General features: G+C 44.3%; 3 protein-coding genes across 3 annotated transcripts; all 3 read right to left on the reverse strand.

Moving 5' to 3' along the window:
• Positions 1-2,593: 2,593 nt before the first annotated feature.
• On the reverse strand, positions 2,594-3,475 carry LOC117522384 (putative nuclease HARBI1). The gene has a single exon (XM_034183776.1). It carries the CDS (start codon positions 3,473-3,475, stop codon positions 2,594-2,596), a length of 882 nt encoding a protein of 293 aa, XP_034039667.1.
• Positions 3,476-12,056: 8,581 nt separating this feature from the next.
• LOC117522385 lies at positions 12,057-37,998 on the reverse strand. The gene is made up of 3 exons (XM_034183777.1): positions 37,960-37,998; positions 29,806-29,964; positions 12,057-13,461 (listed from the first exon to the last, which is right to left on the reverse strand). Exons 1-3 carry the CDS (start codon positions 37,996-37,998, stop codon positions 12,898-12,900), a joined length of 762 nt encoding a protein of 253 aa, XP_034039668.1. The 3' UTR covers positions 12,057-12,897.
• A 2,533-nt stretch (positions 37,999-40,531) lies between these two features.
• Positions 40,532-81,220, reverse strand: si:ch211-207d6.2 (sickle tail protein homolog). The gene is made up of 6 exons (XM_034183778.1): positions 81,199-81,220; positions 80,834-81,032; positions 70,198-70,291; positions 51,536-51,809; positions 44,770-45,031; positions 40,532-40,813 (listed from the first exon to the last, which is right to left on the reverse strand). Exons 1-6 carry the CDS (start codon positions 81,218-81,220, stop codon positions 40,660-40,662), a joined length of 1,005 nt encoding a protein of 334 aa, XP_034039669.1. The 3' UTR covers positions 40,532-40,659.
• Between the last annotated feature and the right edge of the window lie 62,959 nt (positions 81,221-144,179).

Here is a 144,179-nt window from a genome sequence, read left to right on the forward strand (position 1 = left end):
AGACAGACACCCTCTCTACTTTTAAGATTAGACTTAAAACTTTCCTTTTTGCTAAAGCTTATAGTTAGGGCTGAATCAGGTGACCCTGAACCATCCCTTAGTTATGCTGCTATAGACTTAGACTGCTGGGGGGTTCCCATGATGCACTGTTTCTTTCTGTTTTTGCTCTGTATGCACCACTCTGCATTTAATCATTAGTGATTGATCTCTGCTCCCCTCCACAGCATGCGTTTTTCCTGGTTCTCTCCCCTCAGCCCCAACCAGTCCCAGCAGAAGACTGCCCCTCCCTGAGCCTGGTTCTGCTGGAGGTTTCTTCCTCTTAAAAGGGAGTTTTTTCTTCCCACTGTCGCCAAGTGCTTTCTCACAGGGGGTCGTTTTGACCGTTGGGGTTTTTACGTAATTATTGTATGGCCTTGCCTTACAATATAAAGTGCCTTGGGGCAACTGTTTGTTGTGATTTGGCGCTATATAAATAAAATTGATTGAATAGATTGATTTATTATTAACCTTGTGTGTGTGTGCGTGCATATATTTATTATTAATGCATGGCATCGATCAATGTGGACGGCTTGGGACCCACGCCTCCCAACCCCACTGTTCGCAGCAAGCCAGGTGGAAACAAGGGCAGGACATGCCAGACGGAGGGTATCCCCTCATCAGATATGGCCAACGTAAGTCATTTGTGTAATTTAAAAGTGAACACCAAACACTTTATGTTTCCATGTCACTCATGACTCCTGCTTGTGTCTTTTCAGCTGTCAAGGAACCTGTCATCCATCAGTGCCCAACTAAATCGTGTAATTGATGTAGAAAATGGACATGAAAGTCAGAGGATCTTCGCGGAGTTGGTGTTTCATGAAACACGAAGGATGGACGATGATATCTGGAGTGCCTACTATGTTGCAGCGATCAACCAGCTCTACCACTTCAAATCACTTCAAATCAGGAAAAACCAGGAATGCCAGCTGGCACAACAGAACGTCCACCACTCCACCCTGTACTCACAACCACCGCCACAAGTCCTCCAGCCCCCTCCAAACCCCTCCCTGGCTCCTGTAGTACCACACTTCCACCCACCTTCACAACTCCTCCAGGCTCCTCTGTACCCACATTTAGAACCACCTCCACAACCCACCTGTGTTCCTCCACAACCCCCCCGTGGTCCTCCACAAGCCTCGCAGGTTCCTCCACAAGCCTCCTGTGCTCCTCCACAACCGTCCCAGGCTCCTCCACAACCTTTCCAGCTCCTTTCACACACCAGCCAACAACCACAAGGTATACGGTTGCCGACGGACTCAGAGCCAAAGAGAGTGTATCATTATACCTCCACTCTGGCTCAGAGGCCCACCCCGCAGTATTCACAGGCGCATGGCAATGCACCTGTTTGGAATCACCCTCCACAACCCAGTACATCAGCTGGACCAACCAGGAGACCTTCCTCACCCCCCATGACATCCACCGAACAAGGTCACACAAGCCATTTGATTCGGCAGGCTTATGACACAGCTTCGCCACATTATCCCTATCTGACCCCTGATCCTGCCTTAAATGCATCAGCATCAGACCTGAACGTGTCATCATTTTTGTCTAGACTTGCTGGAGCCTCAACCCCAATGCCCAAAAGTCCTGTTGAGCAACAGGGTGACAGTGACCACATCACAGATAGTGACGAATGAGTTTTTTGGGGATGATAGTTGTGTCTAACGTTTTATTGCAGATCCAAGAGACAGGTGAAGCCTCTTGTATATTTATAGTGTTGTGGTGTTATTTTTATTTTTTCCTCTCAATAAAGTTGTGTATTGTGTGCTTTGAGACTTGATTTCAGTGTGTTTTGTTGGGGTGTGACCTTTTTGTTAGGGGTCATCATATCATTTGTATTTTGCACTGTGTGATTCTGCAGGAATTTCAAGGTCACATGTTAAAGAAAGCTGCTGTTTTGGTTGTAGTTAGCAGAGTTTCATTTTGCAGGAATTTAACAATCAAAGTTTACAGAAGGTTATTAGCTTTTTAATTCACATACTTATTAGGTCACTGAATTCAGAAGGCTCTTAATTTGTTTTAACCTCAAAGCATCAGGAGAATGAAAGTCACAGGTTGCCGAAGGTTGTCAATTTGTAGGATGTTTAATTTTTGCAGTAATGTATTTTTTTTATTTTAAAATCACAGGTTCCAGAAGGTTGTTATTCCATTTTTATTCCACAGATCTTTGTGCAACTTTAAAGATCACAAATGACGGACAGATGTCATTATAGTTTTATTCACAGAATTTATTAACCTCAAAGGTCACAGATTACAGAACATTGTCAATTTCTTAGCATACCACTGCATTTTCATTGACACAAGACTGAAGGTCACAGTCTGTCTAAATAATATTCAGTAGGTCATCTTGCCAGGGCACACTGCCTACAGGGGAGCTGAAATACTCCACAAGGTAGCTCCTTTGCTCCTTGGCTGCTCTGCTTGTGTTGCCACGATAAAGGTGCTCCAGGTCTGGAAGATGGGCATCCTGTCTCCATGATCCTGGGATTATTTCGTGATTGTGCAGCGGATCCTATTGGTCCAGTGTAGCAATGTCAATTGTAGGGTTTCTGAGTCACAGGAAGTGATGAAGGACACAGCATGCATGGGTGATTTTGATGACCTTGTCTGGAGTGAGAGGTAAAGTGATGAGAAGACAGCGGAACCGAGCTGCCAGAAGGCCGAATGCATTCTCCACAACTCTTCTGGCTCTTGACAGTCTGTAGTTGTACACTCTCTGTTTGTGAGTCATATTGCGAAGTGGGAGAGGCTTCATGAGCCATGTCCTGAGAGCAAAAGCATCATCTCCCACAAGGAAGTACTCCAGTGGCTGGTCATCATGAGGCAAAGGGTCTGCTTCAGGCAGGTTCAGTTTACCTGCCTCAATTGCTGCTTTGATAGGGCTCTTGTTGAACACATCAGCATCAGAGCCAGAGCCAGTCTTTCCAATATCAACATACATGAATTTGTAGTGAGCATCTACTATCGCAAGTAGTACAATGGAAAAGAATCCTTTACAATTGTAGAATACGCTGCCACTCTTTCCAGGCTTCTTGATGGCAACATGTTTTCCATCAATGGCGCCCACACAGTGAGGGAAATTCCAGCGGTTGTAGAAATGATGTGCCACTTGTTTCCATCCCTCTGCAGTATCCGGACACATGAGAACTTCATCAGATAACTCCTCGATTATGGCCTGGCACACTTGTGGTACAAACACACTGATGGTGTTGTGGGCAACTCTAAATCCATACTGAAGTGACTTGTAGCTGTTTCCAGTAGCCAGGAACCTCAGAGTGATTGCAAGCTTCAGCCCCGGTTCAAGAGCCTTCCTGTAGTTTGTATCTTGTTTGGTAATCCTCTGTGCTATTCGTGTTAAAAGTTCAAGGAAAGCAGGTGGCTCCAGCCGCATGAAGTTGGTAAATGCTGAAACATCCTCGGCATGCAGCTCCTTCATCAGCTTTTCATATTGTCCATGCAAGAGTCTGCGCTAGATCCAAGGTTTCACCCACACACTTCTTCTTGCAATAGCTTGCCTCCTTCTGTGTTCCTCTTCTTCTCTCAAGCGCTCTGATTCTGCCACGGCATCAACTAATGCTCTCAGGGCATTCAGATGCTGCAGAAGCGCAGCTTTTACATGAGGACTATAAAACGACATGATCTGTTTCTGCAAAAACAGTTCACTACTTCCAAGGGCAGCGAGATGTGTGTACTGTGTTCCGAAAACAGACTGGATGAGAGGCAGAAAATGAGGCTATTTAAAGTTTAGAGTGAGGGGGAGCAACTGGCAGCACCTGGCAGCAAAACTCGCAGCACAACGAGATGTCATCGGGCGCAAGCCGACACAGTAATTAACCGGCAATTAACTCCAAACAGCGCGGTTTTTCTGCGTCGTCATGGCGCAATAGGGAGCAACTGGGAGCAGCCCTGGTGTGAAAGGGGCTTAACAGATGAAATAACAGAGAGGGCCACTCGTTATGGTGAATTATGTCAAAACATTATGAACGTTGCTACATAGGCCCCCCAGTATTCACCATAATGAAAAGAATAATTGTTATGGAGGGGCGGCTGAATAATCCAGTCAATGCAACTTCTCAGCACCAGAGGCACTGTGGCATAAAGGAACCATAGACCTCTGCTGTGGATGTCTGTGTTCAGTCGGGGGCACCCCCGTGGAGGAGGACATGTACGCTCCGTGAGTCTGTCCAGGCTCTAGGTGGGCTGGTGCAAGGCGGTCCACTGAAGCGCACCCAGCTTTGCTGCCTGTGTCGACCACAAAGTTTTTGTCCTCTATTTCAATACGTGAAATGGGTCATCATGGGAGGCTGTAGCGGTCCTCCATGAGTGTCATGGCGGAATATAAAATATTCCACTGGGCCATCATAGTGGTGCTGTAGCGGTCCTTCATAAGCATTGTGGCAGAATAAAATGTATTCCTCTGGGCCATCATAGGAAGGCTGTAGCAGTCCTCCACGAGCATCGTGGCAAAATAAAATATATTCCACGGGTCTGTTGTAGGGAGGTTGTAGCAGTCCTCCATGAGTGCCATGGTGAAATAAAGCATTTTCCGCTGGCCCATGGCAGTGCAGGCAGGGATGAGAGCCAGAGGAGCTTTGGAGTAGTGGTGGATCTTGGAGTGCTGGCAGGGTCACGGGAGTCCACTGAAGATAAAGAGACACAACTCTCCTGTGGAAGTGTTGCAGAGCAGCTTGTCGTGTCCATGTGGTGAGGATGAAGAGACACGGCTGTCCTATGTAGGCATCGTGGAGCAGTCCGATACTGCCATGGCCATGGTAGTCAAACCGAGCGCGGCTGTCCATCCCGAGCAGGTACCAATCCAACTCGGCCTGCTGCCACTGCTGCTGCTGGTGCTGGCATGATCCCGGCGGATGGAGCAGGGAAATCCCAGCACCAGCAGCAGCAGTGGCAGCAGGCCGAGTTGGATTGGTACTTTAGTACTCAGAAAAGTAACTATTAGTTACTTTGCTGATTGCTCAATCTTAAGAGTAACCAAGTTAGATTACTAGTTACATTACTTATTAGTTGCAAGTTTTCGGCAGATTCTAATAAAGTAATTGCATAAAGCTGCTAATGAAGTAAGTGTATAAAGTAACTAAAAAAGTAACTTTTCAAAGTTACTTTGACAACACTAGTTATTATTGACAATGTTAGCGTGAACCCCAATATGCAGACAGTGAAGAGGCAGGAGGTAAGTGCAAACACTCAGGTGATTTATTAATCCCACAGTGGCACACACTCCAAGGACAAAAATGAGACGTGGGAAAAGAGTCCAAAATACACATCAACAGTCCAAAACAGAGGAACAAGGAATGAACCAAAAACACTAGGACTTAACGTAGAAGCACAAGCAGTCTCTGTATATTCACAAATTGCAGGAACCAACGTGAAGAGACCAGCAAACAAACAAGGAAAACTGATGAACCAATGAATGACAGGTGTCAAGAATTAGGGAGACAAGGTCAAAGGTCACATGACAAGCTAACAAACAAAAATGTGACTAGCAACTAAACAGACATCAAAGGGTAAATAGAAATAAAACACAACACAGGAAGTAACAAAACAAAAATATACAGTCGTGTTCAGAATAATAGTAGTGCTATGTGACTAAAAAGATTAATCCAGGTTTTGAGTATATTTCTTATTGTTACATGGGAAACAAGGTACCAGTAGATTCTCACAAATCCAACAAGACCAAGCATTCATGATATGCACACTCTTAAGGCTATGAAATTGGGCTATTAGTAAAAAAAGTAGAAAAGGGGTGTTCACAATAATAGTATCATCTGCTGTTGATGCTACAAACTCAAAACTATTATGTTCAAACTGCATTTTTAGCAATCCTGTGAATCACTAAACTAGTATTTATGTGTATAACCACAGTTTTTCATGATTTCTTCACATCTGCGAGGCATTAATTTTGTTGGTTTGGAACCAAGATTTTGCTCATTTACTAGTGTGCTTGGGGTCATTGTCTTGTTGAAACACCCATTTCAAGGGCATGTCCTCTTCAGCAAAAGGCAACATGACCTCTTCAAGTATTTTGACATATCCAAACTGATCCATGATACCTGGTATGCGATATATAGGCCCAACACCATAGTAGGAGAAACATGCCCATATCATGATGCTTGCACCACCATGCTTCACTGTCTTCACTGGGAACTGTGGCTTGAATTCAGAGTTTGGGGGTCGTCTCACAAACTGTCTGCGGCCCTTGGACCCAAAAAGAACAATTTTACTCTCATCAGTCCACAAAATATTCCTCCATTTCTCTTTAGGCCAGTTGAAATCTACTGAATCTGAAAATCTGTGGTTATACAACTAAATACTAGTTTAGTGATTCACAGGATTGCTAAAAAAGCAGTGTGAACATAATAGTTTTGAGTTTGTAGTGTCAACAGCAGATGCTACTATTATTGTGAACACCCCTTTTCTACTTTTTTTTACTAATAGCCCAATTTCATAGCCTTAAGAGTGTGCATATCATGAATGTTTGGTCTTGTTGGATTTGTGAGAATCTACTGAATCTACTGGTACCTTGTTTCCCATGTAACAAAAAGAAATATACTCAAAACCTGGATTAAACTTTTTTGTCACATAGCACTACTATTATTCTGAACTCTACTGTAAATCCAAGTACAGGATATAAAAACCAATGTGGAGCTCAAGTGTATAAAGTGCAACAAAGGAAAAACTGACATGAAGACTAATACATAAAAGGAATCAATCAATAATCACACAATAAGAACTGAACAAAAATCAAAAACTAAATCAACTAACATCAGCACAAAATCAACGTGGAACTCAAAAGTGAACAGAGTGCAGACTGGGGGACAAAACAAGATAAACAGGCGATCATGGAGGAATGACAGAACACATGGAGGCACAGACAGAAGACTGATCACAACAGACAGACCACAGACAAAGGACAGACAGTGGAGAAACTGAATACAAAAGCGCCTGGGCAGAAAACAATAAATAATCAAACATAGACAGAGAAACAGACAGGGGAAGGGACAACAAGGACACCAAGACATTAAGAGAGGACACACGAAACACCTCTAACCAGACACCGATGGAAGACAAAAGACAATGGGCACACAATAGAGATAAACAAGGGACAGGACATTACAACAGGACAGTTATGGACCAGGAGCGCGCACACACACACACACACACACACACACACACACACAACATAGATATTCCTTTAAGTGAAGCTGTAGCAAAGACTGTTATCATGCAAATGAAAACTGGGAAATTACCTGGCACAGATTGCTTCCCAGAAGAATACTTTAAGAAATATAAAGATATTCTAAGTACCATTACATTTCAAGTAGCATTACATTAATAAAACGCAAAGATCCTACAAACTCACTTAACATCTCACTTAAGAAGATATTGCCAGAAATCATTCACAAAGATCAGGTAGGATTTATGTTAAAAAAAAAAAAAGAACAACCAATAACATCAAACCTACCATCCCTGGTTCTCAAGACCAGGCACCTAAGTGGCTCTACTCTACTTTTTTTTTTTTTTAGATATTTAGATATACCTTAGTATACACTAGTAGAGTTCTACCTTAGAATTGGAATGTATTATAGAAGACATACCTTACTGAATTTTCATGAGGTGACTGAATAGAACAAACTCATGCCCTGTATCTTTAGTATCACTTGACATACAAAAATCCTTTGATTGGGTTGAATGGGCTTTTCTGTTTTACTGCTATGTAAAAATTTGGGTTTGGTGAGAGTTTTTAAATGAGTTACAGTTCTGTGAACAAGAAACAGTCTTCGCAAATGGAATATCTTTTTTCAACATTTACAGAACAACTGGACAAGAGTGCAGCCTCAGTCTCCTGTTCAGTTTTTCTTGAACTATGAGCAACATTGATGAGAAGAAGCTGGCACATATGGAGGTGGCAGAGAATTAAATTATTTCTTTATGCTGATGATATCTTAGAGCCCCTCCACACATAGTGCGAAGCTTGGTCGAAGTGTGCATCAAGCAGGAACCGTGTGCAAAATGTGTAAAATCGTCCCTGCCTCAAACGCCTCGTACACCTGTTGCTACAACTATCTTCGCACACCAGCAGCTGAAAGACAGAGTGTGTGCTGTGTGAACCCATCAAACCCTCTCGCAGCAGGTGTCGGCCAATTTCCAGCTGACATGCATGAACATCTAACACCGCTCGTTTGGTTGTCAGATCAGAACACGCAGCGGGTGATCTGACTTTCACGTCAACCACATGAGCTCTGTTCCATATGACGTGGTGTCAGTTGTAGTGTGCCATCCACAAGAAACACTTGTCGGGCAGGACACGTGTGCGGGCTGGCTCAACACATGCCAGCAGATGTAGACATAAGAGCGAACTGCTTCTCATTCATGTCATTTCATGACTGTATGTCTGTGACCATGGGTCATCTACAATGGAACAGATGGATCACATTTGCATTGCTCGCTGATAAGAGTAACTCAGTATAAAATGCTGTGTTTTTATGGTGTATGGATTTATTTTTTTTTTTCAAAAACATCCACCTCTGTTGATTTCAGGCATTTTCCCCGCACCATTTACAGGCCAGTGATGGTAGCTCAGTGGTAAAATTTTGGGCTGGCAATCAGTAAAGTGCAGGTATGAATCCCGAGACTGGCATTTTATATATATATATATATATATATATATATATATATATATATATATATATATATATATATATATATATATATATATATATATATATATATATATATATATATATATATATATATATAAGTGCCTTCGGCTGTTCCCTCATTTGCGCCAAATCACAACAGAGTTGCCTCAAGGCGCTTCACACAAGTAAGGTCTAACCTTACTAACCACCAAAGCAACAGTGGTAAGGAAAAACTCCCTCTGAGGAAGAAACCTCAAGCAGACCAGACTCAAAGGGGTAAACCTCTGCTTGGGCCATGCTACAGACATAAATTACAGAACAATTCACAAAACGAATATACAGGAAAAGCTGTTGGTGCACAGAACAGGAGGGTCACCAGCACTATATATATATATATCAATCAATCAATCAATTTTTTTATATAGCGCCAAATCACAACAAACAGTTGCCCCAAGGCGCTTTATATTGTAAGGCAAAGCCATACAATAATTACGGAAAAACCCCAATGGTCAAAACAACCCCCTGTGAGCAAGCACTTGGCGACAGTGGGAAGGAAAAACTCCCTTTTAACACGAAGAAACCTCCAGCAGAACCAGGCTCAGGGAGGGGCAGTCTTCTGCTGGGACTGGTTGGGGCTGAGGGAGAGAACCAGGAAAAAGACATGCTGTGGAGGGGAGCAGAGATCAATCACTATTGATTAAATGTAAAGTGGTGCATACAGAGCAAAAAGAGAAGGAAACAATCAGTGCATCATGGGACCCCCCCAGCAGTCTAAGTCTATAGCAGCATAACTAAGGGATGGTCCAGGGTCACCTGATCCAGCCCTAACTATTAGCTTTAGCAAAAAGGAAAGTTTTAAGCCTAATCTTAAAAGTAGAGAGGGTGTCTGTCTCCCTGATCCGAATTGGGAGCTGGTTCTAGAGGAGAGGAGCCTGAAAGCTGAAGGCTCTGCCTCCCATTCTACTCTTACAAACCCTAGGAACTACAAGTAAGCCTGCAGTCTGAGAGCGAAGCGCTCTATTGGGGTGATATGGTACTATGAGGTCCCTAAGATAAGATGGGACCTGATTATTCAAAACCTTATAAGTAAGAAGAATTTTAAATTCTATTCTAGAATTAACAGGAAGCCAATGAAGAGAGGCCAATATGGGTGAGATATCACTTTATACATGCTTCCCTTAGGCAGTATTATTAGACAGCATTGCTTAAATTTTCATTGTTACGCAGATGATACTCAGCTTTATCTATCCATGAAGCCAGAGGACACACACCAATTAGCTAAACTGCAGGATTGTCTTACAGACATAAAGACATGGATGACCTCTAATTTCCTGCTTTTAAACTCAGATAAAACTGAAGTTATTGTACTTGGCCCCACAAATCTTAGAAACGTGGTGTCTAACCAGATCCTTACTCTGGATGGCATTACCCTGACCTCTAGTAATACTGTGAGAAATCTTGGAGTCATTTTTGATCAGGATATGTCATTCAATGCACATATTAAACAAATATGTAGGACTGCTTTTTTGCATTTGCGCAATATCTCTAAAATTAGAAAGGTCTTGTCTCAGAGTGATGCTGAAAAACTAATTCATGCATTTATTTCCTCTAGGCTGGACTACTGTAATTCATTATTATCAGGCTGTCCTAAAGTTCCCTGAAAAGCCTTCAGTTAATTCAAAATGCTGCAGCTAGAGTACTAACGGGGACTAGAAGGAGAGAGCATATCTCACCCATATTGGCCTCTCTTCATTGGCTTCCTGTTAATTCTAGAATAGAATTTAAAATTCTTCTTCTTACTTATAAGGTTTTGAATAATCAGGTCCCATCTTATCTTAGGGACCTCATAGTACCATATCACCCCAATAGAGTGCTTCGCTCTCAGACTGCAGGCTTACTTGTAGTTCCTAGGGTTTGTAAGAGTAGAATGGGAGGCAGAGCCTTCAGCTTTCAGGCTCCTCTCCTGTGGAACCAGCTCCCAATTCGGATCAGGGAGACAGACACCCTCTCTACTTTTAAGATTAGGCTTAAAACTTTCCTTTTTGCTAAAGCTTATAGTTAGGGCTGGATCAGGTGACCCTGAACCATCCTTTAGTTATGCTGCTATAGACTTAGACTGCTGGGGGTTCCCATAATGCACTGAGTGTTTCTTTCTCTTTTTGCTCTGTATGCACCACTCTGCATTTAATCATTAGTGATTGATCTCTGCTCCCCTCCACAGCATGTCTTTTTCCTGGTTCTCTCCCTCAGCCCCAACCAGTCCCAGCAGAAGACTGCCCCTCCCTGAGCTTGGTTCTGCTGGAGGTTTCTTCCTGTTAAAAGGGAGTTTTTCCTTCCCACTGTCGCCAAGTGCTTGCTCACAGAGGGTCGTTTTGACCGTTGGGGTTTTTCTGTAATTATTGTATGGCTTTGCCTTGCAATATGAAGCGCCTTGGGGCAACTGTTTGTTGTGATTTGGCGCTATATAAATGAAATTGATTTGACATGATTTGATTTTAATATTTTATGTTATTATATTATTTTAAGGAGGAGTTCGGGGAGGCTATGGAGGAGGACTATCGGTCGGCCTCGAAGAGATTCTGGCAAACCGTCCGACGCCTCAGGAGGCGGAAGCAGCTCTCCACCGGCACTGTTTACGGTGCGGGTGGGGAGCTGTTGACCCTGACTGGGGATGTTGTTGGGCGGTGGAAGGAGTACTTCGAGGATCTCCTCAATCCCATCGTCACGTCTTCTGAAGAGGAAGCAGAGACTGGGGACCCAGAGGCGGACTCATCCATTACCCAGGCAGAAGTCACCAAGGTGGTTAGAAAGCTCCTCGGTGGCAAGGCTCCTGGGGTGGATGAAATCCGTCCTGAGTACCTTAAGTCTCTGGATGTTGTTGGACTGTCTTGGCTGACATGCCTCTGCAACATCGCATGGTGATCGGGGACAGTGCCTCTGGATTGGCAGACCGGGGTGGTGGTCCCTCTGTTTAAGAAGGGGGACCGGAGGGTGTGTTCCAACTATAGGGGGATCACACTCCTCAGCCTCCCCGGTAAGGTCTATTCCAGAATACTGGAGAGGAGAATTCGACCGATGGTCGAACCTCGGATTCAGGAGGAGCAGTGTGGTTTTCGTCCTGGTCGCGGCACACTGGACCAGCGCTACACGCTCCGTCGGGTGCTCGAGGGTTCATGGGAGTTCGCCCAACCAGTCCACATGTGTTTTGTGGATCTGGAGAAGGCGTTCGACCGTGTCGACCGCAGCAGGAGCTTGGTTCGCATTGCCGGTAGTACGTCAAACCTGTTTCCAGTGCACGTTGGCCTCCGCCAGGGCTGCCCTTTGTCACTGGTTCTGTTCATTATTTTTCAATCAATTTCAATCAATTTTATCAAACAATTTTCATCATCATCCGTCATCACTCGGCTCCACTTGTTTTTTTGTTGCTGATCTCAAACCTCTTGGACTCTTTGGTCTGCTTCTTCACGTGCTTCACCTGCCTGCTGTCTGACGTTAACTCCTCTTCTTCATCATAGACCACAACCTCCAGTGTCTTCTTTCTGCTTTTACTTGTTGTTGGTTGAATGGCCTGACTGAATGCAGCAATTTTTTCTTGGGGGATCTTGAATTTGAATTTCTTTTTGGTTTCTTTGTTTTTAGATGGGTCTAATGCATCTTTATTTTCACTGTGATGAAATGAACCATCAACTATTGGTTTGTTTTGGTGTGGATGTTGAGTCTCCTCATCATTTATCACAATACCTTTGAGACAAAAGTCCAAATCTGTTTTACCACAGTGATAATCTTTGTCCTGCTCCTTATGTTCTTCTAGTGTTGGTTGGCACATTCCATCAAGATCTTTCTCATTTTCAAAAATGTGTGCCAGGCGTTGGTCTTGGAAGGGTGTATTGACTCTAGTCTTTGGGATTTGAAGTGTGATTTTATCAGTTGGAGGTGGAGGCCCCAGGTTTCCTCCTACATCTGTGTATTGAGAACAGTCACTAGATTCATGCACTCCCCCCTCTTGGCTGATTTGATTTCTACTGTGGTTATCCACCAGGCTTTGGTTATGTTTTCTGGCTGTGTTAGAAACTAAACAGTCCTGATCCAAACTCCCTGACTGATCCTTCTGTGACCTGGTCGAACAGTCCTGTGAAACCACGATTTCTTTCTGAGAAATGATGACTTTGGCTTTATTTGAGTTCTGGTCTGTCATGATTGACTATGTGGACAGCTCCTGTTTGCTCTCCCCTGCTATCATGACTTCCTTTTGTAGAGTAACAGTTTTTGTTAATTTGACTTTATTGACTGCTGGTCCAATATCTTCTTTGTTTGACTGAGCAGGACTCAGCAGAGCTCTTTTAGGATTATCTGCTTTTTCTAAGGATAGATCAGCCAGTAAATCCATCTTTGTGGTCTGTCTTTGTGTTTGTAATGGCACTTCCTGATTCTTCTGGGCCGGGTGGACACAAACAGCCATGTGTACATTTGCAAATGGAGGTAACGCCCCCTTCTCCACTGGTGCAGAGTTTTGGGTAGGCATTTCTTTCAGCACATCATTTCTTGCTTCCTCCTTTGGATAAGATCTTGTGCCATCTTTCTTGGTGTTGTTGCCTTCTTTCACTCCACCTTTAGTTTGTTGCTGCTGAGCTGTTTGCGGGTCAGATTTCTGTAACTCTGGAGAGTTCCACTTGGTGATCTGTGATGTTGGAAACACATCCTCCCTTGGTGGCGGCTGCTTCTCCCCACCTGCCAAAATATTCTCATTTGGCAATTCTTTGGCCACCTGCAATGAAGAGAGGCATTGTTATTGTAGTTATAAATACATTTAAAATATCAAAATTATGGTTATAATGGCACAGTTACTGAAGACGTGATAAATGACACAGGGTACACACCCTCTTTTTAAATCAAATCAAATCATTTTTATTTATATAGCGCCAAATCACAACAAACAGTTGCCCCAAGGCGCTTTATATTGTAAGGCAAAAGCCATACAATAATTACAGAAAAACCCCAACGGTCAAAACGACCCCCTATGAGCAAGCACTTGGCGACAGTGGGAAGGAAAAACTCCCTTTTAACAGGAAGAAACCTCCAGCAGAACCAGACTCAAGGAGGGGTAGTCTTCTGCTGGGACTGGTTGGGGCTAAGGGGAGAGAATCAGGAAAAAGACATGCTGTGGAAGAGAGCAGAGCTCAATCACTAATGATTAAATGCAGAGTGGTGCATACAGAGCAAAAAGAGGTGAATAAAAAGAAACACTTAGTGCATCATCGGAAACCCCCCAGCAGTCTGAGTCTAGAACAGCATAACTAAAGCCGTGGTCACAACCCACCGTACTTGCACGTGCGTGCAGTCTACTTGCAAAAACGTGGGCTAAATTTGGAGATCCGTACGTCGTAAGTACTGCCTCAGTATGAATTTAGGAGCACGCAGACACACGCAGACACGCTGTAGAGGTTTTAGTGCATGCAGAACTTTCGCTGCGGTCAGGCTGCGGATTCAACAGCAGTACAGATGACGCACGTTGTGAGTACTGCCTCAGTATGGATTCAAAGCAGCACATTTTCATTCAATTACTATTGAATTAACCAAATCCGGACGTAGGTAGTACGGATTACGGCACTCACCACATACTATGGAGGCCAACAGACTTGCATGCACAATGCAGCTTCTCACTTGAACTTGGCAACACACACTCCACAGCTTCAGTCTGTTAACTAGCTGGAACTTTTCGAGGCAAGTAAACACTCGTACAACTGACCGCTGCAGGCTGGACATGCTCATGCATCGCCGACGCCGAAAAACACTGCAGCTCCGGTCCCGCTCATAAAAAAGAAAAGCGACCCCCCCCCCCCACACACACACACACTGCTTTATTGTGAACTCTCTTTATTGTTACACTCCCAGAGACGTGCGTTGAACGTACTCCCTCCCTCCTCTTGCTACTGCCTCCGTACGTTTTCACAAAAACGTAGTGGCCGTGGCATCCGCAGAAAACGTATGGCGAAAAAAAAATGCATGGTGGGTTGTGACCGGGGCTTAAGGGATGGTTCAGGGTCACCTGATCCAACCCTAACTATAAGCTTAACAAAAAGGAAAGTTTTAAGATTAATCTTAAAAGTAGAGAGGGTGTCTGTCTCCCTAATCCGAATTGGGAGCTGGTTCCACAGGAGAGGACCCTGAAAGCTGAAGGCTCTGCCTCCCATTCTACTCTTACAAACCCTAGGAACTACAAGTAAGCCTGCAGTCTGAGAGCAAAGCACTCTATTGGGGTGATATGGTACTATGAGGTCCCTAAGATAAGATGGGACCTGATTATTCAAAACCTTATAAGTAAGAAGAAGAATTTTAAATTCTATTCTGGAATTAACAGGGAGCCAATGAAGAGAAGCCAATATGGGTGAAATATGCTCTCTCCTTCTAGTCCCTGTCAGTACTCTAGCTGCAGCATTTTTAATTTGTTCATGTAAATGGGGAGTCTTCTTCACAGACTAAGGTTAATTATGGAGTTCCACAAGGTTCTGTGCTAGGACCAATTTTATTCACTTTATACATGTAGGCAGTATTATTAGACGGCATTGCTTAAATTTTCATTGTTACGCAGATGATACCCAGCTTTATCTATCCATGAAGCCAGAGGACACACACCAATTAGCTAAACTGCAGGATTGTCTTACAGACATAAAGACATGGATGACCTCTAATTTCCTGCTTTTAAACTCAGATAAAACTGAAGTTATTGTACTTGGCCCCACAAATCTTAGAAACATGGTGTCCAACCAGATCCTTACTCTGGATGGCATTACCCTGACCTCTACTGTGAGAAATCTTGGAGTCATTTTTGATCAGGATATGTCATTCAATGCGCATATTAAACAAATATGTAGGACTACTTTTTTGCATTTGCGCAATATCTCTAAAAATAGAAAGGTCTTGTCTCAGAGTGATGCTAAAAACTAATTCATGCATTTATTTCCTCTAGGCTGGACTATTGTAATTCATTATTATCAGGTTGTCCTAAAAGTTCCCTGAAAAGCCTTCAGTTAATTCAAAATGCTGCAGCTAGAGTACTGACAGGGACTAGAAGGAGAGAGCATATCTCACCCATATTGGCCTGTCTTCATTGGCTTCCTGTTAATTCTAGAATAGAATTTAAAATTCTTCTTCTTACTTATAAGGTTTTGAATAATCAAGTCCCATCTTATCTTAGGGACCTCATAGTACCATATCACCCCAATAGAGCGTTTCGCTCTCAGACTGCAGGCTTACTTGTAGTTCCTAGGGTTTGTAAGAGTAGAATGGGAGGCAGAGCCTTCAGCTTTCAGGCTCCTCTCCTGTGGAACCAGCTCCCAATTCGGATCAGGGAGACAGACACCCTCTCTACTTTTAAGATTAGGCTTAAAACTCTCCTTTCTGCTAAAGCTTATAGTTAGGGCTGGATCAGGTGACCCTGAACCATCCCTTAGTTATGCTGCTCTAGACTTAGAATGCTGGGGGGATCCCATGATGCACTGAGTGTTTCTTTCTCTTTTTGCTCTGTATGCACCACTCTGCATTTAATCATTAGTGATTGATCTCTGCTCCCCTCCACAGCATGTCTTTTTCCTGGTTCTCTCCCTCAGCCCCAACCAGTCCCAGCAGAAGACTGCCCCTCCCTGAGCTTGGTTCTGCTGGAGGTTTCTTCCTGTTAAAAGGGAGTTTTTCCTTCCCACTGTTGCCAAGTGCTTGCTCACAGGGGGTCGTTTTGACCGTTGGGGTTTTTCCGTAATTATTGTATGGCCTTGCCTTGCAATATAGGGCACCTTGGGGCAACTGTTTGTTGTGATTTGGCGCTATATAAATAAAATTGATTTGATTTGATTTCCTGATTCTCTCCCTCAGCCCCAACCAGTCCCAGCAGAAGACTGCCCCTCCCTGAGCCTGGTTCTGCTCGAGGTTTCTACCTGTTAAAAGGGAGGTTTTCCTTCCCACTGTCGCCAAGTGCTTGCTCACAGGGGGTCGTTTTGACCGTTGGGGTTTTTCTGTATTTATTGTATGGCTTTTGCCTTACAATATAAAGCACCTTGGGGCAACTGTTTGTTGTGATTTGGTGCTATATAAATAAAATTGATTTGATTTGATTTTGAATTAACTGAAGGGTTTTAGGGAACTTTTAGGACAACCTGATAATAATTAATTACAATAGTCCAGCCTAGAAGAAATAAATGCATGAATTAGCTTTTCAGCATCACTTTGAGACAAAACATTTCTAATTTTAGAGATATTGTGCAAATGCAATAAAGCAGTCCTACATATTTGCTTAATATGCGCATTGAAGGACATATCCTGATCAAAAATGACTCCAAGATTTCTCACAGTATTACTGGAGGTCAGGGTAATGCCATCCAGAGTAAGGATCTGGTTAGACACCATGTTTCTAAGATTTGTGGGGCCAAGTACAATAACTTCAGTTTTATCTGAATTTAAAAGCAGGAAATTAGCAAAGCAAATTTTAAAGCAAAGTTGTAAGAAAAACATTCTGCACCATAATTATCCAAAGCCCAAATCTGTGTGTGTTGTGTGGGCCGCTGAAGAGGAGGTACTGCTGGCCCACCACCACCAGATGGCGCCCTGCTTGGAGTGCGGGCTTCAAGCATGAGAGGGCGCCGGAGCCACTGGGAGTGACAGCTGTCACTCATCATCAGCACCAGCTGTCACTCATTCATCTCATCACCATCACCATAAAGGCCGGACTGCAACTCCACCTCCTCGCCGAGAAATCAGTTACCATTCAGGTAATATTCTCTGCTGTACTTAACACTGACTAATAGTCTGAACTTCTTTGCAGCCGTTTTCCTGTGGGTGTTGCCTTATCTGTGGGATTGGCGTTTGGTGTGATCAGCGACGGCTTCGCTTCACACCCCAACCAGATAAGTGGTTAGACAGGAGCTGCACGAGTGTGTGATTGGAGGTGGAGGTTTTCCCTCCTAACTGTATACAGACTGTGGGATTACTGAGTGTGCGAACTCACACTCATCAGGACTGTCTCTGTTCTCTGCCAGCAGTACCGGGTCTGACTGCTGAAGACAGCGGCCACCTGGGGCGCAGGGCTTGGCGGCTCCGGTGTTCTTCAGCTCCGTTGGTGGTGGAAGCTGTGTGGGATCCGGCTCTTCTCTCGCCAGGCGTCTTCTATCGTCGAGCCTGCCCACACGTCACTTTGTGTATAATTGACAGTCCACCATATTGTTATTGTCTGTACGTCGTTGTGCGATTCACAATATTAAATTGTTACTTTTGGCTTATCCATTGTCCGTTCATTAACGCCCCCTGTTGTAGGTCCGTGTCACGACACTTTCACAACAGGATTTCTCGGCCAGCGTCATGGATCCTGAGGGGCGTCAACCATCGCTTGAACAGCCAATGGAAGAGCGAGGTGCACAGGCGCCAGCAGGAGGCGTGTTAGGTGAGCTGCAACACATCTTAACCGCCTTTACCGCTCGGTTGGACTTAGTTACCGAGCAGAGCATTGTTCTCAATCGTAGGATGGAGTCTCTCACCACCCAGGTGGAAGCGCATGCTCAGGGCGCTGCTGCAGCACCTCCTCCTGCTGACCGTGTGCCAGAGACAGACATTCTGCTGGTCGTTCAACGAACCCCCCCAGCTTCCCCTGAAGCATACATAAGCCCTCTGGAGCCGTACGGAGGCTGTGTGGAGATGTGCGCGGACTTCTTGATGCAGTGTTCGCTCGTCTTTTCACAGCGTCCCGTCATGTACGCGTCAGATGCTAGCCGGGTGGCATACGTTATAAATTTGCTTCGAGGAGAGGCACACGCCTGGGCTACGGCACTCTGGGAGCAGAATTCACGGCTCCTAACGGTTTACACTGAGTTTGTGAGGGAGTTCCGACAGGTGTTCGACCACCCTCATAGAGGCGAGACCACTTCAAGCGTGCTGCTGTCGATACGGCAGGGGCGTCGGAGCGCACCGAAGTATGCAGTCGACTTTCGCATCGCAGCAGCGCGAGCCGGCTGGAATGCTGTTGCGCTCCGCGCCGCCTTTGTAAACGGACTGTCTCTGGTCCTTAAGGAGCACCTGGTGACGAAGGACGAGCCGCGGGATTTAGATGGGCTTATCGACCTGGTTATACAGTTAGACAACCGATTAACAGAACACCGACGGGAGCGAGATGAAGGGCGTGGTCAGGCACAAGCCGTCCCTCTTCCTCCCGGGTCCGAAAGGTAGCCGACTTCCCCACGCTCCACTGCCAGGGCTCTCCACGTGACAACAGCTCCCCCTGCTGACGTTGCTATGGAAACATGCAGGGCCAAAAAGTGATCAGATCAGAGACAAAGGAGGCTTATCCGTGGAGAGTGTTTTCTCTGCAGCTCAACTGAGCACACACAGAGAGAATGCCCCAAACGGTCAAAACAGCAGCACTCGTCCTTAGAGACTGGGCTAAGGGTGGGTCACAACACCCACGCGGGGAAACCCCGAAGATCTGCACGTATCCCAGTCACGATCCTGAGCGGGGATCTAACCCTTCACACCCCAGCACTGGTGGACACGGGGTCGGAGGGGAATCTGCTGGATAGCAGATGGGCAAAGGTGGTTGGGCTCCCTCTAGTGGCCTTACCATCACCAGTGTCGGTGCGGGCACTAGATGGCACCCTTCTTCCACTAATCACACACCAGACACAGCCAGTGACATTGGTGGTGTCTGGGAATCACAGGGAGGAGATTGTGTTTTATGTAACACCTTCTGCCTCCCGAGTGATTTTGGGTTTTCCATGGGTGTTGAAGCACAATCCCCAGATTGATTGGCCGTCTGGGGTTGTGGTTCAGTGGAGCGAAACCTGCCACCGGGAGTGTTTAGGATCCTCGGTTCCACCCGGTGTGACAGCTAAGGAGGAGGTTTTAGTCCCCCCCAATCTGGCGGCGGTGCCAGCTGAGTACCATGACCTTGCTGACGTCTTCAGCAAGGATCTGGCACTCACGCTGCTCCCACACCGTCCATTCGATTGTGCCATTGAATTGATACCGGGTGCTGAGTACCCGTCCAGCAGGCTGTACAACCTCTCACGTCCGGAACGCGAATCAATGGAGACCTACATCCAGGACTCGTTAGCTGCCGGGTTGATCCGGAACTCCACCTCCCCGATGGGTGCTGGTTTCTTTTTTGTGGGCAAGAAGGATGGCGGACTCCGTCCATGCATTGATTACAAAGGGCTGAACTCACGGTTCGCAACCGATACCCGTTACCCCTGTTGGATTCAGTGTTCACGCCCCTGCATGGAGCCCAAATATTCACGAAATTGGACCTTAGGAATGCTTATCACCTGGTTCGGATCCGGGAGGGGGACGAGTGGAAGACGGCATTTAACACCCCGTTAGGTCACTTTGAGTACCTGGTCATGCCGTTCGGCCTCACCAATGCGCCCGCAACGTTCCAAGCGTTGGTTAATGATGTCTTGTGGGACTTCCTGCATCGGTTTGTCTTCGTATATCTAGACGATATACTCATCTTTTCTCCGGATCCTGAGACCCATGTCAAGCATGTACGTCAGGTCCTACAGTGGTTGTTGGAGAACCGGCTGTTTGTAAAGGGCGAGAAGTGCGAGTTCCACCGCACTTCTTTGTCCTTCCTGGGGTTCATAATCTCCTCCAACTCCGTCGCCCCTGATCCGGCCAAGGTTGCGGCGGTGAGAGATTGGCCCCAACCAACAAACCGTAGGAAACTGCAACAGTTCCTCGGTTTTGCAAATTTCTACCGGAGGTTCATCAAGGGCTACAGTCAGGTAGTTAGCCCCCTGACAGCCCTGACATCCACAAAAGTCCCCTTCACCTGGTCGGATCGGTGCGAAGCCGCATTTAGGGAGTTGAAACGCCGGTTCTCGACTGCACCAGTTCTGGTGCAGCCTGATCCTAATCGCCAGTTCGTAGTTGAAGTGGACGCCTCTGACTCAGGGATAGGAACCGTGCTATCCCAGAGCGGGGAGTCCGACAAGGTTCTCCATCCATGTGCCTACTTTTCCCGCAGGTTGACCCCGGCTGAAAGGAACTATGACGTCGGCAATCGGGAACTTCTTGCGGTGAAGGAGGCTCTTGAGGAGTGGATACATCTGTTGGAGGGAGCATCGGTACCATTTACGGTTTTCACGGACCATCGGAACCTGGAGTACATTCGGACCGCCAGGCGTCTGAACCCCAGGCAAGCCCGCTGGTCGCTGTTCTTCGGGCGTTTTGACTTCCGGATCACCTACCGCCCCAGGACAAAAAAACAATGATCTGACGCCCTGTCCCGGGTGCATGAAGAGGAGGTCAAGACCGAGCTGTCAGACCCCCCTGAAACCATCATCCCCGAGTCCACTGTCGTGGCCACCCTTACCTGGGACGTGGAGAAGACCGTCCGGGAGGCCCTGACATGGAGCCCGGACCCGGGGACAGGTCCAAAGAACAAATTGTACGTCCCACCAGAGGCCAGGGCTGCGGTCCTTGACTTCTGTCACGGTTCCAAGCTCTCCTGTCATCCAGGGGTGCGAAGGACCGTGGGAGTGGTCCGGCAGCGCTTCTGGTGGGCGTCTATGGAAGCCGACGTCCGGGAGTATGTCCAGGCCTGCACCACCTGTGCCAGGGGCAAAGCCGACCACCACAAGGCCCAAGGCCTCCTCCAGCCTCTGCCCGTGCCTCATCGCCCCTGGTCTCACATCGGCCTGGACTTTGTCACGGGCCTCCCGCCGTCCCAGGGCATGACTGCCATCCTCACGATAGTGGACCGGTTCTCCAAGGCGGCCCACTTCGTGGCCCTCCCAAAGCTCCCGACGGCCCAGGAGACTGCAGACCTCCTGGTCCACCATGTCGTGCGTCTGCATGGGATTCCATCGGACATTGTCTCGGATCGTGGTCCTCAGTTCTCCTCCCAGGTCTGGAGGAGTTTCTGCAGGGAACTGGGGGCCACCGTCAGTCTCTCGTCTGGGTACCATCCCCAGACGAACGGGCAGGCAGAGCGGATGAACCAGGAACTGGAGCAGGCCCTCCGCTGCATGACCTCCGCACACCCGACGGCCTGGAGTAACCATCTGGCCTGGATCGAGTACGCTCATAATAGCCAAGTTTCATCTGCCACCGGCCTTTCCCCGTTTGAGGTGTGTTTGGGGTACCAGCCCCCATTGTTTCCGCTAGTGGAGGGAGAGGTCGGGGTGCCCTCGGTCCAGGCCCATCTGAGGAAGTGCCGTCGGGTGTGGCATACCGCCCGCTCTGCCCTGCTCAGAGCCCGGACGAGGGCTAAGGCCCATGCAGACCGCCGGCATTCCCCGGCCCCTGCATACCAGCCCAAGCAGGCGGTCTGGTTATCCACAAAGGACATACCTCTACAAACGGAATCTCAGAAGCTTAAGGACAGATTTATAGGACCCTTCACCATCGTGAAGGTCCTCAGTCCAGCCGCAGTGAAGCTGGCAGCTTCAGCTTCACTGCGGATACATCCAGTATTCCACGTCTCCAGACTCAAACCCTGCCACACCTCTCCCCTCTGTGCCCCTGGACCGGCGCCACCGCCTGTCCGGATCATTGACGGGGAGCCGGCTTGGACTGTGCGCCGACTCCTGGACATTCGTCGAAAGGGCCGGGGGTTCCAGTATTTGGTGGACTGCGAAGGATATGGACCCGAAGAACGCTCCTGGGTGAAGAGGAGCTTCATCCTGGACCCGGCCCTCCTGGACGATTTCTACGCCCGGCACCCGGACAAGCCTGGTCGGAGGAGGCGCCCGTTGAGGGGGGGGTCCTGTTGTGTGGGCCGCTGAAGAGGAGGTACTGCTGGCCCACCACCACCAGATGACGCCCTGCTTGGAGTGCGGGCTTCAAGCACGAGAGGGCGCCGGAGCCACTGGGAGTGACAGCTGTCACTCATCATCAGCACCAGCTGTCACTCATTCATCTCATCACCATCACCATAAAGGCCGGACTGCAACTCCACCTCCTCGCCGAGAAATCAGCTACCATTCAGGTAATATTCTCTGCTGTACTTAACACTGACTAATAGTCTGAACTTCTTTGCAGCCGTTTTCCTGTGGGTGTTGCCTTATCTGTGGGACTGGCATTTGGTGTGATCAGCGACGGCTTCGCTTCACACCCCAACCAGATAAGTGGTTAGACAGGAGCTGCACGAGTGTGTGATTGGAGGTGGAGGTTTTCCCTCCTAACTGTATACAGACTGTGGGATTACTGAGTGTGCGAACTCACACTCATCAGGACTGTCTCTGTTCTCTGCCAGCAGTACCGGGTCTGACTGTTGAAGACATCGGCCACCTGGGGTGCAGGGCTTGGCAGCTCCGGTGTTCTTCAGCTCCGTTGGAGGTGGAAGCTGTGTGGGATCCGGCTCTTCTCTCGCCAGGCGTCTTCTATCGAGCCTGCCCACACGTCAGGTCCGTGTCACGACACTTTCACAACAGTGTGTCTGTTATGTATGTTAGTTATTCTGTCCGACAAAAACCTGATTTGACAGAAAATAAAACTATTTTTTTAAAGCATATCACGAATTCCATTGCTCACAATGGAGGCTCTCACCTTATGCTAGCATTAGCCCATTTGCATTGCATTATGTGACTCCTGTTAGCATCATGTTATGTGGCACTAGTGAGTTTTCATGCTAACTTTAGCCCATTAGCATTGTGTAATCAAGAAGCGTAAATTATTAAATCCATTGTGAATCACTACTTTAAGGCACACCCCTTGCTCAGGTCCTCAGCCACCACAAGTATCTAATTTCTAAGCACATTATATCCTGTTGTTCACAACAGATTCATAGGTGTCAGCACCATGACACTGTAGCTAATGCTAAGCTAGCGCCAAGCTAATTATGCAATATAATATGCTTATGTCACCGACATGAATGAGTGAACTGCTTCACCATCTCACCATGTCATTTTGGTCCTTCAGCCTTTTTTTCCAGTAAAATAGTTCTGAGGAGCATTACCATGGATAAAACCCTTCAGCTTCAGGGGGCATTGCGCCCACCTCCCCCAACTACAGAGCTCTTAACTCCCCACTATTTTAAACATTTCCTGTTATTTGTCCTCACCATCTCATTTAGGCCCTTCAGAGCTTTTTTTTCAGTAAATGGTTCTGGGGAGCATTAGCATGGCTAAAACCATTCATGTAATTTACACATTAATGGTCACCGATTGACCTCATGAGCTGTCAAGGTGCGTGCTGCCTCTCACTTTAGTGTTTCTGGTTTCAGTGTCGACTCATTTAGCATTTCCTGTTTCAGTATCGACTGTCCACTGAATTCCCACGAGATCTCCTCTATTTGTGCGAGATCTCCTCTGTGTCTTTTTTTAATTGAGAAAAAGTTACACAAAAACCTCATAGAGATTAAACATATCACAACAAAAACAACATATTGAAAAACAGGTTAATCTCCTGTACTGTTGTTCCACGAAGTGTTCAACATTTCACATTTCCACTTAGTGTTGACTGAACATCTGGCAAGTCCGGTTTCAGTGTCGACTTTCCACTGAATCCCCGCAAGATCTCCTCTGTTTGCTGGAGATCTCCTCTGTTTTTTAAAAAATTTAATTTACTTATTTTTTTTGTTAAATTGAGACAAACAAAAAGTTACACAATACTTTACAAAGGAGAAACATACCACAGCAAAAACAACATACTGAAAAACAGCTCAATCTCCTGTACTATTGATCCAGGAAGTGTTCAATATTTGACATTTCCTGTGGACTGATAATTTGGCATTTCCTGTTTGGGCCTCCCTGTAACACGAGCGAGCTTGCGCCTTCAGTGCCATTGGTTTGTTCATATTAAATAAATACTGTAACGTAACTAAAATAAGCGTGCTGCAACCCAATGACAACATTTACCAATTATGAACATCTAATGGATTAAATATATATAATTCAGAAGGACCTTGAAACATGTTTCTCAGTATTTTCCCAATAATTGTTCTAAGGAAAGACTAATGATTCAACAAATTATAGGCAAATGTATTGGCTTTGATCATAAAAGGGTGATTCTTAGACTACGGGCACTTATTATGTCCTTTGATCATATTGTATGAAAAACAGAAAAAAGGGGAAATTTCACACTTTTATAGTTATCTTTACAGTGAAAGTGTGTTAAGAAATTTGTTCTAGTAGTCTATGATGACTTTTTCACCTTTGTTCAGCATCATTATATGCAAATATTGCCGTTTTGTGCTTGTCCCACACCCAGACTTTTGATCTTCAATGATAAAAATGAATGGTAAAAAAAGTTTTTTTCTAATGTTTTAAAATATCTCTGAATAAAATATCAGTAAAATAATCAAAACGTAATTGGGGTATTCAATGTCATACAACTGTTGTGATTGTTTAAACAAAATGTAGTTGTCCCACACTATTGCCGTAATTTCCACCACAACACTGTAATGTCCCTTTAAACCGTTTGTATGAGAGATTGTTTGGGTAGTTTCTACGGAGATAAACAGTGACATCAGAGCACATGTATATAGCGCCAAATCACAACAAACAGTTGCCCCAAGGTGCTTTATATTGTAAGGCAATGGTATGGTGGAAATTACATTTACAAGGCCAATAGTGCCCGTAGTTAAAGAATCACCCAAAAATGTATCTTTTATTTTTCAAGATTTCATAAATACTATGACGAAAGAAACCTACTAAAAAATAGTTAGCTATTGCAAGTTGGATATACTATTTATATATATGACTAATTAAATTTTGGTGAATTTTGGCGTGATTACAGTGGATTTGTCCACAGGCATTGGAGCCATGCAGTCATCATGCGCAAAGACACAAACATGTAGAGAAAATGCCAAGAGGAAACAAGATCACGGAAATAGAGAAGGTAAGATAGAAACCATAAATACAAATTTCACAGAGGGAGGACAAGTTAGAAAAATAAGACAAATTGTCACCTTCATCCCCAAGTGTGAGAGGAAGTGTGAGTGTGAGTCTGACAGGAATGAGAAATATTATCACTAGGGACATTAACTTTTAAATGTAGCTCAAATATGTGTGTGTTTCACTGAAGCGTGTTCTGAGGTGTCCATGACGAGCTCATCAGAGTGATTTATGAGTAATCAGTACCAGGTCACATATGTAGCTTCATGTAACTGCTCTGTCAGATGCACCGACATTTCACAGTGCAACATGAAAACAGAAACTGGGACCCAAAAGCAGAGAATTTACCAACAGACGCTGGAATAAGTAAAAGGGATGGGTTTAAATGTAGATGAGACCTGAGAACAAACACGGGCAATTAACCAAACCAGGAACAGGTGTGGGAAGGGAACAGGAAATGTTAAGTAAGTAACCAAAGAATCAACCTACCAAAATAAAACAAGAAACTAAAAACAAAATCAGATTAAAAATCCTCACAGTAAAGGTGCCCTGACACTTGCACGACTTTGATTCGCGCAATTGCATTGTCTGGACTATCCCACCCACTGTGTTCCCAGCTGGACGTCGTGCTTTGTTCCACTGGCTGCCACGCTGTGTGCTGCGTATATAAAATAATAATTTTTTTTTAGCGGATTAATCATTTCCTGTCTGAGTTAGCTGTTGAAAACGCCTCTAATCGCCTCCAGAATCACAGAGGTGTGCTTCAGCTGCTGCTTTTCTTGAACGAGGTGGAGAAAGCATTTGGAGCCGTCTAAAAAGGTAATTATTTGTCATGTTTACATTGTAATGGCTTGGTAAAACAGTTGCATGTTCTTTCCTTCTTGTGTGCAGCTGTAAAAGTATGTTTACGATAGCTTTAACATCTTGTTATAATCATTCAGACAAGCTGCACTGTGATGCGGTGCGCTGACGCAACCACTCACACTGTTCACTTCTTCTTTACTTGACTTGACGAGCTGCATGTGCCATCTCACGCACCATCAAGCATCAACGTGCATCAGCACGCAGTGCTGGCGAGTAGATCGCGCAACATTCATGGCCATTTCACGTTTGTTGCTCGACTTTGATGCATGAGAGATTTTTTTGAACATTTCAAAATTCTCTTTGAATACTTGCACACAGTAGTGCACATCTCACGTTCAGTCTACAGCAGTTCACAACGAGTTTACTCACCAGTATGACACACTGTAAACAGATGCATGAATCAAAGTTGTGAAAGTGTCAGGGGGCTTTAACACAGTTTCTCTTTCAATTCACACCGATTTAATGTTAATTTTAGTGACCTCCGATTGGCGTAACCGGGTGTCATTACTGCCGACGTGAATTACAATCTTACCAAATTTACGCTTAACCTTAGCCAGCAGTTTCAAATTTCCTTCAATGTCGCCTGCTCTGGCCCCCGGAAGACAATTGACTATGGTTGCTGGTGTCGCTAACTTCACATTTCGCAAAACAGAGTCACCAATAACCAGAGTTTGATCCTCGGCGGGTGTGTCGTCGAGTGGGGAAAAACGGTTAGAGATGTGAACGGGTTGGCGGTGTACACGGGGCTTCTGTTTAGAACTACGCTTCCTCCTCACAGTCACCCAGTCAGCCTGCTTTCCCGGCTGCTCGGGATCTGCCAGGGGGTAACTAACGGCGGCTAAGCTACCTTGGTCCGCACCGACTACAGGGGCCTGGCTAGCTGTAGAATTTTCCACGGTGCGGAGCCGAGTCTCCAATTCGCCCAGCCTGGCCTCCAAAGCTACGAATAAGCTACACTTATTACAAGTACCGTTACTGCTAAAGGAGGCCGAGGAATAACTAAACATTTCACACCCAGAGCAGAAAAGTGCGGGAGAGACAGGAGAAGCCGCCATGCTAAATCGGCTAAGAGCTAGTAGCTACGCTAAGCTAGCGGATTCCTAAAAACACGCAAAGTGAATAATGTGTAAATAATTTAGAGGTGATTCAGCAGAAGGAGTGCTTTAGTTAAGGCACGTAAAGATTACACTGGGAAACAAATCGTAATCTAGATAACTAGATCAATCTAACTGCGCAGATTAAACAGCTAACAGATACAGAAAAACACCGCTGTGCTCCGGAACAGGAAGTGATACAATACCGCAGTGAGAGCCAATCACCAGTAGAGGCAAGCCAATCAATTAAGTAAATTACTGTCTGTGTCGTCAATACAGAAAAGGACTGCATGCGTCCCGCTGTTATAACTGTTGTGATGGTTTTTCTATATGACAGCAGCATAAGGGGTTCACTTTCCAGACTCCAGAACCTAAAACTGATTGTTTCATAAAGTTATTTGTGTCTGAAGATGATGACTGAAGAGGAGCTTGAATTTCAGTGAGAATAATTTTAAAAGTCTTATATAAAAGATGCAACATGAGTGAAGGAGGAATGTTTAAAAATGAAAATCCTGCCCACGAGAATCATGGATCAGACTGCACAGTTTTATAACTGGATACGTAGGTGATTTTGTGTTTCACAAGAATCAATCAATCAATCAATTTTATTTATATAGCGCCAAATCACAACAAACAGTTGCCCCAAGGCGGTTTATACTGTAAGGCAAGGCCATACAATAATTACGTAAAAACCCCAACGGTCAAAACGACCCCCTGTGAGCAAGCACTTGGCGACAGTGGGAAGGAAAAACTCCCTTTTAACAGGAAGAAACCTCCAGCAGAACCAGGCTCAGGGAGGGGCAGTCTTCTGCTGGGACTGGTTGGGGCTGAGGGAGAGAACCAGGAAAAAGACATGCTTTGGAGGGGAGGAGAGATCAATCACTAATGATTAAATGCAGAGTGGTGCATACAGAGCAAAAAGAGAAAGAAACACTCAGTGCATCATGGGAACCCCCCAGCAGTCTACGTCTATAGCAGCATAACTAAGGGATGGTTCAGGGTCACCTGATCCAGCCCTAACTATAAGCTTTAGCAAAAAGGAAAGTTTTAAGCCTAATCTTAAAAGTAGAGAGGGTGTCTGTCTCCCTGATCCGAATTGGGAGCTGGTTCCACAGGAGAGGAGCCTGAGAGCTGAAGGCTCTGCCTCCCATTCTACTCTTACAAACCCTAGGAACTACAAGTAAGCCTGCCGTCTGAGAGCGAAGTGCTCTATTGGGGTGATATGGTACTATGAGGTCCCTAAGATAAGATGGGACCTGATTATTCAAAACCTTATAAGTAAGAAGAATAATTTTAAATTCTATTCTAGAATTAACAGGAAGCCAATGAAGAGAGGCCAATATGGGTGAGATATGCTCTCTCCTTCTAGTCCCCGTTAGTACTCTAGCTGCAGCATTTTGAATTAACTGAAGGCTTTTCAGGGAACTTTTAGGACAACCTGATAATAATGAATTACAATAGTCCAGCCTAGAGGAAATAAATGCATGAATTAGTTTTTCAGCATCACTCTGAGACAAGACCTTTCTAATTTTAGAGATATTGCGTAAAAGCAAAAAAGCAGTCCTACATATTTGTTTAATATGCGCATTGAATGACATATCCTGATCAAAAATGACTCCAAGATTTCTCACAGTATTACTAGAGGTCAGGGTAATGCCATCCAGAGTAAGGATCTGGTTAGACACCATGTTTCTAAGATTTGTGGGGCCAAGTACAATAACTTCAGTTTTATCTGAGTTTAAAAGCAGGAAATTAGAGGTCATCCATGTCTTTATGTCTGTAAGACAATCCTGCAGTTTAGCTAATTGGTGTGTGTCCTCTGGCTTCATGGATAGATAAAGCTGGGTATCATCTGCATAACAATGAAAATTTAAGCAATGCCGTCTAATAATACTGCCTAAAGGAAGCATGTATAAAGTGAATAAAATTGGTCCTAGCACAGAACCTTGTGGAACTCCATAATTAACCTTAGTCTGTGAAGAAGATTCCCCATTTACATGAACAAATTGTAATCTATTAGATAAATATGATTCAAACCACCGCAGCGCAGTGCCTTTAATACCTATGGCATGCTCTAATCTCTGTAATAAAATTTTATGGTCAACAGTATCAAAAGCAGCACTGAGGTCTAACAGAACAAGCACAGAGATGAGTCCACTGTCTGAGGCCATAAGAAGATCATTTGTAACCTTCACTAATGCTGTTTCTGTACTATGATGAATTCTAAAACCTGACTGAAACTCTTCAAATAGACCATTCCTCTGCAGATGATCAGTTAGCTGTTTTACAACTACCCTTTCAAGAATTTTTGAGAGAAAAGGAAGGAAGGAAGAATACCTGCAGCACTTTCAATGACTCCTTGTGCTCTTCCTCCGTGTGTGCTGATGGTGGAGTTTGCCTTGAGGTAGCAGCAGTGATTGGCAGTTTGGGTTTGCATTCTGGTGGTTGACTGCTGGGTTTGGACCTCTGAAGACACCCAGACAGCTCTTCGCCCCCCTTAAAGTGAAGAAGAACAATCCAGTAAGGATTCCGAATGCTTCTGCTCCATGTACATTGAGTGAAGTAGAAGTCATGTTGGACATCAGTGGTCTCAAACTGATTCAGACCTGATGTCAATCATCTTCTGGACTTTGGGTTCATTCCAGAACCCATAGGTACCAGTGAAACTAGTAAGTCACAACCTTGGCAGAATTGACACCTAGAGGATGTTCAGTCTGCTTTCTCATGGCAGCTTGGATCTCTAAAGTGATTGTCAGAGAGTGAGACAACTTTGGAAATCCACTAAACTACTACATGTCCACTATTTTAATTTAAAATAACTTTCAGTGTCTTTTAACAATGCAGTAAAGGATGTCAAAGCTGCATTATTTTATTTTTTTTTACAAATTTTATATCTAATAATCAGTGTAATCCTAAGGTTTTATGTGATGCTATTTGCAATATTCTTATTCCTGTACTATATGAGGAATACAACAAAATTAATGACATTAGGTCAAACATTTTTTCATCTTCTTTTCCATCTGTCCTGTACTCCTCGGCTTCTTCAATTTTAGAGATGTTTTCCCCAATAACACTTCAAGAACGTAATAATTTGGTCAGCCGTATGGAACCCTCTTCTTGCTGTCTTAACATTTTACCAACTTCTGTGTTTAAAAACGTGATTGGCTCTAGTGGTCCTGTTGTACTCACCATAATCAATAAAGCCCCCATCACACATAGCAAGAATGTGCAGGAACGAGCCCGACACTGCAAATACGGCCATAATCCGGCCGCAGTCGGAAGGGAAAAAGGCATGTAGACTGTGGGCGGATCCCATCCAGACTACCTTGTCCACACCTACATGATCGCATCCAAAGAGTATTTAGACAACAGGTTAGATGACACAGACTGCTGTCAGATGGCCATAAAAGGCGCTGAAGACTCCCCGATGTCACTGTGTGTGTTCATAATGGCTGAATGAGCCACTAAGCGTGTGTGTGGGGCTCATGTATGTGCCACTATCAGCCACTGGACACCTTTGCTGGAAGTTTGCTGGCAGTGGGCCAAGCTTTCCCACCATTCATCAGATGCAGCCTTTCCAGCAAACTTTAATTTCTTCTTTTTTTGCACACTTCAGCAGCACTACGCAACTCTATATACCATGATGTCGGTTTGATTATCACATGGAATTTATTTTCGTCATGGTTGTTTGCAGCACACAGCAGCCGGGTGCGAGGCTTTTCAACACAGGCTGTGGTTCCTGGTTCCTGTGTGCCCTGCACTGTGAAACAAACCTGTTCCGTGCTGGAGGTGAGTTTCATGTTTAATAATGATGTCATGGCCTGGCGATACAGTTCCATGTCATACCTCTTTCAGAGTGTTGATGATGATCAAGTAATTATATGTATATTACAGTGGTGAGATCCGTTCAGCTCTGAACCTCTCACAAATACTTATTTGCCACACTGTACACACCCACATCTGCAACCACTTATCAAATATTGAATCGCAGTGGGCTGGAGCCCCTCCCAGCAGTAATGGGGCTTGAGGCAGGGTTAGTACTTTAATCAATCAATCAATTTTTTTATATAGCGCCAAATCACAACAAACAGTTGCCCCAAGGCGCTTTATATTGTAAGGCAAGGCCATACAATAATTATGTAAAACCCCAACGGTCAAAACGACCCCCTGTGAGCAAGCACTTGGCTACAATGGGAAGGAAAAACTCCCTTTTAACAGGAAGAAACCTCCAGCAGAACCAGGCTCAGGGAGGGGCAGTCTTCTGCTGGGACTGGTTGGGGCTGAGGGAGAGAACCAGGAAAAAGACATGCTGTGGAGGGGAGCAGAGATCGATCACTAATGATTAAATGCAGAGTGGTGCATACAGAGCAAAAAGAGAAAGAAACAGTGCATCATGGGAACCCCCCAGCAGTCTACGTCTATAGCAGCATAACTAAGGGATGGTTCAGGGTCACCTGATCCAGCCCTAACTATAAGCTTTAGCAAAAAGGAAAGTTTTAAGCCTAATCTTAAAAGTAGAGAGGGTGTCTGTCTCCCTGATCCAAATTGGGAGCTGGTTCCACAGTAGAGGAGCCTGAAAGCTGAAGGCTCTGCCTCCCATTCTACTCTTACAAACCCTAGGAACTACAAGTAAGCCTGCAGTCTGAGAGCGAAGCGCTCTATTGGGGTGATATGGTACTACGAGGTCCCTAAGATAAGATGGGACCTGATTATTCAAAACCTTATAAGTAAGAAGAATAATTTTAAATTCTATTCTAGAATTAACAGGAAGCCAATGAAGAGAGGCCAATATGGGTGAGATATGCTCTCTCCTTCTAGTCCCCGTCAGTACTCTAGCTGCAGCATTTTGAATTAACTGAAGGCTTTTTAGGGAACTTTTAGGACAACCTGATAATAATGAATTACAATAGTCCAGCCTAGAGGAAATAAATGCATGAATTAGTTTTTCAGCATCACTCTGAGACAAGACCTTTCTGATTTTAGAGATATTGCGTAAATGCAAAAAAGCAGTCCTACATATTTGTTTAATATGCGCTTTGAATGACATATCCTGATCAAAAATGACTCCAAGATTTCTCACAGTATTACTAGAGGTCAGGGTAATGCCATCCAGAGTAAGGATCTGGTTAGACACCATGTTTCTAAGATTTGTGGGGCCAAGTACAATAACTTCAGTTTTATCTGAGTTTAAAAGCAGGAAATTAGAGGTCATCCATGTCTTTATGTCTGTAAGACAATCCTGCAGTTTAGCTAATTGGTGTGTGTCCTCTGGCTTCATGGATAGATAAAGCTGGGTATCATCTGCGTAACAATGAAAATTTAAGCAATACCGTCTAATAATACTGCCTAAGGGAAGCATGTATAAAGTGAATAAAATTGGTCCTAGCACAGAACCTTGTGGAACTCCATAATTAACTTTAGTCTGTGAAGAAGATTCCCCATTTACATGAACAAATTGTAATCTATTAGACAAATATGATTCAAACCACCGCAGCGCAGTGCCTTTAATACCTATGGCATGCTCTAATCTCTGTAATAAAATTTTATGGTCAACAGTATCAAAAGCAGCACTGAGGTCTAACAGAACAAGCACAGAGATGAGTCCACTGTCCGAGGCCATAAGAAGATCATTTGTAACCTTCACTAATGCTGTTTCTGTACTATGATGAATTCTAAAACCTGACTGAAACTCTTCAAATAGACCATTCCTCTGCAGATGATCAGTTAGCTGTTTTACAACTACCCTTTCAAGAATTTTTGAGAGAAAAGGAAGGTTGGAGATTGGCCTATAATTAGCTAAGATAGCTGGGTCAAGTGATGGCTTTTTAAGTAATGGTTTAATTACTGCCACCTTAAAAGCCTGTGGTACATAGCCAACTAACAAAGATAGATTGATCATATTTAAGATCGAAGCATTAAATAATGGTAGGGCTTCCTTGAGCAGCCTGGTAGGAATGGGGTCTAATAAACATGTTGATGGTTTGGATGAAGTAACTAATGAAAATAACTCAGACAGAACAATCGGAGAGAAAGAGTCTAACCAAATACCGGCATCGCTGAAAGCAGCCAAAGATAACGATACGTCTTTGGGATGGTTATGAGTAATTTTTTCTCTAATAGTTAAAATTTTGTTAGCAAAGAAAGTCATGAAGTCATTACTAGTTAAAGTTAATGGAATACTGAGCTCAATAGAGCTCTGACTCTTTGTCAGCCTGGCTACAGTGCTGAAAAGAAACCTGGGGTTGTTCTTATTTTCTTCAATTAGTGATGAGTAGAAAGATGTCCTAGCTTTACGGAGGGCTTTTTTATAGAGCAACAGACTCTTTTTCCAGGCTAAGGGAAGATCTTCTAAATTAGTGAGACGCCATTTCCTCTCCAACTTACGGGTTATCTGCTTTAAGCTACGAGGTTGTGAGTTATACCACGGAGTCAGGCACTTCTGATTTAAAGCTCTCTTTTTTAGAGGAGCTACAGCATCCTAAGTTGTCTTCAATGAGGATGTAAAACTATTGATGAGATACTCTATCTCACTTACAGAGTTTAGGTAGCTACTCTGCACCGTGTTGGTATATGGCATTAGAGAACATAAAGAAGGAATCATATCCTTAAACCTAGTTACAGCGCTTTCTGAAAGACTTCTAGTGTAATGAAACTTATTCCCCACTGCTGGGTAGTCCATCAGAGTAAATGTAAATGTTATTAAGAAATGATCAGACAGAAGGGAGTTTTCAGGGAATACTGTTAAGTCTTCTATTTCCATACCATAAGTCAGAACAAGATCTAAGATATGATTAAAGTGGTGGGTGGACTCATTTACTTTTTGAGCAAAGCCAATAGAGTCTAATAATAGATTAAATGCAGTGTTGAGACTGTCATTCTCAGCATCTGTGTGGATGTTAAAATCGCCCACTATAATTATCTTATCTGAGCTAAGCACTAAGTCAGACAAAAGGTCTGAAAATTCACAGAGAAACTCACAGTAACGACCAGGTGGACGATAGATAATAACAAATAAAACTGGTTTTTGGGACTTCCAATTTGGATGGACAAGACTAAGAGTCAAGCTTTCAAATGAATTAAAGCTCTGTCTGGGTTTTTGATTAATTAATAAGCTGGAATGGAAGATTGCTGCTAATCCTCCGCCCCGGCCCGTGCTACGAGCATTCTGACAGTTAGTGTGACTCGGGGGTGTTGACTCATCTAAACTAACATATTCATCCTGCTGTAACCAGGTTTCTGTAAGGCAGAATAAATCAATATGTTGATCAATTATTATATCATTTACCAACAGGGACTTAGAAGAGAGAGACCTAATGTTTAATAGACCACATTTAACTGTTTTAGTCTGTGGTGCAGTTGAAGGTGCTATATTATTTTTTCTTTTTGAATTTTTATGCTTAAATAGATTTTTGCTGGTTATTGGTAGTCTGGGAGCAGGCACCGTCTCTACGGGGATGGAAATGAGAGCTGCTCCATCCAAAGTGTGATGGATGCCGTCTCTCCTAACAAGACCAGGTTTTCCCCAGAAGCTTTGCCAATTATCTATGAAGCCCACCTCATTTTTTGGACACCACTCAGACAGCCAGCAATTCAAGGAGAACATGCGGCTAAACATGTCACTCCCGGTCTGATTGGGGAGGGGCCCAGAGAAAACTACAGAGTCCGACATTTTTTTTGCAAAGTTACACACCGATTTAATGTTAATTTTAGTGACCTCCGATTGGCGTAACCGGGTGTCATTACTGCCGACGTGAATTACAATCTCACCAAATTTACGCTTAGCCTTAGCCAGCAGTTTCAAATTTCCTTCAATGTCGCCTGCTCTGGCCCCCGGAAGACAATTGACTATGGTTGCTGGTGTCGCTAACTTCACATTCCGCAAAACAGAGTCGCCAATAACCAGAGTTTGATCCTCGGCGGGTGTGTCTTCGAGTGGGGAAAAACGGTTAGAGATGTGAACGGGTTGGCGGTGTACACGGGGCTTCTGTTTAGGGCTACGCTTCCTCCTCACAGTCACCCAGTCAGCCTGCTTTCCCGGCTGCTCGGGATCTGCCAGGGGGTAACTAACGGCGGCTAAGCTACCTTGGTCCGCACCGACTACAGGGGCCTGGCTAGCTGTAGACTTTTCCACGGTGCGGAGCCGAGTCTCCAATTCGCCCAGCCTGGCCTCCAAAGCTATGAATAAGCTACACTTATTACAAGTACCGTTACTGCTAAAGGAGGCCGAGGAATAACTAAACATTTGACACCCAGAGCAGAAAAGTGCGGGAGAGACAGGAGAAGCCGCCATGCTAAATCGGCTAAGAGCTAGTAGCTACGCTAAGCTAGCGGATTCCTAAAAACACGCAAAGTGAATAATGTGTAAATAATTTAGAGGTGATTCAGCAGAAGGAGTGCTTTAGTTAAGGCACGTAAAGATTACACTGGGAAACAAATCGTAATCTAGATAACTAGATCAATCTAACTGCGCAGATTAAACAGCTAACAGATACAGAAAAACACCGCTGTGCTCCGGAACAGGAAGTGATACAATACCGCAGTGAGAGCCAACCACCAGTAGAGGCAAGCAAGAGGTATTTAAATGAAACACCACGCTGCAATGAGCAGCTCTACGAATATGCCACTGTGAAAGGGGCTTAAGAATTCAGCGTATGAGACCAGGGGACCTAAATATACAGCGACAAAGTAATAGGGCTGATTTTTATTCTTGTGACCTTGACTATACATAGCATTGTGGGCAGAGCAGAGAATCAGATGTTTAAACAAACTACATTTATGACCCCCAACAGCTAAAAAACTAAACCTAGATTTATATATAAGAGCAACACCCCCTCAAGAGCAGCACACAACATCATGAGTAATGTGACTAAATGTCTACGCCGGTGTGCAGGCCCTTAAATGAGGCCTGCCCACCGGCAGTAGGTTTAAGCCAGGTTTCACAAAGCTCAATCATATCTAAGTGGTGATCCATAATTAGATCATTAATCAACAGTGATTTTGATGACAGTGACCTTATGTTAATGAGACCCAGACTAAGGATCTCAGTAGGGTTGACAATTGGACTGTTTGGATTTAGGGATGTCACAGAGTAGCATATGTAAGATGCCTAGAAGTAGTTTTAGGTTTGAGACATTCCATGTGGGTTGTGGATTGTAAACGAAGGCCAGTTATCAATAAAATTAAAGCCTTGCTGTCTACAAAATTGTGCCAGCTACCTATTTAATGATGTCAGCCTGCTAAACGTCTCATAACTACCCCAGATGGGGAGGGGACCAGAGACTATTAATCAATGCCGACATATTGTTCTGGCAAGGTCACAAGTTTTCTCTCTATGTCCATTTTTGTGACCCCACAGTACTTCATTCTAACATCATTGGCGCCAACGTGAATAACTATGTGGTTGTATCTAGTGTCATATTCCTTTGTCTGTCTACCCTTCTGCAGCATCAGCACCCTAAGATGAGAGGCAGTGTCAGGAGCTCTGGACCCAGGAATACATTAAATGTCAGCTAGCATCTGTAACCTGAATTTGCAGGTGATAGAATCCCCTATCACTAATGCCCAGCATTTCGGCCTGAAGGTATGGGCGGAAGTCACATGTGGGCTCAAAGGGCTAACAACAGGCATATTCAAGGACAAAATCTGGTTCACAGATCACAGTGGCGAGTGTGATCCAGATACCACAACCGGGCACCGAGCCACACATGACTTCCTCCACGTAAGAATCATCTGAATGCCGTCATCTGCAGCCGGCATTGTTAAGCTAATGCTGATGGGTGTGCTAGCTGGCCCAACACTAACCTCATCTGGAGTGCCCGTAACATCTAACTCCACTGAACTAAGAAGCTGTTCTAGCTTACGGACATGGCTGTCTAATAGAGCCACCCTATCTGCCAGCATCATGCAGGATTAATGTAAAGTGTAAAGTAGTGTACTTTGTGCACCGGAAAATCCAAGAGTGTAGCCAAGCTAGCGCAAGCTAACTGCTAACAAAAAACCTAACCACTTCTAAGATTCATAAAATAATGAGCTAAAATTCACAGCAGTTACAGTGAAAAACTAACAGAAGCATTAGACTGGTAACAGTAATAAAAAAAACTATTACACACAAAAAAGTCACGTCTTCCCATCCCACACTGTGGAGTGATCAGTTGCCGTGGGTGGAATATGCTCACGCAAGTCAGCTCAGCCACTGGACTTTCAAGATTTGAATGAATGAATGGCTGATATTAATCACCACTATTCCCCTCTCAGGAAGAGGACCTATCAGTACCATCTGTACAGGCCCATCTACGGTGCTGTTGGTGGATGTGGAAGATGGTGTGCTCCGCCTTGCTCTGGACGAGAGACCAGACACTTCACCATGCGGATCAATGGCGCAATCTGGCCCCTCAGTACTGACAGGTGTATCAGGAGGTGTGGTTGTCGGCCAAGGATGTCCCTCTGCAGTCAAACTCCCAGAAACTAGCCCCACAATACATTAGACCTTACGTTGTTGACTGTGTTGTCACCCGGGCTCTTGGCATTCATCCTACATTCCATGTCTCATGGATCAAACCTGTACACTGTAGTCCTTTGTGCTCTCTGGCCAATCCCCCTCCTCCCGCCCAGCTCATGGATGGCCATCCCACCTGGACTGTGTGATGGATCCACGACGTTCATCGCTGGGGCCTGGGGTTTCAGTACCTGGTAGACTGGGAGGGTTATGGGCCTGAAGAACACTCCTGGGCATTGCAGGGCCCTCATCCCCTGATGTATTTTATATATATATATATATATATATATATATATATATATATATATATATATATATATATATATATATATATATATATCGTATTCTCCTTGCTCAGGGGTCACCAACCCTGTTCCTGAAGAGTCCCTGACCTGCAAGTTTTCCACATCTACCTACTCAAGTTACACCTGATTTTTAAAAAGTGGTGTCACCCAGCTCTTGAGTGGCTGAGTACATCTGATAGAATTAATTGCCTGGAAGTGGAACAGGGAGAGTTAGAAAACATGCATGCAGGAACAGGGTTGGGCACAGCTGTTCTACAGAAATATTAAAAAAAAACAAATGAATGAAACTGGCCTGGACAAAAACAATGGAAGCCTTAACTTAATATTTTTTGCACACCTTTTGAGGCAGACACTGCAGTCAAGCAATTTCTGTAAATCTCAATGAGACTTCTGTACTCGTGGACTGGAATTTTGGCCCACCCCTCATGAGCAAACTGCTCCAGCTGTCTCAGTTTTGAAGGGTGTCTTCGCCAGACTGCATGTTTCAGCTCCTTCCACAGATGTTCAATAGGATTTTGATCAGGGTTCATAGAAGACTACTTCAGAATAGTCCAATGTTTTGTTCTTAGCCATTCATGGCTGTTTGTAGCTGTGAGTGTTGGGTCATTATTCTCTTGGAGGACCCATGACCTGCCACTGAGACCAAGCTTTCTGACACTGGGCAGCACATTTTGTTCCAAAATCCCTTGATAGTCTTCAGATTTCTTTGTACCCCCCGCATATTCAAGACGCCCTGTGCCAGATAAAAGCAGCCCCAAAAGACTTCCTCCCAGAAGCTTTGTGGCTTGTCAATATACATTTTGGAAAATTCCTTTCTCAATTTTTATGATTTGCTTTCAACAGTGGTGTCCTCTTCAGTCATCTTCCATTAAGTCCACGTTGGCTCAAACAGTGGCGGTTGGTGCAATCTGACCTTGATGTACCTTGACCTTGGAGTTCACCTTGAATCTCTTTGGAAGTTCTTCAAGGCTCTTTGGTTACTATTTGTAATCAATTACTATTTGTAAACCGATTTCGATTACCAAGGCCATTGTTACTGGAGATGCGCTCAGAACCGCGGCTGGCCCAGAGTGCAATACAAGGTGGACCCAGGGTTTCTCTGTGCCCACACAGGTGCTGACCACACTGGGCTTCCTGGCATCAGGGGCATTCCAGCGTGAGCTGCCTGATCGGTCAGGCGTGTGCCAGCCTTCCATGGAGCACATTACATTTTGCAGCAACAGCTGGTTTCCGGAATGTAATCAAAGCTATTAATTGCACACATATTGCTATGAAGGTACCATCACATGATGATTTTGTTTCTGTTAGTAGGAAACATTTTCATTCCATCACTGTTCAAATCATATGTGATGCGCAAATGTGCATCAGGCACCTGGCACGGCATGTGATGGGTGGCTGCTTGTATTTAGTTTATTTGTGTAATTGACCTGAACGAAAACCAGCGCAGACACATTTGGGCATTCAAATATGCTTTTATTATTATTATTAATGTCTTTTTTTATTTTTATTTGATGGTGAGCTGCAGAGCTTCTTAACAGGCTTCCTGTGTTCAGCGTGTGTAAATTGTGAATGCCACACTGTCACGGAGGTGCACCTCACCTTTTTAACATCCATGTATGCACGCTATTCTATGTACCAGCCTCACACACACGCTCTCAGTAGTTCCCACAGACATTTTTCCAGTTTCATGATTAATCCATTTAACAGTGTACCAAATAAACTGTCCCTGCGTGTCTCCACGTAATTTCCAGTCATCTATAGCACAATTTCTTTCCTGTGTTCATGTTGTCTGATGTGACGTCATGGGGAATCCCTGCTCCAAGGGCCTCTTTACACGAAATTGCATATTTAAATGGGGCATGGCCAGGGAGGATTTTGGTTCCACGCTCAATTCCACTTTCAGTGGGATGTACAAACAGAATGTGTGTAAATTCATGGCTATGCACACTTTGATAAATCTGAATGTATTTGTGCTTATGCCAGATTCAGGGTTTTGGCGTATCTCATGTTTTAGTAGAAAGTCCACATTAGACCTCACGTGTAAAGCACTCTGAGGCAGCTTTGCTGTGATTTGGTGCTATATAAAATTAAACAAACTGAATTGAATTTGAAATTGTACTGTACTATTCAATCGTAGCCATGGGCATGACAACATGAAGGGCTTCGTCAATCTCACATTTGACTTCAGTGATCTTGACCTTTGCTAAAATAAGCCTCTTTAGAGAAATTCTCGAGTTGAGCACAAGTAGACTTTGGTGGAAACTGACCGAAACACCTGGGAGGAGGAGTGAAACAAACAAACAAACAAACAAACATTCTCAAATTATAGTGTGATTGTGTAAAAGACTCACTGTGAACATTAATTCCACTTTAACAGGGTCTTGGTTCATTTCAGTTCAATTTCATTTTCAGTCTCTTACGTGTGTCATGTGTCATTAACCTAAGGTTGTCCTTGGATCCTGTAGCGTCCTTTCCCGCAGACAGAGTTCGGTGCACCAGACCTGCCAGGCTGGCTATCTGCTCCTCCATCGCTGTCATTCTGTCACTGGAAAAGACAAATGTTTCCATGACATCATCCTACACTGATGTGACAGTGCAAACATTATGACACATCCAACATACAATGGTCATGTGATCTGCACTGGCAGGGAACTGCTCCTTCTGCTTCCTGCTCTCATAGTGCTGCTAAAATCTGAATTTCCGAACTGAATTGTGGCTTCCACCTGATAATCACAACACAAAATCACACACCTCGACAATGCATCCTAAACTGACCTGAAGATGGCGCCATCTCCTTAACATACCACCATATGTACTGCACATTTAGTTTGGGATTCCCAATAGGGATGGGGACAAGAACATTTATATGGAGTCCTTGTCAAAACCATGACCTTACAGAGCCAAGTGTGGGTCAAGACCATCACTTTGGGATCTTGGAGGAGTTGATACCAACTCAAGGCAAAGTCAGGAGGAAGCAAGATCATGTACATATCTCCTGCAAATATTCAGAAGTGAAATTTCTGTTGGGGAGACGGCCTCAGCAGCTCAGTTGGGGTCAACCTGAGCTCTGTATGAGGTCAAAAGTTAATAAAGCATATCAAAATAAAGATGCAATAATCTCAGATAAATATTGAGCCTTTGATGGCTCATATTTGAGACCATGATTGAGATGGTCTGGAGATCAAGGCTGAACTTGCACTCCTCCCACTGCACTGTTTTTTCTGTTTCTCTGTTTTTCTGTTGCACACAGCCTTTCATATTTCTTTTTTTTTATCTCATATTTTATCTTATTTTGACACATATGTTATATTTTATCTTAGCATTTGATCTCTTCTTAATGTTGCACCATTGTACCGAAGCAAATTCCTAGTCTGTGAATCCTGTTCACTGGCAATGGCAATAAACTTCTTCTGATTCTGATTCTGAACTTGAGTACTACTGCATTAGTTCCTACAGTGTAAAATGTCTGACATTATTGTGGCACATACATTACATTGTTTTATTTTGGTGCATTATCGCAACTCTGTGTGCAGACTGACACAGTTCAGGTTTCCTGTGTGGACTTACAGTACTTCACTGATTAATCTGAAAGCTCTATATGGTGTGCGGGCATGTAACAAGTGGTGCAGGTGAATTTGGGACATCTACAAGTTCTTTTTGCAATCTTATTCTATGTAGTTTGCATGTGAGGGCCACATCAAAGGAAAATTACTGAATGAATCAAAGCCATGAGGCTTGCAGTATGTTTTAAGGAAAGTTTGTTGGGGTTCAGTCTGTGCTGGTCTTCTGTCAGTCATGTACGAGTGTGTGTGGGCATGCCCCCAGTCTATGTTTTAGTATCTAGATGTGGAAGCATGTTCACCTTTCAGTGTCATGTGTGTGTGTATCTTATGGCTTGTCTTCAGTGGTGGGCACAGTTCCACTAATCCACTAACCGAGAATTATCTAAGCTAACATTTTTATTAGCGGATTAGCTTTCCAGATAACTCTGAAAACAATCAGCAGACCAATTAGCTTCCAATAAATTTAGTTCTGATAACTTTTAGACCGTTAAATATTTTTGCAGGCATAGTGAATAAAGTTTAAAGTTTAACAGTTAAAAACATTTGTAAAGTTTGAAATCAAAGATTTTAGTGCCTGTCTGTTACATGTTTTGTAGCAGACAGCCAGCCATGAATAGTAGAACTCTGTCTTCTGCAGGCAAAGGACTACCAGAGAGAAAGGAAGAGGGAACAGGGAAGAAAAAGAAAGATAATTTCTCTTCAAACCATACAGACCTGCCGGTCATTTCACTGGAGTCTTGCACAGGCAGACAGTTTTGACTTATGGTTATAATTTTAAACAAACTAATTGCGGACAAGTTATTGAAATTAACATTACGTCTTTCATTTTACAAAGTGAAAATGTCAACTATATGTTTTAGTTTTAATTTTGTTTTTAAATTATGTCAGGTTCTTAGATTGTTGGGATGTTTTTGTTTTCTGTCTGTCTCTTGCTCTGTCCTTCTGCTTGGGTTTTCTCTGTCCTGCTTTTTCTTGTCTCTTTCTCTTGACTCTTGATGGTGGGTGTATCTCTCTGTCTGGCCACACCCCGGTACTGGGAGCTTCTCCACACACCTGTTTTTGATTTGCAGTTAATCACCTGGGTGCTTTATAAGCCTCACAGTTTGCTGTTGTCCCTCGCCAGATTGATGTGCCTGGCGCCTTCCTTCCAACTCAGTTCCTGTATTTTTGCCTTGCTCTGATTGCTTCATTGTGTTTTTTGACTACCTGCTTGTGTACCTCAACCATGCCTTTGCCTGATGCTTCTGACACTGTTGCTCTGTTTTGACTGCCCCTCTGTGTGCCGACCCCAGCCTGTTGACTCGGTAAACGCTTTTACTCCACTGAGCTGTGTACTGGCGTCCTGCATTTGCATCCAGCCTGCCTTGACTGTCAACCCTGATAAAATAAGTTTTTAATTTTTAAAGTTTTAGCATTTAGACACATATGCCACATTGCATTATGGGTACATTAGTTTCCTGACATCAGTGGTTGGCTGGCTGACGCCACTATTGTTTATTTGTTGTTTGTCTTTCTTCCTAATTTTAACATCTTGACTATAAAGCAGACTCTGCCTGCAGGAAAGAGCAGCAGGTAGTGTGGTAGTTTTTCTTCTGCTGTTCTATGGACTGGTTTGTGTTGCTGTCATGGGCCTGCATCGTGTTTACAGTCGGGATGTTCTCGACTGGACTAACTGACCTGAAAAAAATGCACACATCCAAGAGTGCGAATAATATCCAGTTTGTGGATATTATTTGTCCCGTTGCCCTGTGTGCAATGCGTTTGGTCACAGTTGCTATTTCACTGTCATCTTGGACCATTAAAGTACTGGTATTTTTGTACTTAACACTTTGTCTCCTCGCTGCTTTGCATCCTGGGGTCCTACTTTGACTCAGCTTAGTTCTTAGTTCAACTTAGTTCAACTTAATTATTCATAACCATCCCAAAGACATATCTTTATGTTCGACTGCTTTCAGTAATGCTGGTATTTGGTTAGACTCTTTCTCTCCGATTGTTCTGTCTGAGTTACTTTCATTAGTCACTTCCTCCAAACCATCAACATGTCTATTAGACCCCATTGCTACCAGGCTGCTCAAGGAAGCCCTACCATTAATTAATGCTTCGATCTTAAGTATGATCAATCTATCTTTATTAGTTGGCTATGTACCACAGGCTTTTAAGGTGGCTTTTAAGGTGGCAGTAATTAAACCATTACTTAAAAAGCCATCACTTGATCCAGCTATCTTACAGTGGACTCATCTCTGTGCTCGTCCTGTTAGACCTCAGTGCAGCTTTTGATACTGTTGACCACAAAATTTTATTACAGAGATTAGAGCATGCCATAGGTATTAAAGGCACTGCACTGCAGTGGTTTGAATCATATTTATCTAATAGATTACAATTTGTTCATGTAAATGGGGAGTCCTCTTCACGGACTAAGGTTAATTATGGAGTTCCACAAGGTTCTGTGCTAGGACCGATTTTATTCACTTTATACATGCTTCCCTTAGGCAGTATTATTAGAAAGCACTGCATAAATTTTCATTGTTACGCAGATGATACCCAGCTTTATCTATCCATGAAGCCAGAGGACACACACCAATTAGTTAAACTGCAGGAATGTCTTTCAGACATAAAGACATGGATGACCTCCCCTATTAAGAACTGGGGTACATAAACTTTTGATCAGGGTCATTTGAGCATTGTCTGTTATCATTATGATTTAAAATGAGTAAATTCAGCTGTTTGACAATAAATGGCTTCACACAACCACCAACCATGAATAAAAATGTTTTGTGTTATCATTCATATTCTGTGAAAAATGGCCAAAAAAACCAAAAATTCTGCCAGTGAATGTAAACTTATGAGCACAACTGAATTTGACTGATTGTTCCAACCAGCACCTAAGGAGACTGAAGGCAAACTAGAGTCTGGATTGATTGTAAATCAGACATCACACCTGTGAAGGGAGTGACTCTCATGGTCCTGTCTTTCCTCAGAAGCCACCAGGGGTTTAATGGAAGCCCGGAATTGCTGCAGGCCTCCAAGAATCCGCGGGACACCGACGTTCAGCAGGTCGGCAGTGAAAGAGGGAGGCGCGCTGCACTGAGACAGGGCGATGCTCGGCTGACCTTTGACTCCATCTTGTGTGGAGGAGCAGTAGGAGTTGGGGTAATGTCTTCTGTCACCGCGTACAACCATAGTGGTACCAAAATGGTCATCTGCCAGCAACAAGTACTCGCATTAGACAAAGAATAAAAACAACACAAATGCTACATGATTAAAATAAAACCTGATGATTATGCAGCATTCAGCTTAAATCTGTCAGCACGTTCGAGCGAATATGGTCACAGTGCAGACTGTCAGGTCAGGTGACAATACAACCCCTGGCAATAATTATGGAATCACCGGCCTCAGAGGATGTTCATTCAATTGTTTAATTTTGTAGAAAAAAAGCAGATCACAGACATGACACAAAACTAAAGTCATTTCAAATGGCAACTTTCTGGCTTTAAGAAACACTATAAGAAATCAAGAAAAAAAGATTGTGGCAGTCAGTAACGGTTACTTTTTAGACCAAGCAGAGGAAAAAAAATATGGACTCACCCAGCTTATCTATCCATGAAGCCAGAGGACACACACCAATTAGCTAAACTGCAGGATTGTCTTACAGACATAAAGACATGGATGACCTCTAATTTCCTGCTTTTAAACTCAGATAAAACTGAAGTTATTGTACTTGGCCCCACAAATCTTAGAAACATGGTGTCTAACCGGATCCTTACTCTGGATGGCATTACCCTGACCTCTAGTAATACTGTGAGAATCTTGGAGTCATTTTTGATCAGGATATGTCATTCAAAGCGCATATTAAACAAATATGTAGGACTGCTTTTTGCATTTACGCAATATCTCTAAAATTAGAAAGGTCTTGTCTCAGAGTGATGCTGAAAAACTAATTCATGCATTTATTTCCTCTAGGCTGGACTATTGTAATTCATTATTATCAGGTTGTCCTAAAAGTTCCCTAAAAAGCCTTCAGTTAATTCAAAATGCTGCAGCTAGAGTACTAACGGGGACTAGAAGGAGAGAGCATATCTCACCCATATTGGCCTCTCTTCATTGGCTTCCTGTTAATTCTAGAATAGAATTTAAAATTCTTCTTCTTACTTATAAGGTTTTGAATAATCAGGTCCCATCTTATCTTAGGACCTCGTAGTACCATATCACCCCAATAGAGCGCTTCGCTCTCAGACTGCAGGCTTACTTGTAGTTCCTAGGGTTTGTAAGAGTAGAATGGGAGGCAGAGCCTTCAGCTTTCAGGCTCCTCTCCTGTGGAACCAGCTCCCAATTCAGATCAGGGGACAGACACCCTCTCTACTTTTAAGATTAGACTTAAAACTTTCCTTTTTGCTAAAGCTTATAGTTAGGGCTGGATCAGGTGACCCTGAACCATCCCTTAGTTATGCTGCTATAGACGTAGACTGCTGGGGGGTTCCCATGATGCACTGTTTCTTTCTCTTTTGCTCTGTATGCACCACTCTGCATTTAATCATTAGTGATCGATCTCTGCTCCCCTCCACAGCATGTCTTTTTCCTGGTTCTCTCCCTCAGCCCAACCAGTCCCAACAGAAGACTGCCCCTCCCTGAGCCTGGTTCTGCTGGAGGTTTCTTCCTGTTAAAAGGGAGTTTTTCCTTCCCACTGTAGCCAAGTGCTTGCTCACAGGGGGTCGTTTTGACCGTTGGGGTTTTACATAATTATTGTATGGCCTTGCCTTACAATATAAAGCGCCTTGGGGCAACTGTTTGTTGTGATTTGGCGCTATATAAAAATAAAATTGATTGATTGAATTCTGAGGAATAAATTATGGAATCACCCTGTAAATTTTCATCCCCAAATCTAACACCTGCATCAAATCAGATCCGCTCGTTAGTCTGCATCTAAAAAGGAGTGATCACACCTTGGAGAGCTGTTGCACCAAGTGGACTGAAATGAATCATGGCTCCAACACGAGAGATGTCACTTGAAACAAAGGAGAGGATTATCTAACTCTTAAAAGAGGGTAAATCATCACGCAATGTTGCAAAAGATATTGGTTGTTTACATTCAGCTGTGTCTAACCTCTGGACCAAATACAAACAACATGGGAAGGTTGTTAAAGGCAAACATACTGGTAGACCAAGGAAGACATCAAAGCATCAAGACAGACAACTTAAAGCAATATGTCTCAAAAATCGAAAATGCACAACAAAACAAATGAGGAAGGAATGGGAGGAAACTGGAGTCAACGTCTGTGACCGAACTGTAAGAAACCGCCTAAAGGAAATGGGATTTACATACAGAAAAGCTAAACGAAAGCCATCATTAACAGCTATACAGAAAAAAACAAGGTTACAATGGGCTAAGGAAAAGCAATCGTGGACTGTGGATGACTGGATGAAAGTCATATTCAGTGATGAATCTCAAATCTGCATTGGGCAAGGTGATGATGCTGGAACTTTTGTTTGGTGCCGTTCCAATGAGATTTATCAAATCAAATCATATCAAATCAAATCAATTTTATTTATATAACGCCAAATCACAACAACAGTCGCCCCAAGGCACTTTATATTGCAAGGCAAAAGCCATACAATAATCACAGAAAAACCCCAACAGTCAAAACGACCCCCTGTGAGCAAGCACTTGGCGACAGTGGGAAGGAAAAACTCCCTTCTGATTATTCAAAACCTTATAAGTAAGAAGAAGAATTTTAAATTCTATTCTAGAATTAACAGGAAGCCAATGAAGAGAGGCCAATATGGGTGAAATATGCTCTCTCCTTCTAGTCCCTGTCAGTACTCTAGCTGCAGCATTTTGAATTAACTGAAGGCTTTTCAGGGAACTTTTAGGACAACCTGATAATAATGAATTACAACAGTCCAGCCTAGAGGAAATAAATGCATGAATTAGTTTTTCAGCATCACTCTGAGACAAGACCTTTCTAATTTTAGAGATATTGCGCAAATGTAAAAAAGCAGTCCTACATATTTGCTTAATATGCGCATTGAAGGACATATCCTGATCAAAAATGACTCCAAGATTTCTCACAGTATTACTAGAGGTCAGGGTAATGCCATCCAGAGTAAGGATCTGGTTAGACACCATGTTTCTAAGATTTGTGGGGCCAAGTACAATAACTTCAGTTTTATCTGAATTTAAAAGCAGGAAATCAGAGGCCATCCATGTCTTTATGTCTGTAAGACATTCCTGCAGTTTAACTAATTGGTGTGTGTCCTCTGGCTTCATGGATAGATAAAGCTGGGTATCATCTGCGTAACAATGAAAATTTAAGCAATGCTTTCTAATAATACTGCCTAAGGGAAGCATGTATAAAGTGAATAAAATTGGTCCTAGCACAGAACCTTGTGGAACTCCATAATTAACCTTAGTCTGTGAAGAAGACTCCCCATTTACATGAACAAATTGTAATCTATTAGATAAATATGATTCAAACCACCGCAGCGCAGTGCCTTTAATACCTATGGCATGCTCTAATCTCTGTAACAAAATTTTATGGTCAACAGTATCAAAAGCAGCACTGAGGTCTAACAGGACAAGCACAGAGATGAGTCCACTGTCTGAGGCCATAAGAAGATTATTTGTAACCTTCTCTAATGCTGTTTCTGTACTATGATGAATTCTGAAACCTGACTGAAACTCTTCAAATAGACCATTCCTCTGCAGATGATCAGTTAGCTGTTTTACAACTACCCTTTCAAGAATTTCTGAGAGAAAAGGAAGGTTGGAGATTTATAAAGATGACTGCCTGAAGAGAACATGTAAATTTCCACAGTCATTGATGATATGGGGCTGCATGTCAGGTAAAAGCACTGGGGAGATGGCTGTCATTACATCATCAATAGATGCACAAGTTTACGTTGATATTTTGGACACTTTTCTTATCCCATCAATTGAAAGGATGTTTGGGGATGATGAAATCATTTTTCAAGATGATAATGCATCTTGCCATAGAGCAAAAACTGTGAAAACATTCCTTGCAAAAAGACACATAGGGTCAATGTCATGGCATGCAAATAGTCCGGATCTTAATCCAATTGAAAATCTTTGGTGGAAGTTGAAGGAAATGGTCCATGACAAGGCTCCAACCTGCAAAGCTGATCTGGCAACAGCAATCAGAGAAAGTTGGAGCCAGATTGATGAAGAGTACTGTTTGTCACTCATTAAGTCCATGCCTCAGAGACTGCAAGCTGTTATAAAGCCAGAGGTGGTGCAACAAAATACTAGTGATGTGTTGGAGCGTTCTTTTGTTTTTCATGATTCCATAATTGTTTCCTCAGAATTGAGTGATTCCATATTTTTTTCCCTCTGCTTGGTCTAAAAAAGTAACCGTTACTGACTGCCACAACTTTTTTTCCTGATTTCTTATAGTGTTTCTTAAAGCCAGAAAGTTGCCATTTGAAATGACTTTAGTTTTGTGTCATGTCTGTGATCTGCTTTTTTCTACAAAATTAAACAACTGAATGAACATCCTCTGAGGCCGGTGATTCCATAATTTTTGCCAGGGGTTGTAATCACATCTGATCCAGTGAAGAGCACAATAAAACAATATAACAACCTGTGTGCATGCCAAGATTTCTTAATAAACTGTTCTGCTGTTTCCTGTCCAGGTGTATGTGTTAGTTCCAACCCAATCTCACTCCATTTTGTGATGGCATGATGAAAAGTAAACTAATCTATGGTTCGTGACACAGCTTTACATGACGGGAGCGCGAGGTGGAGGGCAAGTCTAAGGGGGTTATTGTCGGGTTAGGTGATGGGAGAGGGTTAGGTTATGGTTAGGGTTAGCGGTAGGGTTAAAAATAGTAAAATACAAAAAAACAGCTTCACGAAAATGTGACTTATTTCGAGCATGAAAAAAAAAGCATGAGACAGGGCTGGTTAATTCATGGACAGGTCAGTACAACTCCAAATCAGAAAAAAATGATGCATTTACTAGCAATTATCAATTGAATATTTTCATTGAATTTGACTCTGTCTTTATTCATAAAAAGTAAAACTTTTCAGCTGTTCCTCTGGTTTTCACAGCAGATCCAATTTGGATCTGCACATTGATTTGGCACAAATTCTACACTGGATGCCCTTCCTGACGCACCTCCACATTACATGCAGAAATGTGGCAGGGGTGGGGTTTGAACCGGGAACCATCTGCACTGAAACCAAGTGCACTAACCACTTATCCACCACCCCTGCACTGAGTTTTAAGTCCCTTTGGCTGCCCTTGTTTTCACTCGGAGTTGCCACAGCAGAGCTTGGATCATTAGTTCATCAACATGTTCATTATAAAACAACCATCGATGCATCTTTTTTCTAAATAGAATTTCTTTTCTTTTGTCTTACTGTCTGACAAATTTAAGTATTTTTAATAATCCATAGAAGGCAGAGGTGTGGCCAAGTGGTTAGTGCACTTGGTTTCAGTGCAAAAGGTTCCCGGTTCACACCCCACCCCTGCCGCATTTCTCCATGTAATGTGGCGGTCCATCAGGAAGGGCATCCAGTGTAGAATTTGTGCCAAATCAACATGCAGATCCAAACTGGATCTGTTGTGGCAACTTTGATTGAAAACAAGGGGAACAGCTGAATTTTTTACTTTTTCTGAATAAAGAGAGTAAAATTCAATGAAAATATTCAATTGATAATTTCTAGTAAATGTTACTTGAACTATTCTTTTAGAAAAACTAATATATGCAAGTAAAATTTACTTAAGAATTTTTCTTGTAAAATTTACTTGGAATTTCTGAGTGAAAAACTTTCCTAGGTTTTTTCAAGTAAATATTTTTCAGTGATCTCTCTCTCTCTATATATAATTATAGATTTATTGTAATTTACATTAATTATTAAGATCCTATTGTCTTATGTACAATTTTCACATTTTCAATCAAGCCCCTCTATTTTGTCACGTGATAATTTTACAAGGACCACAATGGAAATAAGCATTTATGCTGTTATCGGTGTATCATTGTTATATTCACCTCTGGATTTTTATATTGATGTCGCAGAATAAACTCAATCAATCATAAACAACATTTTATTTAAATTTTCTGCAGGAGGGCGTGTGTGTGCGCATACATGAGCTTTTGAAAAGAGCGGATGTTACCTTTGACCTCATGATGCACATGCACACCGATGTCCACAAGATGTCTTGCAAATCACTTCAGAGATGTTATCAGGTTACAAAACCTGCATTTTCAGTTTTAGAAGTGTTTATTTTTCACTAGGTTTTACATAATATATGAAAAACATGTTGTATTTACACAGGAACTCAGCGGTTACGGAGCGGATTCCGCCATGTGGAATTAGCCAGAGAGAGACCAGCCAACGATGTCACGGTACCGCTCTACTCTGATTGGCTGTCACCGCCCCCCCCAAAAAAACAGATTTGGATGATTTATAGCATCAAAATAGGAAACAGAATGTGACCTTTTGATCTCTTAAAATACATTAATGTTATCCATGTTTGAACTTGTCCAAGGTCTGTGTCCCAAGAATGTTCCCTGAATTTAAAGACCCTGGCAGTAACAGGACTGTGCTAAGCACAGTCAGAAAGACAGACAGACGGACAGATGCAAGCCTTTCCAGTACTTGATGGCCATATTTTGATGGCCTCGGGTAAAAATTGACTAATGTCTACCTTGAGAAAAAAAAAATAAAAAAGGTGGCGTGTTACCAGGTTTGACATCGATCCTCTCCAGGATGGCACTGCTCCTACTGCGCAAGCTTCTGGACCGACCTTCTCGAGGTAAAGTGACATTCCCTGAATCCAGTACCTCTGAGGCCCTTCGTGTGTGGCTCCCACTACAGATTATTCTGGAAGGAGATGAAGGCATGGAGCAAACCTTGGGTGGAGACATGGAATCCTGGATATTATGCATGGTAATGCAGCCAGAGGGAGAGCACGTTTGGACTGGGTTCGTAGGTCTGTCCAAGATCTCTTTGTGTAACTGCAAAAATCAAACCAAAATTATATAACAGAGAATTCATGAAAAGTCCTGGTTCATAGATTTATGGGTCTTAGCTGTGAGTGCTGAAACACACGTGTAAAGTTACACCCCCTCATCTCCAGATTACAGGCCTTGAACAGGTCTAATCGTCCATGTTGGCTGCCTGCCAGACATAATTCAGCACTAAAATGCTGTCGAGTGAATTATTTTTGAATCATTCAGCCACATGGATGAGGTCCTTTGACATTCTCACTTTACCAAAAAATTTGGAGCGATATTTACTTGAATAGACCTAGGCAAGTTTTTTCATTCAGAAATTCCAAGTAAATTTTACAAGGAGAATTCTTAAGTAAATTTTAATTGCATACATTAGTTTATCTAAAAGAATAACTAAAGTAACATTTACGAGCAATTATCAACTGAATATGTTTATTGAATTCTACTGTCTTTATTCATAAAAAGGAAAACTTTTCAGCTGTTCCCCTTGTTTTCACTCAAGCAGCAGACCCAATTTGGATCAGCATATTCATTTGGCACAAATTCTGCACTGGATGCCCCTTCCTCACACACCTCCACATTACATGAAATATAGCAGTGGTGGGGTTTGAACCGGGAACCATCTGCACTGAAACCAAGTGCACTAACCGCTTGTCCACCACCTCTGCACTGAGTTTTAAGTCCCTTTGGCTGCCCTTGTTTTCACTCAGAGTTGCCACAGCAGAGCTTGGATCATTAGTTCATGAACATGTTCTTTATAAAACAACCATTGATGCATCTTTTTTCTAAACAGAATTTCTTTTCTGTTGTCTCACTGTCTGACAAATTTAAGTATTTTTAATAATCCATAGAAGGCAGAGGTGTGGCCAAGTGGTTAGTGCACTTCAGTGCAAAACATTCACGGTTCAAACCCCATCCCTGCCACATTTCTCCATGTAATGTGGAGATCCATCAGGAAGGGCATCCAGTGTAGAATTTGTGCCAAATCAACATGCAGATCCAAACTGGATCTGCTGTGAAAACAAGGGGATCTGTTGTGTGTTGGGGGGGGGTTGGCTGGACATTTTGGTGTTCTTTTCTTTGCTCTCCAGGTGGTATGCAAACTGATTTATTGTCTGTGGAGAAAGTGCTGGCAGAAGAGTCCTTCACCCTCATCAACGTGATATGCAGCACCTGTGGATGATGCTCACGTGCAACCTTAAAGACTTTCAGCTGAAGCAGATAATGAGATGGCGTTCTGCATTTAAGCCATGTGTGATTCTTTCCAATCACTCTTGCAAATATCTTTCTGTCACGAATCACTCCTGCCACTTTTCTCCACCCACTCCACCCTGCCTGCACACTCATCCCCACCTCTCTACCACACTTCATTACTTTGGATGGCTGACCCCAAGTATTTCAAGTCATTCACCTTAACCACCTCAACTTCTTGTAACTGCACTCATCTCACTCATGCTCATTTCTCTCTGATGTTATGACCCATCACAATGTCACCTGCAAACATAGTCCATGGAGACTCCTGTCTGATCTTGTCTGTCAATCTGTCCATCACAACAGCAAACAAGAAAGAGCTGATCCTTGACATAATCCCACTTCCACATCATTCCTACTGTCCATCTCACTGCCATCACACACTTGCCACATGTGGGCAAGCTGTCTGGTCCTATTTTGGCCTCAACTGTCACCTCTGGCAAGTTGCAGTTCTACACTGAATTACTCCCCGGGCAACACTCCCTCCGAATGCCCCCCCACTAAAAAAAAAAGCAGACAAAATTTTGCACAGTAATTTTTTATTATTTTATTATTATTATTAATATTTTAAAAGTACCCCTGAAATTGAAATTGACATCAACAGACTGCAAGCTAAAATATAACTCTTATACAAAACATCCATGAATTAAGGTGCATACTGGTCTCAACATTTAGCTTGATGTTTGTAAAACCATCTAAAACATTATGCATTTTTAAAGGTGAAAAGTGATCAAACCATTTTCTTACTTATTTATATCTGTTGTCAGTCATATTGACTATGGTATAGCACCAAAACAATCATCTTGTTTGACCATGTGGACCAGCCTTTGATTTATGTCCTTTATGACATTTCTGACATATGAAGACAGATGACTGTTGTAGATGTCAGTGATTCTGCAGTGCTGACTTTCCTTCTGGTCCTTGTTTCCTCATTACAGTTTCTGATGACAGTCCGTCCATTTCTGAGTCCTTGTGATATTTGTTGCAGAATCTTTTTTTTTTCCTGTTTGTAAGTGACCTGTTGTGTGTTGGGGGGTTTGGCTGGACATTTTGGTGTTCTTTTCTTTTCTTTGCTCTCCAGGTGGTATGCAAACTGATTTATTGTCTGTGGAGAAGGTGCTGGCAGAAGAGTCCTTCACCCTCATCAACGTGATATGCAGCACCTGTGGATGATGCTCACGTGCAACCTTAAAGACTTTCAGCTGAAGCAGATAATGAGATGGCGTTCTGCATTTAAGCCATGTGTGATTCAAGCAGAATTGCCGGGAACTCGACCTTGTGATGTTCGTTTGTGAGACGCTGAGGACCGCGCCTGGGTTTGACACATCGTGCCTATGAAGGAGGACGGGTGAGGGACACATGCTGTCAGCACACAGAGGTGATTTGATTGTCTGAATAATTGTTAACAGTAATTTGGTATTTTGTTACGCAGTATATGTGAATATTGATGAGAGTTGTGCAGCTTGCTTCTCACGGCCGTGGCGTGCGGACAGATGATCCTCCATCTGTTGTGAGAAGCTGCTCATTTACATAAAGCTTAAATTCAGACCTGAATGTGTTGCTGATAGTGTGTGCCTTTGACGGATATTAGTTGTAGCTGCTGACTTACCTCACCTTTTTTATCCTTCACAGAGTCGGTTTGTCGTGTCCACCTGGGGGGTGTTTGGCGGTGAACGTGGGTCCAGAGGCTACCGGGCTTCGATCCCTTTGGGCGCTGGAGAGCGCGCCGTCCTTCACTCCGTCAGACAGACGCGCTTTATGTTTGTACACCGAGTATTGCACAAAAGGGGGAAAATAAATTGTTTTGTTATTGGAACCGCTTTCTGGTTATTTTAGCACTGGGTTCAGTCAGACGCAGGTCCGCTCCTCAACCCGCGTCGGCACATAACATGACCATTATCTGATCTCACAGCAGTTATATTACCAGGTATGACACAGAAAGCAGAATGAAATCAGAACTGAATCTGATCTCCGAGCACATACACAAAGGAAGGTAATAGGAAAAATACATCAATTAAACATGACATGTTCAGACGGCTCATAAAACAGTAAGGAGCCCAAATCTCACATCAAATAATTTGATTTGGCACGTTCACCCTCTGCTATGTTCATTTATTCTAGTTCTGTCAACCGGTCCCACATACCACGGTTGTTTAAATATTAAACAGAATATACGCTAAAATATAATACAATTAATTGTATATTTTGTTAAATTAATTATATATTTTGTTGATAACCCACGTCATGTGGTGAGCTCAATTCTAAACCCTCAATTGGCAAGCTCTCCTTTCTGCAAACTTTTTTTTTCCACGAGTGGGCAATTTGTCTTGTCCGGTGAAATTTGAACCCATTCTTACACCCTCTCTGTCCGCTTTCAAGTACCTTTTCGGTGCGCAGAAATGTAACCCCCTCAAAAAACTCCCACAAAATTTAGCACAAATAACCATTTTTTAAATTATAACAATAAGGTGCACAATCTTCTCCCACCTCCAACATTGTCAATATACAATGAGGCAATTCTGTACAAAACAGTATAACGTATCTGAACTTAAATAAATATACACTATACACATAAAACTGGCAAATATATACAATTAGACATACATATCCAAAATGTAACAAGAGCAGAGAACAATAATAATATAAAATATTAAGAATAATACATGAATAAAATATGGAAGAAATATAAATAGTACAGTCTTCATCACACAAATTTAAAAACAAACTAAAGAATATTTAATTATTACACTATTGCACTAAAACAGAAAACACAAACACAGTAAATCTTGCTGAGTAAAATGCACTCTACAGCGACATTTGGTCCCACTCCAAATAGTTAAGGCTATCACAGTATTAAATCAACTCTATCATGCTGTGAATGACTCTTATTGCAGTTGGAAAAACTTGATTTAACAACATGATAGAACTGATTTCACACTATAATAGAGTTTATTTAACTCTTGTTGGAGTGGGATCCATTGTAGTCCCTGTAGTGTGAATTTTCCTCCCTGTGTAAAACTGAAACCTGATCTATCTGGCCTTCCTCGGTGCAAAATTATCAATAACGTCATCATACGAAATTTGCTTCCCACTGAGTGATTGATACTGATGATGGCAAGGCCAGTGAGCTATTCCTGAGACATGGTTGACGTCAGGTACAACTTGATCAACTTTATTTTTTAAAAGCTCCTCTCTGTTTGAGCCACAGTGACTGGCAGAGTAAGTGCAATCCTGAGAGCAGTCCAAAAGTTGGGGTAGATCTCAGATTGAGCTTTATCATGCATAAGAGTGATAAGCTCAAGGAGGCTGATGATTTTTGATGGCAGGTCAGGGAACCTCTTGATTCCCTGCACAAGCTCTCTACTGTCCAAATCAGAGTGCCCCTCAGAGTGCATTATAGTACCTAGTGCCTCACATTACTCTGCCAGCTCCTCATCTGCAAAATTTGGGAATTTGTCAAAACCCCAAATTTGTTTCCCACATTTTCCAATGTGGAAAACCTCTCCTTGATGGCTGACGTAGCTGCACCAACAACAACATTGAATAATCCAACCTCCAACTTCCTAACTGCATCACCGAAAGGCTCATGTGATTCATAAGAGAAGTGGCGCTTTGGGGACCTCAACCTTTTTTGTTTCAAAACAGCTTCCACATTCATTTCTTCACAAATATCTTTGGCCGCCATCTGTGCTGTCATAAAGCCACTTGCCTTGTAGCTCTGGAGACCTTGCTCAGTCCTTTTCAAAAGACTCACAGCTAGGTCCACATGCATATTAGGAGAGTGCATGAGTTTGCTGACATGCTGTATTGTAGATGGCATGGCATACCAAACAGATGCAGTATGACTGAAGCAGTATGACTCCACCTCCTCAGACAAAGACTGGGCCTCAGCCTTTATAGCAGGGTCTTTGGTGTTGTCTCTCACTTCAATTAAAGCCCCTCTCACAGCAGCTGCCTGGTACCTCATGGGCTCCACGCTCTTGAACTCTTCCACCTGGTTTCTGCCCACATCTTTAAGGTGATGCTCATATGGTTCTTCAGAATGGCCCATCTTTGGGTGGAGGCTGAAAACAATGTGTGAAGCTTTTGCAGGACACCAAAGTAGTTCATAGTGTCAACAGACCCCTTAGCAGCATCACACACAACTAAAATGTATGCACCCCATATGGCACAAACAGAACTCGGGGATTCCTCGCTTGAACTCCCTTATTTTTGCCTTTCATGTCTGCCCCGTTGTCATATGACTGTCCTCTGCAGTCTACAAAAGGAATTCCCAACTCCTCAAGTATCCCAGAAAATGTTCCCTGATATGGGGCTTCTCCATCAGTGACACCACTCTAATGACCACTAACAACTGTTCAGTTTGGATTATATCTGGAGTGCAGTCCAGAATTATTGGAAAAAAAAAACTTGCCTGCTTGATGTCATTCACTATAGCATATTATTTTGCTGCTCAACAAATCACTCAGCTCATTCTGCACATGATGGCCCAGGGAGCTGGTGTGACTTTCTGTTCCTCTTTCAACATGATTAACCCTCTGGGGTCCGAGGGCATTTTTTGGACAGTTCACTCGCCTGGCATAAATGTTTTATCATTGCTGTTAACAGCTCTCCCTGCATCCCACAATCAAGTTATATGTCTCTTTTTTCAGGACAGCCTGTGCTTTCAGAATATATATGCTTTTGTTGTGTTTTATAAGTGTAATAAAGGTTTACAATCAAAAATAGGCAAGGACAAAATAAAGCGAAAAATAATTTTCCACACACATTTATTCAAAACACACAGCAAACTAATAAACAACAGTTTTGACACTTTATAAAGGTAATTTGTGGTCTTGTGTGAAAGACTGTACAACAAAAAGGTTCAAACAATAAACACAAATGCACATTTTGAACAGTATATACAACATCGTCTATGCGTTTTGTTATTTTGATATGGTAAACAGTGCTTTACGCAGAGAAAGCAACAGAGTTATCCAGTAACATTCACATTCAAACTAGTGGAGCAATCCTGATAGTTACACACCCTTTGTTTGAGCACGTGAGATTGTCATCAGAGGCTCTCCGTCTGCTCCGTGTGCTTCACTGATCGCTGTGCATAATGGCGCAGGGCGCACTGAGTATGTACTAAAAGTATGTACTCATTGGAGCACCCAGGGGACTACTCAAATGGGCCAACTAGTAACACATCACTCCTGAAAACGATCTTTGACTTTTCATGTGAGGTAAATCTGTCCTACGATTGGATTTTGGAAAACCATCTGACGGTGAACCAATTCCGATTGGACACTCACATTGCGCACGTCATCACACAGCTTCTATGAGGAGTACAAAGATGGCCGATGGCTGGCTTGAAAGTCCGCAGAGTTTTCAGCAAAAAAAGGAGTAAGTTTCTATCTCATATCATTAAAAAGTTATTTATAATTTAGTAAAGCTTGGTCTTAGCCGTCATATACGACGACGTCAGCCCCAGAGGGTTAAGGTGATCTTTCATAATTGGATCAAACATGGCCATAGGTTTGACCTCTTTGAGAAAATTCCCATTTGATGGTGTTAGCAGTGTTTCTGTGTATCCTTTTAGAGCCAAATTTTAAACTGCCAGTGATTGCACTCTATTAGTGAGACGTGTCAGCACTGCTCTCCATTTCATCCTTTCAGCCTCCAAAAGTGCCATCGCCTGCTTATCAATAGTTTCCCCACTTCTTAACATCACTGCCAGTTCCTTCCATGCCTTCATGTAATTGAGGTGTTCTGGACTGTTTTCATGTGATGTGAGGTAAGTGCTCGCATGTTTCCAATTTGACATTCCTGAACTTGTTAAATAAACGTTCCTCTTGGAAAACGATTTGCGGCAGGAGCAAAAGAGGCTAATGTTCTCCATGGAATACACCAGCCAAGTTCTTGTCATCTTACTAACTCATGTCTTTTCTTAAAATGTTGGTGGTGACAACTTCTCCCATCACTCTCATTGCAACAGAAAACAAAGTCAGGTGGCAACTTACTGGGTCCTCTGCAAACCAGCTCAGTCCAAATCCTGTCAGTCAGAGGTGAGGGTCAGTTAGCAGGGTTGGTTCAGTAGTGGGGCTGAGTGAGGGTTCAGCTCCAGGCATTTCTATCAGACAGCATATTGGCACTGTCATTCGACACTATATTAATCTGTCTTTCAGGGAGGAACAAATAGCTCCTTGGTTACTGCCTAAAATTCTATGCTCGACACACTTTTAGTTATGACTGGTTAAACTATCATGATGCTTTCTCATGAAATATGAAGCTGTTGTTCTCATGAAGTTGTAGCAAATGTTCATACACATATGAAATTCCACAGGCTAATTACAGGACCCAAAATTAACCAAAATGATGGATATAAATAATAATTGAACTTGTAACAGTTTTGTTGCAAAGTACAATTTTATGGTGAAATTAGAGCTTGTGTTTATTGAGTTAACACTGAATATTGTTGTAAGCATAGCAAGCATATTAGAATGATTAGTCCTTCATTCATGACATGCCACTGAAATCATAGAGAGAAGAGAACACAGTTGCACTGCATACCTTTATCTTTTGCTTGTTTCTCCTCCTCTTCTTTTCATTTTTTCCGAAAATGGGCACCCGATGGCTTTGACCGTTTTCTGTCCATTGCTTGACGACAATCAACAGATTCCCCCCCACTCATGACCAGAAGTCAACACTAAACCAATTCACCTGGGTGACCATATAATCGTTTTGTATCACCTAATTTTATTAGCCATGTTACACAATTCAGAAAAACGTGCAGGAATTATATACCTGTATTTATAATATTATGAATGACGTGCGTTATTGGAAGAAAGTCAAGATGTAACTGACTTCAACGCAATAATTCCATCCCCCACCCCCCTTCCATTAGAGAAATCCAGAGGTGAACTGTCCCCTGTGAGCCCTTCCCCTTTCTTTCACCTTCTCACTGCTTCTGTGGGCTCTCAGACAGCAAGCAGGGGCACCTGCAGCTGCCTGCAGGGGGGGGGGGGGGGGGGCAATTTGCCAATTCTACACACAGTGACCAGAAAACCATTTTGCGGTGGAGATTTTTTTTTTAAAAAGCTTATGCACACAGTGCCGCCCCACCATAAATGCTGCCTCGGGCAACTGGCTGCATGGCCTGTATCAAAAACCACCACTGCCTACAGCTGCAGGGAGGGAGCACCAATTGGCAAATTCCCCACAGTGATATTATAACTGCTTTGTGGCACAGATGATGACTATTGATTTTTTTTCTTATGTGTTTGTGCCACCCACTGTGTCATGAAAAAATGTGCCATGGGTAGCGGCCCAGTTCGCCCGTATCAAAAACCATGTCTGCATCTAGACCCAAAGTTATAGATCCTTCATCTTGTATCACACCATCACAAAAACATACATACAGTGAGGAAAATAAGTATTTGAACACCCTGTGATTTTGCAAGTTCTCCCACTTAGAAATCATGGAGGGGTCTGAAATTTTCATCTTAGGTGCATGTCCACTGTGAGAGACATAATCTAAAAAAACAAAAATTGCGGAAATCACAATGTATGATTTTTTAATAATTTATTTGTATGTTACTGCTGCAAATAAGTATTTATTTGCAGCAGAGATTAGCCAATAATCTAACCTAGGGTGGGGGTTGGCTCTCACTGCGGTATTGTATCATTTCCTGTTCCGGAGCACAGCGGTGTTTTGCTGTATCTGTTAGCTGTTTAATCTGCGTAGTTAGATTGATCTAGATAACTAGATAACGATTTGTTTCACAGTGTAATCTTCAGTTGCCTTAACTAAAGCACTCCCTCTGCTGAATCACCTCTAAATTATTTACACATTATTCACTTTGTGTGTTTTTAGGAATCCGCTAGCTTAGCGCAGCTACTAGCTCTTAGCCGGTTTAGCATGGTGGCTTCTCCTGTCTCTCCTGCACTTTTCTGCTCTGGGTGTGAAATGTTTAGTTATTCCTCGGCCTCCTTTACCAGTAATGGTACTTGTAATAAGTGTAGCTTATTCGTAGCTTTGGAGGCCAGGCTGGGCGAATTGGAGACTCGGCTCCGCACCTTGGAAAATCCTACAGCTAGCCAGGCACCTGTAGTTGGTGCGGACCAAGGTAGCTTAGCCGCCGTTAGATGTCCCCCAGCAGATCCCGAGCAGCCGGGAAAGCAGGCCAGCTGGGTGACTGTGAGGAGGAAGCGTAGTCCTAAACAGAAGCCCCCTGTACACCACCAACCCGTTCGCATCTCTAACTGTTTTTCCACACTCTGCAACACACCCGCCGAGGAACAAACTCTGGTTATTGGCGACTCCGTTTTGAGAAATGTGAAGTTAGCGACACCAGCAACCACAGTCAAATGTCTTCCGGGGGCCAGAGCAGGCGACACTGAAGGAAATTTGAAACTGCTGGCTAAGGCTAAGCATAAATTTGGTAAGATTGTAATTCATGTCGGCAGTAATGACACCCGGTTACGCCAATCGGCGGTCACTAAAAATAACACTGAATACCGATTCAGAGTAACTTTGCAAAAACAATGTCGGACTCTGTAGTTTTCTCTGGGCCCCTCCCCAATCGGACCAGGAGTGACATGTTTAGCCGCATGTGGTGTCCAAAAAATGAGGTGGGCTTCATAGATAATTGGCAAGCTTCTGGGGAAAACCTGGTCTTGTTAGGAGAGACGGCATCCATCCCACTTTGGATGGAGCAGCTCTCATTTCTAGAAATCTGGCCAATTTTCTTAAATCCTCCAAACTGTGACTATCCAGGGTTGGGACCAGGAAGCAGAGTTGTAGTCTTACACACCTCTCTGCAGCTTCTCTCCCCCTGCCATCCCCCCAATACCCCATCCCTGTAGAGACGGTGCCTGCTTCCAGACCACCAACAACCAGTAAAAATCTATTTAAGCATAAAAATTCAAAAAGAAAAAATAATATAGCACCTTCAACTGCACCACAGACTAAAACAGTTAAATGTGGTTTATTAAACATTAGGTCTCTCTCTTCTAAGTCCCTGTAGTAAATGATATAATAATTGATCAACATATTGATTTATTCTGCCTTACAGAAACCTGGTTACAGCAGGATGAATATGTTAGTTTAAATGAGTCAGCACCACCGAGTCACACTAACTGTCAGAATGCTCGTAGCACGGGCCGAGGGGGAGGATTAGCAGCAATCTTCCACTCCAGCTTATTAATTAATCAAAAACCCAGACAGTGCTTTAATTCATTTGAAAGCTTGACTCTTAGTCTTGTCCATCCAAATTGGAAGTCCCAAAAACCAGTTTTATTTGTTGTTATCTATCGTCCACCTGGTCGTTACTCTGAGTTTCTCTGTGAATTTTCAGACCTTTTGTCTGACTTACTGCTTAGCTCAGATAAGATAATTATAGTGGGCGATTTTAACATCCACATACAATAGGTGCTGAGAATGACAGCCTCAACACTGAATTTAATCTATTATTAGACTCAGTTGGCTTCACTCAAAATGTAAATGAGCCCACCCACCACTTTAACCATACTTTAGATCTTGTTCTGACTTATGGTATGGAAATTGAAGACTTAACAGTATTCCCTGAAAACCCCCTTCTGTCTGATCATTTCTTAATAACATGGACTACCCAGCAGTGGGGAATAAGTTTCATTACAGTAGAAGTCTTTCGGAAAGCACTGTAACTAGGTTTAAGGATATGATTCCTTCTTTGTTATGTTCTCCAATGCCATATACCAACACAGTGCAGAGTAGCTACCTAAACTCTGTGAGTGAGATAGATTATCTCGTCAATAGTTTTACATCCTCATTGAGCACAACTTTGGATGCTGTAGCTCCTCTGAAAAAGAGAGCCTTAAATCAGAAGTGCCTGACTCCATGGTATAACTCACAAGCTCGCAGCTTAAAGCAGATAACCCGTAAGTTGGAGAGGAAATGGCGTCTCACTAATTTAGAAGATCTTCACTTAGCCTGGAAAAAGAGTCTGTTGCTCTATAAAAAAAGCCCTCCGTAAAGCTAGGACATCTTACTACTCATCACTAATTGAAGAAAATAAGAACAACCCAGGTTTCTTTTCAGCACTGTAGCCAGGCTGACAAACAGTCAGAGCTCTACTGAGCCGAGTATTCCTTTAACTTTAACTAGTAATGACTTCATGACTTTCTTTGCTAATAAAATTTTAACTATTAGAGAAAAAATTACTCATAACCATCCCAAAGACATATCTTTATGTTTGACTGCTTTCAGTAATGCTGGTATTTGGTTAGACTCTTTCTCTTCAATTGTTCTGTCTGAGTTACTTTCATTAGTCACTTCCTCCAAACCATCAACATGTCTATTAGACCCCATTGCTACCAGGCTGCTCAAGGAAGCCCTACCATTAATTAATGCTGCGATCTTAAGTATGATCAATCTATCTTTATTAGTTGGCTATGTACCACAGGCTTTTAAGGTGGCAGTAATTAAACCATTACTTAAAAAGCCATCACTTGACCCAGCTATCTTAGCTAATTATAGGCCAATCTCCAACCTTCCTTTTCTCTCAAAAAATCTTGAAAGGGTAGTTGTAAAACAGCTAACTGATCATCTGCAGAGGAATGGTCTATTTGAAGAGTTTCAGTCAGGTTTTAGAATTCATCATAGTACAGAAACAGCATTGGTGAAGGTTACAAATGATCTTCTTATGGCCTCAGACTCATCTCTGTGCTTGTTCTGTTAGACCTCAGTGCTGCTTTTGATACTGTTGACCATAAACTTTTATTACAGAGATTAGAGCATGCCATAGGTATTAAAGGCACTGCGCTGCGGTGGTTTGAATCATATTTATCTAATAGATTACAATTTGTTCATGTAAATGGGGAGTCTTCTTCACAGACTAAGGTTAATTGTGGAGTTCCACAAGGTTCTGTGCTAGGACCAATTTTATTCACTTTATACATGCGTCCCTTAGGCAGTATTATTAGAAAGCATTGCTTAAATTTTCATTGTTACGCAGATGATACCCAGCTTTATCTATCCATGAAGCCAGAGGACACACACCAATTAGTTAAACTGCAAGAATGTCTTACAGACATAAAGACATGGATGACCTCTAATTTCCTGCTTTTAAATTCAGATAAAACTGAAGTTATTGTACTTGGCCCCACAAATCTTAGAAACATGGTGTCTAACCAGATCCTTACTCTGGATGGCATTACCCTGACCTCTAGTAATACTGTGAGAAATCTTGGAGTCATTTTTGATCAGGATATGTCCTTCAATGCGCATATTAAGCAAATATGTAGGACTGCTTTTTTGCATTTGTGCAATATCTCTAAAATTAGAAAGGTCTTGTCTCAGAGTGATGCTGAAAAACTAATTCATGCATTTATTTCATCTAGGCTGGACTATTGTAATTCATTATTATCAGGTTGTCCTAAACGTTCCCTGAAAAGCCTTAATTCAAAATGCGGCAGCTACAGTAGTGACGGGGACTAGAAGGAGAGAGTATATTTCACCCATATTGGCCTCTCTTCATTGGCTTCCTGTTAATTCTAGAATAGAATTTAAAATTCTTCTTCTTACTTATAAGGTTTTGATTAATCAGGTCCCATCTTATCTTAGGGACCTCATAGTACCATATCACCCCAATAGAGCGCTTCGCTCTCAGACTGCAGGCTTACTTGTAGTTCCTAGGGTTCTTAAGAGTAGAATGGGAGGCAGAGGCGACCCTGAACCATCCCTTAGTTATGCTGCTATAGACTTAGACTGCTGGGGAGTTCCCATGACGCACTGAGTGTTTCTTTCTCTTTTTGCTCTGTATGCACCACTCTGCATTTAATCATTAGTGATTGATCTCTGCTCCCTTCCACAGCATGTCTTTTTCTTGATTCTCTCCCCTCAGCCCCAACCAGTCCCAGCAGAAGACTGCCCCTCCGTGAGCCTGGTTCTGCTGGAGGTTTCTTCCTGTTAAAAGGGAGATTTCCTTCCCACTGTCGCCAAGTGCTTGCTCATAGGGGGTTGTTTTGACCGTTGGAGTTTTTCTGTAATTATTGTATGGCTTTTGCCTTACAATATAAAGCGCCTTGGGGCAACTGTTTGTTGTGATTTGGCGCTATATAAATAAAATTGATTTGATTTGATTATTTGAACACCTGTGAAAATCAATGTTAATATTTGGTACAGTAGCCTTTGTTTGCAATTACAGAGGTCAAACGTTTCCTGTAGTTCTTGACCAAGTTTTCACACACTGCAACAGGGATTTTGGTCCACTCCTCCATACAGATCTTCTCCATATCTTTCAGGTTTGGAGTTTCAGCTTCCTCCAAAGATTTTCTATTGATTTCAGGTCTGGAGACTGGCCAGGCCACTCCAGGACCTTGAAATGCTTCTTACAGAGCCCCTCCTTAGTTGCTCTGGCTGTGTGGTTTGGGGTCATTGTCATGCTGGAAGACCTAGCCATGACCCATCTTCAATGCTCTTACTGAGGGAAGGAGGTTGTTTGCCAAAGTCTCGCAATACATGACCCCATCCATCCCCCCTTCAATACGGTGCAGTCATCCTGTCCCCTTTGCAGAATAGCACCCCCAGAGTATGATGTTTACACCCCCATGCTTCATGGTTCGGATAGTTTTCTTGGGGTTGTTCTCATCCTATAAACATGGTAAGTGGCGTTGATTCCAAAAAGCTCTATTCTGGTCTCATCTGACCACATGACCTTCTCCCATGCCTCCTCTGGATCATCCAGATGGTCACTTGTGAACTTCAAATGGGGCTGGACATGTGCTGGCTTGAGCAGGGGGACCTTGCTGCCCTGCAGGATTTTAACCATGACAGCATCATGTGTTACTAATGTAATCTTTGTGACTGTGGTCCCAGCTCTCTTCAGGTCACTGACCAGGTCCTCTTGTGTAGTTCTTAGCTTTCTCAGAATCATCCTTACCCCACAAAGTGAGATCTTACATGGAATCCCAGATCGAGGGAGATTGACAGTCATCTTGTGTTTCTTCCACTTTCTAATAAATAATCATAACAGTTGTTGTCTTCTACCAAGCTGCTTGCCTGTTGTCCTGTCATCCATCCCAGCCTTGTGCAGGTCTACAGTTTTGTCCCTGGTGTCGTTAGACAGCTCTTTGGTCTTGGCTATGGTGGACAGGTTGGAGTGTGATTGATTGAGTGTGTGAACAGGTGTCTTTTATACAGGTAACAAGTTCAAACAGGTGCAATTAATACAGGTAAAGAGTGCAGAATAAGAGGGCTTCTTAAAGAAAAATTAACAGGTCTGTGTGAGCCAGAATTCTTGCTGGTTGGTAGGTGTTCAAATACTTATTTGCAGCAGTAACATACAAATAAATTATAAAAAAAATCATACATTGTGATTTCTGGATTTTTTTTTTTTAGATTATGTCTCTCACAGATGAAAATTTCAGACCCCTCCATGAGGTGGGAGAACTTGCAAAATCGCATGGTGTTCAAATATGTATTTTCCTCACCGTACTGTGTGTGTGTGTGTGTGTGTGTGTATATATATATATATATATATATATATATATATTCCTAACATGCATTAATCCAAACCAAAATCACATAATCAAAACTCAAAACTCAGCATGCAGTCAGTGAAACTCGTTATGTGGACCAAACTGTGAATTATTAGTCATTGCTTTCACAAAAAATGCATTCAGTCACCACAGGTTCAAAACTCTATGAACTCATATTGCATCACCTGCAAAACACTAAATGTCTGCAGCACATTTTTCACATGGTAACACACTGTTTTCACTAGAGGTAAAAACACAATCAGAGAAGAATAATAGGAAATTTCTGCAGTAACCATGTTCAAATATACAGTAGTGTTCAGAATAATAGTAGTGCTATGTGACTAAAAAGATTAATCCAGGTTTTCCAGGGTTCGATTAGACATTCTGAGATGCTTTGACAAAGAAAATAAGATGATGTGTTGATGAGACAATCAGACCACAAAGTGGTTTTTCTGGAGGTAATTGAGCTTCAGTTGGGCAAAGAAGAGGACACTGAGTGTGACATCCGTACAGAGGAAGAAGAAACGATTTGGTTGTGGGTGAATAAAAGGTCTGCGGGTTACAGAGCTTTCTCTTATCGTGACCCTGTTCTGTGGAATGAGCTCCCTGCGTAAATAAGGCAGTAGGCTGCTGTGGAGATTTTTAAGTCTAGACTCAAGACCCATTTGTTTTTCCAGTCTTATCGTTAGTATACTACTTTTTTAATGTGTTTTTATCTTTTTTATTCTTTTAGGTTTTTACTCTTTTATTGTGCCATTTGATCTTTTAATTCATTTTGTTCTGTTTTTCGAATTGTGTTGTGTGAAGTGCCTTGAGGTGGCTCGGTGGTGAATTGGCACTATACAAATTAATGAATTTGAATTTGATTTGTGGAAAAGTTTAAAACAGAGGAAGAAAGGTGATACAGCATAAGGTGAAGAGAGAGGTGCTAATGCTACAGACAAGGCATATAACAATCCATAAATGAAGTTTAAGAAGAAGTAGAAGTATTCTAGAAGTAAAAAGTAAAGTACCTCTATCGAATGGACAGACTGATCTGAAAAGGATGTGCAGCAGGTTAGGGTAGTAATGATGCAGATGGAAATGTGCTGGCAAGTAAAGACAGTGTGTTGAGAGGGTGGGGGAAATACTTTGAGGAGCTAATGAATAATAAAATGAGCAAGAGAGAAGGCTGGATGATGTGAAGAGAGTAACCAGGAAGTGCAAGGAATTAGTAAGGAAAAAATGAGGACAGCTAGGAAGAAGATGAGTGGAAAGGCAGTTTGTCTAGATGAGCATGATGTTATGGGAAAGCGCAATAGAAGTTATGCTAAGAAAAGACAAGCAGCAGTATGGTTTCATTCTGAAAAAAACACGGCAGATGCAATACCAAGCAGCTTGGTAGAAGACAACAACTGTTATGATTATTTATTAGAAAGTGGAAGAAACACAAGATGACTGTCAATCTCCCTCGGTCTGGGATTCCATGCAAGATCTCACTTTGTGGGGTAAGGATGATTCTGAGAAAGCTCAGAACTACATAGGAGGACCTGGCCAATGACCTGAAGAGAGCTGGTACCACAGTCACAAAGATTACTTTAGCAACACATGATGCTGTCATGGTTTAAAATCCTGCAGGGCAGCAAGGTCCCCCTGTTCAAGCCAGCACATGTCCAGGCCCATTTGAAGTTCACCAGTGACCATCTGGATGATCCAGAGGAGGCATGGGAGAAGGTCATATGGTCAGACGAGACCAGAATAGAGCTTTTTGGAATCAACTCCACTTACCATTTTTAGAGGATGAGAACAACCCCAAGAAAACCATCCCAGCCATGAAGCATGGGGGTGTAAACATCATATTCTGGGGGTGCTCTTCTGCAAAGGGGACAGGACGACTGCACCGTATTGAAGGGAGGATGGATGGGGTCATGTATTGCGAGATTTTGGCAAACAACCTCCTTCCCTCAGTAAGCGCACTGAAGATGGGTCATGGCTGGGTCTTCCAGCATGACAATGACCCCAAACACACAGCCAGGGCAACTAAGGAGGGGCTCTGTAAGAAGCATTTCAAGGTCCTGGAGTGGCCTGGCCAGTCTCCAGGCCTGAACTCAACAGAAAATCTTTGGAGGGAGCTGAAACTCCAAACCTGAAAGATTTGGAGAAGATCTGTATGGGGGAGTGGACCAAAATCCCTGCTGCAGTGTGTGCAAACCTGGTGAAAAACTACAGGAAATGTTTGACTTCTGTAATTGCAAACAAAGGCTACTGTACCAAATATTAACATTGATTTTCACAGGTGTTCAAATACTTATTTGCAGCATTAACATACAAATAAATTATTATAAAAAAATCATACATTGTGATTTCTGGATTTTTTTTTTTAGATTATGTCTCTCACAGTGAACATGCACCTAAGATGAAAATTTCAGACCCCTCCATGATTTCTAAGTGGGAGAACTTGCAAAATCGCCAGGGTGTTCAATACTATTTTCCTCACTGCTTACTATATCAGGGCAGTATGTCTCATGGCCAATTTGTAATAATTTCATATCTCCTTATACAAATTATGCTAATAATAATATCATATCTCCTTTGGAATGCCATGATGCATAGTGTTCCTCTGCTTACTGCGCTACACGGGCAAAACACAGTTTTACTTTTACACATACCGTTTAATACAATGTGTACACTCACTGCAGATAAAGGTCAAAATGCAACATCTTTCAACCAATCACATAACTTTACTGATCCACGCTGAGGGGAACAGCCTGCCATCTGTGTGTGCAGAAGTGCAGGCAGAGTGCTGTGAGATCAGTTTGCAAACTTATGGAGTGATTACCTGTTTAATGAAGGCATCTATTCAATACAACATCTAAAATTAAAGTCTGTTTCCTATCAGGTTTTGAGTCTTCAGAGTTTGCTCCCCAATAACCCGGGGAAAATTTTGGAATTATCCAACAAGAGTAAACTACTGTTGTGTTGTTGCTTTTTGTGTGTCTTTATTTTAATCTTACTATGAAGCAATCTGTGATTGTTTTTTGAAAGGTGCTATATAAATAAACTTTACTTACTTATTTACACAGTTGTTTGACAATAAATGAGTTCACACAACCACTAACCATACTGAAAAAAATTTAATAATATTTATTTATTTAGTAATATTTTCTTGAAAAAAAAACGCAGGCAAGGTTTTTCACTCAGAAATTCCAAGTAAATTTTACAAGGGGAATTCTTAAGTAATTTTTACTTGAATATATTAGTTTTTTCTAAAAGAATAATTCAAGTAACATTTACTAGCAATTAACAATTGAATATTTTCATTGAATTTGACTGTCTTTATTCATAAAGAGACAAACTTTTCAGCTGTTCCCCTTGTTTTCACTCAAGGTTGCCACAGCAGATCTAGTTTGGATCTGCATATTGATTTGGCACAAAATCTACACTGGATGACCTTCCTGATGCACCTCCACACTACATGGAGAAATGTGGCAGGGATGGGGTTTGAACCGGAAACCAAGTGCACTAACAAGAATCTACACTCAGGAGGGAGTTGATGTGTTTCACAATAATAATTTTACTGAAGTATTCAGTACAATAATTTTGATTTTCTGTTTTGTGTATTTTATGTAATAACAGTGACAATCAGCACATCGTCACTCACCCACTGGTCTGTGTTGGCAGTCCTGCTCTGACGACTGAAAAGGACAGCTGAGTCTTTATGAGAAACCTTCAGACATGAGTGAGGGGTCACACTTCTGGAAAATAAATCCAACACAAACAAAATGACCACTGATGTGTCAAATGTAGAAAGGAAAGTGACAGGTAAAAAGTATCAAAAACATAGGGAAAATTTTAAAGTAAGAAAAAAAAAAGAGAGGAAATGTAACACTCAAAAAGTAACACACAAACAAAAAAGAGGAGAAAAATAAAAGGCAAATATAGTGCAAAAAATAGGAAAGTAACAAGAGAACTAACAGGAGAAATGAACAGCCAAAAAGTAAAAATAAAATAAAATAAATAAAAACAGGAAATGTATTCAGAAAAATCCATCCATCCATTTTCTACACCCACTTACTCCAATTAAGGGTCACGAGGGCTGGAACCTATCCCAGTAGTCATAGGGTGTGAGGTAGGGTAGCAGAAATAATAATAATAATAATAATAATAATACATTTTATTTGTTTTGCAAATTACATGTCAGCAATGTCAAAGTGCTACAGAATAGAAAAAAAAAAATTAAAATCAATGCAATTTAAAAATGATCAAGGTCAAGGAGAACCTATAAAATATATTTAGCAAAATGCTTTTTAAGTTTCGTTTCAAAACAGCTATATTCTGTGGGGCCCTCAGGTGATCAGGGAGGGCATTCCACAGCCTTGAAGCAGCAGAGGAAAAGGCCTGATCACCTATGCATGATTTTTTAATCATTAAAATAAGCAATAAAAGTCATTAATTCGCTAAAATTAAATTTTTGGTCATTTTTCCAAACTGAGTGCTGTAGTATAACCAGCTGGACCACACTGATGTGTGCAGTAAATTTAGTGTCACTACATCGTATAACATTGACGCTATTGGAAATTTGGGAAATTTATACAATGAAAAATTCTCCAAAGTTTTCACAATGACATTTTTCCTAAGTTAGTGTTGTAGTGTAACCAGCAAGAGACCAATGATTTGTGAAGGAGGAGACCATCTTTGCTTGTGAACAGCTGTGCCTTTTGGGGATGCTCCTTTAATAACCATTCCTGACACTCACCTGTTTCCAATTAACCTGTTCAGCTGTGGCATGTTCCAAACAGGTGTTCTTTGAGCATTGTTGCCCCTGTCCCAGCTTTTTTGAAATGTGTTGCAGCTATCCATTTCAAAATAAGCAGATATCTTGTCTTTTTGGTGTATTCAATTGAATATAGGTTGAATAGGATTTGAAAATCTTTGTATTCTGTTTTTATTTACATTTCACACAAAGTCCCAACTTCATTGGAATTGGGGTTGTAAAATAGTTCAGGTGGAGGGTGCTGGAATTGCTCAGTTAGTGATCAAAGCATGAAACTTGGCACAATGATACTTCAAGGAGTACAAATAATTTTCAGATGTGGAGGCATATCGAAAAGTGTCATCCTTAGGAGTGGTTGCTAGGCAACAGATTTTCTCAATAAATAGCCATTTAATACAGTTTTGACTTTTTTACTAAACTTCTATATTTTCTGCCAACTAATGTTTTATTGTATTGTATTGTATTCAGATATGCAGGCATTTCAAAAGCTGCCCCTCCTTAAGCAACAGTTGCTAGGCAAAAGATCTTTCTCAGTACATAGCCAATTACTACATTATGACTTAATTATGACATACATTATTAAACTTACAACAATAATGTATAAGTATACTGTACTTGTATTGCATCATATCATATCATTATATATATGCAATTATCATGACAATTGACATGCTATAGGTGGTTTCTATGTAAATATGGGTGCCCAGGTAACATTGCCATCTAAAATTCAATTCAACTTCAATTCAATTTTTTTTTATATAGCGCCAAATCACAACAAACAAGGCAAGGGCACGGCCATACAATAATTATGTAAAACCCCACGGTCAAACGACCCCCTGTGAGCATAGCACTTGGCTACAGTGGGAAGGAAAAAACTCCCTTTTAACAGGAATGAAACCTCCAGCAGAACCAGGCTCAGGGAGGGCAGTCTTCTGCTGGGACTGGTTGGGTCTGAGGGAGAGAACCAGGAAAAAGACATGCTGTGGGAGGGGAGCAAGATACGATCACTAATGATTAAATGCAGAGTGGTGCATACAGAGCAAAAAGAGAAAGAAACAGTGCATCATGGGAACCCCCCAGCAGTCTACGTCTATAGCAGCATAACTAAGGGATGGTTCAGGGTCACCTGATCCAGCCCTAACTATAAGCTTTAGCAAAAGGAAAGTTTTAAGCCTAATCTTAAAAGTAGAGAGGGTGTCTGTCTCCTGATCTGAATGGGAGCTGGTTCCACAGGAGAGGAGCCCTGAAAGCTGAAGGCTCTGCCTCCCATTCTACTCTTACAACCCTAGGAACTACAAGTAAGCCTGCAGTCTGAGAGCGAAGTGCTCTATTGGGGTGATATGGTACTACAAGGTCCTAAGATAAGATGGGACCTGATTATTCAAAACCTTATAAGTAAGAAGAAGAATTTTAATTCTATTCTAGAATTAACAGGAAGCCAATGAAGAGAGGCCAATATGGGTGAGATATGCTCTCTTCTTTCTAGTCCCCGTTAGCACTCTAGCTGCAGCATTTTGAATTAACTGAAGGCTTTTAGGGAACTTTTAGGACAACCTGATAATAATGAATTACAATAGTCCAGCCCTAGAGGAAATAAATGCATGAATTAGTTTTTTCCGCATCACCTTGAGACAAGACCTTTCTAATTTTAGAGATATGCGTAAATGCAAAAAAGCAGTCCTACATATTTGGTTAATATGCGCTTTGAATGACATATCCTGATCAAAATGACTCCAAGATTCTCACAGTATTACTAGAGGTCAGGGTAATGCCATCCAGAGTAAGGATCTGGTTAGACACCATGTTTCTAAGATTTGTCGGGCCAAGTACAATAACTTCAGTTTTATCTGAGTTTAAAAGCAGGAAATTAGAGGTCATCCATGTCTTTATGTCTGTAAGGACAATCCTGCAGTTTAGCTAATTGGTGTGTGTCCTCTGGCTTCATGGATAGATAAAGCTGGGTATCATCTGCGTAACAATGAAAATTTAAGCAATACCGTCTAATAATACTGCCTAAGGGAAGCATGTATAAAGTGAAGAAAATTGGTCCTAGCACAGAACCTTGTGGAACTCCATAATTAACTTTAGTCTGTGAAGAAGATTCCCCATTTACATGAACAAATTGTAATCTATTAGACAAATATGATTCAAACCACCGCAGCGCAGTGCTTTTAATACCTATGGCATGCTCTAATCTCTGTAATAAAATTTTATGGTCAACAGTATCAAAAGCAGCACTGAGGTCTAACAGAACAAGCACAGAGATGAGTCCACTGTCCGAAGCCATAAGAAGATCATTTGTAACCTTCACTAATGCTGTTTCTGTACTATGATGAATTCTAAAACCTGACTGAAACTCTTCAAATAGACCATTCCTCTGCAGATGATCAGTAGCTGTTTTACAACTACCCTTCAAGAATTTTTGAGAGAAAGGACGGTTGGAGATTGGCCTATAATTAGCTAAGATAGCTGGGTCAAGTGATGGTTCTTAAGTAATGGTTTAATTACTGCCACCTTAAAAGCCTGTGGTACATAGCAACTAACAAGATAGATTGATCATATTTAAGATCGAAGCATTAAATAATGGTAGGGCTTCCTGGAGCAGCCTGGTAGGAATGGGGTCTATAGACATGTTGATGGTTTGGATGAAGTAACTAATGAAAATAACTCAGACAGAACAATCGGAGAGAAAGAGTCTAACCAAATAACGGCATCACTGAAAGCAGCCAAAGATAACGATACGTCTTTGGGATGGTTATGAGTAATTTTTTCTCTAATAGTTAAAATTTTGTTAGCAAAGAAAGTCATGAAGTCATTACTAGTTAAAGTTAATGGAATACTCAGCTCAATAGAGCTCTGACTCTTTGTCAGCCTGGCTACAGTGCTGAAAAGAAACCTGGGGTTGTTCTTATTTTCTTCAATTAGTGATGAGTAGAAAGATGTCCTAGCTTTACGGAGGGCTTTTTTTATAGAGCAACAGACTCTTTTTCCAGGCTAAGTGAAGATCTTCTTAATTAGTGAGACGCCAGTTCCTCTCCAACTTACGGGTTATCTGCTTTAAGCTACGAGTTTGTGAGTTATACCACGGAGTCAGGCACTTCTGATTTAAAGCTCTCTTTTTCAGAGGAGCTACAGCATCCAAAGTTGTCTTCAATGAGGATGTAAAACTATTGACGAGATACTCTATCTCACTTACAGAGTTTAGGTAGCTACTCTGCACTGTGTGGTATATGGCATTAGAGAACATAAAGAAGGAATCATATCCTTAAACCTAGTTACAGCGCTTTCTGAAAGACTTCTAGTGTAATGAAACTTATTCCCCACTGCTGGGTAGTCCATCAGAGTAAATGTAAATGTTATTAAGAAATGATCAGACAGAAGGGAGTTTTCAGGGAATACTGTTAAGTCTTCTATTTCCATACCATAAGTCAGAACAAGATCTAAGATATGATTAAAGTGGTGGGTGGACTCATTTACATTTTGAGCAAAGCCAATAGAGTCTAATAATAGATTAAATGCAGTGTGAGGCTGTCATTATGATATTTATCAGTAGACACATCTGTTACAAGGGTTGCTATACTAACATGGTCAAAGTGGATCATTACTATAGAAATCTTGTTAGGAACAAGCAAATTGTATGATTTATTGGGCACAACGCTATTTTAACATACATTATTGACAAATTGTGATAGCCACTATGGTTTACATGTTCATCCAAAGCTTGTGTAATGTCAATTTGAAAAGCTCTTAACTGGTTGCCATGGTATGTGTATTGTTATTTGTTGTTGTTGTTTCATGGCTCAAATAAAAATATCAAATTGCCTCTAAAAGCTAATGATGCTTATCAGTAGGCACATCAGTTGCCTGGCAACCGTTGCTAAGGAGGACAGTTCATGAAATGCCTCCACAGCTGAAAATGATCAGTACACCCTGAAGTGTCATGCTTTTATCACTAACTGAGCAATTCGAGTAAAATTGTGCATACTCCACCTGCACTGAGATGGACCAGTCACAAAGTTAAAAAAAAATTAAATCAGAAAAGTATCAAGCAAACTGTAACACGAAAAAAGTACCAGTCACATGGTAACATACAAAAACAGCAGAAAAGTAGCAGGCAATAAGTAACACCAGACGGGAGAAAAGTAATAATAAGAATGAAACAGTGTGATGATCCACGTCTGTCCTTCTCCACTGTCTCCCTCTTGTGACTGTTCCTCGTTTTAGTTTTCTGTGTTGCCACTGTTCTTTTCTTCTTGTGCACTTTCTGTGGCTTCTTTCCTGTGTCTCTTCTCAGTTGTTTCACCTGTTGTGTAATCACCTCCCTTATTTCAACCCCAGTGTTCCCTTAGTTGAATGTTAGTATTTGGTTGCCTTATTCTCACTAGTGATTTCCAGTGATTCCTCTTGCTTGTGAATCTTATTTGTTTTGTCATGTGCTTTGATTTTGCCTTCCTTATTTGGACACTTTTGCTCCTGTGCTCCTTGCCTCAAGTGGAGGAGTTTAAGTATCTTGGGGTCTTGTTCACGAGTGAGGGACCGATGGAGCGTGAGATGGATAGACGGATCGGTGCAGCATCTGCAGTGATGCGGTCGCTGTATCGGACCATCGTGGTGAAGAGAGAGCTGAGTAGGGGGGCAAAGCTCTCGATTTACCGATCGATCTACGTTCCGATCCTCACCTATGGTCATGAGATTTGGCTCATGACCGAAAGAACGAGATCGCGAGTACAAGCGGCCGAGATGAGTTTCCTCCGCAGGGTGGCTGGGCGCTCCCTTAGAGATAGGGTGAGGAGCTCGGTCACTCGGGAGGAGCTCGGAGTCGAGCCGCTGCTCCTCCACGTCGAAAGGAGTCAGTTGAGGTGGCTCGGGCATCTTTTCTGGATGCCCCCTGGACGCCTCGCTGGAGAGGTGTTCCGGGCATGTCCCACTGGGAGGAGGCCCCGGGGAAGACCCAGGACACGCTGGAGGGACTACATCTCTCGGCTGGCTTGGGAACGCCTTGGGGTTCCCCCGGAGGAGCTGGAGGAGGTGTGTGTGGATCGGGAGGTCTGGGCGGCTTTGCTTGAGCTGCTGCCCCCGCGACCCGACGCCGGATAAAGCGGAAGAAAATGGATGGATGGATGGATGGATGGATGCTCCTGTGCACTGGCCTTTGACCTGTGGCTGAGTGAGTTATTAAAGATTGTGCTTTTGCATATTCCTGTGTACTCTCTGCTTTTGGGTCTAAACCATGCTCCATCCAAGACAAACAAGACACATGTAATAGAATGTTAAAGGAATGTGAGTGAAGTAACAAGCAAAATGTAACAAGAAAAAAAAATAACAGCCAAAAAGTAACACAAAAAAGGAAAAAACAACAAAGAACAAAAAGACCAGGAAAAACATAAGAAAAGCGCAAAAGGAGAAAAGCAACAGTCACAAAGTAAAGGACAGGAGAAAAGTAACAAGAAAAATGGAACAGGAAAAAAACAGTAAAAAGTTGAAAAAAACAAAACAAAACAGAAAAGTAAAGAGAAAATCATAAGAGGATAAAAGTAAGTCTCAAAAGTATAAAAAAGACAGTAGAAAGATAACAGGAAAAATGTACTAGTCAAAGTAAAAAATGGAGAAAAGTAACAGTCAAATAGTAACAAAAAGGGGAAAAGTTACAAAGACAGTCTAACAGGAGAAAAATAACAGTCAGGTATCCATAAATAGGAACAAGTAACAAGAAAAACTCCAAGGAACTCTCATAACAAAAAGTTAAAAAGCCTTTATTAAAGTATCCCATCCAAAGGCACCTCAAACAAACATTTTTTAGTCCATGAAGCGCTTCTCAACAAATATTTTGAGAAGTAACAAGAAAAATCGAAAGAAAAAAAAAAACAGAAAAAAGTAACAAGAAAATCAAACAAGGGAATAGTTACAGCTAATATGTAACACAAAAACAACAACAAAAAAACCTCACAGAAATTAACAGGAAAACAGAAACAGGAAAAAGCATTAGTCAAAAAGTAAAAAAAAAAAAATCTAGGAAAAACTACCAGGAGAAAAGCATCAGGCAATTAATAAAAAAAAAAAAAAAAAAAAAAAAAAGTGGAGAAAGTGACAGGAAAAGCATCGGTCAATAAGCTATAAAAAAGGTGACAGGAGCAGGGCCGTATATAGGAATGTGAAAGGGGGGGGTTCAAATCCTTGAGTTGGGGGTCCAGTGGGCCGCAGGGCCCCCGGTGGGGTCGAGGGGCAACAGCCTCGTGGGGGGCTCAGGGGGCGAAGCCCCCCGAAGCAGAAGCTTTTTGAGGATTTCGAGGGGGTAAAAAGCTACATAAATTTCATTTGAAACCAAAATGTATCATTTTAGGAAATACATTTTTATATACAAATAGTCCTTGCTTGGGATTGGATCAGTTGCCATAAGAACCACCCAGGAAGAACCAAGATAACATTAATGCAAACTTTATACCTGCCTGTCGGTTGCGAATGATGCAAACTCACGCATGCGCACGAAGGTTCAAGCTTGGCTGATGCAAGTGCACATGATTCAAATCCATATAGTTTTTGCAAAAAATAAAAAGGTCAGATACTTTTCTAACAGACCTCGTAGTTAGCGGTATTAATATTCACATTTACATTATGAATATGTATGTATATGTACGTTATGTATTAAAATAGCGGTATTTAATTTGGCGACCTTGTTTAACTCGTGAAATTCGCATAATAAATCCCACGCGAATATTTGCACCTTTACAGTATTTGCAACAGGAAGGAGAAGCTCCCTTTATTTCTCAGCTTATACATACAAACATGTTTTTACAAACCAGACAAGTGTAATTGTGTGTCTACATGGGTATTTACAAGCCTACTAATCTGTTTCATATCAGAGGAGGATAGGGACCAGGGAGCAAAAATTCTCAACCCCCATGGGAAAAGTTTATCTAGCAGTTTCCCCTTTCATCACTTAAGGGATTACTCTGGCAGAGGAAATTGAAACTTGAGGGTGTGTGATAATAGCTGTGTAACAGTTAGTGCTTGTTGCTTATTATCAATGAAAAGAAAATACATAACGTTGATATCCAGATCAGAAAATAATCAGCAGAATTCTCGGGGTGGGGGGGTGGTGGTTCGGTTGAACCCCCTGAACCTCCTCTATATATACGTGCATGGGAGAATATTGATGACAAACTCATCAGTCAGGTAGTACAAAGAAAAAAAAACATGAAAGTATTCAGAAAAAAGTAACAGGAAAAAAGTAGCAGAGAGGGAGCGAGAGAGTGAGACAGAGCGAGAGCGAGAGAGAGAGAGAGATAAGGAGAGGGAGAGGTGATAAACAATGTCAATTGTGCAGTTCAGGCTGAGTGTAAAAAACCTTAGCAGCTCGTAATGTTTAAATAAAAATAAGTATTGACCATGTCACCATTTTCTCAGTAAATACATTTTTAAAGGTGCGGAAAGAACTAAAGATCAGAGTTCATAGAAGAGGTCTGTGGATCCTTCAAGATTTGAAAACTCTTTGTGTGGAAGAACGGGGCAAAAATCACACCTGAGCAATGCATGTGACTAGTTTCTCCATACAAGAGACATCTTGAAGCTTCATTACCAACAAAGGCTTTTGTACACAGTATTAAATAAATTTCAGCAAGCGTGTTCAATACTTTTTCTCTGTGTCACTCCATTTTATTCCACATAATTTATGCTCTTATTTGTTTTGGTTTATTTCCATGTGTGGATTATTTGGGTTGTTACTGACATCTGGTGAAAATTCCATGTCAATAGCACCTTTAGAAAGAAATACAGTTATATGCAAAATTTGGGCACCCCTGATGATTTTCATGATTTTCCTTTATAAATCATTGGTTGTCTGGATCAGAAGTTTCAGTTAAATATATCATATAGCAGGCGAACACACTGATATTTGAGAAGTGAAATGAAGTTTCTAGTATTTACAGAAAGTGTGCAATAATTATTTAAACAAAATTAGGCAGGTGCATAAATTTGGGCATCCTTGTCATTTTATTGATTTGAACACATTTAGCACTAATTACTGGAACACAAAATTGGTTTGGTAAGCTCATTGACCCTTGACCTCCTTACACAGGTGAATCCAATCATGAGAAAGGGTATTTAAGGTGGTCATTTGCAAATATTTCTCCTCTTTGCATCTATTCTAATGAGTGGCAACATGGGAGCCTCTAAACACCTCTCAAATGACCTGAAAACAAAGATTGTTCAACATCATGGTTTAGGGGAAGGATACAAAAAGCTATCTCAGAGATTACAGCTGTCAGTTTCCACTGTGAGGAACATAGTGAGGAAATGGAAGACCGCAGGCACAGTACTAGTTAAATGGACTGCATTTATATAGTGCTTTTCCATCTGCATCAGACGATCAAAGCGCTTTACAAATAATGTCTCACATTCACCCTGATGTCAGGTTAGTTAAGGCCTGAAGTGGCAGGCCAAGAAAAATCTCAGATAAGCTGAAGTGAAGGATGGTGAGAACAGTCATAGTCAACCCACAGACCTGCTCCAACGACCTACAACATGATCTTGCTGCAGATAGTGTCTCTGTGCATTGTTCAACTATTATGCGCACTTTACACGAGGAGATGCTGCATGATGCTGTAATGCAGAGGAAGCCTTTTCTGTGTACACGCCACAAACAGAGTCGCTTGAGGTATGTTAAAGTACATTTGGACAAACCAGCTTCATTTTGGAATAAGGTGCTGTGGACTGATGAAACTAAAATTGAGTTATTTGGACATAACAAGGGGCGGTATACATGGCTGAAAAAGAACACAGCATTCCAAGAAAAACACTTGCTACCTACAGTAAAATTTGTTAAAGTTGAGCGTCACATGGATTTCAGTCAATATCAACAGATTCTTGAGAACAATGTTCATGAATCAGTGACAAAGTTGAAGTTGTGCCGGGGCTGGATCTTTCAACAAGACAACGACCCTAAACGCTGCTCAAAATCTACTAAGGCATTCATGCAGAGGAACAAGTACAATGTTCTGGAATGGCCATCTCAGTCCCTAGACCTGAATATTATTGAAAATCTGCGGTGTGATTTTAAGTGGGCTGTCCATGCTCGGAAACCAACAAACCTGAGTTGTTTTGTAAAGAAGAATGGTCCAAAATGCCTTCAACCAGAATCCAGAGTCTCATTGGAAGCTATAGGAAACTCTTAGAGGCTGTTATTTCTATAAAAGGAGGATCTACTAAATATTGATGTATTTTTTCTGTTGGGGTGCCCAAATTTATGCACCTGTCTAATTTTGTTTAAAGAATTATTGCACACTTTCTGTAAATCCTATAAACTTTATTTCACTTCTCAAACATCACTGTGTTTGTCTGCTATATGATATATTTAACTGAAATTGCTGATCCAAACAACCAATGATTTAGAAAGGAAAATCATGGAAATCATCAGGGGTGCCCAAACTTTTACATACAACTGTATATTTACTGAGAAAAATGGTGACATGTTCAGTTCTTATTTTACCTGCTGTACGTGAGGACGGGCTCAGTGGGTCAAGCTCACCTGATATCATCCAGGTGCCAGTAGATGTTACAGCCAGGGTTTCTGATGAAGATGGCCATGTTGGGGGACTGCGGCATCTTCATGGAGAGCTTCTGAGGGAAGGCAGAGACAAACAGAGCCAGCAGACAATCCCAATGTCGAACCTTTGCAGGAATCCAAACCTGTTTGGTTTCGTCTCCGTACTGCAGGTAAAGCAAACCTGGGAAAGAATAAACAGGCAGCAACAACTTATGCAGGCAGCACTGACATTACAGAACTCGCAGGCAGCCTTATCAGGGGCAGTTACGGGTGAAGGTTCAGTGTGACATTTGTTTTGGAATGACAAAGCAAGAGGTAACACCAAGCTCTGAGTGTCTGGCGGTTACCAGCCATGTGCAGCTGTGACATTCTGTCATAGGTGGGTATTCATTTTCTATATCTAACCCACAGGAACGTGTGTGTGTGTGTTCATGTGTTGTGTGTCATCATAACTCCCACCTGTCAGGTGTCACTTTAATTTTTCCAAGCTCCCTTGAACATATGTAAGCTACAATGACATACATTGCCACTGGAGATGACAATGTGAAGTTATCAGCCTTGAAGCATGATGAATGTGTAATTCGAGATACTTTAGTGTGCTTTTGGAGGTAAGTGCGTGTCCATCTACCCTGTGAGTGATCTCTGATCTGACTGCTGGCTCGTCCGACAGGGAGACTTGCTCTGGCTTTACATCCCCTGGTAAAGGGTCCTGTAGAGGGCAGCACCTCTCTTCCAGACATGGTGATCCCAGTTCTGTCCAACCCAGGAAACCTGCACAGGAAGAGCTCTCAGGAGGCTGAGGGTTTCTCACCTGGACACATAAATGTCATGACTTCATTACAGGAATCTTTTGGCACTTCAGCAGCTGAAACTAGTACCCATTTACAGTTGGAAGGACTGAGACAATTGTAGATTCAGTGTCTTGTCCAAGGAGCATGAGCAGGATTCAATACCATGTCAAGATATGGGCAGACCTTTATCCGCTCACCTACCTGCCAGACACATTCTGGGAAAGAAACAATAAAAAAAGGTTTGTCATTTATCAGGACTCCAAAATAAGGTTGTTGGTTTTTTTTTTCCCCTCACAACTTTAAGCATGAACAACAACTGTGGACAAGTTAAAAAATTTCATAATAAATGACAGATCTTCAGGACAAGTGTTCGGGAATTCTTTTGGTTTAGTGACAAAAGAGGAATGTCAGGAGAATGATATTTTCAGGGATCTATAAATGTTAAGACACAGAATACCGCTTCCTTTTTAGTTGGAGTGAACAGAACATCCCTGGGAAATATGACACCTGTCACAGTGCAAACTTTGCATTTTGTATCACCAGTTATACAGCTTCATGATGAAGTGGTATAGAGGAGGATTTTCTTAATAAGAAGACCTGAAAGTTTAGCTAGAAATTGCCAGAAGGTACATCTGAGATGCAAGCTAGATTTGATCTGTTTTGGTGCAAGAATATTCTTCTCCGCTGATAACCTGTATCAGGAACTCAACAGGACTGTGGCGGACATCACTGGAGGCCAACTCCAAGGCAATCACACAAGTTGTCATCAAGTGTGGAATATACCAAAATGATGAACTGTCCCCACTGCTGTTCTGCATAGATAGGGATGAAGATGCAAGCAGGTCAGCCACAGCCAAATACTTCCAGAAGGTAGAAATTAAGACAGGTGCTCAGAAGCCAGCTCAGTGGTAGGCATAAGATCTGAGCCATCAATACACGCACCCTTACAGTCATCAGATACCCAGCTGGGATAATAAGTTGGCCACAGGAGGAGACATATGCCACTGATGTCAACACATGAAAACTCCTCACAGTGCAAAAAGGTTTTCACCCAAAGTCCAGCACCCTGAGGCTCTATGAGCAACCAAAAGAATGAGGATGATGATTAGTGAGTGTCAGAGCCACAATTCAGGATGAGATGAAGATGATGATGATGAAAACTGTTTAGATGATGAAGATGATGAAGATGATGATGATGAAGATGACGATGAAGATGAAAACTGTTTATTTCGAACATTTGATACAACAACAATTACAAGATAGATCAGTAAAGACAACAACAAAAAAGTTCCTACTGTGTACCCAACATGTCCGAAAAGGGGTAGGGTGAAGCATCAGCTTATTTATCCCTACCCCTTCTTCCCCACAACCAGTAATACCCTTTGCCACATATACACATAGATTCCTACACACCTAAACCGATATCAATATCTATATCTATATCTATATATATATATCTATATATATATATATATATATATATATATATATATATATATATATATATACACACACAACCCCTGGCAAAAATTATGGAATCACCGGCCTCGGAGGATGTTCATTCTGTTGTTTAATTTTGTAGAAAAAAAAGCAGATCACAGACATGACACAAAACTAAAGTCATTTCAAATGGCAACTTTCTGGCTTTAAGAAACACTATAAGAAATCAAGAAAAAAAGATTGTGGCAGTCAGTAACGGTTACTTTTTTAGACCAAGCAGAGGAAAAAAAATATGGACTCACTCAATTCTGAGGAATAAATTATGGAATCACCCTGTAAATTTCCATCCCCAAAACTAACACCTGCATCAAATCACATCTGCTTGTTGACATTGACCCTATGCCATGACATTGACCCTATGTGTCTTTTTGCAAGGAATGTTTTCACAGTTTTTGCTCTATGGCAAGATGCATTATCTTCTTGAAAAATGATTTCATCATCCTTAAACATCAGAAAAGTGTCCAAAATATCAACGTAAACTTGTGCATTTATTGATGATGTAATGACAGCCATCTCCCCAGTGCCTTTACATGACATGCAGCCCCATATCATCAATGACTGTGGAAATTTACATGTTGTCTTCAGGCAGTCATCTTTATAAATCTCATTGGAACGGCACCAAACAAAAGTTCCAGCATCATCACCTTGCCCAATGCAGATTCGAGATTCATCACTGAATATGACTTTCATCCAGTCATCCACAGTCCACGATTGCTTTTCTTTAACCCATTGTAACCTTGTTTTTTTTCTGTTTAGGTTTTAATGATGGCTTTCGTTTAGCTTTTCTGTATGTAAATCCCATTTCCTTTAGGCGGTTTCTTACAGTTCGGTCACAGACGTTGACTCCACTTTCCTCCCATTCGTTCCTCATTTGTTTTGTTGTGCATTTTCGATTTTTGAGACATATTGCTTTTTCTGTCTTGACGCTTTGATGTCTTCCTTGGTCTACCAGTATGTTTGCCTTTAACAACCTTCCCATGTTGTTTGTATTTGGTCCAGAGTTTAGACACAGCTGACTGTGAACAACCAACATCTTTTGCAACATTGCGTGATGATTTACCCTCTTTTAAGAGTTTGATAATCCTCTCCTTTGTTTCAACTGACATCTCTCGTGTTGGAGCCATGATTCATGTCAGTCCACTTGGTGCAACAGCTCTCCAAGGTTTGATCACTCCTTTTTAGATGCAGACTAACAAGCAGATGTGATTTGATGCAGGTGTTAGTTTTGGGGATGAAAATTTACAGGGTGATTCCATAATTTATTCCTCAGAATTGAGTGAGTCCATATTTTTTTCCTCTGCTTGGTCTAAAAAAGTAACCCTTACTGACTGCCACAATCTTTTTTTCTTGATTTCTTATAGTGTTTCTTAAAGCCAGAAAGTTGCCATTTGAAATTAGTTTAGTTTTGTGTCATGTCTGTGATCTGCTTTTTTCCCACAAAATTAAACAACTGAATGAACATCCTCCGAGGCCGGTGATTCCATAATTTTTGCCAGGGGTTGTATATATATATATATATATATATATATATATATATATATATATATATCAACATACATACACATACATATATACACACATATACATATATATACATACACATATATATATATATATATACATATACACACATATATACACAAACATAAATATACACCTACACATACCTACTTACATACAAAATACTATATATTTACAAGCCGAAGCAAAAAACAAAAACACCCTAACCCTCATTACCCTTCCTCCTCCCTATACCTAGAAAAAACCATATTTTTGTACCGCTGTTTGAACTGGTTCATGCTTGGACATTGCTTGAGCCCCACTCCCAATCTGTTCCACATCCTCACCCCACAGACAGAAATACAGAAACCTTTTAATGTTGTTCGTGCCCACTGATGCTTTAAATTTCCCCCTCAGACTGCAATCCCCTGATCTGTTAAAAAACATATTTTTAATATTTGCTGGAAGTAAATTGTTTATTGCTTTATACACGATTTGTACCGTTTGAAAATGAACCAAGTCTGTGAATTTTAAGAATTTGGATTGTAAAAATAGTGGATTTGTATGATCTCTATAGCCAGTATTATGAATAATTCTTATAGCTCTTTTCTGCATTACTGATAGTGATTGTGTTGTACCTTTATAAGTATTACCCCATACCTCTGCACAGTACAGTAAATATGGTAAAACCAGTGAGCAGTAAAGAATGCGGAGTGAGTTGTGGTCCAGAATATGTTTCGCTTTGTTTAGAACTGAAATGCTTCTTGACAGTTTACTTTGTATATGTTTTATATGAGTCTTCCAGTTTATCTTATCATCTATTATCACCCCCAGAAACTTATTTTCATGTACCCTTTCAATATCTACCCCCTGGACTTGTAACTGAACCTGTATGTCTGTATTACAATAGCCAAATAACATGTATTTTGTTTTACTTAAGTTTAATGATAATTTGTTTCTGTCAAACCATATTTTCAATTTTCCCATTTCTATACTGATCCTCCTCAGTAACTGCTGCAAATCCCCCCCTGAACAAAAAATGCTTGTGTCATCTGCAAATAATACTAATTTTAATATTTTGGAAACATTGACAATATCATTTATATAAATTAGAAACAGTTTTGGACCCAATACTGACCGCTGTGGGACGCCACAAGCATTGTCCAAGCATGATGATGTATATTCCCCCAACTTCACAAACTGTTTTCTGTTACTTAAGTAGCTTCTCACCCAGTGCAACACCAACCCCCTAATCCCATACTGTTCAAGTTTACTGATTAATATGTCATGATTGATTGTATCAAAAGCCTTTTTAAGGTCTATAAATATTCCAACTGAATGTAATTTGTGGTCTATGGCGTTTGTAATCTCCTCAACTGATTCTATTAATGCAAGTGATGTTGAACTATGTGCTCTGAATCCATATTGACTAGTAATTTATGTTTATTTATGAATTTGTCTAATCTATTATTGAATAAATTTTCTAATAATTTGGGGAATTGTGGAAGCAAAGAAACAGGTCTATAATTTGTGAAGTGGTGTCTATCCCCAGTCTTATATAGCGGCACAACCTTAGCTATTTTCATTTGATTGGGAAATTTACCGGTTTGAAATGATAAGTTACAGATGTATGTTAATGGTTCTACAATCCATTCAATGACCTGTTTTACCACCACCATATCAATTTCATTTAAATCGGTAGATGTTTTATATTTACAATTATTCACAATGTCTTTAATTTCTTTTCCATCCACTGCTGTGAGGAACATTGAACAGGGATTTCTTTCTATGAGATTATTATCCCAATCCTCAGGTTGGGAATTGGGAATTTTTTCTGCCAAGCTTGGTCCAATATTTACAAAAAAATTATTAAAACCGTTGACATTATTATCAATGAAATACTGAGGGTAACTCTGTTTTTTATTACCATTTTTGATAATGCTATTTAATATATCCCATATTCCTTTAATATTGTTTTTGTTATTATATAATATGTTACTATAATATTCCTTCCTACATACCCGTATAATATTAATCTATTTTTGTATTTCTTATATCTATTTTCTGCCTCTTTAGTCTTTAGTTTTATGAATTCTCTATACAGTGTATTTTTCTTATTACATGCATTTCGTAACCCTTTCGTCATCCATGGTTGAGCTTGGATTTTTTGTTTTCTGTAGTCTTGTTTAATTAGACAATTTTTATCATATAATGATGTAAATATTTGTAAAAAAGTTTCATATGCACTATCAACATCACTTTCACTGTATACCTTTTCCCAGTTTTGCTCCTGTAAATCCTTCTTTAGTGTGTTCATGTTTTCCTCTGTCCGCACTCGCCTGTATTTTATTTTCTCCTCTGGCTGATTCCGCTGATGGTTTCTATTATAAACGATGAAAACTGGTAGATGATCACTAATGTCATTGATTAATAATCCACTCACAGTGTTATTCTCAATATCATTGCTGAATATATTATCAATTAAGGTAGCACTATGGGATGTAATTCTGCTTGGCCTGGTGATTTTTGGATATAAACTCATACTGTACATTATACTGATAAATTCATCTGTTATTTTATGCTTATTTGGATTGAGCAGATCAATATTTAAGTCACCACAAATGAACACAGTTTTTTGATTAGTTTTTGAGAACGTTTTTCCCATACAGTCAGTGAATGTTTCAATACTAGATCCTGGTGCTCTATATATACAGCTGACTAATACATTTTTGCTTTTTTCTTCACATATTTCAATAGTTATACATTCTAATAAGTTATCAATCACAGTTGTCATATTGTCTACTATTTTATAATCCATATTCTTATCCATATACACAGGCACTCTTCCTCCACTCTTATTCTTTCTGTTTACACAATTAAATTCATATCCATCCAGTTCAAAATCCATTCCTTTATCTTCATTGATCCATGTTTCTGATATAGCAATTATGTTAAATATTTTTTTAAATTGACATAAATATTCTTTAATGTTGTCAAAGTTTGCATATAGACTTCTGCTGTTGAAATGGATTATTGATAATTTGTTATCCGTTTTAATGATCCGATTAAACTGTTCATCTGTATAATAGCAACAACTGTCATTGATATTTGAGAAGAAATTATTGTCCGGGTCTATATCGTGCTCCAAGTCCAGTACATTGTGGTCTGTGTATTTAAATGTTCTCAGTTCTACTTTTCCATGATCAGCAATCCTTTGAGTTATATCCTTCTTGTCTCCAGATGTAGATGATGTAGTAGATGAATAGGTTCCTCTGGTCTGTGTCATGGTGTTGTGATGTGTTTGTGTCCTCATATCTTATTGGTCGTATTTGTCCAGATCCTCGATGTTCCTGATTACCATAACCTTCGCTTGTTCTGGTGTTCCATTCAATTTGATAAATGTTTTGCAGTTGGAAGTCCATGTCTGTTGAATTTTTCCCTGCTTTTTTAAGAAACGAGCTTTCCTGGCGATGTCTGCGTTTCTTTTGGCCAGATGTTCATTGATGAATACATTTGTTCCTTTAAGTTTCCGTCCGTTTTAACAATGCCTTTTTATGTTTTCTGTTGACAAACCTCATTATAACTGCTCGCTTGTCTCCATCCTCTCTCCTGGGCAGGGGGTGGCACGCTTCAATGTTATTACAGTCCATTTGAATACCTTTAGATTGCAGGAAGTCAGCCACCTGTTGTTCCACTGAGCTGGCCTCCTGCTCACTGGCCTCCCCTCCGCTGTCTTCTGACACCGCCCGTGTGTAGGATCGAGGTTTAATATGAATTCCTGTAATAATAACATCGTTCATCCTTGTGTACTGTTCCAACTCCGCAACACGGTTCTCCAGGTACACCAGACGCCGGTCTTTCTTGGCATTCTGGATCCGGAGAGCCTTCACTTCTTCCACCAGCTCCATAATCCAAGAATTTATCAGAAAGATGCTCCCCCCATAGTGGTAGGCCTTCCTGAGATGTACCATACAGGCTACAAAAGGCCAGTCTAAAGGATAAAATAGAGGCTCAGATTCCTGCCTCTATGGATTTAGTGCTTACAGCTTGTTCTTGTACTGCTATGATCAACCACAGATTCACTTGACAGATTCCAAGTTGCAGGCTGTGCAAATGTGCCCCAGAGTCAGTCCAACACATAATAGCAGGATGCAAGATGCAAGCTCTCTCACCCTATGACTGCTGGGATAGGCTCCAGGCCCCCAGTGACCTTAACTGGAGTAAGCATGAACGGAAAATGAATGACTGAATAATTTGCTTATTCTGATGTAGACTCAGAGTTCATTGAACAAAGCTCACCTGTTCTGAAATAAAAAAGTCTTAGTGACAGCCCAGAGTTTCTGTTTACACTCAGGTTTTGTTGAACCTGTTTCCTGAAACAGGTCCCAGAGTAAATTACTTCACCAGCTTCAATCACTTCAGCCAGTAATGGTACTGTCATGTTCAAACAAGAGGACACATGGCACAGATCTTATTATATCACACTGAACTATGACAAACATCTCGTCTGTGAGGATCCTTCTGAAAACGCGTTGTCTTACCCAACCCTAACGTTTACTGACTGCAATCTGAGCAACGATCACACTCTCACGCTGAGTGCAGAAACTGACAACAGTGTGGTTTCACTTTAAAACAATTAAAACTCAGTTTCATAGATAAATAGATAGATAGGTACTTTATTCATCCCCTTTAAGGGGAAATTCATCTGCCCGAGAGCATGCATACATACACAATTTATCCATACAATAAAATAAGACAAATAAAAACACATTAGAAGTAAAAATACATTAACAAGAGGCGTTAAACAGTCTCATGGCGGCTGGGACAAATGATCTTCTATACCTCTCAGTTCTGCATTTCATGGACAGAAGTCTGTCACTGCGGTTGCTTTTCTGAGGAACCACAGTGTCGTGTAGAGGATGAGATTTGTTGTTAATAATAGAATTCATAATACACCTCATCCTGCTCTCCACCAGTTCACCCACAGAGACCGCCTCCCTCCCCATCACTGACACGCACTTCCTGACAAATTTGTCCAGTCTGTTAATGTCCCTGTTCCCCCAACACACAACAGCAAACAATACAGCACTGACCACCACAGACTGATAAAAAAGGAAAAGCATATCGTTACAAATGTCAAAAGATTTCAGTCTCCTGAGGAAGAACAGTCTGCTTTGTCCCCTTTTATACGCTGCATTTATGTGCACTGACCAGTCCAGTCTATTGTCAATGTAGACTCTGAGGTACTTGTATGTGGGGACCACCTCAATGCCCACATTGTCTATACTGACTGGTAGGTGTTGTGCTTTCCTCTTGCCAAAGTCAACTATGATTTCCTTTTGCTGGTGTTCAACACCAGCCCATTCCACCTGCTCCAGTTGGTGAACTCCCTGATAACTGCCCTATACTCCGTCTCGTCCCCTCCTCTCACACAGGCCACCACAGCTGTATCATCAGAATATTTCCGCATATGACATGTTGGAGTCCTGTAGGTGAAGTCTGATGTATACAGTGTGAAAAGAAAAGGGGAGAGGACCATTCCCTGGGGTGCACCAATGCTCGTTTGCGCAGTTCCAGAAATTGCCTGCCACAGCCTGACGTACTGTGGCCTCTCTGTCAAGTAGCAGTTGATCCAAGAGATAAATAAATACCTGCTCCACACCCAACTTCTCAAGCTTATCCCTCAGAATAGAGCGATGGATGGTATTAAATGCGCTTGAGAAGTTGAAGAACATAAGCCACGTGTACCCCCACAAACCGTCAAGAAAGGAGAGTGCCTTGTGCAGCATGAACAGTAAGGCATCCTCCACCCCCATGTGCGCTCGATAGCCAAACTGTAAAGGGTCAAGTGCAGGCTGTAATTGTGGCCCAAGAAGCCGAAGGAGGAACCCAAGAAGCCGAAGGAGGAACATCTCAAAGGTCTTCATAACCACAGACGTCAGGGCCACAGGTCTGTAGTCTCTGACCCCTGACGGCCTCCCGACCTTGAGCACTGGCACAATGCACGTTGTCTTCCACTGCCTCGGCACCTGCCCTGTCTGCAGGCTCCGGTTGAAGAGCACCTGCAGAGGCACTGCCAGCTCTGCAGCACAGTCCTTCAGGACCCTTGGTGCTATGCCATCAGGTCCAGCTGATTTACCAGTACCTTTCGGAGCTCCACCCTCACCTCGTTCACGGTGAAATAATCCCTGTACGGTCCCTCCGCATAGATGCTGGGTGAAGCAGAGCAGGAGGCAGCATCAGAGGTGGAGACGCCACTGAGTGGATCAGAGCAGGAGGCAGCAGCAGAGGTGGAGATGCCGCTGGGTGGATCAGAGCAGGAGGCAGCAGCAGAGGTGGGGATGCCGCTGTGTGGAGCAGAACAGGAGGCAGCAGCAGAGGTGGAAATGCCGCTGGGTGGATCAGAGCAGGAGGAAGCAGCAGAGGTGGAGATGCCGCTGGGTGGATCAGAGCAGGAGGCAGCAGCAGAGGTGGGGATACCGCTGTGTGGAGCAGAGCAGGAGGCAGCAGCAGAGGTGGAAATGCCGCTGGGTGGATCAGAGCAGGAGGCAGCAGCAGAGGTAGAGGACACCACCCGGTGGTGCAGAGCAGGAGGCAGCAGCAGAGGTGGAGAGGACGCTGAATGGAGCAGAGCAAGAGGCAGCAGCAGAGGTGGAGACGCCGCTGAATGGAGCAGAGCAGGAGGCAGCAGCAGAGGTGGAGACGCCGCTGAATGGAGCAGAGCAGGAGGCAACAGCAGAGGTGGGGATGCCGCTGGGTGGAGCAGAGCAGGAGTCAGCAGCAGAGGTGGAGACGCTGCTGAATGGAGCAGAGCAGGAGGCAGCAGCAGAGGTGGAGATGCCGGTGAATAGAGCAGAACAGGAGGCAGCAGCAGAAGTGGAGACTCCACTGGGTGAAGCAGAGCAGGAGACAGCAGCAGAGGTGGAGACGCCACTGGGTGGAGCAGAGCAGGAGGCAGCAGCAGAGGTGGAGACGCCTCTGGCTGGATCAGAGCAGGAGTCAACAGCAAAGGAGGAGACGCCGCTGGGTGGAGCAGAGCAGGAGGCAGCAGCAGAGGTGGAGACGCCGCTGAATGGAGCAGAGCAGGAGGCAGCAGCAGAGGTGGAGACGCCGCTGAATGGAGCAGAGCAGGAGGCAACAGCAGAGGTGGAGATGCCGCTGGGTGGAGCAGAGCAGGAGTCAGCAGCAGAGGTGGAGACGCCGCTGAATGGAGCAGAGCAGGAGGCAGCAGCAGAGGTGGAGATGCCGGTGAATAGAGCAGAACAGGAGGCAGCAGCAGAAGTGGAGACTCCACTGGGTGAAGCAGAGAAGGAGACAGCAGCAGAGGTGGAGACGCCACTGGGTGGAGCAGAGCAGGAGGCAGCAGCAGAGGTGGAGACGCCGCTGGGTGGATCAGAGTAGGAGTCAACAGCAGAGGTGGAGACGCCGCTGGGTGGAGCAGAGCAGGAGGCAGCAGCAGAGGTGGAGACGCCGCTGGGTGGAGCAGAGCAGGAGGCAGCAGCAGGGGTGGAGACGCTGCTGGGTGGATCAGAGCAGGAGGCAGCAGCAGGGGTGGAGACACCACTGAATACAGCAGAACAGGATGCAGCAGCAGAAGTGGAGACGCCCTTTGTTGGAGCAGAACAGGAGTCAGCAGCAGAGGTGGAGACGCCGCTGGGTGGAGCAGAGCAGGAGGCACCAGCAGAGGTGGAGACGCCACTGGGTGGATCAGAGCAGGAGTCAACAGCAGAGGTGGAGACGCCACTGGGTGGATCAGAGCAGGAGTCAACAGCAGAGGTGGAGACGCCACTGGGTGGAGCAGAGCAGGAATCAGCAGCAGAGGTGGAGACGCCGCTGGGTGGAGCAGAGGAGGAGGCAGCAGCAGAGGTGGAGATGCCGCTGGGTGGATCAGAGCAGGAGTCAGTGGCAGAGGTGGAGACGCCGCTGAATAGAGCAGAACAGGATGCAGCAGCAGAAGTGGAGACGCCCTTTGTTGGAGCAGAACAGGAGTCAGCAGCAGAAGTGGAGATGCTGCTGGGTGGTGCAGAGCAGGAGGCAGCAGCAGAGGTGGAGACGCTGCTTAACAGAGCAGAACAGGAGGCAGCAGCAAAAGTGGAGATGCTGCTGGGTGGATCAGAGCAGGAGTCAACAGCAGAGGTGGAGACGCCGCTGGGTGGAGCAGAGCAGGAGTCAGCGGCAGAGGTGGAGACACCGCTGAATAGAGCAGAACAGGATGCAGCAGCAGAAGTGGAGACGCCCTTTGTTGGAGCAGAGCAGGAGTCAGCAGCAGAGGTGGAATTGCCACTGGGTGGATCAGAGCAGGAGGCAGCAGCAGAGGTGGAGATGCTGCTTAATAGAGCAGAACAGGATGCAGCAGCAGAAGTGGAGATGCCCTTTGTTGGAGCAGAACAGGAGTCAGCAGCAGAGGTGGAGGCGCCGCTGGGTGGAGCAGAGCAGGAGTCAGCAGCAGAGGTGGAGATGCCGCTGGGTGGAGCAGAGCAGGAGGCAGCAGCAGAGGTGGAGATGCTGCTGGGTGGTGCAGAGCAGGAGTCAACAGCAGAGGTGGAGACGCCGCTGGGTGGATCAGAGCAGGAGGCAGCAGCAGAAGTGGAGATGCTGCTGGGTGGTGCAGAGCAGGAGGCAGCAGCAGAGGTGGAGATGCTGCTTAATAGAGCAGAACAGGAGGCAGCAGCAAAAGTGGAGATGCTGCTGGGTGGATCAGAGCAGGAGGCAGCAGCAGAGGTGGAGACACCGCTGAATAGAGAAGAACAGGAGGCAGCAGCAGAAGTGGAAATGCCGCTGGGTGGATCAGAGCAGGAGGCAGCAGCAGAGGTGGAGACGCTGCTTAACAGAGCAAAACAGGAGGCAGCAGCAGAAGTGGAGATGCTGCTGGGTGGATCAGAGCAGGAGGCAGCAGCAGAGGTGGAAATGCCGCTGGGTGGAGCAGAGCAGGAGGCAGCAGCAGGGGTGGAGACGCTGCTGGGTGGATCAGAGCAGGAGGCAGCAGCAGGGGTGGAGACGCCACTGAGTGGATCAGAGCAGGAGGCAGCAGCAGAGGTGGAGATGCCGCTGGGTGGATCAGAGCAGGAGGCAGCAGCAGGGGTGGAGACGCCACTGAGTGGATCAGAGCAGGAGGCAGCAGCAGAGGTGGAGATGCCGCTGGGTGGATCAGAGCAGGAGGCAGCAGCAGAGGTGGGGATGCCGCTGTGTGGAGCAGAACAGGAGGCAGCAGCAGAGGTGGAAATGCCGCTGGGTGGATCAGAGCAGGAGGAAGCAGCAGAGGTGGAGATGCCGCTGGGTGGATCAGAGCAGGAGGCAGCAGCAGAGGTGGGGATACCGCTGTGTGGAGCAGAGCAGGAGGCAGCAGCAGAGGTGGAAATGCCGCTGGGTGGATCAGAGCAGGAGGAAGCAGCAGAGGTGGAGACGCCGCTTCATAGAGCAGAACAGGAGGCAGCAGCAGAAGTGGAGATGCCACTGGGTGGATCAGAGCAGGAGGCAGCAGCAGAGGTGGAAATGCCGCTGGGTGGATCAGAGCAGGAGGAAGCAGCAGAGGTGGAGACGCCGCTTCATAGAGCAGAACAGGAGGCAGCAGCAGAAGTGGAGATGCCACTGGGTGGAGCAGAGCAGGAGTCAGCAGCAGAGGTGGAGACGCCGCTGGGTGGATCAGAGCAGGAGGCAGCAGCAGAGGTGGAGACGCAGCTGGGTGGAGCAGAGCAGGAGTCAGCAGCAGAAGTGGAGACGCTGCTTAATAGAGCAGAACAGGAGGCAGCAGTAAAAGTGGAGATGCTGCTGGGTGGATCAGAGCAGGAGTCAGCAGCAGAGGTGGAGATGCTGCTGGGTGGAGCAGAGCAGGAGTCAACAGCAGAGGTGGAGACACTGCTGAATAGAGCAGAATAGGAGGCAGCAGCAGAAGTGGAGACGCCAGGAGACAGCAGCAGAGGTGGAGACGCTGCTGGGTGGATCAGAGCAGGAGTCATCAGCAGAGGTGGAGATGCTGCTTGTTGGAGCAGAGCAGGAGGCAGCAGCAGAGGTGGAGACGCCACTTAATAGAGCAGAACAGGAGGCAGCAGCAGACGTGGAGATGCTGCTGGGTGGATCAGAGCAGGAGTCAGCAGCAGAGATGGAAATGCCGCTGGGTGGAGCAGAACAGGAGGCAGCAGCAGAAGTGGAGATGCTGCTTGTTGGAGCAGAGCAGGAGGCAGCAGCAGAGATGGAAATGCCGCTGGGTGGAGCAGAGCAGGAGGCAGCAGCAGAAGTGGAGATGCTGCTGGGTGGATCAGAGCAGGAGACAGCAGCAGCAGCAGAGTCAAACCTGTAGTAAAAGTGATTGAACTTCTCAGCCATAGCGGCATTCCCGTGTGACCCGTTCGCCTTTGCTTTGCAGCCAGTAATGGCTCTCATACCGCTCCACACTTCCCTCATGCTGTTATTCTTCAGTTTGCTTTCTAACCTCCTTTTATAGTCCCTCTCAGCGTGCTTCATGCTCTTCTTCAGGTCATGTTGTACAGCCCTGATACGGTCCCTGTCCCTCGTTTTAAAAGCCTCTTTTTTCAGATTTAATTGATGTTTAATGCTGCTTGTTATCCAGGGCTTGTTGTTTGGGAAACATTGCACTGTTTGAACAGGGGCCAACACATCCATGCAGAATTTTATATAGTCAGTGACACAGTCCACCTCTCCCTCCAAGTTGTCATCAGTACTCTGTGTGACCAGAAGCATGTTCCAGTCTACTGTCCCTCAGAGCTTTGCTGGTCTCTGGGGTCCACCTCCTGTGAGATCTGGTGGTTACAGGAAGTTTCATTACACGAGGTCTGTAGGATGAAACTAGATGGACTAAAGTGTGGTCTGATGTGCCCAGAGGGGGCATGGCCACAACATTGTATGCATCCTTCACATTGATGTAAGAGAGATGCAGCGTTTTATTGTGCCTTGTGGTACAATTGACATACTGAGTGAAACCTCCTATATGTGGGCCCAAGTCCACATAATTGAAATCTCCAGAGATAATCAGTGCATCAGAGTGTTGATACTGGATCCCTGCTACCGCATCATGAATGACGTCACACGCTACGGAGGGGTTTGAGAGCGGTGGAATGTAAACTGTAATGGTGACAATGTGAGAAAATTCTCGCGCCACATAATAAGGTCTTAAACTGACCGCTAGCACCTCCACCTCACGGGAACAGATCTTCTCCTTCACGGTTATGTGTCCGGGGTGGCACCACTTATTGTTTACAAGCAGCACAAGTCCTCCTCCTTTCATTTTCCCACACTTCTGTGCCTCTCTGTTCGCCCGCACCAGAGTGAAGCCGGGCATATTGACAGCTGAGTCGGGGATAATGTCTGTAAGCCATGTCTCAGTCAAAAAGATCAGGCTACACTCTTGATACGTCCTGTCCATTTTCAACAGTGCCTCCAGCTCCGTAGATTTGTTAGAAAATGAGTTGATGTCCCCCATGACGATCGATTCTCGCAGTTGGACATCTGGGAACTTCCTAGCCAGAAGCGAGCCACCATCTTAGTTTGGGGGAATTGAGCAACTTCGGTAACATTGAAAGCAGCACAAAAATGCCCAAAAGTTGTGTTCTGGGTTGTACAGCCAACCAAGAGTTATCCCGAACGGCTAGATAGAACGGCAGTTCTATATTATACCATCTGAGAAATGCAGGCGTGAGAAATGGCTCGCTGCAATCAACAGGGCCGCTGTAAAAAGAAATGATGGAGTCCCAAGTCTGGTCCTGCTATCTGTGTTCTGCCCATTTCATCTCACATGTACTTTTTGTGTTAATATTTATGATTTATGAATTGAGGTTGTCGTTAGGATTCGTTTTTCAACAGTTTGAAAATTCTGATAAAGCACCAGCTACATAAACAAAGCTGGATGACGGTTAAACAATGTCTCGGAAAGTCAACGTAAGTCCAAATTTCTTGTTTTGTTTTGACTTTGGTGTCCATCATTAGTGCAGTGTGACCGGGGCTTAACTGATACAATTATTAATATATTCTTATATATATAAAAGAATACTCACGAGGACTCTTGATGAAGTATATGTAGACTTCTTTGTAATCCATCTCTGGCCATTGTTTAGGATCGTCTAACCAGTCGTCTGCAATAATCTTATATGGGTATTTTCGGATTCCTGCCAACTCCAGCTTCTTTCTGTACTGATTCCGTGCCTCAGGTGGCAAATTCTCATCATCAAAAAAACAAACAAACCTGGAAGTAGAGAAACAACAAACTTTGCAGATATGCTCACCTTCCCCCCAAACAAAGATGGCGCCTAGAAATTACATCATGTGTGACATCACGCCGACTGCAAGAATGGCAGGAAAGGTTTGAATCTGCACTGCCTAGCCTTCAGCTTAGACCCGGCTCGGCAGCCACAGAACGGTTTTCTCAGCTCATGAGGGATCAGGTGAGTGATTTCTCTCGGTTTACTCCGTAATATAAGGAGCTCCTCATGTGTGTATGTTATAACACACATCTTGTATCAAACACTATAAATACAAATACAAGATTCACCCAGTGCTAACACAGAGATACACGGGCCTGCAAGCTCTATAGTTGGTGCATGCAAAGTACAGGAAAAGGACTTGCTTCTTCTCCGGCACACAGCTTGCACTTCTGGAGCACCCCCCACAGGGCGCCTTGAGGGACACAGTTGAATGCCTTCTCCAGATCCACAAAACATATGTGGACTGGCTGGGTGAACTCCCATGAACCCTGGAGCACCTGATGGAGGGTGTAGAGCTGGTCCAGTGTGCCGCGACCAGGACGAAACCCACACTGCTCCTCCTGAATCCGAATTCAGTTGGACAAATTCTCCTCTCCAGTACTCTGGAATAGACCTTACCGGGGAGGCTGAGGAGTGTTGGAACACACCCTCTGGTCCCCCTTCTTAAACAGAGGGACCACCACCCCGGTCTGCCAATCCAGAGGCTCTGTCCCCGACCACCACGCAATGTTGCAGAGACGTGTCAACCAAGACAGTCCCACAACATCCAGAGACTTAAGGTACTCTGGACAGATTTCATCCACCCCAGGAGCCTTGCCACCGAGAAGCTTTCTGACCACCTTGGTGACTTCGGCCTGGGTAATCGATGAGTCCGCCTCCGAGTCCCCAGTCTCTGCTTCCTCTTCGGGAGACGTGACGATGGGATTGATTAGATCCTCGAAGTATTCCTTCCACCGCCCGACAACATCCCCAGTCAGGGTCAACAGCTCCCCACCTGCACTGTAGACAGTGTTGGTGGACAGCTGCTTTCACCTCCGGAGCTGTTGGACGGTTTGCCAGAATTTCTTCTAGGCCGACCGACAGTCCTCCTCCATGGTCTCCTCAAACACCTCCCAGACTCGGGTTTTTGCCTCTGCGACCACACAGGCTGCAGCATGCTTGGCCTGCCTAAGTACGTACCTTGACACCTAATCCTACAAATCTTCAACATATGAACAGAAACACACAAATATAGAACTATTTGCTGAATGAAACCAGCAGTCACAAAACACAGAATACATATTTGGATATATGGTCCAACCTAATAATACGATGTGTCAAACCCAGGCGCGGTCCTCAGTGTCTCACAAACGAACGTCACAAGGTCGAGTTCCCGGCAATTCTGCTTGAATCACTCATGGCTTAAATGCAGAACGCCATATCATTATCTGCTTCAGCTGAAAGTCTTTAAGTTTGCACGTGAGCATCATCCACAGGTGCTGCAAATCATGCTGATGAGGGTGAAGGACTCTTCTGCCAGCACCTTCTCCACAGACAAAAAACAGTTTGCATACCACCTGGAGAGCAAAGAAAAGAAAACAACACAAAAACATCCAGCCAAACCCCCCAACACACAACAGTACCCCCCCATCAACGGGAAGCCTCCCAGCAACCGAACAAACCAGGCCCGAGAACAGCACCTCCCTCCGGGGTCCATAACAGCAAGCAGACGGCGTAACGCTCCCAAGGTCCACAGCAGACAGCAGGACAGGGCACCGCGGCTGGAAGGCCGGCTGGCATCAACAAAACCCCAAAAAAGTCCCATATACAACCCAACATACAAGAAAAACACAAAACCCACCCAAGACCTCCCCAGGGGACCGTCCCATCCAACCCCGGGAAGAAAAGAAAAACTCCCAAATGCAAAAACCCAACACAGCCCCAACAACACAATACAAACATAAATTATCAAAGAAAAATAACAAACAACCTCCCCCAGAACGACTTGCAGAGCCCAACACCCCCCAGAAGACCTTTACCGCCAGTTCCAGGAGAAACAGCCAAAGCCGGAATCCCACAGAGGTCCCCAGGTACACATGGAGCAACAGCGCCCCCCAGAGAACCGTACCATCAACCCCAGGAGGCACCCTCCCCACAACCCAGGAACCCCAGACCCGGCCACACTTGGCTAGTCGGCCCCACAAGCCTATCCCCCCCCCAGAGGACCGTCCCATCAACCCTGGAGGTGGAACCTGGAAGGAAACATAAGAAACACAAAAATCCAACCCCCGGCGGACTTCATTAAACTACCCCGGGGGCAAATAAAACAACCGACAAACCCTGTTACCTCCCCCAGCACCCCAAAAGACCCCAGATCACTCCCAGAGCCCATCGTCGGCTCAATTTTGGCGAACGGCACAAACTACCAAGCTGGGGAAGGAAACAGGAAAAACTAACCCGGTCCCAACCCCGAAGCGCAGCGGAAAACCGGAAATACGTCCGGTGCCCCTACACGACCATACCACCAGCCTATCGGGAGGGGCGGAACTACCGAAATGGCGAACGGCAACAGATCGGCCCACCCCTCCGACTGAGGTATGTTCCCGCTGCACCACACCCCGGTAACACCAATGACGAACGGTCAAAGGCCCACCGAGGCTGGAGTGGAACCGGGCCCTAACCAAAACCAAAAAAAACACCCCTGACAACCCCCCCCCTAGGTGCAGAGGTCTTCTGAGAAACACTCAGCGTGACCAACCTGCATCACCCCACAACCCACAAGACGAACGGTCTTAGGGAGAGTGAGGTTGGGGTTAGGGAAGCAGGGAAATAAAAAACAACAAAAGAAAACAGCCCAATCCCAAACAGAAAATACCTAAATTCAAATAATAAAAACCAACGATTGGCTGAGTCCAGCCGAGCTCCGAACCGCCAGTCATTCACTCCACCAGAACCGCCTCTAAATCCCCAAACAATTTATAACCCCTTACAAAAAAACAAAAACAGCCCAAATAATTTTTTTTTTTTTGTGTCCACTATTATGCCTGTCCCAGAACACCTGGAGATACGTCATCACTATTTTTCTTGACGCTTATGTGACGGGGCAATATGGCGGCTTCAGCTCGTCCGAGCTGCATGGACTCATCCACAAGAGGAGCCAGAGGTCCCGTCGGAGGAGTCTCAGTGGGGCGAAGAAGAGGCAGCCCAGATCTGTGTTGGGGAAAGCCCCGAGATGAAAAGACCCGCTCTGATGTCCGCCCTCTCTCGCGTCCACGCTCCTTTATCCGATCATCTAGACGAATAACCAAAGATATTAGCTCATCTAAATCTTTTGGTTCGTCACGGACCGCTAGCTCGTCTTTTAATGAATCGTTTAAACCATCCACAAACACTCCTCTTAAAGCTGTGGCATTCCAACCGGACTGAGCAGAAAAAATTCGGAAATCCACAGAATAATCCGCCGCACTCCGCCTCCCCTGCCTGAGATTCAGCAACCGTTGGGCAACGGCGTCACCTCAGAGCAACTTCGTCACATATGAGACACGGCTACCATCAGAAGAGAAGGAAGCCGGTCGCTGAGCAAAAACCAGAGAACATTGCATCAAAAACAGAGCACAGGCTTCTACGTTTCCCGCATAAGGCTCCGGATGACAAATAATTGGTTCGGAAGCCGAATCTCTGGGTGACGGAGTTATCTGCACCAGTATCGATGGTGCCGCAGCTGGAGCAGCAGGAAGCGGAACGGCTTGCGCTGCTAGCTCCGTAACGCGGGCATCTTGTTATATGGCTGGGGGGGGCCTGGCTGCCGGTTTGTTTGTCTGTTTGTTTTCCTCCCAGGTGGCGTGCATTTGGGACTGAGTGGCTGTGTTGCTGAGGCTGTCAGGACCTCACCCTGATCACCTGCGACTCGTCAGGACTCACAGCTGAGGTGCATCTGGATGGATTGGAGCATGTTGGCATTTAAGACTGGAGTGCACAGTGTGTATTTGCCAGAGACTCTACCTTGTGACCAGACGGGTGAGATCGTCGTCTTGGGAGCCATCTCATCAGCAGCGGATGCTGAGAAACGTCCAGGTTTGATGCACGGTCTGTGAAAGAGGAGGGGGTGAGGTCTCACGCTCGTCAGCACACTTCCTGAGGTACGTTAGATTTTGTGACTAACATTTATACAGTCAGTAAATGTGGTGTCCCTCACACCTTATTGTATTGAGCTGTTTGTTAGTCATGTATCAGCTTCCACTGCGGTGGAGTTTTGTGAACTGGATGTTCCATGCCCGCAGGTTGGAAGCTGATCAGCAATCAAGCCAGGAAGTGTTTGCTGTTTGTACACCTTTAAGTGTTCTGTGTGTAGAGTGTGGACTCACATAATGGTTCCTTCTTTCACAGACTCGGTTGTTGCGGCCACCTGGGGGGTGTCGGCGGGGTCCTTGGGTCCGAAACAGCTTCTGGCTCCGGACCGTTAGCGCTGCTGGGAGCGCACCACGCCAGGCCGCACCTTTTTGTATTATCACTTATGTATTAAATTCAGTTAGCCTTTGTACCGTGCTCTGCTTATTTCATACTGGGTCCTTCAAACGCTGGTCGGTTCTCCGAGCTGCGTCGACACATAACAGTAGTCTCTGGCCAAACATCACGGACCCAGCGTTAGCAGAGACGGTAACGCGCCGGGAAGGCGGCAGCAGACGTTCAGTGGTTATCCGGATCAGTTGCGGGGCTCTCCGCCCGGAAGGTGCGTGTTTGAGACCCATTACTGGATACTAATTTGTGCTCTCTTGCAGCCGTGTTCCTGTGTTGTGCCTCATCCGTGGATCGTGGTGGAGTGTGACTGGCGACGGCTTCGCGTCACACTCCGACCGGATGGGAGGTGTAAACGGGAGCTGCAAGAGTGCGTTTGTAATGGGTTCACGCGCACGGCGGAGCTCTGTTAGCACGGGTCACTGGGCTTCCTGTGTTACAGTCATAGCCCCGTTTCCCCGGAGAAAGGTAACTACTGCGTCTGTTGTATCAGCTCCGGCGTTATTTAGTTGAGCACATTTTGGTTGTGTGTTGCACTCAGCTGCGCACACAAAAGCAGTTCGTTTGTTTTTTTTCTGTCGCCCAAGGGGTTTTTTCATTTTTAGCACTCTGGTTCCCCCTTGTGGTGACTGAATCACGGTACCGTCAAGCTCTGGAGTAGGAACAGGTGTGTTCCATTTGGTTGAGCTTGACGGTATAACTCACTGATTTGTTTTGTGTTAGTTCATTTTGTGTGGGTGTTTTTTTGAGTTGGTTTTTGTGTGGGCTTTTCTTTTTTGTTGTCCACTATTTGTCTGGGGGTGTGACCCTGTAGCCTTTGCTAACCAAGAACAAAAAAAAAAAAAAAAAAAAGAAAAACGGGGACCCAAACAACTGTGTGTTGGTCTGTTTTTTTTTTTCTCTTTTGTTTCTTTTTGTTTCACATCCCCAGGGTTAGATGGAGCGGTCCCCTGGGGGGTGATGGGGTGGTATTTGGGTTGTTTTTTGTTGTGCCCTCTCTTCTCCTCTGACTCCAGCCGGGTGTGCCGTAGTGTCGGCATTGCTGGAGGGGTGCAGTTAGGTTGTGCTGGGCGTTTCCCAGGTGGCCTCTGCACCCGGGAGGGGAGGGGGGGGGGGGTTGGTTTTTTTTTTGTTTTCCCTCCCCCAGTTTCCGCCCTCAGGGTTTGACTGTGGTGTCCTCTGGGGGGGAAAAGGTGTTGGGTCCATATAGCCGTGGACGGCCGGGGCTGGGTCCATTGGTCGTGAGGGGAGGCGTCTCCTGGGGTTGACGAGTGGTCCTCTGGGGGGCGCTGGTAGTCCCCATGGGTGACGGTGGATCCCAGAGGGACCTCGGCCGTGGTTATTACTCCTGGAGCTGGCGGGTGGCCCTCTGGGGGGTGTTGGTCCCTGCGTGTCGTTTGGGGGGGAGGAGGGGGGGTATTTTGGCATTTTTGTTTGTGAGTTTACATGTGGGTTGTTTTTCTTTTCTCCCCTTCCCTGGGGTTTGATGGGACGGTCCCCTGGGGCGGGGGGGGGGTGTTTTGGTTGTTTTGTGTTATGACTAATCACACGTTTGGTTAAAGGCTGACCGCACAGGTGTAGGAACTCCTGGCCACACCTGTGCTGAGACTGTCAAACAAAGGCAAAGATGCAGCCAGTTCAACCAGTCTGTTGGAGGACGAACGCAGACGCGGTTTCCAGCCATGGTCCCTGGAGGGGGGTGTTTCTCCTGGGCCAGGTGTGTGTGGTCGCCGGGAGGCTTCCCGTGAGGGTGGGGTACTGTTATATGGCTGGGGGGGGCCTGGCTGCCGGTTTGTTTGTCTGTTTGTTTTCCTCCCAGGTGGCGTGCATTTGGGACTGAGTGGCTGTGTTGCTGAGGCTGTCAGGACCTCACCCTGATCACCTGCGACTCGTCAGGACTCACAGCTGAGGTGCATCTGGATGGATTGGAGCATGTTGGCATTTAAGACTGGAGTGCACAGTGTGTATTTGCCAGAGACTCTACCTTGTGACCAGACGGGTGAGATCGTCGTCTTGGGAGCCATCTCATCAGCAGCGGATGCTGAGAAACGTCCAGGTTTGATGCACGGTCTGTGAAAGAGGAGGGGGTGAGGTCTCACGCTCGTCAGCACACTTCCTGAGGTACGTTAGATTTTGTGACTAACATTTATACAGTCAGTAAATGTGGTGTCCCTCACACCTTATTGTATTGAGCTGTTTGTTAGTCATGTATCAGCTTCCACTGCGGTGGAGTTTTGTGAACTGGATGTTCCATGCCCGCAGGTTGGAAGCTGATCAGCAATCAAGCCAGGAAGTGTTTGCTGTTTGTACACCTTTAAGTGTTCTGTGTGTAGAGTGTGGACTCACATAATGGTTCCTTCTTTCACAGACTCGGTTGTTGCGGCCACCTGGGGGGTTTCGGCGGGGTCCTTGGGTCCGAAACAGCTTCTGGCTCCGGACCGTTAGCGCTGCTGGGAGCGCACCACGCCAGGCCGCACCTTTTTGTATTATCACTTATGTATTAAATTCAGTTAGCCTTTGTACCGTGCTCTGCTTATTTCATACTGGGTCCTTCAAACGCTGGTCGGTTCTCCGAGCTGCGTCCGACACATAACACATCTGTTTGTTTAATTTGGTTTGCGAGATGCTGTAATTGCTCCCATATTTTCTCCAAGTGTTCTTGAACTCTTTCGGCAAATGGAACCGCTTCTGCCGCTGGGTCCATTTTAGAATGGCCGGGAACTACTGTTATGTGCCGACGCGGGTTGAGGAGCGGAGCTGCGTCTGACTGAACCCAGCGCTAAATAACCAGAAAGCGGTTCCAAAAAAACAAAACAATTTTATTATCCCCCTCTTGTGCAATACTCGGTGTACAACATAAAAGTGCGTTTGTCTGGCGGAGTGAAGGACGGTGCGCTCTCCAGCGCCCAAAGGGATCGAAGCCTGGCGCTTCTGGACTCACATTCACCGCCAAACACCCCCCAGGTGGACACGACAAACTGACTCTGTGAAGGATAGAAGAGGTGAGGTAAGTCAACAGCTACAACTAACATCCTTCACAGGCGCACACTATCAGCAACACATTCAGGTCTGAATTTAAGCTTTATGTAAATGAGCAGCTTCTCACAACAGGTGGAGGATCATCAGTCCGCACGCCACGGCCGTGAGAAGCGAGCTGCACAATTCTCATCAATGTTCAAATATACTGCGCAACAAAATACCAAATTACTATTAACACTTATTCAGACAATCAATCACCTCTGATGTGTGCTGACAGCATGTGTCCCTCACCCGTCCTCCTTCACAGGCACGATGTGTCAAACCCAGGCGCGGTCCTCAGCGTCTCACAAACGAACGTCACAAGGTCGAGTTCCCGGCAATTCTGCTTGAATCACTCATGGCTTAAATGCAGAACGCCATCTCATTATCTGCTTCAGCTGAAAGTCTTTAAGTTTGCACGTGAGCATCATCCACAGGTGCTGCAAATCATGCTGATGAGGGTGAAGGACTCTTCTGCCAGCACCTTCTCCACAGACAAAAACCAGTTTGCATACCACCTGGAGAGCAAAGAAAAGAAAACAACACAAAAACATCCAGCCAAACCCCCCAACACACAACAGCAGGGGTGGGATTCGAACCGGGAACCTTCCACACTGAAACGAAGTGCATTAACCACTTGGTCACCACCCGCTGCACCATCAGCCCAGTCTCACGTTTTTTTCCATGATTCAAATTTATGTGACTGAGTTTTTTTTAACCCACCATTACTAACCCTACTCCTACCCCCAACCCTAACCTTACCCTACTCTTTCCCCTAACTCTAACCATAACCACCCGACCCCCCCCACTGCACTTTTAATTACGCGCACCCATCAGAGAATGAATTATAATAAAATTGTGCTCCCATGATGAAAATTTTGCATTTTTCGTGACAATATGATGAACCAATAGATTAATGTATATTTCGTGCTGCTGAATCGTGACATGCCGTGAGACTGGATTGAGCACAAATATATATTCTCAATTTTCATATCTCTTGGAATGAAAATACAGTAACTATGGCATATATACAATGTACAGATAATATTATCAATCAATCAATCAATCAATTTTTTTTTTATATAGCGCCAAATCACAACAAACAGTTGCCCCAAGGCGCTTTATATTGTAAGGCAAGGCCATACAATAATTATGTAAAACCCCAACGGTCAAAACGACCCCCTGTGAGCAAGCACTTGGCTACAGTGGGAAGGAAAAACTCCCTTTTAACAGGAAGAAACCTCCAGCAGAACCAGGCTCAGGGAGGGGCAGTCTTCTGCTGGGACTGGTTGGGGCTGAGGGAGAGAACCAGGAAAAAGACATGCTGTGGAGGGGAGCAGAGATCGAGCACTAATGATTAAATGCAGAGTGGTGCATACAGAGCAAAAAGAGAAAGAAACAGTGCATCATGGGAACCCCCCAGCAGTCTACATCTATAGCAGCATAACTAAGGGATGGTTCAGGGTCACCTGATCCAGCCCTAACTATAAGCTTTAGCAAAAAGGAAAGTTTTAAGCCTAATCTTAAAAGTAGAGAGGGTGTCTGTCTCCCTGATCTGAATTGGGAGCTGGTTCCACAGGAGAGGAGCCTGAAAGCTGAAGGCTCTGCCTCCCATTCTACTCTTACAAACCCTAGGACCTACAAGTAAGCCTGCAGTCTGAGAGCGAAGCGCTCTATTGGGGTGATATGGTACTACGAGGTCCCTAAGATAAGATGGGACCTGATTATTCAAAACCTTATAAGTAAGAAGAAGAATTTTAAATTCTATTCTAGAATTAACAGGAAGCCAATGAAGAGAGGCCAATATGGGTGAGATATGCTCTCTCCTTCTAGTCCCCGTCAGTACTCTAGCTGCAGCATTTTGAATTAACTGAAGGCTTTTTAGGGAACTTTTAAGACAACCTGATAATAATGAATTACAATAGTCCAGCCTAGAGGAAATAAATGCATGAATTAGTTTTTCAACATCACTCTGAGACAAGACCTTTCTGATTTTAGAGATATTGCGTAAATGCAAAAAAGCAGTCCTACATATTTGTTTAATATGCGCTTTGAATGACATATCCTGATCAAAAATGACTCCAAGATTTCTCACAGTATTACTAGAGGTCAGGGTAATGCCATCCAGAGTAAGGATCTGGTTAGACACCATGTTTCTAAGATTTGTGGGGCCAAGTACAATAACTTCAGTTTTATCTGAGTTTAAAAGCAGGAAATTAGAGGTCATCCATGTCTTTATGTCTGTAAGACAATCCTGCAGTTTAGCTAATTGGTGTGTGTCCTCTGGCTTCATGGATAGATAAAGCTGGGTATCATCTGCGTAACAATGAAAATTTAAGCAATACCGTCTAATAATACTACCTAAGGGAAGCATGTATAAAGTGAATAAAATTGGTCCTAGCACAGAACCTTGTGGAACTCCATAATTAACTTTAGTCTGTGAAGAAGATTCCCCATTTACATGAACAAATTGTAATCTATTAGACAAATATGATTCAAACCACCGCAGCGCAGTGCCTTTAATACCTATGGCATGCTCTAATCTCTGTAATAAAATTTTATGGTCAACAGTATCAAAAGCAGCACTGAGGTCTAACAGAACAAGCACAGAGATGAGTCCACTGTCTGAGGCCATAAGAAGATCATTTGTAACCTTCACTAATGCTGTTTTTGTACTATGATGAATTCTAAAACCTGACTGAAACTCTTCAAATAGACCATTCCTCTGCAGATGATCAGTTAGCTGTTTTACAACTACGCTTTCAAGAATTTTTGAGAGAAAAGGAAGGTTGGAGATTGGCCTATAATTAGCTAAGATAGCTGGGTCAAGTGATGGCTTTTTAAGTAATGGTTTAATTACTGCCACCTTAAAAGCCTGTGGTACATAGCCAACTAACAAAGATAGATTGATCATATTTAAGATCAAAGCATTAAATAATGGTAGGGCTTCCTTGAGCAGCCTGGTAGGAATGGGGTCTAATAAACATGTTGATGGTTTGGATGAAGTAACTAATGAAAATAACTCAGACAGAACAATCGGAGAGAAAGAGTCTAACCAAATACCGGCATCACTGAAAGCAGCCAAAGATAACGATACGTCTTTGGGATGGTTATGAGTAATTTTTTTTCTAATAGTTAAAATTTTGTTAGCAAAGAAAGTCATGAAGTCATTACTAGTTAAAGTTAATGGAATACTCAGCTCAATAGAGCTCTGACTCTTTGTCAGCCTGGCTACAGTGCTGAAAAGAAACCTGGGGTTGTTCTTATTTTCTTCAATTAGTGATGAGTAGAAAGATGTCCTAGCTTTACGGAGGGCTTTTTTATAGAGCAACAGACTCTTTTTCCAGGCTAAGTGAAGATCTTCTAAATTAGTGAGACGCCATTTCCTCTCCAACTTACGGGTTATCTGCTTTAAGCTACGAGTTTGTGAGTTATACCACGGAGTCAGGCACTTCTGATTTAAAGCTCTCTTTTTCAGAGGAGCTACAGCATCCAAAGTTGTCTTCAATGAGGATGTAAAACTATTGACGAGATACTCTATCTCACTTACAGAGTTTAGGTAGCTACTCTGCACTGTGTTGGTATATGGCATTAGAGAACATAAAGAAGGAATCATATCCTTAAACCTAGTTACAGTGCTTTCTGAAAGACTTCTAGTGTAATGAAAGTTATTCCCCACTGCTGGGTAGTCCATCAGAGTAAATGTAAATGTTATTAAGAAATGATCAGACAGAAGGGAGTTTTCAGGGAATACTGTTAAGTCTTCTATTTCCATACCATAAGTCAGAACAAGATCTAAGATATGATTAAAGTGGTGGGTGGACTCATTTACTTTTTGAGCAAAGCCAATAGAGTCTAATAATAGATTAAATGCAGTGTTGAGGCTGTCATTCTCAGCATCTGTGTGGATGTTAAAATCGCCCACTATAATTATCTTATCTGAGCTAAGCACTAAGTCAGACAAAAGGTCTGAAAATTCACAGAGAAACTCACAGTAATGACCAGGTGGACGATAGATAATAACAAATAAAACTGGTTTTTGGGACTTCCAATTTGGATGGACAAGACTAAGAGTCAAGCTTTCAAATGAATTAAAGCTCTGTCTGGGTTTCTGATTAATTAATAAGCTGGAATGGAAGATTGCTGCTAATCCTCCGCCTCGGCCCGTGCTACGAGCATTCTGACAGTTAGTGTGACTCGGGGGTGTTGACTCATTTAAACTAACATATTCATCCTGCTGTAACCAGGTTTCTGTAAGGCAGAATAAATCAATATGTTGATCAATTATTATATCATTTACCAACAGGGACTTAGAAGAGAGAGACCTAATGTTTAATAGACCACATTTAACTGTTTTAGTCTGTGGTGCAGTTGAAGGTGCTATATTATTTTTTCTTTTTGAATTTTTATGCTTAAATAGATTTTTGCTGGTTATTGGTGGTCTGGGAGCAGGCACCGTCTCTACGGGGATGGGGTAATGAGTAAAAAAAGTAGAAAAGGGGGTGTTCACAATAATAGCAGCATCTGCTGTTGACGCTACAAACTCAAAACTATTATGTTCAAACTGCTTTTTTTTTTTAGCAATCCTGTGAATCATTAAACTAGTATTTAGTTGTATAACCACAGTTTTTCATGATTTCTTCACATCTGCGAGGCATTAATTTTGTTGGTTTGGAACCAAGATTTTGCTTGTTTACTAGTGTGCTTGGGGTCATTGTCTTGTTGAAACACTCATTTCAAGGACATGTCCACTTCAGCATAAGGCAACATGACTGATCCAGGATACCTGGTATGCGATATATAGGCCCAACACCAGAGTAGGAGAAACATGCCCATATCATGATGCTTGCACCACCATGCTTCACTGTCTTCACTGTGAACTGTGGCTTGAATTCAGAGTTTGGGGTCGTCTCACCAACTGTCTGCGGCCCTTGGACCCAAAAAGAACAATTTTACTCTCATCAGTCCACAAAATATTCCTCCATTTCTCTTTAGGCCAGTTGATGTGTTCTTTGGCAAATTGTAACCTCTTCTGCACGTCTTTTATTTAACAGAGGGACTTTGTGGGGGATTCTTGCAAATAAATTAGCTTCACACAGGCGTCTTCTAACTGTCACAGCACTTACAGGTAACTCCAGACTGTCTTTGATCATCCTGGAGCTGCTCAATGGGTGAGCCTTTGCCATTCTGGTTATTCTTCTATCCTTTTTGATGGTTGTTTTCCGTTTTCTTCCACGCGTCTCTGGTTTTTCTTGTCCATTTTAAAGCATTGGAGATCATTGTACGTAGATGAACAGCCTATAATTTTTTGCACCTGCGTATAAGTTTTCCCCTCTCCAATCAACTTTTTAATCAAACTACGCTGTTCTTCTGAACAATGTCTTGAATGTCCCATTTTCCTCAGGCTTTCAAAGAGAAAAGCATGTTCAACAGGTGCTGGCTTCATCCTTAAAAAGGGGACACCTGATTCACACCTGTTTGTTCCACAAAATTGACATACTCACTGACTGAATGCCACACTACTATTATTGTGAACACCCCCTTTTCTATTTTTTTTTTTACTAATAGCCCAATTTCATAGCCTTAAGAGTGTGCATATCATGAATGCTTGGTCTTGTTGGATTTGTGAGAATCTACTGAATCTACTGGTACCTTGTTTCCCATGTAACAATAAGAAATATACTCAAAACCTGGATTAATCTTTTTAGTCACATAGCACTACTATTATTCTGAACACTACTGTACTACTCTTCCTCACAGTCAAATAAATGCTGGAATATGTGAGGAAACACTAGATTTCCACAATAATACAAGAGTTCAAGACAAGCAACGTGATATTCACAGACCCATGGTGGACTAGGCTATTTCTGGAGTTTCAACAAATGACTGACTACCTGTTGGGAAAGTGTCGTGACACGGACCCACAACAGGGGGCGGTAATGAACGGACAATGGATAAGCCAAAAGTAACAATTTAATGTTGTGAATCGCACAACGACGTACAGACAATAACAATATGGTGGACTGTCAATCATACACCAGGTGACGTGTGGGCAGGCTCGACGATAGAAGACGCCTGGCGAGAGAAGAGCCGGATCCCCACACAACTTCCACCACCAACGGAGCTGAAGAACACAGGAGCCGCCAAGCCCTGTGCCCCAGGTGGCCGCTGTCTTCAGCAGTCAGGCCCGGTACTGCTGGAAGAGAACAGAGACAGTCCTGATGAGTGTGAGTTTGCACACTCAGTAATCCCACAGTCAGTGTTTAGTTAGGAGGGAGCACCTCCACCTCCAATCACACACTCGTGCAGCTCCTGTTTCACCACTTATCTGGTTTGGGGGGTGTGAGGCGAAACCGTCGCAGATCACACCAAATGCCAATCCCACAGATAAGGACACACCACAGGAAAACGGCTGCAAAGAAGTTCAGATTAATACTCAATGTTTTGAGTCAGCAGAGAAAATTACCTGAATGGTAGCTGATTTCTCGGCGAGGAGGTGGAGTTGCAGTCCGGCCTTTATGGTGATGGTGATGAGATGAATGAGTGACAGCTGGTGCTGAGGATGAGTGACAGCTGTCACTCCCAGTGGCTCCAGCGCCCTCTCGTGCTTGAAGCCCGCACTCCAAGCACGGCGCCATCTGGTGGTGGTGGGCCAGCAGTACCTCCTCTTCAGCAGCCCACACAACACTACCTGACTACCAAATATAAACTTTCTGTCTCTCCAAATCAAATCAAATCAATTTTATTTATATAGCGCCAAATCACAACAAACAGTTGCCCCAAGGCGCTTTATACTGTAAGGCAAAAGCCATACAATAATTACAGAAAAACCCCAACGGTCAAAACGACCCCCTATGAGCAAGCACTTGGCGACGGTGGGAAGGAAAAACTCCCTTTTAACAGGAAGAAACCTCCAGCAGAACCAGGCTCAGGGAGGGGCAGTCTTCTGCTGGGACTGGTTGGGGTTGAGGGGAGAGAATCAGGAAAAAGACATGCAGTGGAAGAGAGCAGAGATCAATCACCAATGATTAAAAGCAGAGTGGTGCATACAGAGCAAAAAGAGGTGAATAAAAAGAAACACTGGGTGCATCATGGGAAACCCCCCAGCAGTCTAAGTCTATAGCAGCATAACTAAGGGACGGTTCAGGGTCACCTGATCCAGCCTTAACTATAAGCTTTTTCAAAAAGGAAAGTTTTAAGCTTAATCTTAAAAGTAGAGAGGGTGTCTGTCTCCCTAATCCGAATTGGGAGCTGGTTCCAGAGGAGAAGAGCCTGAAAGCTGAAGGCTCTGCCTCCCATTCTACTCTTAAAAACCCTAGGAACTACAAGTAAGCCTGCAGTCTGAGAGCGAAGCGCTCTATTGGGGTGATATGGTACTAAGAGATCCCTAAGATAAGATGGGACCTGATTATTCAAAACCTTATAAGTAAGAAGAAGAATTTTAAATTCTATTCTGGAATTAACAGGGAGCCAATGAAGAGAAGCCAATATGGGTGAAATATGCTCTCTCCTTCTCGTCCCTGTCAGTACTCTAGCTGCAGCATTTTGAATTAACTGAAGGCTTTTCAGGGAATGAAATCAAATGAAATTGTCAAATGAAAGTGACAATCACAAGCCCATGCACAACAAGGTTATTTCATATTTCTATTGCAAAACATAGGCATAGTCTTTGCTGTATGGTGCTGTATTTTGCATGGAGCATCCACATGGTCTGGTCTTTCTGCTGCAGTGTGAACACTAGCAGCCGCTGGCACTCCAATCTAGATCAACTAAAATTAGGTCAAGCCAGGCCACACTACAGGGTGCGACATAAATTCAGGAACAAATCCTCAGTTGATTGTTATTTTAGGTCAAGCTTTATGGTGATACGGTCAGATAGATACATTGAAAAATTATAACTCAGATGAGAGCATTCGACTCAAAATGGTTAAGATAATATACGCACTATTTGAGGTCATATGGGGTTTTGCAGTAGAGTTTAAAACAGTCACCCTGGAGTCACCCTTGATTAAATCTTGAAACTATTTACCAACTTAGATATATATTTAATCTTTGCACAAATACATCAGGCTATTAAGTCAAGAATCTGTTAGGTTGTAGTTTTTTTTAAATCATAAAGGTCAATGATCTCTAAAGGTCATCGGAGGTCATATAGAATTCTGAAAATTAACATTTTTAATTCATCACCAAACAATTGATATAAAATGGTCATTTGTTGAGTTTATTTATTACTTTATTCCATTTGATTGCTTATGAAGCTGAGAAACTACATTCCAATGGGGCACTTAGGGTCACAAAGTTCAGTGACCTCTAGAGGTCAACAGAGGTCAGATAGAGCTTGGCATATTTCAGATTTGAATTCAGCACACCCAAATTGACAAAGTAAGACTGGTTGCCAACTTTGTCCCAAAAATGCCTGAGGGTGTCACAATTCTGGATTTCGGCACCAGTCTATTTGTGCCTTAAGACTGTTATCAAAGTACTTATCCCAAACAACATCCACTCTTTGAGCCAAATTTTGTGCTTTGTTTATGTATGAAACAAAGACTTTTGCAGCATATCTCCAAATGTCTTGCAGCCCTCAGGTCTAAGAAAGTTAGCAAGTGCCGCACCAACCATGATTTGCACTTCAGTATCTGGTGTCACATCATTTGATTCTTCCAATTTGTGTTCAAGACAGGCCATGAGGTCAGACTTCTTCCCCTGACCCATAGGTAGAGAGAGATGGTGGAAAGGGGTGGTTTTCATGACAGAAGAAATTGTCCAAGTCGCCATCGCTTGTCTGGCATGCAACATACAGTCTTGCAGAGGGAAGATTCACTTTTGAGGAGACTGACTGTATCCCCTGATTTCTTGGATCTTTGGACTTGAACATTGAACAGTACCACCTTGTTTCTGGTAATCATTGCTGTAATTGGTTTAGCATTTGTTCTAAGTTGCTCATCCACAAATGTTGCGTACTGCTCTTGACCCTTTTCAACAACAGTGGTTAGACACTCAGTTGAGTGCTCATCCATGATGTCTTTTGGATGCAGTCTGAGAAGGTCCTGGATTTCCTCCTTAAATGGGCTCCCCATATCCTGCAGTACACTGACTACAGCATGAACTTGTCCAGCAAATAACATCTGGGCTGATCTGGTTTGCTCATGGTGATTTCTTTGGCCAGCACTTTGTGCTTTCCCATCCATGGTTGCTTCAAACTCAGAAATAACTCTGACAAGTTCTGGTCCTGCCACTGCCCATCTCAAGAGGGAGTTGGCATCCTGGGTAAGTCCAATGATGCCTCCTTCAGCTTTCAATGCTCCATTGTTTTGTTTGTGGCAGTGATCGGCAGCTATGAGAGAGAACTTTCTTTGGGATTTGGCCAAAAGAAACTGGACTTTCTGAAATTCATGGGATCTGGATGAGTTTGATTTAGGCTGCTCATGTCTTGCACATGTACAGACATATAGCGGGTGTGTGACTGAGACTGAAGAACCACAGTGTCGGTTTTGTCAGTGTGTCAGTGTTTTTTTTATTCATATTTTTGACATAATGACAATCATTAAGGTGGCAAGGATGACATCAAAGGGGTCATTATCACTCACATTGCTAGTATAAAACCGTCTAAAAAATTTCTACTGTGATTTTAGTGTAATAATTCAAAATACAGCTATCACAACACCTAACAATTGTTCAGAAACTGTATCAGTGATGCTGGTTGCCAAAAGAAGTTTTGCCAAGCAACCGTTGCTATGCAAAGTAGAAATCCAAGTGGCTCCACCCCTGAAAATGTTCAGCAGGTCCTTGTGAACAACTGTTCAAAGTTTCATGTTTTTATGACCTTGTGAGCTATTCTTACACAACATAACACCAAAGGCCTACACTATTCACACATCACAGTCAAGTCTACATCTCTAAACAAATAATTTGATTAATTTTAATTTATTTAATTTTATATAGTGCTAAATTACAACAAAGCTGCCTCAAGGCGCTTCACACAAGCAAGGTCTGACCTTACCAACCTCTACACAGGCGACAGTCATAAGGTAAAACTCCCTCTGATGATAATGAGGAAGAAACCTCAAGCAGACCAGACTCAGACGGGTGACCCATTACTTAGGCCATTCTAATTCTGATTGAATGTTAGGATTTCTTTCAGAAATTTTCTTCTTCAGTGAGTGTTAATCTCTATGAAACCTCCAAAACCACAGATCCCTGGAGCTGTCTCCACCCTCACCTGCTTCACCACCTTAGTGATCTCACCAGAACTCTGGCACTAAAGTCCTGGCTGGCAGGATGATCAACTGCTCTGTATGTGTATGTATATTTGTAGTGGTTCTACAAGTCAGCCCTTAAATACAGCCAAATGTCCCCAGTTAACACCTAATGATGGCAATCAGTCATTCACAATCTTTAAAAATTAAGTGCATCAATTTCTGGAATCTTCAGAAATATACCATGCTTATTATGACTCTTATTACCTCTTATAGAAGTGTTTGTCTTCTTTTCTTTTTGTTTATGCGCCAATAACACCAGCTTAAATTCCTTGTATGTGAAAATTTACTTGTAATTGTAATCACATTCATTTTTGTGCACTTAGAAGGTCCAGACCCACTCTGCAGCCAGTCTCCATTGAGGGGGTCGATGTAGAGATGGTCCGGTCTTACAAATATCTGGGGACACTTATGGACGATAGATTGGACTGGTCAGCCAATACTGACACCCTCTACAGGAAGGGACAGAGCAGACTGTACTTCCTGAGGAGGTTAGGGTCATTCAGGATCTGCCATAAACTCCTGCGAATGTTCTACCAGTCTGTGGTAGCCAGTGTCCTCTTCTCTGTGGTGGTCTGCTGGGGGAGCAGCATGAAGAGGAGGGACGCCGGGCGACTGGACAGGCTGGTGAGGAAAGCTGGTTTAGTGCTGGGAACAGAGCTGGAGACACTAACATAAGTGGCAGAGAGAAGGACCCTCAGTAAATTGCTGGCCATCATGGACAATGTTGAGCACCCTCTGCACAGCACCATCATCAGGCAGAGGAGCTCATTCAGTGGCAGACTGCTGTCCCAGTCCTGCCACACGGACAGATTTAGGAAGTCTTCTGGCCCTCAGGCCATCAGACTGTTTAACTCTTCCCAACACAGCAAAAAATAATCCTGTGATACATCTGATTAGACCTTTGATTGCTTTTTTTTTTGCACTACCAACAATGTTTACAGTGTTTACTTCTTTGCACAACCTACATTGCTTATATTGTGTACTGTTTACATCTGCACTACCTCCTCATTACTGCAATACTTCACTACATTTACTCCTCCGTTATATTCTGTGAGACTGGATGCTGTATTCGCACACAAATTTTATTTTTATTTTTAGTTAGTGGTTTTTATTGAGTAGTCTATTTTCTTTTATTTATTTAATCTTATTTGTGTGTCTGGTGTAATGTGTGTCTTGTCTAATGTGTAAGCTGCTGGATGCCTTGAATTTCCCTCTGGGATTAATAAAAGTATCTATCTAGCTATCTGTCTAAACTTTTGACACACTGAAAATAACACATTGAATAAAAAACAAAATAAATGTGTTGGGTAAAATGAACTTTGAAAAATTTTCACATGAAAATTTCATATGAAAGTGTCCCCTTAATGGCACCTGCAAAGTCAGATTAGTAGACTAGATAGTCGTAGCAGGTTTTGTAAATGTACTGCATTTACAGTGGCTTGCAAAAGTATTCAGCCCCTTGGTATTTCATGCATTTTAATTTGTTTATGGCATTTCAAATACAAAAAGTAAATCAGCTTCCCAGTATAAAAATTTCTAAAATGATCTTCCTTAGACTCAAACTGAAAGTAAATTTCTACAACTTGATATAAATTAATTAAAAATATAAAAGCCAAGATGATGGGTTGCATAAGTAATCAGCCCCTTTAGTATAGTACCTGTAAATGATTAGTTTTCCTCAGACAAGTCAAGGGATGGATACGTGAACATTTCCAAGTCACTGAATATGTCTTGAACTTTATTTACATCACTTATGAAGAAATAAATAAAAAATGAAGAAATCTCCCCCTCTAGCTGCCACCTTATCGTGGTGGGGGAGTTTGCGTACCCGGATGATGACCAGTAAAAGATCAAGGACCGAGACGTCGCCCGGTATGGCGGAGCCGGGGTCCCACCCTGGAGCCAGGCCTGGGGTTGGGGCTCGCGTTCGAGCGCCTGGTGGTCAGGCCTTAGCCCATGGGGCCCGGCCGGGCTCAGCCCGAAAGAGTGACGTGGGCCCGCCCTCCTGTGGGTTCACCACCTGCAGAGGGGGCCATGGGGGTCAGGTCAAGGTTACTTTATTTGTACCAAAAGGTAAATTTGGTTTGGCAGTGAATCACTCCAATCATAACAATCACATAACACATAAATACAGATAAAAAAATACCATAAATATAATAAAAAAAAATATATATAAAAATACAATGAGCAGTGCAAGTACAGGCCAATAACATGACACCCAGAAGAAAGTCATAAAGCGTGTGCCATCTCAATGCAAAATAGCAGATAAATTAATTATACATTCAAAGTCATCTGTTAAGAACACTCATAGCAGCAGGAATATAAGTGCTCTTGTAGCACTTAGTTCTGCAGAAAGGAGCTTTATACCTCCGTCCTGAAGGGAGCAGTTCAAACTGATCAAAAAGAGGATGTGAGGCATCCTTTAGAACTGTACAGAGAGGTTGGATACAGCTGAGACTCTCCTCCACTGATTTTGCTCGCCCATTTTACAATCTGATTGACTGTTTTTGTTTTTAACTGACAAATTTCCAAACCATGACACCAAACAAAAAGATAAAACAGATTCGATATAACAATGATAAAACATTGTTAACAGTGATTTGTCAATGTGAAAGGATGCCAGTTTTCTAAGACAGAACAAGCGCTGGTGACCTTTTTTTACACACCACTTCACAATTTGACTCAAAAGTGAGTTTGTCATCAATAACAGTACCCAGATATTTATAGGTGCTCACAGTTTCTACAGCCTGACCTTTTAGGAGAGTTACTCCATGTTTGTGGGAACCCTTCCTAAAGTCAAAGACCATATCTTTAGTCTTCAATACATTCATCTGTAGAAAAGACTTCTCACACCAATCCAAGAAATCATCAACAACAGGACTGTGGCCAACCTCATTGTCCTGTAGCAAGCTGACAATAACAGTGTCATCTGCATACTTAAGAATAGTCCTCCTATCCCTCCAACTTCTGCAGAGATCAGTGTATAAAATATACAAAAGTGGAGAGATAGCACTACCTTGTGTTGTCCCGGTGGAGGACTGGGTCTGATCAGACAAGACTCCATTTACTCTAACTTTTTGTGTCCTGTTAGTGAGGAAGCTCAGAATCCAGCCCACAAGATTGCAACTTAGATTAAAATGTTCTAAAAGTCTTGAGGCTAAAATGTAGGGCTGAATTGTGTTAAAAGCAGAAGAAAAGTCAATGAATAAAAGTCTGGCATGTGCACCTTTCCCTTCAAGGTGTCTGAAAAGTAAGTTCATTAAAGTGACTGTGGCATCCACGACCCCTCTATTTGGCCTATAGGCAAATTGCATAGGGTCCAAGTTGGCACCTACTTGATTAATAATTTCAGTTCTCACCAATTTCTCAAAGGTTTTCATGACAATGGATGTCAAAGCTATAGGCCTAAAGTCATTTAGAACCTTTGGAGTACAATTTTTGGTGGCAGGGACAACAACAGCATCTTTCCACACATTTGGCACAGTTTGCATTTTCAGAGACATATTAAAAATAAATTGGAAAATAAGACTCAGCTCTTTAGCACAGTTTTTAAGAGGTGACTGTAAACATTATCAGGGCCCTGACTTTTTGGTTTGAGGGCACAAAAAGATTTTTCTATCTCTTTTTGAGAAATAAAAAAGTGCTGACTGTCTTTCACTTTATGCTTTATTTCCTTAATCTCTGAACTGTGATCTGCGATATCAAACCTTGTGTAAAAAGTATTCAGAGCATTTGCAAATTCAACATCTGTCTGAAAGTCCTTCAACAAGGTGATGGATCTGGACTTGGGCTCCTGAAGCCCAGCTATTGTTTTCATACACGACCAAGCAGATCCAAGATTTTTATTTGCCATCTTTTCCTCTATTTTCCCTGCATAATTTCTCTTGGCCTTTTCCAGCACCATTTTCACTTCTTTAGTAGCATTGCGTAATTCCATGACTGACCCAGATCTATGAGCCTCTCTCTTAGATTGTAAACTGATTCTCACAGACTTTGTGACCCAGGGTTTGTTGTTAGGATATATTTTCACTTTTTTAGAAGGAATCAACATATCCCTACAATACACCACATAAGAACAGATCACATCAGCCAGTTCATCCAGGTTATCACCACATGCTTCTTTAAATATGTCCCAATCAGTACATTCATAGCACTCCTGAAGGCAAAGCACTGCATCACTGTTCCAGTCCTTAATTTCTCTAGTGGAGACCTTCTCCCTCTTAAGCAGAGACTTATAGCAGGGCAGCAGGTGCACAAAATAGTGATCCCCAGATCCAAGAGGAGGCAAGGACACAGACTTATAAGCCTCCTTAACAGACCTGTAACAAAGATCGATAGTTTTATCCCGCCTGGTAGGGCAGGTAACGTACTGATACATATTGGGGAGAGTCTTATCCAAGGACACATGATTGAAGTCACCAAGCAAGCAAGGTGCAGAGAGGATTGGGTGGCGGTCGAGGGCGGGTGGCCCGGTCCATGCTCACAGCCCTGGGCTGTTGGGACGTGGAATGTCACCTCGCTAGGGGGGAAGGAGCCTGAGCTTGTGCGGGAGGTTGAGAGATACCGACTAGAGATAGTCGGGCTCACCTCCATGCACAGCTTGGGCTCTGGTACCCAACTCCTGGAGAGGGGCTGGACGCTTCATTTTTCTGGCGTCGCCCACAGGGAGAAGCGGAGAGCTGGGGTCGCATTGCTTATTGCTCCCCAGCTCAGTTGCCAAGTGTTGGAGTTCACGCCGGTGAACGAGAGGGTCGCGTTCCTACGCCTTCGGGTCGGGGACAGGTCTCTCACTGTTGCCTCGGCCTACGGGCCGAGCGGCACTGCAGAGTACCTGACCTTCCTGGAGTCCCTGGGAGGGGTACTAGATAGCGCTCAGACTGGGGACTCCATTGTTTTTCTGTTTTCCTGGGGGATTTCAACGCCCACGTGGGCCGCGACAGTGAGACCTGGAGGGGGGTGATCGGGAAGCACGGCCTCCCCGATCTGAACCAGAGTGGTGTTCAGTTGTTGGACTTCTGTGCTAGTCACAGTTTGTCCATCATGAACATCATGTTCGAGCACAAGGGTGTCCATAAGTGCACGTGGCACCAGGACACCCTGAGCCGGAGGTCGATGATCGACTTTGTAGTCGTATCATCTGACCTTCGGCCACGTGTCTCGGACACTCGAGTGAAGAGAGGGGCAGAGCTGTCGACTGATCACCACCTGGTGGTGAGTTGGAGCCGCTGGAAGGGTAGGAAGCCGGTCAGACCTGGCAGGCCCAAACGTATCGTGAGGGTCTGCTGGGAACGACTGGCGGAACCCTCTGTCAGCGAGGTCTTCAACTCCCACCTCCGGGAGAGCTTCTCCCAGATCCTGGGGGAGGTTGGATACATGGAGTCCGAGTGGACCATGTTCTCCACCTCCATTGTCGATGCGGCTGCTCGTAGCTGTGGTCGCAAGGTCTCTGGTGCCTGTCGCGGCGGCAATCCCCGAACCCGGTGGTGGACACCGGAATTAAGGGATGCCGTCAAGCTGAAGAAGGAGTCCTACTTATCTTTGTTGGTAGGTGGGACCCCAGAGGCAGCTGACAGGTACCGGCAGGCCAAGCGTGCCGCAGCCTGTGTGGTCGCAGAGGCAAAAACTCGGGTCTGGGAGGAGTTCGGGGAGGCTATGGAGGAGGACTATCGGTCGACCTCGAAGAGATTCTGGCAAACTGTCCGACGCCTCAGGAGGCGGAAGCAGCTCTCCACCAGCACTGTTTACGGTGCGGGTGGGGAGCTGTTGACCCTGACTGGGGATGTTGTCAGGCGGTGGAAGGAGTACTTCAAGGATCTCCTCAATCCCATCGTCACGTCTTCTGAAGAGGAAGCAGAGACTGGGGACTCAGAGGCGGGCTCATCCATTACCCAGGCCGAAGTCACCAAGGTGGTTAGAAAGCTCCTCGGTGGCAAGGCCCCTGGGGTGGATGAAATCCTGAGTACCTTAAGTCTCTGGATGTTGTGGGGCTGTCTTGGCTGACACGCCTCTGCAACATCGCGTGGCGATCGGGGACAGTGCCTCTGGATTGGGAGACCGGGGTGGTGGTCCCTCTGTTTAAGAAGGGGGACTGGAGGGTGTGTTCCAACTATAGGGGGATCACACTCCTCAGCCTCCCCGGTAAGGTCTATTCCAGAGTACTAGAGAGGAGAATTCGACTGATGGTCGAACCTCGGATTCAGGAGGAGCAGTGTGGTTTTCGTCCTGGTCGAGGCACACTGGACCAGCTCTACATGCTCCATCGGGTGCTCGAGGACTCATGGGAGTTCACCCAACCAGTCCACATGTGTTTTGTGGATCTGGAGAAGGCGTTCGACCATGTCCCTCTGGGCGCCCTGTGGGGAGTGCTCCGGGAGTACGGGGTCCTTTGCTAAGGGCTATCCGGTCCCTGTACGACTGCAGCAGGAGCTTGGTTCGCATTGCTGGTAGTAAGTCAAACCTGTTTCCAGTGCATGTTGGCCTCCGCCAGGGCTGCCCTTTGTCACAGGTTCTGTTCATTATTTTTATGGACAGAATTTCTAGGCGCAGCCAGGGTGTAGAGGGGGTCTGGTTTGGGAACCACAGAATCTCGTCTCTGCTGCTTGCGGACGATGTGGTTCTGTTGGCTTTGTCAAATCAGGACCTTCAGCGTGCACTGGGGTGGTTTGCAGCCGAGTGTGAAGTGTCCGGGATGAAAATCAGCACCTCCAAATCCGAGGCCATGGTTCTCGACCGGAAAAAGGTGCTTTGCCCTCTTCAGGTCAGTAGAGTGTCCTTGCCTCAAGTGGAGGTTTAAGTATCTCGGGGGTCTTGTTCACGAGTGAGGGACGGATGGAGCGTGAGATCGATAGACGGATTAGTGCAGCATCTGCAGTGATGCGGTCGCTGTATCGGACCGTCGTGGTGATGAGAGAGCTGAGTAGGGCAAAGCTCTCGATTTACCAATCGATCTACGTTCCGATCCTCACCTATGGTCATGAGATTTGGCTCATGACCGAAAGAACGAGATCGCGAGTACAAGCGGCCGAGATGAGTTTCCTCCGCAGGGTAGCTGGACGCTCCCTTAGAGATAGGGTGAGGAGCTCGGACACTCGGGAGGAGCTCGGCGTCGAGCCGCTGCTCCTCCACGTCGAAAGGAGTTAGTTGAGGTGGCTCGGGTATCTTTTTCAGATGCCCCCGGACGCCTCGCTGGAGAGGTGTTCCGGGCACGTCCCACTGGGAGGAGGCCCCGGAGAAGACCCAGGACATGCTGGAGGGATTACATCTCTCGGCTGGCTTGGGAACGCCTTGGGGTTCCCCCGGAGGAGCTGGGGGAGGTGTGTGTGGATCGGGAGGTCCGAGCGGCTTTGCTTGAGCTGCTGCCCCCGCAACCCGACTCCGGATAAAGTGGAAGAAAATGGATGGATGGATGGATGAAGAAATACAGACAATATGGCACTCTATGGTAAATCTGTGTGGAATAGACAGTTCTCAAAAACTGAGTGACTGTGCAAGAAGGAGAAGAATGAGGAAAGCCACCAAGACATCCAGACAACCCAGAAGAAGTTACAGGCTTCTCTGCCTGTGATTGGAGAAATTGTAGTGCATAGTGCATATTTTGCATTTTTTATCCCGTTATACAGCTTCATGAAGAAGTGGTGTAGAGGAAGATTTTATTAAAAAGAAGACCTGAAACTTCAGCTACAATTTGCCAGAAGGTACACCTGATATGTAAGACTAGATTGTTGTGTGTTGGGGGGGGGTTTGGCTGGACAAGGTTGGGTTGTTTTGTGTTTATTTTCCTTCCCAGGTGATTTGGGGCTGTTCTCTGAGGAAAATGTGCTGCAGAAGAGTCTCTCTCCTCTGTTACGATGATTGGCTGCACCTGTTGCATTCTCGTGCGGCTCTCTATCAGGACAATCCACGACACCTGTGATGTTCACGTGCAGATCTGAGGACTTCCAGCTGGTACCAATGTAGTGATGAAGAACTACATTTAAACCAGCAGTGAGTTGGATAAGATTGCCGGAGAATACGACCTTGTGACGACTGTGTGGGGACGCTGAGGGCCGTTTCAGAGTCTGACATCGCGCCTGTGAAGGAGGACGAGGGTGAGAGGCAAACATTGTCAGCACACGACAGAGGTGAATATTCTGAAAGGTTTATCCGTGAATGTAAATTGGCGTTTATACGCAGCTATAAGTAATTATTGGTGGAAATTGTTTGGCGTGCTCCTCACGGCAGTGGCGTGCTGATTAATGATCCTCCACTAGCTGTTGGCGGAACTCCTGAGTCCTGAACGTTCGGACTCCGACTGTTGAGACGCTGAGAGAGCGCGCCGCCTTTTCACCTCACCAGAACTATAATTATTTAGTATTTCATGTATAGCACAAAGGGAGAAAAATAAATGTGTTTTCTTTTTGGAACTGCTTCTGATTATTTCATGCTGGGTTCAGTCAGATACTGGACCGCTCCTCAATCCGCGTCTAATCCATAACAGAATTCTCTGGCCAAACCAATATGGACCCAGCGGCAGAAGCAGTTCCATTTCAGGAGAAAGTCCAGAAGTACCTGGAGATGAAAACAAATGCCGTGGTTCAACGATTGCTGAACCTCCGACAGGGGCGACGAAGCGCAGCTGATTATTCTGTGGATTTTCGAATCTTTTCTGCTCAGTCTGGTTGGAACGCTGCTGCTTTGAGGGGGGTGTTTGTAGACGGGTTGAATGACTCCCTGAAAGATGAGCTAGCCGTCCGTGACGAACCGAAGGATTTAGATGAGTTAATATCCTTGGTTATTCGTCTAGACGATCGGATTAAGGAGCGTGGACGAGAGAGAGGGCGAGTGTCCGAGCGGGGTGTTTTGTCTTGGGGTTTTCCCTGACATAAGTCCGGACCGCCTCTTCTTTGTTCCTCTGAGACTCCTCCGACGGGACCTCTAGCTCCTCTAGTGGATGAGCCAATGCAACTTGGAAGGGTCAGAACAGCCATACTGTCCCGGTCAAACAAGCGTCAGGAGACAGCATCATAACATGGCTCCAGGTGTTTTATGGACATTTTTGTGGGATATAAATGGGAGTTTTTGTAAACCAGGTTTTGTGTATAGCACTTGAGGTAGTTCTGGTAGGGTGAACAGGCTGGCTGGTCGGAGTTCGTTTGGACTCAGGTAAGCGTGTGTTTTTTTTTTATTGTTTATAGTTATTTAATTTTTGTTGGCGGAATGGGTCATTTTATTTTGTTGGTTTTTATTTCCCTGTCCCCTAACCCCAGCCTCACACACTTCTGGCAGTTCGTCTTTGGTGTTGTGGGGTGGTGCAGGTTGGTTGCTGGGCATTCCCATGAGGACCTCTGCACCGGGGGGGGGGGGGGGGGGGGGGGTCCAGGGCTCTTTTCTTAGATTTAGTTGTTTCCCGGTTCCTCTCCAGCCTCAGCGTGCCTCTGACCGTTCGCCATTGGCATTGCTGAGGTGTCGGGCAGTGGGGATATACTCCAGTCAGCGCGGTGGGGCCGATCAGTGCCGTACGCCTTTTCCGCTGCCCACCCCTCCCGGTAGGCTGGTGTATAGTCGGGGGGTCGGCACCGGCCGTCTTGCCGGTTTTCCCCTGCCCTTGGGGGTGGAGCTGGGTTGCGTTTTTCCTATTGGCTTCTCCGGCTTAGTAGTCCTGTGCCGATTGCCACGACGTGTTTCCCGACGGACCTGGAGGGTCTTTCGGGGTGCTGGGGAGGTCAATGGGGCTTTCTGTGGTTTTTGTTTGCTCCTGGGGTGGTTTTTGGAAATCCCTGGGGGTTTGGGGTTTTTGTTTCCTCCTGTTTCCCCCCGGGGTTTGATGGGACGGTCCTCTGCGGGGGAGGTTGACTGTGGGGCCGACCGGCCGTGTTGGGCTGGGGTGGGGTTCCTGGGTTGTGGGGGTGACTCCTGGGGTTTGATGGGACGGTCCTCTGGGGGACGTTAAGGCTCCCGTGTATGCCTGGGGATTCCTGGATGGCTCCTGCTGTGGTCGTTGCTCCTGGGGTTGACGATGAGGTCCCCTGGGGGAAGTCGGGCTCCACATGTTAGGGGAGGGCGTTGTTTGTTTTTTCCTTTGACCTGTGTTCTAGTGTGTTGGCGGGTTTTTGGGTTTGTGTGTTTTTTGTTCCTCCCCAGGGTTTGATGGGACGGTCCTCTGGGGGGGGGGGGGGGGGGGGGGGTGTTGGGTTGGGTATTGTGTTTTTCTTTTGTGTTTACCCCGGTGTGCTTCCCTGGGGTATGTTTGTGGTACTCTTTGGGGGGGGATGCTGGGGGCCTTTTTTTGTGTGTTTTGTTTTTGTGTTTGGGGTTGTTTCAGGATTTTTTTTTTTTTATGCCGGCCAGCCTTTCCACCGCATCTCCCGGCTCTGCTGCCTGTTGTGATCTCTGCCCTCCTCCTGCTTTGGCCTCTGATGTGTGGGGTTGTTTTTGGGTCTGGTTTGTGCGGTCGCCGGGAGGCTTCCCGTTGACAGGGGGGTACTGTTGTGTGTTGGGGGGGGGTTTGGCTGGACAAGGTTGGGTTGTTTTGTGTTTATTTTCCTTCCCAGGTGATTTGGGGCTGTTCTCTGAGGAAAATGTGCTGCAGAAGAGTCTCTCTCCTCTGTTACGATGATTGGCTGCACCTGTTGCATTCTCGTGCGGCTCTCTATCAGGACAATCCACGACACCTGTGATGTTCACGTGCAGATCTGAGGACTTCCAGCTGGTACCAATGTAGTGATGAAGAACTACATTTAAACCAGCAGTGAGTTGGATAAGATTGCCGGAGAATACAACCTTGTGACGACCGTGTGGGGACGCTGAGGACCGTTTCAGAGTCTGACATCGCGCCTGTGAAGGAGGACGAGGGTGAGAGGCAAACGTTGTCAGCACACGACAGAGGTGAATATTCTGAAAGGTTTATCCGTGAATGTAAATCGGCGCTTATATGCAGCTATAAGTAATTATTGGTGGAAATTGTTTGGCGTGCTCCTCACGGCAGTGGCGTGCGGATTAATGATCCTCCACTAGCTGTGAGCAACAGCCTCTTTGAACTAAGTTTTGAAACCAGATCTAAACGTGTAGCTGATAAGTTTGCCTCTAAACAATATTTCGTAGTAATAAGTGTTGAATAATCTCATCTCTGTTCCTCCTTCGCAGAGTACAGTCTGGGAAAGTAACCTGGGGGGGTGTTGGCGGAACTCCTGAGTCCTGAACGTTCGGACTCCGACTGTTGAGATGCTGAGAGAGTGCGTCGCCTTTTCACCTCACCAGAACTATAATTATTTAGTATTTCATGTATAGCACAAAGGGAGAAAAATAAATGTGTTTTCTTTTTGAAACTGCTTCTGATTATTTCATGCTGGGTTCAGTCAGATACTGGACCGCTCCTCAATCCGCGTCTAATCCATAACATAGATTTGATGTTTTGGTGAAAGAAAACCCTCCTCTGTCCCACTTTATCTTGAAGCTGTATAACTGGGGATACAAAATGCAAAACATGCACTATACAATTTCTCCAATCACAGCAACAGAAGCCTGTAACTTCTTCTGGATGTAAATAAAGTTCAAGACATATTCAGTAACTTGGAAATGTTCATGTAGCCACAGAAGAGGAGAATCGAGAGCCAAGTCTCAGTGACAGTTAGAATGCACTAGTTCAGTTCATAAAATGAAACAGAAAATCCCTTGACAGCGAAAAGTTATCATGGAAGTGTGAGGTTCTCCATTGAGGTCCTTAAGTGTGACCACTGGTTTGTTGTGAGGACTGTATCGTCTCTCTGGAGTTTACTTGGGAGAAAACGTAGTTCAGTGTTTCTTGCAGTATTAAGAGCTGCATCGCTGGATATGAGTTACCAAAACTGGTGCTGTCATTAAGGAGCTCAGTCATGTTCCTGTGTGAAGATGTTTGAAATCTTTGTAGAACTGGAGAGTCAGTCGAAGTTCCCAGATTGCAGCTGCTGGCCACAGATTTGTTGCTTCCCTAAAGATTTAGCTGCAGACTAACACACAGAATGTCGACTATTTGGTGTCCCACATGCAGAGAGGCTGGTAATGCGTTACTCTGATCTGACCTCTTTTTTCAGTAACGACTAATCTAACATGTTAATATTTCCAACCTAGCAATTGAATTACGAGGTCTGTCCATAAAGTATCGTACCTTTTTATTTTTTTCAAAAACTATATGGATTTCATTCATATGTTTTTACGTCAGACATGCTTGAACCCTCGTGCGCATGCGTGAGTTTTTCCACGCCTGTCGGTGACGTCATTCCCCTGTGAGCACGCCTTGTGGAAGGAGTGGTCCCGCCCTCTCGCTGGATTTTCATTGTCTGGAAATGGCGGAATGAAAAGGACTTTTTTCCATCAGAATTTTTTCAGAAGCTGTTAGAGACTGGCACCTAAAAACCATTTGAAAAATTTATCTGGCTTTCAGTGAAAATGTTACGGGCTTCACAGAGAATAAGGACTTTAACTACAGCTTTAAGGACCCCTTTAAGGACGGTCGGTGCGCCGCGCTGCGAGCTGCGACGATGCGGCACAAACCACTGGATCATTTCTAAGCTGATGGCTCTGTGGATACGAGACCGTCGTGTGCTCTTTCTCTGGTTATCACAAGACCTGGACATCAGCCATTTTCAGGCAGATTTCACTTTTAACAAGAGATTTTGTCATGGAAAGCCGCGTGGAGGCTTCGTGCGTCACGACCGATTCGCTGATGAAGCGAGACAAAGGAACACCTCCGTTTCGGAGTGTTAGAGGACAAGTTGGGACATGTCCAGCTTCTCCACAAGTTATTTTTATTTTTACTCACTCGACTGGTAAGCACTGAAAGCCGAGATAGACATGTCCCAACTTGTCCTCTAACACTCCGAAACGGAGGTGTTCCTTTGCGGAGTTCTGTATTGCATCCCCTTTTACGTATTATTTATATCAACCCAGTGATATTCACTAATTATAGAGCTGGTTTTTATGTGTTCCTGAGTGTACAAAACTGTCGCAGCATGGATTTTTAAACATTTTTTATTACCTCCGCCAAGGAGGTTATGTTTTTGGTAGCGTTTGTTTGTTTGTCTGTCTGTCAATAGGATAACTCAAAAAGTTTTGAATGGATTTTGATGAAATTTTGTGGAGTGGTTGGAAATGACAAGAGGAACAAGTGATTAAATTTTGTGGTGATCCGGATCACGATCCGGATCTCGATGCTAACGCGTTAGCGTGTCTATGGCATTTTCAATGTTAAAAGTTAGCATTAAGCAGTTGCAGCTGTCATCATGTTCGGGTGCATTTGTTTTCAAATTGTAATATTTCTTAAATTTATTTTTGTTTATATATTAATAATCTAATGATTATATACAATTTTAGAGAAAGAGACAAAAACAAATAGATCACTGTGCCAAGGAGGGAATCTCTTTAGGGTCAGTGACCCTATGGCCTTGTTTAGAGAAGTGTTTCATAAATGTTAAAAAATTCATATATTTGCAGTTTAGTTGAATAATACATTGAATTTTGTCTCTTATTTGTTTTTGTCTATAAGCACATGCAATATCAATATCAGCTTCTGGGAAAGGTGCAAGTTGCAATAAACTGTGATGCCAAGCGCTAAGGATACATGCTATCCAGTCACAGCAGATGTAACTTTTTTTTTTTACTACTGAGCAAACATCGTTAGACTTTTTTAGGTTCAATGATTCTACGGCATGTAGATGTTATGGTGTCAGTGACCCCAAGGCCTTGGCGGAGGTTTGCACTCTCTGAGTGCTTCTAGTTTATTTTGCTTTTCACAGCAGCTGCTCGCATTGTTCACGTGTGCACAAACAGTCGCAGCAGCATCGTGCACGCCTGTCCGTTGGCATGATGTTTTCGTGGTTTGCTCATACGAGCTGTTCCTCCATGAGGAGCCCTGAGTTGTAATTATTCAGACTATGTGTGAAGGGTTCCTAAGACATTATTACGCTTTTCTTGTTTAAAACTATGCGCCGCTCTGTGAGTGTCCTCACTAAAAACAGCTGAAAATCTGCAATGCATTAATAACAAATACTAACACTTTTTTCCACCCAAATGTACATAAAGTCTCTTTCTGAGGATGAAATGAACTTAAAAAAAAAAACAAACAAAAAAAAACAATAAAAATTTCCTACTCGTTAATCTGGTCGTGCTTTCTGCATAAATACACGTTATCCATTTTTCCTGCTTAGACAGCAAACTAAGGGCAAATCCAGACGGAAAGGGGGAATGAGGGGTACACGACTCTCCACAACACCCCTAAATTAAATGTCCACTTTTGAAGACATTTTCCCATACTACTACTACTGCTACAACTACTTATAATAATAGTGATAATAATAATTTCAACAACTAAAATGTTTAGAAAGAATTTAAATGTTGGAAAAAATGGTTGAAAGGATTTGTTATTTTTATAAAACAAGTATTTATGTTCACTGAAGTCAAGAAACACTGTCTTTATTTCATGTTTTCCAAACAAACAAAAAAAAAACCCAAAAATTTTTCAGGAAATAGTACTGAAGTTCAACTTAAAATGTCAGGACATACAATGCTTACTTTACATTACTGTTAAAAATACACTTCCAATAAAGTGAGTATTGGCAAAACTGGTTATCATTTTGATGTTGTCGGCAGCTGCTGAAAGTAACTAACAAAGTAACTAGTAATCTAACTTAGTTTATTTTAAAACGGAGTAATCAGTAAAGTCACTAAGTTACTTTTTCAAGGAGTAATCAGTAATTGGATTACTTTTTCAAAGTAACTTTTTCACATTACTGCCCACACGTCATCTGATGAGAGAAGACTGTTTCAGAGGCATATGAGCAAACTTCAACATAATCAATGATCTTTAATTTTTCCACAACAAGACTATGAAGGCAGCCAGGGATTAACCTGAAGTTACTGAAGGTGTGAAAGACCACTCTGAATATCATCCAGTGCATGGTTTCCTGAAGATTCTGGCCTGCACAGAGAGTTGTGAAAGTGTTCAGTAGTACAAATATTTTGTTTGAGAGGAGACATTGGAGTTGGGTTCTCATCTCCTTCCATGGGACAGACTGACACCCCCTGCAATGTGAAAGACATCTCCAGGAGGTGTCATTCTGCTAAGACGAGGACTGCCAGGCTGTGGAATCGTTTCTTCCCTCAGGCCATAAGACTGCTTGACTCTCTGTAACCTGCACAAGCAATTTAATTTAATCCTCTATTTAATCACCTACTGTTATGATCATTGTAATCAGTGTTGTAATTTAAGCACTTGGTTGCACTTCATGAGCATTTGCACGTGTCCCCTCATACTGTATTTTAACTAAATAGGGTTTTTTAATCCCCTGTATTTGGCTCTTAGGGATAAGTTTGGAATAACAGATAAACCTTAACCCTTGATCCAAACCTATACCTTGAACCACTGCAATCCAAAGTGATGTCACAGTTCTGAAGTATGGCTCAGTTACACTGTCTTTATGGGGCAACTACTTTGAGCATCTTCATAAAGCTGACCACTTTGGTCAGATGACACCTCCAGTGATGGAGATCTGGTAACTGATCTTCCAGTCAGCTGTGAACCCCCAAATATCAGTGGGATGTCAATGTCAATGTCAATTTTATTTATATAGCACATTTACAACAACAGCAGCTGCCCAAAGTGCTTCACAGTAAAAACAATATCAAAAACCATACCACAAAAAACAGAGTATTAAAATTCCAAAATATACAAAGACACAAGACCAGACACACACAGCTTAAATTGTATTAAAAGCCAAAGCATAAAAATGAGTCTTAAGAACAGATTTAAAAGACTTTAGAGATGGAGCAGCTCTAATGTGCAAAGGCAAACTGTTCCAAAGTTTAGGCGCAGCCACCGAAAAAGCCCGATCACCTCGAGTTTTTAATCGCGATCTGGGCACATTTAATACAAGCTGGTTTTCTGACCTCACTGATCTGACCGGAACATAAGGAGTCAAAAGCTCAGAGAGGTATTCAGGAGCCAAACCATTTAAGCACTTGAACACAAGCAGCAGGATGGCAAATGTGATGCACACTAGCATCTCATTTAGCAGTGTTCAATTAACACTGCAGTGAGTGCATATGGTCCATTTGTAACTAATGTTAAATCAATACAAACATGGTGTTAAATCACATTAATCAACACTAACAGGGTAAAGTCACACTGACAGAGTTCATTGACGCAACACAGTTTTGAACACCACCACATGCACTCACTCTGCTGTTAATTTAAATTTGCAGAATATCTTCTGTGAACCAGCTGAATGTGGGTCGGCCTACAGGGGTCTGTGGTACTGGGCCTGAACTGCTTCAGTTGGGTGGACATGCTGTTGTTTCAAACACTCTCCAAGCAGGTTTGAATGAAGGCCTGACCATGTGCTGCGAGAACAAAGGCCTCGTAAAACTTCATCACCTCTCAGCCTCCAACAAGGGGAAAGCTGGCTTGGAGGAAAAACTCACAGCCCAAATGGACAATGAGCAAGCAGAACCCCCATGACATTCATTAAATGGACTGCATTTATATAGCGCTTTTCCATCTGTACCAGACACTCAAAGTGCTTTACAAATAATGCCTCACATTCACCCCGATGTGAGGGTGCTGCCATACAAGGTACTCACTACACACCAGGAGCAACTAGGGGATTAAGGACCTTGCCCAAGGGCCCCTAGGTCAGGCTGGGATTTGAACCACGGATCCTCTGGTCTCAAGACCAATGCTTTAATCACTAGACCATAGCCTCATTCATTCATTTCCTATGCCTGCTACTGTAGCACACAGACATATACTCAACAAAAATATAAACCCAACACTTTTGGTTTTGCTCCCATTTTGTATGAGATGAACTCAAAGATCTAAAACTTTTTCCACATACACAATATCACCATTTCCCTCAAATATTGTTCACAAACCAGTCTAAATCTGTGATAGTGAGCACTTCTCCTTTGCTGAGATAATCCATCCCACCTCACAGGTGTGCCATATCAAGATGCTGATTAGACACCATGATTAGTGCACAGGTGTGCCTTAGACTGCCCACAATAAAAGGCCACTCTGAAAGGTGCAGTTTTATCACACAGCACAATGCCACAGATGTCGCAAGATTTGAGGGAGGCAGCATGCAATTGGCATGCTGACAGCAGGAATGTCAACCAGAGGTGTACTGAATGTTCATTTCTCTACCATAAGCCGTCTCCAAAGGCGTTTCAGAGAATTTGGCAGTACATCCAACCAGCCTCATAACCGCAGACCACGTGTAACCACACCAGCCCAGGACCTCCACATCCTGCATGTTCACCTCCAAGATCATCTGAGACCAGCCACTCGGACAGCTGCTGAAACAATTGGTTTGCATAACCAAAGAATTTCTGCACAAACTGTCAGAAACCGTCCAGGGAAGCTCATCTGCATGCTCGTCGTCCTCATCGGGGTCTCGACCTGACTCCAGTTCGACGTCGTAACCGACTTGAGTGGGCAAATGCTCACATTCGCTGGCATTTCGCACGTTGGAGAAGTGTTCTCTTCACGGATGAATCCCGGTTCACACTGTCCAGGGCAGATGGCTGACAGCGTGTGTGGCATCGTGTGGGTGAGCGGTTTTCTGATGTCAATGTTGTGGATCGAGTGGCCCATGGTGGCGGTGGGGTTATGGTATGGGCAGGCATCTGTTATGGACGAAGAACACAGCTGCATTTTATTGATGGCATTTTGAATGCACAGAGATACCGTGACGAGATCCTGAGGCCCATTGTTGTGCCATACATCCAAGAACATCACCTCATGTTGCAGCAGGATAATGCCCCATGTTGCAAGGATCTGTACACAATTCTTGGAAGCTGAAAATATCCCAGTTCTTGCATGGCCGGCATACTCACCGGACATGTCACCCATTGAGCATGTTTGGGATGCTCTGGACCGGCGTATACGACAGCGTGTACCAGTTCCTTCCAATATCCAGCAACTTCGCACAGCCATTGAAGAGGAGTGGACCAACATTCCACAGGCCACAATTGACAACCTGATCAACTCTATGCGAAGGAGATGTGTTGCACTGCATGAGGCAAATGGTGGTCGCACCAGATACTGACTGGTATCCCCCCCCAATAAAACAAAACTGCACCTTTCAGAGTGGCCTTTTATTGTGGACAGTCTAAGGCACACCTGTGCACTAATCATGGTGTCTAATCAGCATCTTGATATGGCACACCTGTGAGGTGGGATGGATTATCTCAGCAAAGGAGAAGTGCTCACTATCACAGATTTAGACTGGTTTGTGAACAATATTTGAGGGAAATGGTGATATTGTGTATGTTGTGAAAGTGTCGTGACACGGACCCACAACAGGGGGCGTTAATGAACGGACAATGGATAAGCCAAAAAGTAACAATTTAATGTTGTGAATCGCACAACAACGTACAGACAATAACAATATGGTGGACTGTCAATCATACACCAGGTGACGTGTGGGCAGGCTCGACGATAGAAGACGCCTGGAGAGAGAAGAGCTGGATCCCCACACAGCTTCCAACACCAACGGAGCTGAAGAACACTGGAGCCGCCAAGCCCTGCGCCCCAGGTGGCCGCTGTCTTCAGCAGTCAGACCCGGTACTGCTGGCAGAGAACAGAGACAGTCCAGATGAGTGTGAGTTCGCACACTCAGTAATCCCACAGTCTGTATTAAGTAAAGGAGGGAAAACCTCCACCTCCAATCACACACACTCGTGCAGCTCCTGGTCAACCACTTATCTGGGTTGGGGTGTGAGGCGAAGCCGTCGCTGTCACACCAAACGCCAATCCCTCAGATAAGGACACACTCCAGGAAAACGGCTGCAACAGAAGTTCAGGTTATTACACACAAAATGTCAGTCAGCAGAGAAATTACCTGAATGGTAGTTGATTTCTCGGCGAGGAGGTGGAGTTGCAGTCCGGTCTTTGTAGTGGTGGTGATGGGTGACAGCTTGTGTTGATTAATGACAGCTGTCACCTCCAGCAAAGCCGATGCCCTCTCGTGCTTGAAGCCCGCACTTCAAGCAGGGCGCCATCTTGTGGTGGTGGGCCAGCAGTACCTCCTCTTCAGCGGCCCACACAACAGGACCCCCCCCTCAACGGGCGCCTCCTGGCGCCCGACCAGGCTTGTCCGGGTGCCGCCGGTAGAAGTCGGCCAGGAGGGCCGGGTCCAGGATGAAGCTCCTCTTCACCCAGGAGCGTTCTTCGGGTCCATACCCCTCCCAGTCCACCAAATACTGGAACCCCCGGCCCTTCCGACGGACATCCAGGAGCCGGCGCACGGTCCAAGCCAGCTGCCCGTCGATGATCCGGGCAGGAGGCGGCGCCGGTCCGGGGGCACAGAGGGGTGACACGTGGTGAGGTTTGATGTGGGACACATGGAAAACTGGGTGGATCCGCAGTGAAGCTGAAGCTGCCAGCTTCACTGCGGCTGGACTGAGGACCTTGAGGATAGGGAAAGGTCCGATGTATCTGTCCTTCAACTTTTGGGATTCCACTTGCAGGGGAATGTCCTTTGTAGAAAGCCAAACCTCCTGCCCAGGCTGGTACGCAGGGGCCGGGGCACGCCGGCGGTCTGCATGGTTCTTGGCCCTCGTCCGGGCTTTGAGCAGGGCAGAGCGGGCGGTACGCCACACCCGACGGCACCTTCTCAGATGGGCCTGGACCGAGGGCACCCCGACCTCTCCCTCCACTAGCGGGAACAATGGGGGCTGGTACCCAAACACACTTCAAATGGGGAGAGGCCGGTGGCAGACGAGACTTGGCTATTATGAGCGTACTCGATCCAGGCCAGATGGTCACTCCAGGCCGTCGGGTGCGCGGAGGTCACGCAACGGAGGGCCTGCTCCAGTTCCTGGTTTGTCCGCTCTGCCTGCCCGTTCGTCTGGGGGTGGTACCCAGACGAGAGACTGACGGTGGCCCCCAGTTCCCTGCAGAAACTCCGCCAGACCTGGGAGGAGAACTGAGGACCACGATCCGAGACAATGTCCGATGGAATCCCATGCAGACGCACGACGTGGTGGACCAGGAGGTCTGCAGTCTCCTGGGCCGTCGGGAGCTTCGGGAGAGCCACGAAGTGGGCCGCCTTGGAAAACCGGTCCACTATCGTTAGGATGGTGGTGTTTCCATGGGACGGCGGGAGGCCCGTGACAAAGTCCAGGCCGATATGAGACCAGGGGCGACGAGGCACTGGCAGAGCCTGGAGGAGGCCTTGGGCCTTGTGATGGTCAGCTTTGCCCCTGGCGCAGGTGGTGCAGGCCTGGACATACTCCCGGACGTCGGCTTCCATAGACGCCCACCAGAAGCGCTGCCGGACCACTGCCACGGTTCTTCGCACCCCTGGGTGACAGGAGAGCTTGGAACCGTGACAGAAGTCAAGGACCGCAGCCCTGGCCTCTGGTGGGACGTACAGTTTGTTCTTCGGACCGGTCCCCGGGTCCGGGCTCCGTGTCAGGGCCTCCCGGACGGTCTTCTCCACGTCCCAGGTAAGGGCGGCCACGACAGTGGACTCGGGGATGATGGTGTCAGGGGGGTCTGACAGCTCGGTTTTGACCTCCTCTTCGTGCACCCGGGCCAGGGCATCAGATCGTTGGTTCTTTGTCCCAGGGCGGTAGGTGATCCGGAAGTCAAAACGCCCGAAGAACAGCGACCAGCGGGCTTGCCTGGGGTTCAGACGCTTCGCGGTCCGGATGTACTCCAGGTTCCGATGGTCCGTGAAAACTGTAAATGGTACCGACGCTCCCTCCAACAGGTGTCTCCACTCTTCAAGAGCCTCCTTCACCGCAAGAAGTTCCCGATTGCCGACGTCATAGTTCCGTTCAGCTGGGGTCAACCTGCGGGAAAAGTAGGCACAAGGATGGAGAACCTTGTCGGACTCCCCGCTCTGGGATAGCACGGCTCCTATCCCTGAGTAAGAGGCATCCACTTCAACAATAAACTGGCGCTTGGGATCGGGCTGCACCAGAACTGGTGCAGTTGAGAACCGGCGTTTCAACTCCCTAAACGCGGCTTCGCACCGATCCGACCAGGTGAAGGGGACTTTTGTGGAGGTCAGGGCTGTCAGGGGGCTAACTACCTGACTGTAACCCTTGATGAACCTCCGGTAGAAATTTGCAAAACCGAGGAACTGTTGTAGTTTCCTACGGTTCGTTGGTTGGGGCCAATCTCTCACCGCCGCAACCTTGGCCGGATCAGGGGCGACGGAGTTGGAGGAGATGATGAACCCCAAGAAGGACAAAGAAGAGCGGTGGAACTCACACTTCTCGCCCTTCACAAACAGCCGGTTCTCCAACAACCGCTGTAGGACCTGACGTACATGCTTAACATGGGTCTCAGGATCCGGAGAAAAAATGAGTATATCGTCTAGATATACGAAGACAAACCGATGCAGGAAGTCCCGCAAGACGTCATTAACCAATGCTTGGAACGTTGCGGGCGCATTGGTGAGGCCGAACGGCATGACCAGGTACTCAAAGTGACCTAACGGGGTGTTAAATGCCGTCTTCCACTCGTCTCCCTCCCGGATCCGAACCAGGTGATAAGCATTCCTAAGATCCAATTTCGTGAAAATTTGGGCTCCATGCAGGGACGTGAACACTGAATCCAACAGAGGTAACGGGTATCGGTTACGAACCGTGATCTCGTTCAGCCCTCTGTAATCAATGCATGGACGGAGTCCGCCGTCCTTCTTGCCCACAAAAAAGAAACCAGCACCCATCGGGGAGATGGAGTTCCGGATCAACCCGGCAGCTAACGAGTCCCGGATGTAGGTCTCCATTGATTCGCGTTCCGGACGTGAGAGGTTGTACAGCCTGCTGGACGGGTACTCAGCGCCCGGTATCAAATCAATGGCACAATCGTACGGACGGTGCGGGGGCAGCGTGAGTGCCAGATCCTTGCTGAAGACATCAGCAAGGTCGTGGTACTCGGCTGGCACCGCCGCCAGATTGGGGGGGGACTAAAACCTCCTCCTTAGCTGTCACACCGGGTGGAACCGAGGATCCTAAACACTCCCGGTGGCAGGTTTCGCTCCACTGAACCACAACCCCAGATGGCCAATCAATCCGGGGATTGTGTTTTAACACCCATGGAAAACCCAATATCACTCGGGAGGTAGAAGGTGTTACATAAAACACAATCTCCTCCCTGTGATTCCCAGACACCACCAATGTCACTGGCTGAGTCTGGTGTGTGATTAGTGGAAGAAGGGTGCCATCTAGTGCCCGCACCGACAATGGTGACGGTAAGGCCACTAGAGGGAGCCCGACCTCCTTTGCCCATCTGCTATCCAGCAGATTTCCCTCCGACCCCGTGTCCACCAGTGCTGGGGCGTGAAGGGTTAAATCCTCACTCAGGATCGTGACTGGGATTCGTGCAGATTTACGGGGTCTCCCCGCGTGGGTATTGTGACCCACCCTTAGCCCAGTCTCTAAGGACGAGTGCTGCTGTTTTGATCGTTTGGGGCATTCTCTCTGTGTGTGCTCAGTTGAGCTACAGAGAAAACACTCTCCATGGATCAGCCTCCTTTGTCTCTGATCTGATCGTTTTTTGGCCCTGCTCATTTCCATAGCAACGTCAGCAGGGGGAGCTGTTGTCACGTGGAGAGCCCTGGCAGTGGAGCGTGGGGAAGTCAGCTCCCTTTCAGACCCGGGAGGAAGAGGGACGGCTTGTGCCTGACCACGCCCTTCGTCTCGCTCCCGTCGGTGTTCTGTTAATCGGTTGTCTAACCGTATAACCAGGTCGATAAGCCCATCTAAATCCCGCGGCTCGTCCTTCGCCACCAGGTGCTCCTTGAGGACCAGAGACAGTCCGTTTACAAAGGCGGCGCGGAGCGCAACAGCATTCCAGCCGGCTCGCGCTGCCGCGATGCGGAAGTCGACTGCGCTCCGACACTCCTGTCTTATCGACAGCAGCACACTTGAAGCGGTCTCGCCTCTATGAGGGTGGTCGAACACCTGTCGGAACTCCCTCACAAACTCAGTATAAACCGTTAGGAGCCGTGAATTCTGCTCCCAAAGCGCCGTAGCCCAGGCGCGTGCATCTCCTCGAAGCAAGTTTATAACGTAAGCCACCCGGCTGGCGTCTGACGCGTACATGACGGGACGCTGTGAAAAGACGAGCGAGCACTGCATCAAGAAGTCCGCGCACGTCTCCACACAGCCTCCGTACGGCTCCGGAGGGCTTATGTATGCTTCAGGGGAAGGTGGGGGGGGGGGGGGGGGTCGTTGAACAACCAGCGGAATGTCTGTTTCTGGCACACGGTCAGCAGGAGGAGGTGCTGCAGCAGCGCCCTGATCATGCGCTTCCACCTGGGCGGTGAGAGCCTCTATCCTGCGATTGAGAACACTGCTCTGCTCGGTAACTAAGTCCAACCGAGCGGCAAAGGCGGTTAAGATGTGTTGCAGCTCACCCACCATGCCTCCTGCCTGTGCACCTCGCTCTCCCATTGGCTGTTCAAGCGATGGTTGACGCCCCTCGGGATCCATGACACTGGCTGAGAAATCCTGTTGTGAAAGTGTCGTGACACGGACCCACAACAGGGGGCGTTAATGAACGGACAATGGATAAGCCAAAAAGTAACAATTTAATGTTGTGAATCGCACAACAACGTACAGACAATAACAATATGGTGGACTGTCAATCATACACCAGGTGACGTGTGGACAGGCTCGACGATAGAAGACGCCTGGAGAGAGAAGAGCTGGATCCTCACACAGCTTCCAACACCAACGGAGCTGAAGAACACCGGAGCCGCCAAGCCCTGCGCCCCAGGTGGCCGCTGTCTTCAGCAGTCAGACCCGGTACTGCTGGCAGAGAACAGAGACAGTCCAGATGAGTGTGAGTTCGCACACTCAGTAATCCCACAGTCTGTATTAAGTAAAGGAGGGAAAACCTCCACCTCCAATCACACACACTTGTGCAGCTCCTGGTCAACCACTTATCTGGGTTGGGGTGTGAGGCGAAGCCGTCGCTGTCACACCAAACGCCAATCCCTCAGATAAGGACACACTCCAGGAAAACGGCTGCAACAGAAGTTCAGATTATTACACACAAAGTGTCAGTCAGCAGAGAAATTACCTGAATGGTAGTTGATTTCTCGGCGAGGAGGTGGAGTTGCAGTCCGGTCTTTGTAGTGGTGGTGATGGGTGACAGCTTGTGTTGATTAATGACAGCTGTCACCTCCAGCAAAGCCGACGCCCTCTCGTGCTTGAAGCCCGCACTTCAAGCAGGGCGCCATCTTGTGGTGGTGGGCCAGCAGTACCTCCTCTTCAGCGGCCCACACAACAGTGTGTGGAAAAAGTTTTAGATTTTTGAGTTCATCTCATACAAAATGGGAGCAAAACCAAAAGTGTTGGGTTTATATTTTTGTTGAGTGTATGATCCTCTTTCTGGACTGACTGGATCCTCACCTCAGCCCCTGAGGAAACTCAACACATTGGTGCCAATATGGCATCTGGTATTCATACCAACCAGCAACCAACTGAGGCACAGGTGTGTCACCCATTACCAAGGGAATTGGCACTTGTTGTCGCAACAAGTGGCTGTCTTCTTCTTTAGTCTCTGTCTATTTAGGGAATAACTGTGTTGTGTCTGATGATTTGTGGACGTTCATGCTGGTTGCAAATAGCCAATTTGCGACCGTAATCCGGCATGAACGTTTTCTGTAATTTGATCGGCAAATCGTTGTGAAATGGTGTGGTCAGCTCATCAAAGCTTACCTTAGCAACAGCGTGTTCATGCCAAACTGGAAATACTGTGAGCAGACCCACAGATTTCTCCATCTCATCAGCTGCATTGAATTAAATTCACGATAAATCCATCCAGGCATTACTAATAATAACAATAATAAATAACATTTGAATGTACACACACACAAATGTGCCTGCACTGGTTTAGGTTCAGATCAATTACACGAATACAGTATTTACACAGCAAGCAGCTGCCATCGCACACCATGCCAGCCAACAGCCTGATGCGCATTTGCACATCACATATGACGTGAATATGTGTGCTGTCAATAGCGCTGATTACATTATGGAAACCAGCTCTTGCTGCAAATGTGATGTACCTGATGACATTTAGATTATTGCGTTTCAGACTGCTGGCATGTCTCAGCTCAAGGTTGACTGGCACACTCATGACTCATTGGTCAGCTCACGCTGGAATGCCCCTGTTTCCAGGAAGAGCAGCGTGGTCACTGTGTCGCTGATGTGCACATCACCCTGATGACTTCTTGTTTTCACACTATTAACGGTTCCCAGCATCACCTCTACGTGGCGGCAGTGGAACAATAATTGTAGAAACATGCATACGCCAGCAAGGATTTTTTTGCGTGACCCACCATATATTTCCACAGTCATCACTTTCGATACATCTGAAGGTTGGCGTGGAGATGAACATACACTAGGATTTTGTGCATAAGCACGCTTTGTATATGAGGCCGCAGGTGTTCCTTAGGCTGGCCACAATAAAAGGCCACTCCGACATGTTCAGTTTGATCACACAGCACAATGCCACAGATGTCACAAGTTTCTAAGCGAGCATGCAATTGGCATGCTGACTGCAGGAATGTCCACCAGAGCTGTTGCCCATGAGTTGAATGTTCATTTCTCTACCATAAGCCATCTCCAAGGGCGTTTCAGAGAATTTGGCAGTACAACCAACCGGTGTCACAACCGCAAACTACGTGTAGTCACACCAGCCCAGGACCTCCACATCCAGCATGTTCACCTCCAAGATCATCTGAGACCAGCCATCTCAACACCTGCTCCAACAATGCATAACCAAAGAATTTCTACACAAACTGTCAGAAACTGTCTCTGGAAAGTTCATCCCTCACCATTTTCATCTGGGTCTTGACCTGACTGCAGTTTGTTGTTGTTACTGACTTGAGTGGACAAATGCTCACATTCGATGGCATCTGGCTGTTGATCAACTCTATGCTAAAGAGATGTTTTGCACTGCGTGAGGCAAATGGTGGTCACACCAGATACTGACTGGTTTTCTAGCTCCCCCCCCCAAAAAAAATGCAAAACTGCACATTTCAGAGTGGCGTTTTATCGTGGCTAGCTTAAGGCACACCCGTACAATAATCATGCTGTGTAATCAGCATCTTGATATGCCACACCTGTGAGATGGGTTGGATTATCTTGGCAAAGGAGAAGTGCTCACTAATATGGATTCAGACAGAACTGTGAACAATATTTGAGAGAAATAGGACTTTTTCTATATACACAAATGTTTTAGATCTTTGAGTTCGGCTTATGAAACACACACACACACACACACACACACACACACACACACACACACACACACACACACACACACACACACACACACACACACACACACACACACACACACACACCACACACACACACACACACACACACACACACACACACACACACACACACACACACACAAGCTCGGGTCCTCTACTGGATGCCCAGGCCTCCAGTAGACTTTGAGGGTTCTGCACAGTATCTTACCTGTTCCTAGGACTGTACTATTCTGGAGAGAGACCTCTGATGTTGGGTCTGGAATCTGGTGAAGCCACTCTTCCAATTTGGGGTTATAACTCCTAGTGCTCCTATTACCACTGAGAGATCTTTGGACTTTACTTTCCACATCTGCTCCAATTTCTTCTTCAACACCTGATACGTTTTGATTTTCTAGTGCTCCTTTCTGATGTTGCCGTCAGCTGGGATTGCCCCATTGATCACAGCTTTGGTCTTCTTTCCCTTGTCATCCACCACTATGTTTGGTTGGTTGGCCATCAGCTGCTTGCCTGTCTGGATCTTAGCCCTGTTGTTCTCAACCACCATTGGTACAGATGTTCCTGTTAACTATTCCTGACACTTGGTTGTGTCTCTCAGTGTATGCTGTCCCAGCTTGAATTTTGCATTCTGCTATGTCCTGGACTGTCTCTGGGGCTCATTTTCACAGCCTGCATCTTGGGTCCTGTTGGATATGGTAGACTCTTGTCTATGGGTCTGGTGCTTAGGGCTTTTTCCAACATCCCAGTGTCTTCACACTCAGCCTCAGACCTACTCAGTGTACATCAGAGATCACTGCCTGATGAAGCCAACAGGACCACATCATCCTAAACATACAGAAATGCAACTATGATGTATGTATGTATGTATTTATCTGCACTGTGGACTTTTTCTGTGCACAAAGAGAGTACAGTTTTTCAAATGCATTACATGCACCCATGCTTCATACATGGTGAGAAACTCCTTTGACATAAATGTTTGTGTTCACATAACAAGACAACCTGAGGTCGTCTTCTTCTTTCAGCTGTTCCTGTTAGGGGTTGTCACAGCGAATCAATTGTTTCCATCTCACTCTGTCCTCTGTATTTTCCTCTTCAAACCAACCACCTGCATGTCCTCCCTCACCATATCCATAAACCTTCTGTTTGGCCTCCTTATTCTCTCCTGCCTGGTGGTTCCATCCTCAGCATCCTTCTCCCTATATACCCTGTATTCCTCATCTGCCCATGTCCAAACCATCTCAATCTCACCTCTCTGACTTTATATCCAAACCTGTGCTGTTCCTTTGATACTTTCCTAATTCTGTCCATCCCATCACTCCCAAAGAGACTCTAGACATCTTTGGTTCTGCCATAATATATCCTGAAATAATCTGTAGATCATTTTGCAGAAGGTAATAACTCCTTCACACCTAACACAAAGTTGGGCGAAAGAAGCAGAAGCCGGCCGATAAAGGATGAAAAAAAAACAATCTGGGGAACCGTGAAAAATTCCACCTGCTGTTGGGAGGGACACACAGTCAGACAGGAGTGAACAATCCAGCGGCAACTGTTTTGCGCACACTCATATGCTCACACACAAACACAGTGCAAGCACGTAGAAGGTGTAGTACCACATCACGCTCACATGGCAGTGGAACAATTAGATGCTGGACATATGTACATAAATTAAAGAAAATGCTGCCTCCCCTCATTTGTGTTGTGGGGAGGGGGGCCAGCACACTCACAAGCCATTTGTGTTGCTTGGTAACACACTCCTGGGGCACTTATAAAATGTGGGGACATTCACACAGCGAGCTTGAAAGTGGTTGCCTGCTCTCTATTTTTGTGCTGGCAGTGCGAATGGCCCCATGTTTTCTAAGTGCCACGCGAGTGGTGTTGGATATTTGTGGGTGGCACCTGGACTCCAGCTAACTCCAGTCGAGAGTGGGTCAAATGGCCATCTGTTCGGCATTCGATGACATTTGGCTGCTGGTGTGAAGGCTGCCTTGATCACTCCATTCGGCTGTGGTTCGACATGGCCGATGATTCCGTGCAGCTCCTTGGGTTCGGCAGGATATGTCCCACCTGCGGAGGTGGGATTAAGTCACTGTCAAGTCACACTCAAGTCAAACAATTGGTGGTCATTATGACTTGAGACTTGCTGATTCATGACTTGAGAGTGACTTGATGGTGACTTACTCTCACCTCTGCCCACCTGCGTACGACATGCTGTGCGAATGTTGCAAGCACGATCAGATGGCAGTGTGACCTCATCTTGCCCATCATTCGAATTGGTTTCCGGTGCGAACGGCACGCAAATGTAGACTGCATGTGCTGTGCCCGAATAGATGTAACCACTGGTGTATGAGGCGTTCGAGTGCAGCTCCAATTTTCCAAGACTGCCATCCGACTCCTCCTTCGTGCGCCATTCTGCCTCACTCGTGTTATGTGTAAAGGGGCCCTAATAGGTGCAACTGCATGAATGTGCACACTCTACAGGATGGTGCAAATTAATGAAGACTACACCCACCTCACACATAAAATGATATAAAACATGTCTCATATAAATAATGGATTATAAATTATAAATAATATAAATACAATTTTCATGGCGGCAGAAGGAAATACATTCCACCTTCCTGTGCTGACGACCAGGTGAACAAGGTGTGAAACCAGACTTCTTTTTAATGCTGATGAATGGTGTGTCAAATCATGTGGGCTTTTGTCCCTGTCCACTGCCTGTAGAATAGTGTTCCAGATCCTTCATTGTCTCCTTGTGAGTGGTGTATCCACATGGAGATGACACCATATTGTTTCTTCAGGTTGAGCCCTACTGAGCCCATGGCTGTACATTCAGCCACCAGGTGCTTACCTGCGAGCTACACACACACCCAACTCCACCTAAGCCTGGCTGCTCCAGGAGGATGCCCTGGTTTCCCTCATCTAGGTCAGGTGACTCTATCATTTATTGAATCAATCACAATGGCTTCTCTTGTATCTCCTTTTATTTATATGCTCACCTGGGACCAATCTGCCAAAGGTGGCACTGCCAGGAGCCAACATTCCAGTGCATGTCCCTCCCACAGGACAGAGGGAACTCTGTGCTGTGTGTTGTTGCAATGACTTTTGGCCCCTTACATTAGTTTGGGGGCTGTGTGGAAGTGATGCAGCTCCACTCCGTTTTTCACCTACCTACCCTTCATCTGCCATGGTCTGGACACAGATTTGTGGCTTCACCACAGTCACATACGCATGTATACATTCACATAATTTACATAAAAAGTTGCAAATTTCTGTGATTACTGCTATCATCA

Source organism: Thalassophryne amazonica, chromosome 12 (assembly GCF_902500255.1).
Source record: "Thalassophryne amazonica chromosome 12, fThaAma1.1, whole genome shotgun sequence".
NCBI lineage: Eukaryota > Metazoa > Chordata > Actinopteri > Batrachoidiformes > Batrachoididae > Thalassophryne > Thalassophryne amazonica.

Bases quoted from the DNA above. Each gene is read 5' to 3' on its own strand.
- LOC117522384 (XM_034183776.1), bottom strand. From the start codon at position 3,475: ATGAAGGAGCTGCATGCCGAGGATGTTTCAGCATTTACCAACTTCATG.
- LOC117522385 (XM_034183777.1), bottom strand. From the start codon at position 37,998: ATGAATGCCAAGAGCCCGGGTGACAACACAGTCAACAAC. The intron at 29,965-37,959 runs GTAAGGTCTAAT...CTTCACTTTAAG, and splicing joins GTGACAACACAGTCAACAAC to GGGGGCGAAGAGCTGTCTGG. The intron at 13,462-29,805 runs GTATTCTTCCTT...TCTTCATTGCAG, and splicing joins AGTCATTGAAAGTGCTGCAG to GTGGCCAAAGAATTGCCAAA.
- si:ch211-207d6.2 (XM_034183778.1), bottom strand. From the start codon at position 81,220: ATGTCACAGCTGCACATGGCTG. The intron at 70,292-80,833 runs GTGAGCTTGACC...TTTATTTTCCAG, and splicing joins TGGCACCTGGATGATATCAG to AAGTGTGACCCCTCACTCAT. The intron at 51,810-70,197 runs GTGAGTGACGAT...TGATTTTTGCAG, and splicing joins CTGCCAACACAGACCAGTGG to TTACACAAAGAGATCTTGGA.